Raw genomic sequence first — 138,081 nt, 5'->3', positions numbered from 1 at the left:
TTCTGTTTCTCATGTGTACTCAGGAAAGGCTAATAACCAAGACACATTCCTCCATGTCTGCACAACTCTCTCAAAAGCAGAACCCTCTTTTCATTGCCCAGGATACAAACCTGGTGAAGTATGGGCTACAAGCAGACAGCCACACACCCTACAACTGTGTAGGGTGTGCACTGCACAAAGGTATCACATCTAAGGGTGCACATGTGGAGGAGAAGGAATGCTGGCAGAATGTCATTTCCTACAGGGAGGAAAGGACACCTTTTCCTAATGCACACAAAGGCACAGTATGGGCTAGCTGCAGCCCTGACTACAAGCAACATTGCTGTAATGCTATCAACAGTGCTGGAACAGCACTCTCCCAGGGCAGAGTTGCTGGCTGTCAATCCACCACCACCACGTGAGGGTAGTGAGAGCTCAATCTCAGATGCACAGTCCTGCAGAAAATGCACTTGCCAAAAAGAAACACCACAGACAATTAGGAGAGGGTAGAGGGGATGCTTCTTCTTACCAATGACAGTTGTTAACAGACTAGCATTGGAGGCCTTGGATTTGTAGAACAGCAGGTTGCCAGTGAGGGGGATGCGCTGCTTGAAGACGGCTCCATTGAGTTCATGCAGGACAGGAATGATGCCTTGCACTGAGCCAACTAACATGGTGGGGGTGCCTTGTGCAGCAAGTTGCAGCAGTCCCTCTTCACCAGCTGGTGCCCTGTCACTGTGGGTGGTGGTGATCTGTAGGGAAAATAGCAAAGGTGGTGCATTCCACTGGGGAAGAGATCTGCTTCCAGGTTTCCCCTTCCAGACCCAGTCTGGCAACACATGGCAGGGCACTGAGCTCTCATTGGCCTTGGAGATCAGAGAGAGACAGGGGGAGAGAGAGACACACACACAGAGAGGAACAGCAGGCTCCAAGGTCCTTCCTCTGTGAGGACAAAGGTGGGAACTGCATGACAGACAGAAATTCAACAGGCACAGAAAGCTGCACCTGTTGAATTTCTGCTCAATGCACAGCTGTAACGATACAAATCTTTGACAGCAAAAAAAGGTGAGCAGGCCAGCAAAACATCTCAAAAGGACATCACAGTGGGCAATGATACAGCTGGGTTAATGCTCCCAAATGAACTGTTCTTTGGACCTGGTGTGTATCATGTACCTTCAGCCCAGCCTCCTGAGCCAGGAGCAAACTGTTCACAAGGTTCACATTCTTCTGTGCACTCTCTTTAAGGAGCCCTGTTGCCACCGCAGGAGTCAGGTAACTGCCAGCCTTCTGCAAGGTCGAGCCTGAGAGCATTACAAGTAAGTTTATGTCACAAAACTGCCCCAGAGTGTCCCTCACTCACAACTCAAAAACTGAGTGGCCCCCATGAACAGAGTGGATACTGACCCCAAACTGAATGACAACCAACAGCTCCAGGCAGGATCACCTGCTTCTAGTTGCTTCTGGGCAGGGATCATGAAACCAAATGATGCCTTTGAGGGATATACTTACTCCTCAGGGGAAACATGTACTGTATGAGGCAGTAGTTCACTAAGGCTGCTGCCTTCTCTTCCCCCCCCTCCCCATGGCCCTGCTCCTGAACCTTTTAACATCAGCCTGATTTAGCAGGAGAGTTAATTAAGTTACTAGCCAGGTAGAACTAGCTAGATAGAAGCCTTAGCATTTGCACTAACGGATGGCCAGACCTCTCCTGTTCTTGAAGATAGCCTTGTACCTTCAGAGCAATCTCCTTTCTGCTCCATGTTAGTGCCAGTTAGTTTCAGATCAGAATTTTTTTAGCTCCAACTGCAGAGAGGTATGTCATGCAAGCATGCCCTTTTTAGAAGGAAAAGGGGATTAAAATGTAACACACACACACACACACACACACCCCTGTCAGTGCCAATGGCTAATCCCCTGTCCAAAGGCCTTGCAGTCAGTTAAGGGAGGATTAATTCACTACCAACTACATAGAGGGGGAAAAGATGAGCTTTTATGATAGTCTAGGATAGTTTTGTTTTTTAAAGAAGGAGGTTACAGGAAGGGGGAATGCTTCTCTAGGCAGAGGGAATAGCACCAATAAAAGGGACAAAGGCCAGAGTGCTGAAGGAAACAAAAGGGGGCCAGTTACAGATAAGCTGGGGCACATCTGATAAGAGTGAGAAGGAAAATAAGTAGGGCTCTGTGTAGTCTGTGGATCTGCACAAGTGCAGGACAAGAGACTAAATGCGGAATTTGTGAGATCTTGGAACAGAATGCAGACAGGTGCAAAATTCAGCTTTCCTTTGCATAGGATATGGGATTTTATATCTCTACTTATTTTTAAGAGCACAGAGTACACACAGCCTTGCAATGAGGGAAGATGAGAGAGCAGAGGCAGAGGAGTGAAGAGCCTTCAGTGTAACTGGATCTCTCATCTCACCATGGGTGACCATCTGCACGGCTCCATTCACTCGCTGGGTCAGTGCATGCAGCACAGTGCCCAGGGCTCTAGCTAATGCAATCCATGGCTTGGTATGAGGTGCATAAGCACTGCTGAGAGCTTGCCCATTTACCTGAGGGAAGGAAAAACAGGAGCATAAGACTGTTTGCAGGAGCTCTAGCCCCATACAAAATGAAATCCTTTGCTCCAATCAGTCCACAGTGACCGAGTCCTAAGTTTTGCTGACAGCGCACTTCTTCAAGATGGGATTTCTCCCTGCCAAGCTGCAACCTTCTTCCTTTCTTCTCACCACCCTTATCAGCTGCTTTCGAGCAGAAGGTTAAGTTTTACAGCTGCTTTTCCTCCTTTCCACTTTGAACTCTGGTCCACCATTCCTGACTTTCTACTGGCAAGTGCCAGTGTCACAGACCTTTCCCAAATAATGACACTGGCTGTTAAACTGTACAAAAGTGGGACTGGATAGATCAAACCATGACACCTTGCACAGCTCCTTTGCAAACCAATTGAAAGCCCAATCCTATACTGCAGTTGAGCCAGCACAGGCCTCTTGCGCTAGCTCCCAAATGTCGTGAATGTGCTGTAAGTCACATGCGCGCCAACTAGGGAGTCAGCTAGGCCAGCATGGAGGCCCACACTGGTTCACCTTTACTGGATGCTGCCCCTACGCTGGCCAGATGCAGTAGGTTTGTGCTGAGTGGCACAGGGGGTGGGAGATGGTGGTGGGAGAGTGTTCTGGAGGTGGGGAGGGGGCATTTCGGGGGGGGAAGAGCAGAACAAGGGGAGGACTGGACCTGGGAAGGAGGTGGGATCCGTAGCAGCAGCACATGCCATATCCTAACCCCAGTCCCTGGCTCACCTTACACAGACTGCTCGGATTTGTACCAGCTAAATAGCTGGCACAGGTCCAAGTAGTCCCCGTAGGGCTGGCTGGGGCTTGACATGGGGTAAGGGGGAAAATATCTCAGCCAATAAGATCTCAGACATTTTGCAAGTTAAAATAAATTGCACTAAGTTAGAACTGCTATGTGGCTCAAACTTAAATTCCTGCAGTCATTGCAAGAGATGCTTAGCTCAGATTTAGCTACAGAAATCAACTGCAGAAAATCTTTAGTTTATCAAAGCACTTGTACATTAAAAATATAGAACTCTCCTTCATTTGTTAACAAGAGATCAACAGAAGCAACTTAAGGACTCACAATGCCAACCAGTGCCTTATTTTGGGCGAGGTCCACCATTTGCAAAGCGATTTCCCTGCCGCAGCGACTCTGAGCCTCTTTGGTGCTGGCACCCAGGTGGGGGCAGCTAATAACATTGGGATGGTTTACCAGCGCCTTGTCCTTGGGTGGCTCCTGGAGGGGAAAGAAACAGCCAAACAAGTCACCAATACCTATCCATGCCTTACCAGATCGTAAGTGCAGCATTTCATTGGCTAGGTCACCATCACCCCAGCCCAGCTGAAGCCAGACTGGGGGGAAAAAACTGCTGTGCCAAAGGCTGCAATTTGCAGCACTCAGACTAGCTTCAGCTGTAGTATCTGGGAAGCCAAAGAGGGAAGAACAGAACCTGAATCCTAGATCAGGAAACAGCCATCAGCACAATCTCTTTTCCTTTCTCTGTACAGCACAAGAAATGTGGGGCTTAGGCAGACATTTTGCAATAAGCAGTGGCCAGAGTAAACCAGGTATCTTGACTTTCCCACTCTAAGTGCTTCAGTCACCTGGAACTGTTCCTCCATAAGCACCTTGCTGCTCTGCTTGTGGCACACAGAAGTTTGAATCATGAAAGTTGATCTATGCAAAGGAGAACTGGACAAGGGAATCTCTTCTCATCTTTAAGTTCAGACAGCCAAGCTGGGCTCTTGAGGTCTTAGACCTCAGAAAGAACAACCTTCCAGCATCCTTGAAGAGCTTCAAGGGAAAAACTCTCAAGCATCACAAAGCCTCACCTCTGTGAACACATCTAGGGCTGCTCCTCCACATTGGCCAGACTGGAGGGCCCGCAGAAGAGCTCCCTCGTCCACAATGCCCCCTCGGGCACAGTTAATCACCTGAACCCCACGCCGGCACTGAGCAAAAGTGGCGTCATTCAGTAGTCCTAGAAAACACAATGGCAGTAAAAGTGGGGAACCTACAGCCTTTCTCCCCAAATTCATTCCAGTCATAGCACATATCTCTCAGGGAGCTCCACCACCCTAATCCAGAGTGGGTTTTGGTTGCAGCCATACTTTCTGCAGTCCCAGGTGGTGCCCCCTACCTGTGGTGCCCCCTACCTGTGGTGGATGGCAGGAGCGGGGTGTGAACTGTGATGAAATCACACAGTGGCCAGATCTGTTCCAAGGGCAACTGTTGAACATCAAAGGCAGCAGATTCCTCAGGAGTGATGATAGGGTCATAGCCTATGGTCTAACAAGAGAGGGGGGCAATTCTTTCATTCTTCATCTCTCCCTCCCTCCCCCCCCCCCCTGAAACAAACACATACACACACCAACAACCCTTTTGAGAAGATGACATCCAGGACAACAGAGAGAGAAAATCAGACTTGTCTCTTCCAGCAAGATGGAGAATCATGTGAAAAGTGCTCTAACCTTCATGCCGAATGACTGCATCCGAGTGGCCACTTCTCGTCCAATCCTGCCCAGTCCTAGGATGCCCAGAGTCTTCCCCTGAAGTTCCATTCCCATGAACTAGAGCAGAAGTTAAACAGAGATGCAGGTGAACTTCTTACTCACTGGGTGTCCCTTTCCCCCTCCCAGCAGCAACAGCCCGCAAAGGAGATGGCACTAGCCTTTTACCTTCTTGCGATCCCATTTCCCTTCTTTCATTGAAGCTGCAGCCTGTGGGATTTGCCTGAAATGACAATCTCCATTTTAGCAGGATCCAACAAGCATCCATGTCTATAACAGATGCATTATGTGCACAATTCTCTCTCTCTCCATGGCATGTGGCTCTGAAGTTCAAGAATTTTAAAATACATATATATTCCTTGTTCTACCATATGATATTTTTAGGTTGTAAGAAGTTATGCTTGAAATGTTGTGTATGGATTGAGTTATATGTCAAGGGAGGACAAAAGGCATTGCTAAAGAGGTACAGGGGTACAGACCGCACCGGGTCTGTAAGGAAAAGTGGCATTGCTAAAGAGGTACAGGGGTACAGACCACACCGGGTGACACACTCAGAGGGGGGAATGACACTACTATGGGCCAAAACTGTGAAATCTTGGTATTTTTTAATAATACCATCATGTTATATCATTCAATGTGTACTTTAATGCAGAATGCAATGAAACAAACCCAGTGGAAATATCTGTATTCTATCAAATGTTATGGCCAAAAAAACTAGAAAAGGAAAACATAACTGCCTTATGTAACAAAAAGTGGATTTTTAAAAATCAAAACTGACCAAGGAGACTGAGGATGTAATCCTAACTGCTCCCTGGGATGACGCAAGTCATTTGCACTGGCCAGGAGGGTTGCAAATGTGCCACAAAGCATGTTTGCACCTCCATGGAAGTAAGCCATGCCTGTGCCTCCATGGAGGTGCGCCAGTCCGCAGAAGCCTAATCCAGCCTCAGTGGTGGCAGGAGACGGTAGGTCTGCGCCAACCAAGCTCAGAGTAGGGGGCGGAGGGTGGGGAGGAGGTGTTTTGGGACAGGGGGAGGGTGGACAGTGGGCAGGACCGTAGGCAGACGCACAGGAAGTGGGAGGCGGGACCATGACCCAGCAGTTATACCAGATCCTCGCTCCCATTCCTGGGCAGGCCAGAGCAGCTCCTGGCTGCATGTTCTGCTCAGATCTGTGCTGCCTCGTCAGGTGGCGCAGATCCGAGTAGATTCATTGGGGCCACTGCAGTTCTCTCCAGGTTACGGGGGAAAGTTTCGCCTTGCCCCTGGCTGAGCCACAGTCGGCCCCAAACTTGCACTGGTTACAGTGTAGGCCCGATGGCCTGCCTGTTCCAGCGCAAGTTAGGATTGCACTGTGAGTGTTCTGAGAGCCAATGAGATGTTATGACACTACAAGTGGAATAGGGGAATGATTTTCAGCGGAAACAACAGGTGGAAGGAAGGTTTGAGCATCCTTGACACCCTGTGGCCTCTCTGTTCAAGTCAGTCCCTCATAAAGTTGCTTTTTCCTACAAGAAACAGTTGCCCTGGTTTTCTCAGATGTGCTTGCATCCCATGCATCATTTCATCCCCACATGCAAGATATTCCCAAACTCTTTACATGAGAGGCAATTGCAGATCAGTGCAATGCAGTGCTCTATTCTCCCAAGAAGACACGTTGCTTACCTGGCCAAACTCATGATCATACCACATGTCAGCTCTGCTGCACTGAGGCTGTTGCCAGTGGGTGTGCTGAGGGGCAGAGGGAAAGGAGGGAGGGAGGGAGGGAGGGAGAGAGAGAAATGGACTTTAAATATGGAAGAAGCAGTGGTTGATTGTTTAAAGAAAGATTCTGGGCTCCAAGGCTGCCATGCCAGAAACCATGCCCTCTGACCTGGAAGACATGCTCCAAGGTCAATATATGGTACTAGAAACAAATTCTGCAATCAAGCCTATTGAAGGAGAAGGAATAAATGCTCCGGGGGTGGAGGTTTCAGAGTTGTGTGACTTGAGACTCAAACACACTGGAGGATCAACTGCATCCAAGAGTGATCTGCTTATGGCAGATCCTTACTGAGGCTCCAAAGTCTTTGCTTTGGCACCTTCATTCTTAAGCTGTTGGGCCGCTGCTCTCTCCCTTCAGTGCATGGCACATTCAATAGTACTCTGTTGGCAGCATCCTATGAACACCTGCACTGTTCCCCCAGCACTCCCCTAATCAAGGCCACCACCTGCCTGTCACCTTACTTCATGACCAGAATCCCTTTCCTTGTAGCAGCTTCCACATCAACATTGTCAACGCCAGTGCCAGCCCGTCCGATGACCTGCAGCTTCTCAGCAGCATTGATGATGTCTGCAGTCACTTTAGTTGCTGAGCGTACAATCAGCCCATCACAGTTCTAAAGAAATCAGAATAAAAGTAAGTGCTACCAAGTGCTACCCCAGAGACCTTGAAAAGCAAACAGACCATGTTACAATTCCTAGGTTGTTTGCTCTACTGCCAGAAGTTTCTCCTACAGTTCCCAGGAAATATTAGAAACATGGCTTAAAGAATTGAAATTCTCTGGCATGTAGTCCTACTGTTGCATCAACAAAAGCAAAATTCTGTATACTGTACAAATCATGCAAATCCAGCAAAAGTATACAGAATTATACAATGTTGCCTATTATGTAATTATTCAAATAAAGCTGCTTTACATAATTTATTCCGGGTTTGCTATCAAGGGCAAGGAGTCATACAAGGCATTAAAGCTCTGCCCTTAGGCACCAAAAATCTCTCAACTGGCCAGCCACACCTTGCCAACACACCAGCAGGTGTTGCTCTTCAAAACTGATGCTTGCAACCATAAGGACTAGAATCTTACTTTAAAAAGAAGCCAAGATTCTATGAAAGCTGAATGCTGTACTCATTTCCATATGTCGTGATCCCACTGAATCATGACATTCCTAAAGTCATGATTATATGCACCGATTTAAAACCGATATAAGCTGCCCTTGTTATATGCCCAAAGAATTTCAACAGAACAATTTAAAACCATACAAATAATTTTAAAAGCAACAATATAACAAAAAAGCACAGTAAACACAACTTCCAACACAGAGAGCCCACACGCTGGCCACGCTGAAGGCCACTGCCTGCTTCAAAATTGAAGTGTCTTCACCAAAACGGATGGAGGTTTCATCCCCAGCCATACCTCAGTAAGCAGTGGGATGTGAAGGACAGCATCTGATGCCCACTGCATTTTGTATCTGCGGAAGTTTCTGGACAGTCTTCAAGGGCAGTTCCATATAGAGTGTGATACAACTGTGTAAACAAGGCATGACTGAGGGTCCAATCCTATCCAATTTCCCAGTGCTGATGCAACCATGCCAGTGAGGCATGTGCTGCATCCTGTGGTGGGGAAGCTGTCACAGAGGCCTCCTTAAGGTAAGGAAACATTTGTTCCCTTATCTCAGGGCTGCATTGTGGCTGCAATGGTGCTGGAAACTTGGATAGGATTGGGCCCTAAGGCTGCAATCCTACCCACACTTTCCTGGGAATAAGCTCCATTGCGTATAATGGGACTTCCTTTGGAGTAGGCATGTATAGGATTGGGCTCTAAGGCATGAATCACTGCAGCCAGATCTGCTTTCTTCAGGAAGGGCCCCCAGTCAAAGCTCGGTGAAAGCTCTCCAGGCCACAGTCATCACCTAATCTGACAAATCAGCATGCTGCCATCATCTAGTCCCAAACTCAGTCAAGCTGAAGAGGAGAAGCCCAGGACACAATCAAAATACAGCCACTGAGGAATTCAACCTGCAAATTCCAGGTGTCTTTAAATTATTATAATGAACTCTGCATGGCACTGCCTTTGAAAACTCTCTGGATACTTGAACAGTTGGAAACATGGCATTGCGCACCACTGACAGGAATTGGTCACCAAGAGCATATTGCACCAGTGATTCATGGTGTCCTATCATCTTCTAGCTCAGCTCAAACAGCTGGGTTTTTACCTAAAGAAGTCTTCACATCCTGGACTAAAGGAACTGGCTCTTCCCCATGTGAACTTTAAGACCAATCCAGCCCATCTATGAAACACTTTCAGATATCACAGGCACTTGTCACCAATAGCCTGCCCTTGTGTTGAGTGTGGAGTGACAAGTCTCCTTGGAGACTTCCAACATTCCAAAGTTTGACTTTCAAATGTTTCCATTTGGGTGGATTTTGTTGGTTTTACCCAACAGCCTTACAATGGGTTCAGTTCAGCTACTCATTTAACAGTGAGCCAGTGCAGCCCTCTCTGTGCTGACTCCAAACATGTCACAAACATGCTATAAGGTACATCTGCTATGACTTGTGAGCTGGCAGCAAAGGTGTATGCTGACCTGCGGAAAGCACAGGTAGGTTTGCACTAGGCTGCGCGGGGTGGGTGGGAGAGGGTGACGAGAGGGTTTTTTGCTGGCAAGGTTTCTAGGGAGGGGGAGGTTAGAATGGGGGGTGATCAGGCCTGGGATGGGGTGGGATCAGTGGCAACAGTGCATGGTGCATTTGAGCCCCCATTCCTGGCCCAGGCAGCCCTACACAGGCTCCCTGGAGTTGCACTAGCCATATAGCTGGTGCAGATCCAAGAAGCCCCATAGCCTATGGATCATAAGGGTTGGCTAGGGCTTTATTGCCTATGGGGTTTTATGGGCCTATGGCCCATAGGGATGGCTGGGGCTTTTTGGGGGGTAAGGAGAAATATATCACCTAACCCTGAGGTGACCTCCAGCCACCTCCTAAGCTGCACAGGATGCAGTGCAGGCCATGCAGCCTGTTTTTGCCAGCACAGGTTAGGATATGGCTGCCCATTAAGATATTTACAAAGATAACACTGTCTCTTCCTTCTCAAAAGACAAAGCAGGAGCGGGGGCTGAGGAAGAGATTTTAGTCTACTTGGCCTAAGGGGCAAAGAGGAGCTGACTTGTCAGGAGTGAAGCTTCAACAACATTCACCCTTGAAGTCAATTATCTACTTTTAGTTTAACCAGTTGAGCAGTGCACTATAAAAATTGGACAGGTGGAGGCAAGTTTCTTTCCTGCTCCACAGGCACCATAGTGAAGACAAGCAACTGATCTGGTCCTTTCTCCAAGCAAGAAGAGTTAGAAAACAAGGAGAGGCAACTCCAAACATTCTGCTATTCAGACTCCACTGAAATGCATGCGATTTGCACAAATGCTGCACAATGAAGCTTGTACAGTTTGATTGTAGTTTTCTGGTAGATTTTTATCAACCTTACAGAAATAATTTCCATGAAAAGTGGGACTTGGTGGAAAAACTGAAACTTTATTTCCAAACAGACAAGGGCCCCCATTCAGTCAATGGTTTCCTGCAAAAGGATAAACTGGTGCCAAGGTTGCCACAGATAGTATGTGCTTTTAATATTTGTATGACAGACAAATATTCAACAGGAATGGCTTTCTCATCTGTTGACCAGCAGCTGTTAGAATGCACTCTAGGAGTGTGGGATCTCACTGCCCCTTCAGACTTGAATTTGGGACACCCAGGAACGTGCACTTGATGCTTGCGGAATATAAGCTTCATTTACACACACACACACACACACACACACACACACACCTGCTGCTTTCTGAAAATCTGGATGCCCATTTCCAGCTGCTACTCACTGATTCAAGTGTGTAAACAGGAAGTGGAACAGCCAAACAGACCATTTCATAGGTGGTTTTGCTTGCTCTGTTGCCGCCAGGAGCAGGCTGTTGTTGACCTTTACCGCACAAGACACACTTCATATTTTGTGCTGCATGATGTATAGACCAAAATGGATAAGCTTCACCTGGTACTGCAAACATAGTTCCAGGTACAGTGACTGCTAGCAGGGACACACGCGGGAGTGACCTTCCCTCACATCCATTGCAGCCATAAGGCCCAAGGTTTCACCTCACCTGCAGCGTGGTTTCGTTTGTGTTGAAATGCTGCCTTCTGCTACCAAGTACACATCACATTCCACATTCATTGCAGAACCCCCTTTTTCAGACTCTCTTAGTAATCAGAATATTTCGGGGTTTGTGCATACAAGGGCCGACCCATCCATGAGGCCAACTGAGGCAGTGGGAGAGGCCCCTATCCCTGTCCACCTACTTGCCTCCAATGCTCTTCCTTCTCCTTCCGCTCTCCTTTTTCCTCTCTGAAAAAGGAAGGGTACAGAGAGGAAATGTGGAGAGGACGAGAGTGCAGGGAGTGGGAGATGCAGAGGCTGGCACATCATTGGATAGCATTTGGCCTGCTGCCTCAGGCACCAGGAAGTCTCGGGCCATATAATAGTAACTTTTTGTTGTCCAAGAAGAACCTTAAACATTGGGAGCACCTTGTTTTAAGGAGAGGTATACACACTTCCCATTTTCAGATTTTCCTAGCAATCAGGACATCCTGCACTAGAACTACAACAAATATATTATGGTCATTGGGAAGTCTTCTTTACAATTTCAATGCTCCTCCCCCACTCCATCCATCAGCAAGTCCCAAGCATCTCCACCATGCTATGTCTGCGCTTGAGAGAAATAAACCTTCTCTCAGCCACACTCTAGCATTAGAGCCCAGGCAGGACTGTGCAGAGGACACATGGAGGGAGGGGTTGGAAATGCACCAGAAGAGGGCACAGTTGCCCGTGGCTCCCACCAACTTCTACAGAACACAGCAAATGGACTAAGATTAGCTCATTACCGAGCATGCAAGATGCAAAACTTAAACACCTCAAGGAGGTGCAATCAATGGGGCAGGTTTAGCTGCTACCCCGATAGTGGTCTTGAACACACACCATTCCTTGCAGTTGCACGTAGGAGACAAAACCCCATAAACACCCATTTGGGGCTGTCCAGTGGAAGCTGCCACGCTGGGCGGTCTGGGTGCACACATGAATGCAAGGCTCCTCCCCCACCCTGCCAACCCAGTGACAGGCATTTGACCACTGTTAATAACGGGAAGCATATGCCTAGTGGCTTTGTCTAGCCATTCAATGACACCAGGATTCCAGGTAATGCCTTGCTTGCTAGCATCCCTCAGCAACTTGCTCGCCTCTCCTTTACCGATGATCACGTCCAGGGACGGTGCTTTTCACATGCTCAGAGGGCTTCTTTTTCATTACCATCGATCAACAGAGCAAGACACCCAAAAAGCACAACAAGCAAGTCCCAACCCGGTGGATTCCCTTGTGTCTAGGATGAGGACTGGGGCGTTATTCTTTTCTTCTCCGAAATCAAACATGCAGGTGAAGTCCGCCCCTCCAGGATGTGCTGTGCTCCCCTCCGTGTTTCCCTCCAGCCATATGCTCTACTCAAATCCCTCCCCCAGGGAAAACTCCTGTATGCCCTAATGGAAGACTTGAGCCCGGACCAGTGGCGTAGCTAGAGGGGGTGCAGTGGCGTAGCTTGGGGGTGCAAAGCACTAGGATTTGCAGTGGCGTCGCTAGAGGGGGTGCAAAGCACCAGGTTTTCCAATGACGTAGCTGGAAGGGGTGCAAGCAATAGGTGCAGCGGCGTAGCTGGAGGGGGTGCAGAGTACTAAGTTTCGCAGGGAGCAAAACTTGGTGCTTTGCACCCCCTCCAGCTACGCCACTGGCCCCGACACTGCGCGGTGGGCGATCAGCTCGTAGGAGGCGGAGGCTCAGACGGGCTGGGACGAGTGGTTGCCATTGGAGGCTCCTGGGCCCCTCCCGAGGCAGCTCCACGTTGGCCTTGGCCAAGTGCCCCTTCTCGCCCTCTGCGCGCCCGCCCGCCCGCCCGCCAGCTGCAGCCCCAGGGCAAGAGCCAGGCGCGGGGCTCACCTTGATCTCCGCCAGCAGCTGCTCCTTGCTGAGGCCGGGCTTCTCCACGACCGCGATGCCCGCCTCCTGCAGGATCTGCCTGCAGCAGGGGTCCAGGCTGTCGCTGATCAGCACTCTGCTCAGAGCGGCCGTGCACGCCATGCTCGCCCGGTGCTCCTGCTGCGGGCCAGCGAGAGGGACCGAGAGAGCGAGAGCTGCGCCCCAGCGCGCCATAAAGGGGCTGCCCTCCCTTGCCTCCCGCGTCCCATTGGAGCAGAGCGCCGAGATCCACCCACCACCCCCTTCTCCCCCCCCCCGCCCCGGGGTTTTCCCGGCGCTTGGATGAACGCCTCGGCTTCCAAGCTGGCCCCGCTGCGCCGCCAAACTGGAAAGGTGGGCCTGGGCGCAGGGCCACTCCCGCCCCGCCCCGCCCCGCCTGGCTCCTCTGGGTGCAGCCTGGCGGCTTCTCCACTTGCGGGCCACCAGAGGAAGGCACGGGCTGCAGGGCCCAATCCGATCCAGTTTCCCAGCGCTGGTGCAGCCGTGCCAATGAGGCATGCACTGCACCCTGCAGTGGGGGGGGGGCAGTCACAGGGGCCTCCTCAAGGTAAGGGAATGTTTGTGCCCTTTCCTCAAGGCTGTGCATTGCTGTGCACTGGCGCTGGAAAGTTGGATAGCATTGGGCCCACAGTCCCCAACCAGTGGGGCCACGGACAGGGCCAGTGGTGGCAGGTCTGCACATGGTGTCTACACCACGCAGCTTTCTCCACATCTGGTTCCTGCATCAGCTTCTTGAGGCATGTTACCAAGTCAGCATTTCTTTTAACGCACGCATGATTCAGACGTGTGCCTGCCACAACAAAATGCCCCCTCACTGCCAATACTAAATCCACCTGCTGACCCTGGAATCTCATAAATGTTTTTCCTAAATGTCTCGCTTACTCTTTCAGGCTGCAATCCTAGGCATACTTACTCCACAGTAAGTCTCCTTGAACTTTGTGGGAATGGAACAGGCTGGTCTCCTGGCACCTTTCCAAGGTCTGAGCCTTACAGGTTGCAGCAGTTAGACTTGGAAATGTTCCACTCAAATGTGGAACATGCATCTCAGTGTGTGTATCAAATGTGTATCAAATGTGGCACATGCATCTCAGTGTGTGGCTGGCACTAGGCAGAAGGGTTCAGAATTTCTCATATGTTCTACATCTTACGCTCTGAGTTTGGTGACCTCTCTTAATTTGAATAAATAACTTCTCTTGTCAAAACAAAATTCTTTTGCCTTCATCTGCGACCTAAGAAAGACTCCTAAGAACGCCTTTCACACCTTAGACCTGGTACCTGTGCCTACCTCCTTTTTGGCTCTACAACTGTGAGGGCGGCATGTCTTCTTTTTCACTGTACATCCATGACAACCAGTATAGAGGCCCCTCTATACCTTGCCTCCTCTTAATTACTGGATCCCTCGTTGCCACTCTCATTGCAGAGCACCCGTTTTTTGAGAGTTTGCACATTCAGTGATCACCCCAAATAACCTCTCAGTGGTGTCACTAGGGTTTGTGTCACCCGGTGCAGGAGGCCAGCAATCACCCCTATGATGGACATGGTGCAATAGGCACAGCAGTGGGTGTGGCAGTGCCTAGGCCATGGGCATGGTGATGTACCATAACCCCGCCCTGCTGGTTTTGTGGCTATAACTTTTGATAGAATATAGATATTTCAACCCAGTTTCTTTCATTGCATTCTGCATGAAGTTACACATTGATCATTATATAACACAATATTAAAATACCAAGATTTTAAAAAAATTGGTAAGTAGTGGTGTCACCCCCCCAGTGCATCACCCAGTGTGGCCTGTACCCCCCAGTGATGCCACTGACTTCTCTTCCACTTCCCAGTTTCTTAGTGCCACTGCTGATGTGTTCAGGAAGGCCTGCTTTGACCTGGTTTTCCAGTGCGTGTTTCCACAATTTCTCAAGTTTTTTTGCTGTCTTAGGGGGAGTGGGGATCACCTGATCTAAGTCAATAGTGTGCTCCAGAGCATCACTCCCATGTGGATTTGGGAGCTGCATTCTGTAAGGGGAGTTGGTTGTTTTAGCAGTGGCAAGAGAGCTCTGATTTGCCTGTTCTTTCCAGTCTGTTGGGTTCCCCTTGATTTGTGCCAGCGAACTGCATATCCAGTCAAGCTGGATGACTGCATGACACAGGTAACAAAGTGTGTAGCTGCTTCATACATTATTGGGTAGAAGCAAGCACATGCTAAACATTTCACATGCAGCTTCGACCTTAAACTCATACTGACTGTAGGCCAATCTGAAGAATGGAAATTGAAGGGAATCAAATTTCACTTGAGTGTCATCATCAACCACCACTGTACTCTATAAAAGAATTGCACAAAGCAAATAGTTGGATCTTTGATAAGAAATGCACATGACCTATTGGGCACAGTTTGTGATCCCATGACCTACAAGTAAAAAAGTCAATTTCAAGATTACCAATAATGAGTGGTAGGTACTATGGGGACAGGCATCAATTAGTCACTTGAGTACATTTCAGTCCTACCCTTAAACTAATCATGGGAGGGGATTGAAGAGTGAGAATGGAATTAGGGTACCTCTGTGCTCAAGGCTCCTGCTTGTCTTCACAGCAGGCAATTCATGTTTTCTTTGTGGATTAGACAATTTCTCCATACCACCACAAACTTTTACTTTTGGGTGTCCAATCAGGGTGACCAGATGTCCTCCTTTTCCAGGACACATTCTCTTTTTTTAGCCTCATGTCCTGGAAAAGAACTTAAATGTCCTTTTCCCTGTAAGCAGGCAGAGCAGAACCTTCCTGTAATTAACAAATATGTATTAAATTATATCCAATATAGTTTTATTTAATCATAAGTAATATAGTGTTTAAGTTAACTGCATGAAATCAATATATTTTATTTTGTCATGTCCTATATTTTTCATGGATGCCCTACATTTTATTTTGTCATGTCCTATATTTTTCATGGATGCCCTACATTTTGGGGTGCCTTTGGTGGTTTCGGCATCTGTGTCCAATGCATGGGGACACATAGAAAAGACTCTGGCCATGAGCAAGGCTGCTCCTTTTGCATGTCACTGACCATTCTGATGATCGCAACTGCAAGTTCAGGGCTACCCTTGAATTTGTTTCCCTTTCCATTAATTCTGCAAAGTGGAAGGGCCCAATGTCTACTCAGAAGTAACTCCCATTATAGTCAATCGGGTTTATTCTCAGGTACATGTGGATAGGATTGCAGCCGAAGTTACTTATTATTTCCTTAGGACCCTCACTATTGGGCAGTGGTTCTCAAACAATTTAGCATTGGGATCCACTTTTTCAAACAACACTATAGTATATCAAGACCCACCTAGTTCTATGAGACTAAAAAAAAAGTTTTACTTGACCAGCTGTATTTTTATCTTTCTTACTATGGGGGGGACTCCCTTCTGGTGCTTTGGTTGAGCTCCATATTTATAGGATCAGGACCATTCTGGTGGCCTTGCATTCCCCTTCATAGTGGACCAGGGCATAGTGGTTCAGCTTCACTTTCTGTAGACTTCAGTACACTTTCCTTGTTGGCTAACAGCTTGTCATTCTCGTGACCCACCAAAAATCAGCTCATGACCCACTGATGAGTCCTGACCCACTGTTTGGGAAACACTGCTATAGGGCCTGACCTGGACCTGACTTTTTTTCAACATGTATATGAGCCTTGGGCCTGAAAAAAGTGGAGAGAGGTACAAACTGCTTTGTTGTTGTGAGCACAAGAAAGAGGGGAGGAGCAGCTGTGTAAACCGCCCTGAGCTCTTTGGAGGAAGGGCGGTATAAAAATGTGAAAAATAAAAATAAATAATAATAAAATGTATCTAACCATCTGATTTAGCTTCTTGACTTCAGCCAGGACTGGCTTTAAGCCAATTAAACCAATTGCTCCCAGTTGGGTACTGGACCTAAGTGGCCCCCACAATAGGGTAATCTATTCCAGTCTTGTATGCAACTTTCTATTAAAACGTGCTTAGATGAATTCACATGCATTTTTAAGCGCACGTTTGGATTGCTTTCCATTCTACCATAAAGTCTACAACAAATTTTATTTATAGCTCTAAGATTCTACAGACCTTGGCTGTGAATTTGGGGCCCCACAAAAAAAGTTCCCAATTGGGCCCTGCAGCTCCTAAGGCCATCCCTGACTCTAACAGCAGCAAGATTCTTCCTGAACCTCACCCTGAAGGTGATGGTGCACCTTGTTGTTTGTTCTCCAGCATCTGACGATATTCGTGTGTTCTGCATATAGGATACTGGTTGTCAGTGCTACAGTAGCAGAGTTTGAACTCTGCTGGATTCCTAGGGAAAGAGGAATATTAGGATTGGTTTCCAAGAGGTGTAGAGGATATTTTAATAGATACAGACAGCAAGATGGTCAAGGATGAGCAAGGGCAGGGGGCAGGGTACAACACTATACTCTGAGATGGAAGTTTTTCATGTGCAGAAAAAGCATTTGGTGGTATAGGCCAGCCATTTTCAACCACTGTGCTGTGGTAGGAAATGGTCTGCAGGTGTGCTGTAGGAATTTGGGGGAGGGTCATTTATTAGTAGGGCAATTGGGGGACGTGACCTCCCTACCAACAGCATGGTGGGCCTTGTAAATTGTCAAACAACTGATGGTGTGCCTTGATTATTTTAGGACCTTGTCAGTGTTCTGTGAGATGAAAACGGTTGAAAATCACTAGTATAGGCAATGGGAAAGTGAAGCAATTTGTAAAAATTGCTTCATGAGAACAACCTAAAGTGAATAGCATGTTCCATGGCTTAGAACAGGACAAGGGGGCAGCTGGTAGTCAGCAAACATTGGTTGATACCAGAGGTGGGTACAGTGATTTCGTAGTCAGGAGAAAGTCCAAGGTAGCTGCAAACAGACAAGGGAACAGATTACAGGGTTCTGTCTCAAATGGGCCTGTTATAACCTGGCTTCATTTCTGCATACGCACACACCCCATCGCCAGAGGGTTCAATATCCTGTCAGTTTGTCTGAGTTACTCAATAGTATATCCCCACGGTATATTAAAGCCAATGCAGGAACAAAAGGCCTCTGAAAGGCTAACACATTTATTGTAGCTTAATACACTTTTGTGGACTAGAGCCCACTTCATTAAGCACAAGTTTTTTGAAAGCCTTCTTCCCCCCGCTTAACAGTGTCCCCTGGAGTTCTAGTGAATTTCACATTGACTGTAGCCAAGTGACCAGTTCAGTGAATGTGTACACAAATATCAGATTTTGATCAGAAAAGCTTTATTTACTTGTTCCGTTTTTTATTAATTTATTTAATAAATTTTATCCCACCTTTTGCCCATTTTACATGGACACCCAAGGGGGCTAAAAACAGTTAATACTTCATTAACACAATCAAAAAATGCATAAAACAAAGCCATTGGCACACATAAGGAGAGAGATTTTAAAGCAGGAAAATTAAGAGTAGCATAAAAATAACCAGCAAAGCAGCAGTGCACAATGAAACCAAACCATAATTGTTAATAAAATGACAGCAAAGGCAGCAGTAAGAACAATAAATAGTAACACATTAAAATATTCAGACAATAAGCAGCAGCAAGGCCAGAATCCCTAACTCCACTCAAATCATAAAGACTAAACAAAACAAAAATGTTTTCAACCCCTGCAGAAGTTGGCTTTTAGGTTTTAGGCACCACCTGTGCACATGTTACTGCTGGAAATATTTATTTTAATGAAATATTTTAAGACATGCAGTTCAACCTACTGCTAATTTTGACATTATTTTCCATGTGAATTGGATATCATGTGTTTCACTATTCACCTTTATGTGCATATTTTCCTTTCTTATATGCTTTATTTGTCTTCCAGTTGGATATTTGATCAGAAAAAAATGCAGGTAGAATTGTTTTTGTGGGGGTACAAATGTTCTAGGTTAAATTTCACTGGGCTAGGGGTAAGGAAGAAAGCAAATTGGAGCATCCCCTTCCCTCCCCAACATCATCCTTGCACAGCATTTAAAGTTTAAAGGGAACCTAGGAAGAGAGGCTGCCTTGCCCATCCTCTTGCTTCTTACTCACAAGGCATTTAAGGCAGTGGTTCTCACACACATTCAACACTGGGACCCACTTTTTAGAATGAGAAAATGTCAGGACCCACTGGAAGTGATGTTATGACCGGAAGAGACATCATCAAGCAGGAACATTTTTGACAATCCTAGGCTGCAATCCTACCCACACTTACCATGGAATAAGTCCCATTGGCTGTCATTGTTAAAAGAATATATGAATTTGCTTGTTAAAAGTACAGATCTGTAACATTTCCCCAAATGCAGTCACATCCCATGGTAGCATCAAGTCTAATATATTAAAAATAAAATATTGAAATGAATGGGAACCCACTGGAAATTGGCTCACGACCCACCTAGTGGGTCCTGACCCACAGTTTGAGAAACACTGACATAAGGTTTAAAGGGAACATGTCACTCTGTGTGAGATCACAGCATGGTAAGGAGGTAAAAAGTTTTTGTTTTTCTCTACTTCCTCCAGAGCTGTTTGAGGAAGAAGGGGTGGGAGGAGGGGTGAAAAGACAACTGCACTTATGAAGCAGCAAGTAGGCAGAGATAGGTGATGAGTTGGCTTGGAGCCGCTGAAGTCAGGACTCCTGGGGTCAGAGAAATATAAGTATTTCTTATTTTCATCAGAATTAAATAAATTAAAAGCCTTGGTAATATTTTTTTAACCAAGTAGCAGAAAGCAGTCTGCACCCCAGAAGAACTTATTTCACACCCAGAGGGGGTACCGGTAGGAGGCTCATATGGGATATGACACTCCATAGACGAAGAAGAGTCCAGGTGATCAGAGGTATCAAATATACCTTTTCTCTGAGTAAAAATTATGGGCCAACCATGAATTCCCATTACAGAGGAGCACTCAATATACAAAGATACATTCACAAGCTTGAAAGGGATGCACTGTTTTCACATGTGCTCCTGCAGTCAGTGCTGCTAGTGGATGCCTTACACTCCGTTAACTCTAACCAACCCTTTGACATTCTGCCTTCTGACTCAGTCTGCCTTCACATGCCTCCTATGGTAGCTGTGCCAGGATGTGAACTGTCATCCATAATCATTACCTGCCCCATAGAATCAATGAGGAGGAATCCTAAAGAAAAAGTGTTGGAGCAGGTAGAATGGAGGCATTGGGTTTTCACAGAAGAATGGAGGAACAGGTTCACATTGAACCAGGTTCCTCATTAGATCACTTGACGTTCTTCCATAGTCACAGTCATCTCATGCGCTTCTTAATCTAGTGGTTTATAAAGAACAGCACACAATCAAGGCAGCAAGAAAACTTGAGCAAGTCATGAGTATTTGGAGCTCTGAAACCCATGCAGGCCTCTGGCGCACTCTGCTGGAGTTTCCAACACCTTCAACGACCCACATGATTTAATAATCCACCCTTTTTCACCAAGCTGCAGAAGGCGCTCAGCAGCCCCAAACTTAGTCTGATAAGCCAGCCCCACCCCTACTATGTCTGCAGCCCCCTTGCTATAGAATTATTCTGAGAGACTCTGCTTTCCCTCTGAGCAGGATTGACAAACAGTGGTAAATTCTGAAGCACAGGAACTCATCATGACACACACACATTCATTACCATTCCCAACATATACAAACAACAAAATTAACAGCACAGTCTAAATGCCTTCATTAGTGTGCATGTGCTTTTCTTGCCACTTATTGCCACCTTGCAATTTATACTTCATTCATGGCACAATTCTATTCCACTTTTGCCCCAGTGGAGCTTGTGCTCTGCTGGCACAAACAGTAGCAAACATGCTGTGAAGCATGTTGCAACAGCACAGTTTCCAGGCCCACCACAGGGAAGGCCTGGGCCTTCCCACCAGCACAGGAAGCAGTGTGTTCTGGAGCAGGTAAATTCCCACCAGGCAGCACAGGGGACGGGGAAGGAGTATCCTAACCCCCTTCCTGGGCTTGATCCACTTGCACAGATCAATTTGGACTTGCAGCAGTGGGGCTGGTCTCAGCTGACCCATTGTGGCTGCTGGAGTTTACCTGGAGGCAAGGTTGCCCTGAGGAGACCCCCAGCAGCTGAAATTCCCCTCTGGGATGCAGCAGAACCTGTACCAGCGCTGGTGCATTGCAGCGTGGGAATTTAATTAGGATTGGGCTGTTAGGAAACTTCGCATATCACAAGCCTTCTCCCCCCCCCCTCATTTTTCTACTGTGCTCCCTAGTTGGTGTTTTGTTCCCATTTTTTTCTTCCTTCCTTCTTTCCTTCCCATCTGCTTCTTCATAAAGAAACATATTTGATACATATTGTTAAAAAGAGAGAAAAAGGCATTACTCCCTTTTTGGGAGTGAGTTGAGTTTCATATAGAGTGTTTTAATGAGTATTTTGTATTTCCATTTTTAGTAGTTATGACGTTTGTTTTATTAACTGGATTAATTATTTGAATATATATTTAAAATTTATATAAATGAGTGTTGCTGCTACTGCTGCTGCATTAATTAATTAGCTCAAATTTATTGATTGTTTGAATTGGAGGGGGTATATGCACTGCCCATGCAAGGCAATTTTGCACCCTAGGAGAGACTGCCTACTGGAATTCCCCTCTCCCCAATCTTTTTCATAAGACTTTATAACTATTTATTTATTTAAAATATTTTATCCCACCTTCCCTGTGCCGAAGCAAATGTCCAAGGTGGCTCAATCATGTTACATAGCATTGCTGTGGTGATGCCTACAGCATCCGGTATTTCCATGCGGTCTCCCATCCAAGTACTAACCATACCTGACCCTGCTTAGCTTCCAAGATCAGACGAAATCAGGCATGTGCAGGGTAACAGTTGCTAGAGCTAACGCCACATGGTTCTGCACATGTCGCCTTGCACCGCAGCCACTAGGGGGCTGTAAAGATTTCGCTGAGAAGTGGATCGTGAGCAAAGGAGAGGTTCTTCTGATCCCGGAGGAGGCTGGAGTCTTACCCATACAGTGATCGTACAAACCCCCCAACCCCAGTTCACCCAGGTTGAAGACAGATACTGCCTCTGAGTATCCACAGGATCCGCCCCTCTACCAAAGTGCCCTCTACCAAAGTGCGCGCAGAAGTTCTTTGCAAACCACAGAAAGCAGTTGGGGGTGGTGGTGTCAGGAAGCTGTGCCAGCCAGGGCATGCCCCCCAACACCTCGATTCTGCCCACCAGGTCACTGGTAGAGCAGACACTTTGCAGGAGGAAGGTTCAATACAGGGCTGGACAAGACTCCTCCGCCAGAGGGCTTTTGGAGACACTGGGGTCCCAATCCTATCCAACTTTCCGGGGCTGATGCTGCTGTGCCAATGGGGCATGTACTGCATCCTGTGGTAGGGCAGCAGTCATGGAGGCCTCCACAAGTTAAGGAAGCATTTGATCCCTCACTTCAGGGCTGGTGCTGGAAAGCTGGATAGGATTGGGCCCTCGGCTAGATGAAAGCCCGGCGGTGGCAGCCTGGCATCAGAAGTGGCAGCCTGGCATGCGAGCCCGGAGCGCCTGAAGAAAAGCACCTTGGCCAATCCGAGACCCAGAGGCCCCATGTTTCGCCCACAGCGCCTTCCCTTCTCACACTCTTGCCTGTCAACTGGGGGGGGGGCGCAAAGGTTGCTCCAAGAAGCCTGGCTAGAGGATGGGGTTTCGTGGGGGAGCCCGAGGCCTCCCTCTTCCCCGCGAAGGGAGACACCGCATTGCGTGCCACCCAGTGCCGCCCGATGAGGGGGAGGCGGGAGCAGGCGTGGTGGGAGGGGAGGGCTTTGTCATGCCGCTGTGCTCTTCCGCGCCCCTCGGTTCATGTGATGATGCCCACCGCCCCACCCCGGGAAGTGGGAGGCGGAGGAGGGCGCGCAGTGCCAAGGATGCTTCTGGCTGGGGATGCAGCGCCGAGGGAGGCGGGGGCGGCGGTGGGTGGAGCGCCGGGAAGAGGCAAGCACCGAGGAGGTCTGCTGGCTGGCTGCCTTGGCTGATGGGCAGACCGATTGGGCGAGGAGCCTGCTTGGCTGCTCAGTCTCCGCGAGCCCCCCCACCGCCCCCGGGAGACGCTCGGCTGGGTCTGAGGTGAGGGCCGGGAGGGATCGGGGCTTGGCCAGGCAGTGGGGGCTCAGGATCGGGCTCGGGACCGGGCGCAGAGGAGGGGGCTGAGGAGCTCGGCGGGGCGAGCCGCGCAGCGGAGGGTCAGCTAGAGCACTTGACTGGCTCAAGACACGCCTCCGGCTCCGCCGCCGTCACCGTGCACGTGTGAATGGACGCCGCGGGCCTGGGAGAACTGAGGCCTGCGGAGACTGCGAGTCAGGTTGCCCAAGGTCGGCGGGCGGACTGGTGAAGAAGAGGGCGAGAGATTGAACAGGGTCAGAAGCGCGCTTCACCAGCCACAGAACCCAATTCTAGGCATGTCTACTCAGAAGTAGGTCCCATTAGTGTCAGTGGGGCTTACTCCCAGAAAAGTGTGGATGGCATTGGAGCCACACAACCCAAGCCTGTGCATGTCTACTCAGAAGTAAGTCCCATTAGTGTCAGTGGGGCTTACTCCCAGGAAAGTGTGGGTAGGATTGGACTAACAATCTCCAGTAGGCGCGTTGGAGATGCTCGCCTATGGGGATAACACTGTGAGCAGCCCAGCAGCCTGTTTATGTCTGGCGAAGGTGAAAGGAGGGAAGGGATGGGAGGAGCACTTGAGTAAAAGGCGGAAGGGTCCAGCAAGGGGGTGAACACGGTTTTGTTTCTCGTGGGGTGGGGACCATTTGATTTGTAGTCTGGATGGCGTTTGGTTCTGAATGGTGGTGATTGTGGGCTGTCAGAGGCTTGAACCTGAATTGCCTTCAAAACTGTCCCATGCTCTTTGGGGATTGTCAGGACTGGATGGGTAGATGCTGCTTCAGCGCCCGATCCTATCCAACTTTCCAGCTCTGGTGTAGTCACAATGCAGCCCTGTGGTAAGGGAACACAAGTTCCCATACCTTAAGAAGGTCCCAGTGACTGCCCCTCCACCACAGGATGCAGCGCACACCCCACTGGCACAGCTGCACCAGCACTGGAAAATTGGAAAGGATTGGGCCCTCGGTCAGAGAATCCACCCTTCCTTGACTAGGAATCGCAGTGGAAAACAGCTTCACTGAATTTCATAAAAACACCTTGCTTAGAGTGTTTGTCTTCTCAAGTGCTGAGTTTGTTGTATCTTGAGAATGAGACTGATTGGGATCTTTCTGGTTTGCTCTCTCTGAGCCAAATGAAAGTTATCCGAGAGTTACATGAATCAGTCTACCATTGATTTGTTTTGGCACAACAGGGGTTGTGATTTGGTTGTGATTTGGGGTTAAAATTGGGAGTAGAGGAATATTAGCAGAGGGACTGCTTAATCTTTTCCCTCCATTTGCTCAAAATTGCCCATTCCCCTCTGCTTTCCCACCTGCAGGATCACTTCATGTTTTCCTATTCAGGAGAGAAAGCAGCTTGGTGGAGGGATTTGAGTGGGTAAACAACAGAAAGGGTTTAAGCACCCAACTCTTGCTTCTTCACTCTCAATTTCAGCCCCCAAGGCTGCTTTTCAGTTAAAAAAAAATGAGAATCAGTCTTCCATGTGATTTCCAATGGAAGATCTACTTTGGCTTGGAGCTGTGCACTCGATTCCAAGGATCTGCTTTCAATGCAGGTTTAAGTCTCACCAACTCAGTAGTTGATCACACTTTGTAGGCAGAGTTTCAGTCCTGACCACAGAAACCATAATTGCAGCTGAGACCAAAAATAGCACATTCCTGAGTCCAAATGTTCAGCTGCCCCTCAGTACAGGACAACGGACAGAGAATTTTCACTCTGAGTACCACCCGCCCTTCTTCTGGTTGAAAAATGTCTGTTAAGACTGGAAAAAGCCCAGAGGTTGAATATTCATTGGAGATCCCCTGCCTTCCTTCTCTTCTCTGTTGGAATATACTGTTTACATATGCAGATATCGAGGCCTGGTCTCATCAGTCTCTAAAGTTGAGTTCACAAATGCCTGAACTGCTTTCTACTTACCAAGCCCGCTCTTTCTGGGATACGCAAACTCTGTATGATTGTGGGACCTTTGGGGTGCCCAAAGTTCCCTAACCACTAGGATTCAACAGTAAATGTACAGGAACTTGGGGGGGGCGGACACACTTGTGTTCAGAGCAGAAGGTTGGGGAGCTGGGTAGATCTCCTTTGCTGAATACAACAGCCTACTCAATCTGACACTGATAGCTCCTCACTCTGGGACCTCTAACTCCTCAGTAGAAATTCTGTTCTTTAGTCCTCCCATTTAGCTGAACAAACGCCACACTGAAGATCTTGAACCATCCTCTGAATGGGGGAGGGAGGGGAATGAACTTAATTCTCAGAGCAGTTCCTCTCAATTTGTATACCTGCATATTGAATGGCAATGGACCTAATTTTCAGCTTACCTCTTGTTTAGTCATCAGGTGATATTTTTTTAAAAGTTGTTTGCAAGGAAAAATCCATGCACTGCACAGGAGGAGGGTGTTTTCCCATCTTTTTGTCTTCTTCCAATCCTTCTTCAGCATCAATCCTTGGTGAGAAGCTGTCCCTTCAGTGCAGGGGTCTCCAAGCTGTTCAGTATTGGGATCCCATTATATATTTGGCATACTTTTGTGGGCTGGGAAAAACGTTTTATAAATGAATGTTAAAAGAATGAATAAGTTTTACTTGGATGTTTTTTGGAATCAGCATGATATGATTCAGAATCAGAAGAAAAGAGGACTGTGACAATTACAAAGAAAAAATGTCACGCTTACTGCAAAATGATATATAATGAGTAAAAATGTTAAACATTAGCAAAAAAAATTAGCAATAAAAATGTTTCAAGTTGCTGAGGGATGGTTAAACTCTTGTGGGGGCTGGATGTGATCCCTGGGCCATAGTTTGAAGACCCCTGCTCCGGTGGATGGTCATAGGGATGGGAAGAAGAAAAGGGACAAGTCAAGCTTTTCTGTGTTTCTCCTGAATGGAATAGTAATCAGCATGAAAGCCCTTTGCAAGGCTGCTTTTCTGTGAGTACCTTTTAAGGTTTTCTATATCCTGGCTTGCCCACCTACCTTCTCTAGTCAGACTAAGTTGCCTGTGAAGTCTTTCATACCTAACAAAGGTGGAGGAGCACCTGGGAAACATGCTGGTCTGGGATGGTTTGTTTCTTTCATGCTGCCGATACAGCTTGTCCCTACAGAATGCTGCTTTTCAAACCCACTGAGAACAATGGACAGTGGGTTGCAGAGAAGATTCACAGCACAGAGAGGCAGAACTGGGCCAGTTCTGGCTAGCCTTTGGAATACCAACTGAGCCCTGTGATAGGGAAGTCTTTGACTACTTCTCTGAAACCAGTGACTAAACAAAGCTCCAACCCATTTCATCAGTGCTCTGATGCACTTCCATGTGTGGTGGACCTCCCTCGTCATCATGGAGGTGCCAACTAAAACAGCCTGCTTGTCAGCAAAGAAAGACTTCCCCTCTGGTGGTACTTGATGTAGGACCCCATCCGTTGATCTTGGCAGAAGGGAAGGGACTTTTAATGATGTCTACTGTTCTTAATTGTGTTCGGTTTTATGGTTTCTGCACTGATCTAATTCTTTTTATTATTGTGAGCCATCTTCAAAGCTTTTACATAGAAGGGGGAATGGATGGGCAGACTCAGTTTATTTTCCAAATAAACAAGGTTCATTGATTAGTATTTTAATGCAAAAAACCCCCCTCCAATTATGTAGTCATTATTTTTATATTCATTACTTCCCCTTCACATGCTGTGTATATCCGTAGCTACCTATAAGGCATGTAATTTTAATGCTATGTTTTCTCTTGAACACTAATCTTCTATCTTGTTTTTGGAAAAAAGAAGATTTGTTTAAAAAATAACAAAGCTTACATGGATTCTCAACCATCTTCTCATTTATTCTGCTATGGAAACTGCTTTGTGAACTCTGTTGGGGAAAAATGAATATTTTTAACAATGTATAGTAATAGTACGGGAGGCCATATTCTCCAATTCACTGTATTCCAGCTCCCGTTTTCTTTGTACTCTGCTGTAAACTGTCACTGCCTTTCAGCAACATTATTGTTGAACCATTTATTGCCAAATTTCTCTCATCTGTTTGGTTCTTGTCCCCTATGGGCAACAATAAAAGCTGAAACAGAAAAGGCTCTTGTTGCCTCTTAGCTTTTATTGTAACATACAGTTTTGTGGACTAGATTCTGTTAAATGCAGGAAATGGTATCCTCATTTGGCAGATATATGCATACATGGGCATAGGGAAGGAAATGTAAATGATAGGGCCAAATGACCATAAAATGTATGGGGTACAGGCTGTAGCAATTTTCTGTCAAGCTTCAAAGCATACAAGAGAAACACAGTGGCAGATCACAGCAAGAACTGGTGGTGGTCACAGGCTTCCTGAGTTTGTTATCCAGGATTGGGCTGCCCACCGGAGCATATTGTGGCAGCAGAACACAGTTCCACTGTCACTGAATGGCCACCAACAACGCATAGAGTGCTCAGTCGGTGACATTTTGGGAGTGCTGCCACAAGTGTGTTGCAACTGGTTGGGAAGTGTAGTCTGTTTCCTGGCCATCACGGTTCTTCCCGCACTTGCCAGAGGGAAGGGCAGGAGTGGTGAGTGAGTGGTGAGGGCAGGAGTGGGCAGGAAGGTGGCAAGGAAGTCAGAAACTATGAGGGCAGTGAGGCTGCAGAAGGGGGTGAATCAGGCGGTGAGGTGCACACTGGATCTTATCCCCTCATTTTGCAGCCTCTTACTATCCCTTTCTTCTCCTTGGGCTTGCACCAGCTGCACATCCAGCAGGTGGATACAGTGTGCCCATTTCCATTATGGCTACATCAGTGGCAGAGGGAGGAAGAGGATAAGATTGTGCCGTATATTAATTTGCACTTCTGGTGAGATAAGGAACTATTGTCATATTGTCAAGCCTAACCTGATAGAATCAAGGTTAGGCTTGACATTTCTAACTCTGCAGTTTCACACTGATCATCTCAATCCTACTGGGCATTTATGAGAGCAGATCTCGCAATCCACCGCTATTAAGTGCTGCTGCTGCAGTGTACATGCTGGGGTGTAGCTCCATGGGTGTTTGTGTGTGGAGTCCTCCTGGGGCAGAGTCCCTGCAAGAAGAATTCTGAGAAGACAAATGTTCACAAAGCATCTTGCTGTATACATTGTGGGGGCAGCAGACTGTGCAAAGTGTTCTCATTATGTAAATAGTGCCCTTTCTCCATATGTGTGTATGCTCTAAGTGTATACAACATAAGGCCACAGAGATATCTTTCTATGCTGCATGCACTGTTATCTGAGTTCTGGTATCCCTGGCAGGGTTTTTGCAATGGGGTTGGTGTGCTGTGTTGGATGGGAAGCGTAGACTGTATCCTAGGTGATGTTGTTAAAAGATGTGTGATGTGGTGGGCGTAGTAGGAGTTGAGACTTCCTGGTGTTTTTTTCCTTCACTGTGTTTCTTCTGGTTTTTAAAAATTCTTATGCCAGCTCTGATGTTGGTGTAGTGTTTTGCAGGTGTTTGGGGCATGCCATCTGGAGGGGGTTTAGGATATGGCATATGTGGATTTGTGTTCGTTTCCATCCACCCACACACACATGCATCTCCACCTCATTTGGGAATTTGTGTTGGAAGTAGTTGTGCTGACACTGGAAGTCCATTGCTGTGGTGCTGTGCCAGCATCCATGATACACATTAGTGCAAGTGGGCTACTATGGTGTGGCTGTCGTACTGGTTTAGCTGTGACTGCACTGGAGTCTTCGGGTAGTGTGTGTCATAGGGCAGTGAGGAGTCTCAGGGCATGTTCTCGACTGCTCAGACTGGTATTTCTGGAGTTAAGATTGCACCCTAAGTCTTTTTGATTAAGTAAGGAAATGACCAATGGCTCTAGCCTTAACCTAATGATCTGCCAAAAGACCAAGACCAACCCTCTGGAACTAGAGTAAACCAAATGAACCATCCTGAGATCCAGCTTTGGGACTAAGCTCTGCCACTGAGCATTTCCTCAGTTTCCTGGCCGGCAGCTTTGTTTTCCCTTGTTGGTTTCTCAGCCGTCAGCCTCAGTAGCCATGGCTACTCCTGGTAGTCTCCCTCCTCAACCCTCCCCCAGTGCTATCTGTTCATGACAAAAATACAAATCCACAATTAGAGATTCTGCAACAAGACCAAACATAATTGTTCAACTGTGTAAGTAATATAAATGGACAAATTAGGTCAATACATTCTGATCTGCATACTGTAGTTCAATCACAGTGTGTGGGTTTTAGGAACATTTTAGTGCAAAATTTCAGCCCTCCTGACTATTGCTCATACCAGCTCCATGAGTTAAGTTCCCCTGCAAAAAGGAAACATTTCTCTGACCTTCATAATCAGACTGAATCATCTGGAAAGGGGTTAATACAGTTCTGAATGCAGATTGGGGAAGGATCAAGGACCATTTTCTGCCTTCATTCAGCCCTTCTGCAATGATAGTTGCATCTCTATGTTGTGCCCCCATCCCCCATCTTGACTGTAACCCAGCTCACTGAATGCATCCCTCCCAAGGGTCTATTGCATTTTTCCAACTTATTTCTGTGCAGCTTAAAAGGTCTCTCTGAAGCACAAGAGGAGGAAATTTGACCACCTTAATGGAACAAAATTGATTTAACAGAAGGGGCTGTTCATTTGCACCCAGACTGACCTTCCAACCAAGTGCTTGTGTCTCTCCTATTTGCAGGCATTCATTAGCCTGAATTCATTCATTAGCACTAGAAAAGTGTTTTCTATCTGAATAGAATATTCCACTACCTTTGCACTTTTAAATGTATGAGGACTGAGATCAGAGGTCTCCCTGATTTTGCATGGTTTAACATTTAATGCAGGATCAGTGGTATGTAAAATCTGTGGCTGCTGATCTTGGTAATATTATCAGTGGCCAGCTAGAAAAGGCACCTGGACTAGTAATTGTCCAAATGTTTCTGGTCAGGATCACTGTATATCAATACCACCGGAGAATCAGTGATTGTGGTGCAGGTGGCAGCAGAGGCAGCATTTGTAGAAGGTGACTTGCTGAAGGCAGCTAGAATTGTACTTCCAATCCAATCCTATAGGGCCAGTGTCGTGCAGTGAGATCCAGGCCAGGCGAAGCAACACACACTCACTCTCCTCTCCTCCTCCCCCCTTAAGCTCAGTTTCTGCAACATCCACTCTCAGAAATAAGTAAATAAATAAAGTTCAGTGCAACACACTCCCCCAAAATAATAAAAAAATTCACCTCTTCTCCCACTGGGAGCTGGGGAGAGCTCACCACAGGCCTCCTAAAGCAACTAGAAAATGGCTGTTTCTGGTGCTTTGGACAGCCAGCCTACTGAGCAGGCTCCCTGCTTTTTTCACTGGGTATATTTTTTTGTAGCAGAAGAGAATCAACTTTTCCAGCTGCCTCCCCAGAGCTTGCTGATGCAGGCATATGGTTATTTTTTGATTTGCTGGCCAACTATCCTGCTTTATTTATTTATTTAGCTAGCTATGAATAGAGCCCAACCTGCTGGAGACAACTCTGCCTCCCCAGATACAGATGACACAAGCACTATCTTTTTTATTATTGGGCAAGCAGAGGTAGCGCTCTCTAGATGCACAGGCATCCCTGCCTATTTTGTCCCTTGCAAGCCGCCATAGCAATTGAGCTGATTGGAAGCTCTCCTTGTTCCCTCCACGTGTATATATGTTGCTGTGAACAGACTATGTGCTGCAGCAGAGAGAAGCAGCCTGGAAAAGGCAAAAGGAACTTCTTCTTTTTTAATTTGTTGGGTCCTTTTTTTCCTTGATGGGTCAGGTGAGGCTCTGCCTACCTTGTCTACCTAGACTGCACATCCCTGCTACTGTCCTATAAATGCCTTATGGCAGTGTTTCTCATACTGTGGGTTGGGACCCTCTAGATGGGTCATGAGCCAATTTCAGGTGGGTCCCCATTCATTTCAATATTTTATGTTTAATATATTAGACATGACACTACCATTGTATGTGACTGCATTTGGGGACATGTTACAGATCTGTATTTTTAACAGGCTGCTATGTATATTCTTTTAACAATGATAGTAAATGGGATTTACTCCTAGGTAAGTGTGGGTAGGATTGCAGCCTGGGATTGTCAAAAATTTTCCTGCTTGATGATGTCACTTCCAATCATGACATCACTTCCGGTGGGTCTCAACAAATTTTTATTCTAAAGAGTGAGTCCCGGTGCTAAATGTGTGAGAACCACTGCCTTACAACATCACAGGCAGAATGGGAGACATGGGGTGTGTTAGGAGCTGGAGGGGTTGGCACCTGGCGTGGATGACTTGTGCCAGATGATATCCCCTCCAGAGTGAGCCACCTTTGTCACCTCTGACTTTGCAGACTTGCTGAAGAGCTAGTGCAGGTCCAAGAAGACCCATTGGTGGTTGAGGGGCTTATGGAGGGGTAAGGAAAAATCTTTTCCTTTTCCCCTTCATAGCCTCTTTATTGGCCCCTCACCATAGCATGCAGTGCAGCCTGTTTTGGTATGGCTGCATGCTATGACAGGGAAAAGTATAGGATTGGGCTGTTAGTGCAACTGACATGGAATGTGCAACCCTGGTTTTGCAGCTCTAGGTTGACTGGGAATTTCTCCAGTGATTAGAATCCCCACTGGCATAGCTAATGATTGTGCAGCCCAGTGCCATGCTCAAAATGATGTGACAACTGGAAGTGAGGTCACGCCCAGGCTTTTAAAAAAGTGAAAATTGGGAGAACACCCGCCTGCTGCCCCCAGCAGCTCATCACCCACTTGCTCTGCCACCTCCCCTCAGCCAGTGGCGTAGCTAAGGCATGACTAAGGCAAAATCAAAACGTTTTCCTTCCCATGTGATTTTTCAGATGTGTCTCGCCAAGCAGAAACTCACACATTTGCCTTGAAATGGGAAAAAAGTGGTGGCAACTCGAATCATAACCGCAGACTGGAAGAAAGGGGAACCATGTAATAATCTGTCACAGTCATAATAAGTGAGTGCAGTGGAGAAAATTTGAGACTGCATGTCTAAAATGTACAAGCATGTCCTCTGAGGGGGAAGGTCTCCTGTAGAGGTGTTTCCCCACTAGCTTGAATGCTGTACCCTAACGTTTGCCAATGTGCTCTTCTGTGCAGGGTGGAGACAAGGACAAGATGGTTCCTCGAGCTGGGCATGTAATGACAGGTAAGGACCACCCCATTTGGAGTATGCTGTGATTGGCCTGCTGATGCTCTTTGGGATTAGTCTCTCCTTGATAGGACCAAGCTAACTTCTCAAACTACAATACCACCTTGAGAGAGACCACACCCACCAAAGGGGAAATGGAAACAAAACTCCAGCAAGCTTACTTGATGTTAGGGTATGTGTGTGAGTCACATACATGCACACGCAGTAGCACTCTCTGTGCTTCCAAGCTAGTGTTTGTCCAAGGCTGTCATGTAGTTTGGTTGTGAAGCAGAAATACCCCATGTCTGACCACATCTCCACCCCCCTCCCACTTCTTAATGATACCGCAGAACAGAGACACCGGATGCAACCACAGACCTTGAGCTATTTCAACCCCAGTGCTTTGGTGCCAGCAGCCATCAGAGAGGACTTGGATGTGGCTTGTTCCATGGTGCAGGTGCAGCCTCAAGTCCCAAGTGCCTTGGAAGCACCCTTTGTGGAGAGCCTCCTCCCACGAGGCTTTGAGCAGAGCTCTGCAGCCCAAAGTCAGACCCTGCGAGATTTTGAGAAGGTAAGCTGAACCCAGAAGCTTCTGTTATTCTCACCACCTGGGGTCAGTGAGAAATTCCCTGTGCAAGGACTAAAACAAGGAGACTGAAATGGCCCCCAAAGGAAGACATGTGTCTGTCTTGAAGTTATTGCATTTCCCCAGAATTCATCCTGTAGGACACAGTGGCGTAGCTAAGGGGGTGCAGGGGGTAGCAGTTAAGAACATAAGAAAATAAGAACATTAGAACAGCCCTGCTGGATCAGCCCATAGGCCCATCTAGTCCATCTTCCTGTATCTCACAGTGGCCCACCAAATGCTCCAGGGAGCACACAAGATAACAAGAGATCTGCATCCTGGTAGCCTCCATTGCCCAGTTGCACCAGGCAACAAGCTTTAGGGGGGCAACAAGTTGAGCTTGACACTAGTGGCCAAAATTGTGAAAACCTTGGTATGTACAAATAATACCATCATGTTCTATCATTGGAAAGGTAATTTAATACAGAATGCAATGAAACAAACTGCATTGGAATATCTGTATTCTATCAAACATTATGGTCAACTAACCAGAAAATGAAAGCACAACTGCCTTATGGAATGGATTTACTTAACTCAAAACTGACCTATGAGACTGATTGTTCTGAGAGCCAATAAGATTACTATGATACAGCATGGAACCAATAAGGTGTTGTTATGAGTCAGCTCTCATTTCCATGTATCATAGTACAGTTACCCCTGCTAACTGGGTAAATAGACAGTTTTTCAAGTGGTGCTCATCTTATATTCAGCAGGGGGAGAATAACTGTCCCTCTTCACCCCACCACAGTGTCTCTAACCAATAAAGGGCACACTTTTTATATGTTTACTTAATTAATTAAGGGCGCAATCCTACCCTGTGCTGGAACAGGCAAGCCAAGAGCCTTGTGCTGTATCCAGCGCAGGATAGAGGCCCAAAACGGCTCAGCCAGAGGCAAGTGGAAACCTTCCCCTTACCTCTGGGTAAGGCACCATTGCCCCATGGGTCTCCTTGGACGTGCACCACCTCCTGAGGTGGTACAGTTCCGAGGAGAGCGGGCAGCTTAAAGCCGCTCCAAACTCCCCAGGAATGGGGATTGGGATCCAGCATAAGTGGATCCTCCTGCTTCCCACCCACCCACCTCCGCGCGCCAGCCCGGCTTACTCCCGAGGAGGCACAAACGTGCCTTACATGAAGGGCAGGATTGCACCCTAAATTTAATTTTGTCGTGGAGGGGGGCCTACAAATTCTTCTTTGATCCCAGGTAGCAGATAGATGCCTTAGCTATGACACTGTCTGGGGGAGGCAGCAGAGCAAGTGAGTGGCAAGCTGCTGGGGGGAGGAGCTGGGTCCCCACCCTGAATTTTCACTTTTTTTAAAGCCCGGGCGTGATGCCAATTCTGGTTGTGACATTATTTCTGGGGCATCATTTTGAGCTTGGCATTACACTACACTATGCCATCAGCTATGATCGTTAGCTATGCCACTGGCAGGACGTGATAACTGGGGTGATGCAGTTATTTTCCCAACTACCATTTCTATTGAACTTTGGACTTTTCCTGCAAAGTGTGTCCCAGGTACATCCCCCTTTAGCTTTGCTGGTGTGGCGAGAGTAAAACCTTGCTGCTTACCCACCCCTTTACAGCCAGTCCCAGAGGGAGTGTCGACAGTCCTGTTCCCCTCCCCTCCACCTTCAGCTCTTCAGTGAGTACAGCTAAAAGCCTGATGGCAAAATTTAAAAGTCTAATGGCAAAATCTTATCAAGGGGTGGAGCAAACTCCAGTTAGAGTTTCAGTGCTGCTTATGTAAAGCACACCATACATGGCACATGCAAATACTTGTAATAAACACTTGATTTACTTTTTTGTAAACTTCTTGTGGATGTTTATATGGAGAAAGGACAGGGATTTATATATATATATATATATATATATATATATATATATATATATATATATATATATATATATATATATATATATATATATATTTCCTGACTGCTTAATGCTCCTTCGCCACACACTAGTTTTCCTCATGTAGGATTCTACTTGTGGGTTTACTAAAACTAAAAGCTCATGGGTGAAAGCAGCTGGCAGAAAAGAGGGGAAGTTTCAGAAAAAAGTTGGGAAAGGGTTATGCATTTTCTTCACTTGCTCCTTCCTTCTATAAAAATGCTCCTTCCAGAACTGTTTTTGACTACAAAAACCAGCCATCAAAGCTTCATTTGCTTGTCTATGTACTTATCTCCTATTCCTAAATCAGTTGCTATGCAGGATTATTTTCAAAACAAGTTTTTCTCTACTGAGGAAGGACAAACATGATGAAGAGCAGACTTGTGGCCCAAACCTGTCTCCCTCCCCCACCCGTGTAACTGGCATTGTGCCAGCGGAGGCTACTTTCAGCAGTCGCAAAGCAGCCTATGCCAGCATTCACTACGGGCCCACTGGTGGGGAGGTCAGAGCAGCCCATGAAGATCCGCTGGAGCAGATAAGCCCACGCAGGGTTGTAGGGAGGCCGGAAGATGGTTGAATGTGGCAAGGGTGGGCAGAACAGGATGGTGATGGGGCAGAGGAGAGGGTGGATTGAGCCCGGGAGGGGGGCAGTTTTGGCAGTATCAGTGCACACTGAATCCCACTTCCTGGGCCTGATCTGTCTGCATGGATTAACATGGACTTGTGCCAGCGATATCTCTGGTGCAAGTCTGAGTTGACCCAGCTTATCCCATGGCAGGGGGACAAATGTCTCCTTACCTGAGGAGACCTTCACCAGCTGAAGATGCTGTGCAGGATGCAGTGCTGGCCGTGCTGCCATTGCTGCACAGGGATTTAGATAGGATTGGGCTCTTAGAAAATGTGGCACAGAAATGAAAAATGTATACAGATTTTATAGCAGAACTACTGGCCATTGCTGATCTAAGATTCTCTTTCTCCACTTCTCCATTATGTGACTTCTCCACATAGAGAAGTCTATGGAGATGAGGGTGGTTTCCAAAAATGTGTTTGGGATTATTGCTTTCCTTGACATTATCTTTTTAATGCTTGCACCCTGAAATAGAGAGGTTAGTAGGCCACAAAGAGGGTTGCCCATTTTTTATTTCATAAACACATCCTCCTCCCCCTCCCCACCCCACAATCAGGTCGGTTGATGGATTTTATTGGCTGGACAAATGAAATAGTGGCAAGGCTGGCAGCCCTAGTACAGACCTTATTGGGAGCTTCACTTGAGTCTTCCAAAAAGTTTTTAAGGCTTGATAGGCCCATGGAGGGAAGAGAAGCAAGGATATCACTTTTTTCCCTTTGTTGTAGCATTATGTGGTGAAACCACTCCTCATGGAAATTTGGGGAATTCTCCCCCTTCCCCTGTCGTTTTTTGCCTTGATCATATTTCCAACTCAGTGCAATCTTCCTAGATCCCTCTTCAGTGCGATTGCCTGCCAAACTCACCCTGTTTTCCTCCGAGCTGTTAATCTCCTACAGTTGGTCAGGGACGGCTGTGAGGTGACACTGGAACTACAGAACTCTCCTCAACCCATCTCAGATTACACCATGTGTGTGTGTGTGTGTTCATGCAGGATGAGCCTCTGCCAAAGATTCCTCAAATACCTCTTGGAGGTAAAAAAAGAAAATGAGCCATGCTGTGCTCCTGAGTCGAGCAGCGACCACAGAGCCACAGGGTAGCTGACGCCCAGAACCTTGAGCTCATCCCCATGTCTCCATAGGCCTCCAGGCCATGTCACTATAGCCATTTCATTGGGCTTCCCCTCTCCTTCTCGGCTTCACAATGTTACTGCAGTGAAAGGGGTGTGTGGAGATTCCCGCCCCATGGATCCCCAACCATGTCTAATGGATACCGTACTCTGTCCCAGCACCTCAATGACTTGAAGAAGGAGAACTTCAGCCTCAAGCTCCGCATCTACTTCTTGGAGGAGCGAATACAACAGAAGCATGAGACCAGCAAGGAGGATGTCCACAAACGGGTGAGTTCGTCAGAAGGGGGGTGGAATGGTCCTGAAGGCTGTTTTTCCATTTTTAAACTAGTTCAGTCTTCTTAAAGTAATTGTCATAGTTCTCAGAATGAACAAAAGTCACTCATAGCAGTTTGCAATATGTCAGCACATTGGGTCACTGCTCAGTTTGGCAAGTCTGTCATTGGCTTTCCATCATAAGTCAGGCCACGGTAAACATATTCTTCAGTATGTCATCGCATTTGCAGCAAATTCTGGTCCACTGGTGATAGCTTCATTCACCAGGAGCAGAGTTCTAAAAGTAGGGAGCATAAGTCCCTCAGGTTGTGTGGGAACCTCTTGGGGGGACATGAAGCACCAGGAGAGTCAGACATATGTGGTTTTTTCCCCCTGCGTCATAAGTCTGTCTGAAGGCATGCATCCTCCAGCTGGAGCTATTGAATAGGTAGAGTACCCATTTTCTCACACTGAACAGGCTGTAGTGCCACAGCAAACTGCATCTGAGTAGCACAGTCTTCTATTTAGTTTATTTAGTTAATGTATATTCTACTTCGATTTCTAAAAATTTTTAGTGATTAGGGAATGAAATGTTTTGTGACAAAAAATAAAATTCCACTGGTATACATTCCCTGGATGTACAAAAACAACAAAGAGGCTTGTAGCAGCTTAAAGACTAACAAATGAATTATAAACTTTCATGGATTAGGGCCCATTTCATCAGATGCATGAAGAATTTTCCGTATATACATGGGTAAACAGAGCAACAAACTGTAAAGGTCAAGCCAAATGGCCAATGAATCTGAGACTGCTGATCTGAAATTCTGATTCAGCGGTCTCATGCTAGAGTCTTTCTTTGAAGGTTGGGAAGAGGGATCCCTCTTCCTCTTCCCCCCCACTTTCTTCTCCTACTCCCCTATCTGAGACAGGGGGTGCTGGCAGCATTTGCACTCTGTCTCAAGCAGCACTTGAGTTTGGGCTTCACCTGTGCCTGCGGGATATAGAGACAGAGTTGACATAGGTTTGTTGCAAGGACTGGTGGTTCCTACTGTTCTGTCTCTGTCAAGTGACCTGTTATAGATTAATACCGGTTTTAGGTAGTAGCGAAGAGAGACTGTAAGCAGGCCTACTACTCGAGATCCATGAGAGAGAAATGTCATTGTCCAGAATGGGCTGTAGGATGTTAATGATATGTTGGAGTGGATTTAGCTGGGGACTGTAGGTGATAACAGCTTATGTTCTGTCATTTTCTCTTTCGGGTCTGTCCTGCAGTAATTATTCCTGGGCATCAGTCTGATCTCATCAATTGGTTTTCCCCATGTTGTTGGCTGGGTACTGTAGTGTTAGAGTGGCGAGCCCCAGTCTGACAAACTGAAACAAATGTGTTGGAGAGCTGGGCAGTGGATCTTGAGATGTGTTCTAGAAGGAAGCTAGACGTGAGCAGCAGTCATTGGATTTCCTGGTTAAACTGGTGCTTGTATGTTCAGCCCCTAGGGTCCAGAAAGTGAACTTTCTGAACACTCTGGTCCAGGCTGGGGTTGATGGTGGTCCTATGGAAAGTTGTTGAAACCCAAATGGAATTTCTCAAGGGCCTCCTCCCTGTGGGTCCAGATGCTGATGATATAGTCAATGCATTGACGCAGAGCCTTTGGGAACAAGTGCTTAAGTCACCCATGAACATGTTGGCACACTGCAGAGCCTCATGGGTCTCTCTGGCAGTGCCACTGATCTGTTCCCAATTTGGGAGAGGACAAAATGGCAATTGAAATCCATGTTTTGAAGATAACATTGTCATGAGCATTTTCTTTGGATATGCAAAATTACTTTCTGTCAAAGCTTAGCTAATAAATACTTCTCCTCTGCTTGTGCAGTCACTGTAGGAAACATAGTGTTCCCAGAGGAGAGGAAAGTTTGAGTTTTGTCAAGTAGCTGGCAAGACAGACCCTTTGGAGATGGGAAGGACTTGCAGCTGCTGTAGCAAGACTGTTTTACTGCATGCTCCCATTGGTAAACCTATATAACCTGGCCATTGCTGCTGATCTTCCCCTGCAATGTGTAACTGCAGGAGTCTTACAGCCCAATCCTGAGCTGCCTGGAGTGCGAGGCTGCCACAGCACCAAAATGATGGCTGCAGCATCCAACATGCCCCAGGCAGCTCCCACCGCCTCCTCAGGAGAAGGGGACTTTTGTTCCCTTCCCCCATTTAAGGAAAGTAGCCCCTCAATGGGGCCGAGGTCCACCAGTCCCACTCCCCTCTCTCCCTGCTCCCTCCACCACTATGCCTCCTCCTCATCTTCCCCCCCCCACACACACACACCTCTCCACCACTAGGTGGTCTGGGCAACTGCTGCTGGCCCAGCTTGTGCTGGGCTAGCTCCAGTACTGGGCCAATGCTAAGCCCTGCAAACATGCCTGAGTGCAGAGCTCAGGATTGGGCTCTAACACTGGAGTCCTATGCACACTTTCCTGTGAGTAAGCCCCATTGAATATAATGTGGCTAGGCATGCATAACATTGCACTGTTAGGTGCATAACATAGCACCTGAGTATAGTGGCACTTCTGAGAAAGCATGCAAAGGATTACACTGTTATGGATTTTCTACGATGCACTCTCAGTTCACTCAAGATGGTTGTGAAGCCAAACAAGTCTTGCTCGTGCTCTGTATAAAGCAAACATGCCTGGAACTTGCCCTGGTGTCTTCTGTTTGGTATCTAGGTTCCTCAGAAGAAGTAAGAACAGCAGAGCGGCCCCACTGAATCAGGCCATAGGCCCATCTAGTTCAGCTTCCTGTATCTCACAGCGGCCCACCAAATGCCTCAAGTAGAGAATGTGTTCCTTACAGGTGGAAAAGCCATGTTTTTTGTTGTTTTTTTTAATCTTGGCTAAGCATTTCAAGAGACTCTTAGGGCCCAATCCTATCCAACTTTCCAGCACCGATGCAGCCACAATGCAACCCTGAGGTAAGGGAACAAACATTCCCTTACGTTGAGGAGACCTCTGTGACAGCCCCCCCCCCAATATAGGATGCAGGTGGCACAGCTGCATCGGAGCTGGAAAGCTGGGTAGGACCTGGGCCCTGAGTGTCATTTGCATTGCTCACTACCCATACTATGAGTCCCTTATAAGCTCAACATAAGTGTTCCTATTTTCATCCCCCCCATAAGTTTGGAAGTAAACAGATGGGGAAAATTTTTAACAGAATAAAGATGGAAGGCAGAGGACCCTGTCCGGTGGTGCATTTCAAGTTTGAAGAGGGGCCCAGAGAAGGTTTGAAGCCAGATCTGTACCTGGCTGAAACCTGCAGTGGGAGATGATGTAGAATCCTATATCACTAGGAGTGAAAACAGAACTATATTTAAAGTCCTGATCAAGATTTCATTTTTCAGTGTTATCTTAATGCTAGAGAAGACTTGGCTCCAGTGGTGCAATATCCCATCCCCCAAGGATAAACGTAAGCCTTGCTGTCAGGAGTGCTCACCTTTCTACAAATTTTATTCAAAGTCAGATGTGCATTCTTGTGGTGGAGCAATGGAGGGCAAAGCCTCTGAAGAACTAATATAGACAAGAAAGAAAAAGGTTGATAAACAGCAAAACATTTCTGGGTGTACTGGGGGAGGGAGAGAGCAAGGCAAGGGAAGAGGGAGGATAACTGCTAGTGTTCAGTTATCAGTTCTTTTTACTTAGAAAAATTAAAGAAATGTTACTGTATACCAGGGGTGTCCAAAGTTTTTGGAAGGAGGGCCACATAATCTCTCTGGCACTGTGTTGGGGGCCGGGGGGGGGAGAATTTACATTTAAAATTTGAATAAATTTACATAAATGAATATATTAAAGATGAACTTATATGAATGAATGAAGGTCTTACAATAGATCAAGGTCTATAAAAGGCCTTGTACAAAGCAAGGCTGGCCTTTCCTTCACTGCCACTGCTGCATCACAGATGTAAAATAGCAAGCAGTGGAGGGAGCCCTCATCCCACAGCTCATGCAAGATGTCAAACAGTTGCCCTCACGCTGAGAGCAGTTGCGTCGGGCCAGTGTGGACTCCAACAAATCTCCGGAGGACCAGAGGCTCATTGGAGACTGGGGGCTCCCTGAGGGCCGCATTGAGAGGCCTTGAGGGCCACAAGTGGCCCCAGGGCCGGGGTTTGGGCACCCCTGCTGTATATGAAAAGCTCTAAAATGAGATGGGTGTCGGGGAGAAGTATTGAATTACTTATGCCACAGCCACCAAGTGCGAATGGCACTTGCCTAACCACAGTCACTGTTGCTGATGACACATTAGTTAGTACTGTACTTATGTAACACATGTTTATCTTTCCTCCAAGTTGCTCAGAAAAAGATCTGCACAGCAATCTTATGAGGTAGGCTAGGTTGAGAGAGAGAGTTAGTGGCCCAATGTCACCTTGTGAACTTCATAGTCAAGTGTGCATTTACCTCTTTATCAGGAAGAATTTTGGACACCTCAGTATAATGAAGTGTATAATACCTGTTTATTTCTGATTTATTTAATATTATCGACTTAAATTTAATATCACATTTTCACAAAGCAGTGTACGAGCAAATAAAATGAGAACTGCAAACATGTAAATGGAAGAGATTAAAGAACCTCTGTGTATCTCATGCACACTCAACACTCTAGCAATTGGCTGTCAAGGATGAGCAACTTCAGAAATGGACTGCCCAAGGAAGCTTCTTGTAGTCTGAACTCTCACACCGCAGCTAAAGGAGTGCCAGGGATAAGAGTGCCTGGGGCTTTTCCGTCCTTGGCTTGGAGACTAGTCAATTTCTTCTTCCATTCAGGCCCTTCTTTACAGTCTGGCCTTAGGATCACAACACTCTTTGAATCCCTCCATCTCATCCATTTCTCTGTTTGGTTTTGTTTTTTAAAAAGTACCACTCCATGCTGCATATAAAATATGGAGCTTTCATGACAGGACCTGGGAAGCAGCAGTAGCAGCAAGTACCCCACCTTTCTCTGCTCTGTCTGAAGTAGGCATTTGAAGCCTCCTTATCACCTGAGCCATCTCTTCTCCATGGAATGAAAGTCACAGAGGAAAGATGGTTGGCAACCTTCAGTCTCGAAAGACTACAGCACCCGGTATTCCCAGGTGGTTCTCCCATCCAAGTACTAACCAGGCCTGACCCTACTTAGCTTCCGAGATCCAGAAGAAAGATATGGTGCAGCAAACTTTTGGCTGAGCCAGAGCTGGCCCAAGACCTCCTGATGCCCAGGCAGCATGCTAAGTGCTGCCCTCCCTCTGGTGATGTGACAGTCTCTGCTACTTCCAACATTCTAGCCAGTTGTTCCTGCTTCCACACTTCTGTTTTGTTCCCCTCTTCCTTTTCCAGTCAAGGGAGTGGGAGGAAGTAGAGGCAGGTGGGTGGATGGAAGTGCGTACCTCTTACCAGTTTGCTACCTGAGGCAATCATTTCAATTAACCTCATGGATGGGGCAGCCCTGAGACAAGGGTTGGCCTTAGGGCAATACAGCCTATGTTGTGACTTTCGGCCCCGCTCTCTGGGGGGCCCCATACTGGGTCAGAGGGTGGATCTCACACTGCCGCAGCCAGCATCTGGCAGCCTGGGAGGGCAGGAGAGTGAGTGGAATGCGGGCATGCTTGCTTCCCCTGGGACTGTTTGGCTTTAAATGGGCTCCCAGAAGTAGTTGGTAGTGACATTAAGTCACTGTCAACTACTTCTGGGTGCCATGCTTTGCATGCAGCAATGTAAGTGTCTGGCTCACCACGGCTGCAGTTGCTGCAGCTGCCTGGTGAGTGGGCAGCCCTGCAAGAACACCCCACATTGGGCTCTGTGAGTCCTGAGACCAGCCCTGCCTGGGACAAGCACAAAGCAGTTGCCAGGGAACCCATAAAGACTGTGGCTTCCAGTCACCCAGACTACTTGCCAGCCAACAGCCTCTGATTGACTCTAAAGCAGCCATTTTCAACCACTGGGCTGTGGCACATTGGTGTGCCATGAGTGGTTCACAGGTGTGCCATAGGAATTTAGGGGAATGTCATTAATTAGTAGGGCCAATGGGGGATGTGAGCCCCTCACTGGCAGCTTGATGTGCCTAGTCAATTGTCAAAAAGCTGATGGTGTGCCTTGACTATTTTAGTGCCTTGTCAGTGTGCCATGAGATGAAAAAGGTTGAAATAGCTACTTTAGAACTATGGAGAAGATAAACAAAAGACATATGTGAATACCTAGAGTTCCCTCTTATTTTATTTTCATTTTATTTTTAGATTGTATAGCCCAGAACAGCTAACAGCATAATTAATAAAAAAAGTAACTGTAATCAACGTTAAAACAAACTATACTCTATACCAGGGGTGTCCAAACTTTTTGGTAGGAGGGCCACATCATCTGTCAGGGGCCAAGAAAAAAAGACTTAATTTACTTTTCAAATTTGAATAAATTTATATAAATTAATATTTTAGAGATGGAACTTATGTGAATGAATGAAGGTCTTCCAATAGCCCAAGGCCTATAAAAGGCCTTGCACAAAGAAAGGCCAGCTTTTCCTTTGCTGCCACTGCTGCATCACAGATGTGAAACAGCAAGCAGTGGAGGGAGCTCTCATCCCACAGCTCATGTGATAGGTCGAACAGTCACCCTCATGCTGAGAGCAGTTGCATCAGATCAGCAGGGGCTCCAGCAAGTCTCCAGAGGGCCAGAGGCTCATTGGAGACTGGGGGTTCCCTGAGGGCTGGATTGGGAGTCCTTGAGGGTTGCAAGTGGCTCGAAGGCCAGGGTTTGGACACCCCTGCACTATACTAAGCAGAAGCTTAGAATAAATCACAACTCAGTAGCTTAAAACAGCATGTCAGCATATCAATATCAACTGCAGATGCAAGTAATAAAGGATTAAAAGGAAGCAAAATTGAAGGATAGAGCTATCAGATAAGCAGTAGTGAGACTGCCTAGAGATGTGTGTGAATTGGTTGCCCTTAACATAGGCCCATTCATAGACAGGACCTCTAGGGAAATGAAGAGATGGACTTGGGGGCAACTGCTGTGAGTGGGACGAGTTGCCACAATCAAAACGAAGGTGATACCAAAGTTCTTTGACTTTACCAGTAAAAATCTCTGTAGCAAAGATGAAAACAATCTAGTAATGCTAATAGCTTTATTTCTAACTATAAATCACCAAGGGCTGCCTTTAAATACATGTGACATTATATTACAGAGGGTGGATAGGCAGTCCGAATATTTAGTACTATTATCAAATTGCTATTTGGATTGTAATGAGCCAGTGGTGAATAAAAGGACAAGCTAGGATGCTGGCTCATGTAGAGACTGAGGGCATAGGATTAGACTTTCCACTTATGGAATGCTGTTGCTTCCAAAGCATAGATGACTTGAATCAGGTGAATTTTTTCTACCAGAGCAATATGACAAGATGAGACAAGCTGAACTTAGATCCAGCACTAAGAGCACCTCCTTTAACACCACTGATTGATTCAGAACAATTTGGGGTGGGGGGGGAAGGAGGGTTCTCTCTGTTTAAGGACTTTCTTTAAAGGGTGATACAATATATATTTGGCAACTAAGGCAATAAACTATGAATGCTCCCTTCTACCAATACTTACAGATTAGAAGTAATCTGCAGAGTGTGGCAAATGTATTGAATATTTTAAGAATCTTAATATTATTTGAAAATATATTGTTAACCCCCAACCAGAAAAGGGCATATTGTCCAGAACAGATATGGATCCCAAAACAAGGGTGAACTATGCAAATTAAAGAGCAATGGAAAAAAAATCTCTACTATACACATTATTGGTAAATAATGGAAGTTAATATGTCAAGCAGGATCAAACGTTTTGGTGGGTGTAGTGGATGAAGATGTTGTTTCTACTCATGTCATACACACACAATAACTCACACTGAACCAGACTTTGGGAATTAGCAACACTTTTAAGAGTGAGAGGTCAGATTCAGCAGTGTCTGACTGTTTTAGGATTATTGATATAGATCAGTGGATCTCAAATGTTTAGGGAGCATTACTCCCTAAGTAAGTCTTTGCTGGGGAGAGGCGAGGGCAGTGACATGATCCCCAGGATCGTGTTTTGTGGGGGGGGCACGAGTGGGGGGTACTTTTATTTACTATGGGCTTCTGCAAGCAGCAGGAGGTGTGGAGAGCCCCATGCAGCCCTTCGCAGGGCTCCCCAAGTGTGAGAATTTTGAGAAACAGCGCAAACCATCTCCTGCAAACCGGAAGTGGTTTGAGTACACTATTTCTCAACATTCTAATACTTGGGACACTCTGTTCAGGTCTACATGGGGCTCCCCAAACTTCCTGCTGCTTGCAGAAGCCCACAGTAAGTAATAGCATCCCCCCCCATAGTGATGCGATCCTGGGGATTGCATCGCTGCCTCCCCCTTCTCCCACCCCTTAAAGGGATGGGGAAAGCTTTACATGAGCTGGTGGGTCATAACCCACTAGTTTGAGAACCACTGACATAGGTGAATGGCGCAACAACCTCAAAGTGCCTCAAAATTAGGCTACCAGTAACCACCAGATTGACCTTTTCAAAAGAAGATAGAGTTAATTAAGGAAAATAGGCAAACAAGGAACAGGCACATTTACTTTTGGTTACTTTGCTTTGGACAGCAGTTTTCAAACTCCCAGGGAGCTTCAGAACCTTGGTAGGTCTTTGTGGGGTGGGGGGAAGGCAGTGCCAATTCCCTGGATCATGTTGCTGCTGGAGTTGAAGGGCGTTCACTTACCAATCCCTGTGCTGGCCTTGGGGGGAAGGGGGAGCAGGGAGCCCCATGGAGCCCTCAGCATGGCTCCCCAAGTCTCAGAAGCAGTCTTTCAAAAAAGCAATCGGAAACTACTTCTGGTTTTCTATTGTAAAACTGGAAGTGGTTGCCAATTGTGTTGTTTTTACTGCTATAAAGGCTTGGGGAGCCCTATAGAGGACTCCGCGGGGCTCCCTGCACCCCCCCAAAGGCTGGCATAGGGATTGTTAAGTGAACCCCCCCCCATCAGCCCTAGCAGTGGCATAATCCAGGAAATTGTGGTATTGCTGCCTACCCCCTACCCCTGCACTTTAAGGTCCAGAGATTGGTGGGTTGCAACCCACCTGTTTAAGAACCACTGACTTAGGAGATCAATTACAAAACTTTAAATGGTTGCAGGTGAAAGACATACTTGTAGCAGAGAGAGAGAGAGAGAGAAGGAACTGTTATGAAGATCAAACAAGGGGGAGAGATTACCAATTCAATTCTGCTGGGTGGGGCAGGGGGAGGATGTGGTGAGGGTGGTAAATGGAAGGGAGAGAGCAGTAAATGAAGAGTGTGTACAGTGGGGAAGGTAAGCACTTGACATGGTAGAAAATGCCCACACTAACTACCTGGTTATGCATCAGTATTAAGTGATTTTGTTCAGTCATCCTTAGGCTCCCAGGCATACAATTGCATTTGTACAGGCAAATGTGTATGAACACGAAGTGTTGCTTGTTAAAAATAAAATAAAAAAAAACACACACATAACAACTCTGACATTACCCATAGAGTTACACATACATCGTACTGTGGTGTTTTGTGGCATACTTGTGGGTCTGCATCCAACCCATGTACACATAGCCCTGTACATACAGTAGGGGAAAAGGAGAGGGTCATTGCTTGGTAGTAGAAAATATGCCTTGACTTCAGAAGTTCTCTGGTAAAGTCCTCAACTTTTTCATTTTGAATGAGTGCATGGCTGGAAAAGATTCACTCAAGACTCTGGAGATTCTGTACCAGCTACAGTTGACAATACTTAGCTATGTGGATAAGTGGTCTGCCTTGTATGAGGCAACATTATATGCCCGTAATAAGCACTTGCATCGAAGGAGCTTACAATCCATGCACTGCCAGAGACATGTCACCACTGCGCTGACAGCTGTCCTCAGAAGTGTGACGAGCAAGTGCAGCTGACATGTCCCAGAGCTACCAGCCAACAGTCAAGGAGCCAATGGTTTGCTATTCCCAGGTAGGGGAGTTATAAATAGCCTGGTTACTGGGTGGGAGGTCTGTAAGGTACATTCTGCCTTGTGTTGGCTGTGGAGCTCAGTTTAGATTGCTGGTCTAAGCAGCTGAACTAGTGTGGTTGCAGCTACATCAAAGGATAGGAGATAGTGCAGTTAGCAGGGAGCAGGCCCATCCAGCAAATGAAACATTTGCCCCAACTGTTGTACAAATCAGCATGCACCTTTCTGCAAGGGGGCTCTGTTTTCCTGGGGTGTGTAGCGTTGATGTCAAGCCCCAGCTGGTTGCTGAAAATAACCTGCAGTTGCTTCAGAGCCACAGGGTACTTCCTCTCTTCCCTCTGGCGGGCAAAATGGTGGCTGTAGCAGCAGCAGCAGGAGGAGACAATGGGAGGGAAGCTGTTTGGGGTTGGGTAGGTGAAATATAACACCAAGACTTCCTGATTCTCCTCTCATGCTTTTAGCTGCTGTGTTTTTAGCCAGCGAGTAGAATGTGGTGGAGTGAGCCAGTTGTGGGTGGGCAGTCCAGATTCTCGGCCATAAACATTTGATGTGATCCTCAGACTGGTCAATTGGAGTCAGAACATTTTGATCCCAAGGAGCCACGTGTTATGCAGCTCAGCTGGCTCCTGGCATGCTATTCATGGGACACTGAATAATACAACAGCTGTTCCTTGGCTTCAAGTCAGTGTACACGGAACATGAAGGAGGCAAACAAGTCAGAGCTTTTGTAGCAGTCAGTATGGAACCGTGGATGCATCTGTGCTATTGCTTTATCCCTGATTTGATGCTGGAACTACTGCAGGAATCCTGATGTAGTACTTGCATGCTAAGTAAATTTTACCCAACCAAATTACCACAGTGCATATATCAGTTTTGTGAACTGATGGTGGTTTCAGCATGTGATGGATGATTTCAATATGTGCTCAGCATGGAGCTGCTTCTGCCACATGTACCATCCAGCATCTCAGCCCACCTTGGGCAACTTTGCAATGACACAGCAAGTGTAGATTCCATTGCAAGTTGCACATAGGCTGTGAAGCAATTGTGTGAATGTTTCATCCTGATCTCAAGACTGGTGATCCACTCGGTTCTCACCCTCACCATAGCGGTTTGGTGGTTATGTGAATTGCAGTTTAATCAGAATAATTCAACTCGGTGACAGACAGCTCAACCCTATCTGGGATTGGGCTATCATGTGCAACTCTTTTAGGCTGTCATAAAATGGCTGCTGATGGATGGAGCACAGAGTGTTCCATCATTGGCCATTTGGGGAGCAGTGCTGCAAGAAATGGCAGCACTTCCCATCCATTGGCAGATCTGCCTGGACCTCGGGTAAGACAGAAATGGGGGCAGGGGACTGCAGGAGGGGGTAGATCCAGTAGGGATGGTATGTGCTGGATCCTAGCCTCCTTTTTTGCAGCCTCTACAACCCCTTTCTCTCGTCTGACTTGCACCAGTTAAAGAGCTGGCACAGGTCCAAGGAGACCCATTGCAGATTGGAAGGTTTATAGAGGGGCAAAGGTTTAAATCCCCTTTCCTCTCCAAAGCCTCTTGATCCACACACACACACACACACCCTGAATACATTGCGTGCCTTTTCAGCACAGCTGTACCAGTGGGAAAGAGGATAGGAATGGGTTCTAAAGCATAGTTTTTTGTTTGAGTTTTTCAGGCAACCCAGGGTTTCACAAAGTAGCAGTAAATCAATTCCAGAAATCAGAGAAATGTTAGGTCCCTCTAAACAGATAATGTCAGATAAAGCATCCTTTCAAATGTGACTTTCCTTCCTTTGTATTTATTGCACATGTCAATGGGATGATATCAACATTGTCCTCAGCACAAAATGTGCATAAGAGGGAAACCAGAAAATAAGTAGTAATTAGATGTCAGGAGACCCATGCATTTCTGGATAGTACAAAGGAGAGAGAAAAAAAAAAAAAGAAACAGAAAAAAGATTTAACTCTTAAAACCTGCTCACTGAAGGAGAATAGAATCAGGTATTTATAAGACTGCAAATATACCCTGAGTGTATTTAGGCAGAATCTGAGCCAAGTGACTCAGTAAGCAAGATCTTTGCTGCCAGTGTCAATATTCTTAGTTTGGTTGCTGTGCAGGAGTGCCAGCAAGAAAAACCTTTTAGTGTACTTTTTGGGGGGGGGGGGAAATGAAATACTTGGTTTTTGAAGGAGGAAAGGGAGGGCCTTGATTCCTAGGTTGTTGGGAAGGAGGGTAGTGCTTTTGGTAGAAGGCTATCTCTGCCTACAACTCTCCCTTTTAGCTTATGTGGCCTCTCTGGAAATAGCTAGTCCAGCTGGTGTCAAATGTCTAGTGAGCCTGAGTCAACCTTTGCTGAGAGTCCTTGTTGTTCTTTTAAGTGGAAAAGCTGTGACTGCTGCTCCTCTGGCTAGACTGGAAGGTCTAGCTGCAAGGAAGTCTTTGGGGACCAAGAGAAACAAATCTGGGTTTCCCCAATGAAAAGAAGCCAGTGCTGAAAGGAGTCAGGTCACAGATGACATGCTCGGGAACAGCTGTCTGTACTCTTAAGTGTCACAGCCTGGCAGAGAGCCCAGCATGTTCCAGAGAAAATAGGGGGCCACCTGTGTGGACCTCAGAGGCCATACGAAAGTAGAAAGTAGCCACTTTGACCTTAGGAATGTACAGTAGAGTGTTACTTTAGTAGGACCAACAAACATGCCACAAGTAGTGAGCAAACATTTGACTGTTCTTCAGACTGGATGTTCAACAAAAGAATGAGGGTAAGGGGAAGAGATAAGAAACTGGATATGATGTTGAATCTACTGCTTCACTAATATAAAGACTACCATTGCTCTACTTGGACATTATGTAACCTGCACCTGGGTGAAATCCTCCCTTGATAGCATGTGACATCACAGAGAGCATCTCTCCCTGAGTACAGTGTTTGCTTCTTCAGACAATTGCTGCACCCAAGGAGAGCGGGGTGGTCTGAACTGGACAGGAGGTCTGGCTCAGTTGGTAGAGCTGCTGCCTTGTATGCCTGAAGATCTGAGGCTGCCAGTTCAAAACAATCGGAAGTACCCGAGAACTGACGACACGCTGATATACTGATGAGCTGACCCTCCGTGGCAGAGAGGAGTTGCTGTCAAGTGGAGCATGGGAGGCGAAGGGCCAGAGAGAGGCCAGACCAGGAAGGAATCCAGCTGGAATGAGGAGTTCTATGAAAGACGAGAACTATTCAATTGTAAAAAAATCCCTACGGGGGTTTAGAACAGCCTGCCTATGTAAACCGCCTTGGATTAAAGTCTGAGGAGAAATCTGACGACCAAAGGAAGGCGGTATATAAATACCTGTATAAATAATATAAATAAATAACTGGGGCAGGGCAATGGGGTGCTCTGGGGAGAAATTTACCAGTATGTTCCCAAACATTCTGTAACCACAAACAGTGCCCACAGTTATAAAACATCTTAACAGGGCTCAGGTTTCTCTTTCTTGTGCTCTCTCCCTTGCAAGAGGACTGCATGTTTCAGGCAGAGTTGGAGACAGATCTGAATAATTGCAAGGAGGGGGCAGGACTGGCAGAAGCCTCTTCCTCTGAATCCTATCCCCCATGCCAGGCTTGGAAGCCCAAAATGGGGCTTCTCTCGTCTGCGCCAGTGAAATAGCTGGTACAAACTGGAGAAGCCCCTTTGAGCAAATTGGGGTGTTACTTGGGGTAAGGGGACAAAAGTCCCCTTCCCCCAGAAGACTTCCAACCTAATTGGATCTAGCACAGGATCCAGCAGTGGCCATTCGGAGCCGCGGCTCCTGTGCTAGATAGGATTGGACCCTAAAACTCCCCTCCCCTGCAGGGCATGAGAGCATCAATCACTACAATGCCTCTTTTCCAGGTTGGAGATTCTCTGCAACGTTCTGTTGCAGGTTGCACTTATTTGAAACAAAAATAAAGCTTTCATCATAATAACAATTTCCAGAGGAGTAGCCATGTTGATTGTAGCAAAAACTGTAACAAAGAATCTTGTGGCAGCTTAAAGATAACATTATGATAAATGTGTAGTCTGGCCCTTAAATAGCAGCCACATGGGGGGAGCAGGGATCTTGTCAGAAAACTGGTGGCAAGCTGTTAAATATCTCTTCCTCACTTGGCATTTAACAACAGACACATTTGATCATTCTGGTGGGTCAGGGCTCCCCCTTTATAACTTCTGGACAAGCCGCTTGAGTGGTGTGTGAAAGACAGAAGTCTGGTTTGATTCTCTGAACCTTTTTAGCCAAACCAGTGGCTTTTGACTGAAAGTCAATGGGATCATTTCAGCTTGGTGCACAGGCAAGGCACAGGTTCACAGGCAAGGTGTGTAGTATCTTGGAGATAAAAATAAAACTTATTATAGAGTTCATATATCTATGGTAGAATGGAAAGCAGTCAAAATATGTGCTTAAAAAGCACATGTGGGTTAATAGACCAAATGGATCTAAGCACATTTTAATATATGCATATATGTAAGCTTACCAGTAACAAAGAAAATGTGTAGATTACCTTTGAAAGGTAAATAGTTACCAAATCACTTGTTCTAGTGAGTGTGAACGATTTAGTAAAAATATTAATTTTATTTTTTTTTACTTAGATCAGATTACCCTAGCACAGCTATTTTCAACCTTTTCATCTCATGACACACTGACAAGATGCTAAAATTGTCAAGGCACACCAGCTGGTTTTGGTTTGTTTGTTTGTTTGTTTTGACAGTTGACAAAGCACGCTGCACTACCAGTGGAGGGCTTACATCCCCCAATGCCCCTACTAATAAAAACGACCCTTTGCTAAACTCTCCCAGCACACCTGCTCCCATTGGCAGCACACTGGTTGAAAATCACTGACCTAGCACAAGGCCCCCTTAGGCATGGGGGGGCTAATTGGGAGCAATTGGTCCAATTGGCTTAAAGCCAGCCCTATAAGTGTACACTAAAGTTCCAGGGTGTTGAGCTTACAGCACAATCCTAGGCATGTCTACACAGAAGTAAGTTCCATTGTGTTCAATGAGACTTGCTCCCAGGAAAGTGTGTATAGAATTGTAGCCTTAGTCAGATGCTGAGACAAAAGGGTGCATATTTGCAGTCATTCCTGCCTGCCATCCCCAGGCTTTATTGACCCCTGGGAGGGTGGGGACAGAACAATATGCTGGTATGGCAGTGGTCACTATATGGATGATCTTGCAGCTACGTACTTCCCTGTGCGGTTCCATTCCTTGCCCTGTCCCACCCATCATCTCGGCAGAATCTATGAAATCAAAAGTAGACAGTCCTGCCAAAAATAGCTTTAAAGTTTGAGCTTCAAAGGCAAAAAGAGTCTCACAACTGAACACTTTATTATCATTCCTGCCTCTTTGTACCTTTCAGAACATTGAGCTGAAGGTGGAAGTAGAGAGCTTGAAGAAAGAGCTCCAGGAGAAGCAGCAAAGCTTGGATAAAGTTGGGTAAGTGACAGTGTAGGCGGAGCTGCAGAAACCAAGCTCTCTCACACACATACCCATAGTTACTAATTTAGGAATCTACTGCCCCTATCCCCAGAAGAGTAGGAGGAAACACCTGCTCCTCTCTACTACACCATTCTAGTTGTTGTGTAGTCCAAGGCTGCAATCTTGTGCATGCTGACTTCAAGTCTTAATGAAAGGAAAGAAAAAGAAAAAAGGAATTGCATTTACTTGAACTTGTACATAGATGGAGTGCTTTTTAACTTAAATCTATTTGAATGGGGGTGTTCTTTTATAATTATTAAGTATTTCCCTGCATTTAAGTCCTCAACTTTATGAGGAATTAGACACAAGTCCATTACTGCTGTAGACCTGCCTGCATATAGTCTTACTCCTCTGAGCTCTTAAAGAGGCATCCCTGATATTTAGATTTTTGTTGTTGCTGGGCCTGCATGCTCTTCTTTCTCCACCTTCTCATACACCCACACCCTCCAAGCTCTTAAAGGGTCATTGTTTTCAGGGCTGTCTCTAGAAGGGTATGGGACCTGGAGCAACTCAACTGGGGGGGGGGGGAGGCTATTATGTGTGGGAGCCCTTGTATGCTGCTATGCAAGGGCATAAGAAGTGGCAGATTACAAGATCATTATTTTTAACATAGGGCAAAACATCTGCTGCCTTCTTTGTGTAAAGGTTCAATCCTATACTGCTTACCTGGAAGTAAGTCCTTCTGAAATAAATGGGACTTGCTTCTGAGTAGACATGGCTAAGATTGTCCCTCCTCTCTGACTCTGCTCAGCCTCCAGCTCTCCACTACAGAAGCAGGGTCAGACTCCTTTTAACTCCTATTTCCATTATTTTTAGGGAGAAAAATTCCCTTTAATAAATCATTTATTTATTTATTTATAATATATTTATTATATTATTTATCTACTCCACCTTTCCCATGCTGAAGCAAATGCCCAAGGCATTTCACTGTAAGATCCAGCTTTGCCATCCCTAATCCCAATTTATAAAGGGGACCCCCCATAGTTGAAGACACAGCTGGGCCCAACCGTGAGGCTGACTGAAGCATCTGCACTGAGTGACAGCTTGAAGGAGATGATAGCCCATCCACCCCCACATCTATCTGGCCACTCCACTTGAACCTGCCACCCACCCTGCCACTTCAACTGGTGCTCCAATGCTCTTCCAATGGACTGAGAGCAAGTCAAAGGAGGACTGGGGCAACAGCAGCCCCCCTGTTTCTCTAGCACCACTGCTGCAAGCAGTTCCTATGGCAGTGTTGCAAAAAAGAAAGGCAGGGTGCTGTGGCAATCCTGTTTTAATCACTTCACTTCCAAGCAGGATTGTTCCATCTGTGCCTCCCCTAGCCTGCTCACCCACTTCTGCAAGCACACAGGCTGGGCGGAGCAAGCTGGAAGGAGAAGAAGACTTCACTCCCGACATGCTGTGCCCAGCCTGTGTGCTTGCAGAAGTGGACAGTGATGGGCAAAGGCTGAGAAGGAGGAGGAGACGGGCATTCCACTGCACTCTCTTCCTTGTCTGGCCAGCTGCTTCCCTAAACAGGCAGGCAGGTGAAATGGAGGCTGCGGTGGCAGTAGGACAGGCATTTATGCACCAAATTGGGGGGGGATTACCAGGGTGTGCAATGGAAGTAGATCTGCTTGGACCTCCCTGGTTATTACTCATAGGACCCAATCCTATCCAATTTTCTAGTTCTGGTGCAGCTGTGCCAATGGGGCATGCACTGCATCTTGTGGTGGGGCAGTGGTCACAGAGGCCTCCTTGAGTTATGGAAACATTTATTCCCTTACCTTGTGGCTGGAAAACTGGATAGGTTTGGGCCCATACAGAACTAAACGATAAAGAATTCCTCTCAGAAGCACATGGAGTATGTGCAAATGTTGCTATATGCCAAGACATCTGGGAGGAAGGATTGCTTGTGTCTGATGTCTCACAATAAACTAAAAAGGTCAAGACAGTGCAGAGCAGGGGATTAGCTAGCAGAGGCTGTAAAAAAAATTTTGTTTATGTCATGGGCTCAATTAAGAAGCTCACTGGAGCTGGGGCAAACAAGTCCTGGGCTGCACTGCTTTTCTATTTCTGGGGGAGGCTTGGGAGCCAGTGGGCTTGCCCATTGGAGCCTAGAAAATCCTCTCCAGAGGGGTCATTTGCTCTTTGTGAGCAACAATTAGTGTCTAGGTCTTGGACTAAAAATAGGCCTAAGTTAAAAACTACATGAATGGAGTTTTGCTTTCTATTCCAAGCTCTGGATTAACTAAAAAAAAATGTGGTATTAAGTTCAGCAAGTTTTATTCTGAACCAAGTCATTACAAGTTGGTGACATCACTATAGTAATCTGTGTGGAACTTTCTTCTAAGTAAATTTGCTTTTGGATTGGGCTGAAATTGCTTTAAAGGTTACAGTTTTTATAAATGCACTCCATGTGGTAAAACAACAGATGAAAAAAAAATCTAAGGGCACAATCTTAGGCAGGTCTACTCAGAAGTAAGTCCTAGTGTGTTCAATGGGACTTACTCCCAGGAAAGTGAGGATAGGATTGCAGCCTAAATTGCCATATGTCCACAAAATGAAAGTGTAAACACTCCTCAATGTAATTAATGATATCTATTAATGATAGTTACTATCATTAACACTTTCTATACCATCTAGTATAGATGCTATATTAATATAGTTACTGTTAATGTTAATAACTACTAATGATAGGTTTTAATGATAATTATTAATTATCAGCTATTAGCAATCAAATCATATGTGAAATGTATGGCCCATGATTCAATATGGGGCAAGAACACTGGAGTACTGTACCTAATATTGTTGATGGAGTTGTGGTTCTAGTTGGGGTCACCCCGCCTGCTTTGAGTGGCAGGTGAGGAAGGTGGCAAACTGACAGAGGACATCTTGGAACCCACGCATCACCTGCTCCCCCCAGTCACTGCCCCATCCTCTTCTTGCTCACTCTTCTTGTAGGGCAAGTGAAAAGGTGATGAGAGGCATACCTCCTCTTCCAGTGCAGCAAGGCTGCAAGAAGAGAGATGGGTGTCTGCTGCAAACTTGCTCTGGATCTCTCTCCACAGTTCAGGAAGAGAATCACTGTCTCTCTCTGCCTCCTCTTCTCCCCTGGACCTTCACTAGCCAGAGAAGTTTTGAAGAGATGGTGGTAGGCAGTGGAGCAGGTGAGAAGGCAGTGGAAGCACTACATATAGTTCCTATGTACCATAAAAGGGGCAGGCACAATTTGGGTGCTCCTTCAGGTACCACCTTGGCTCCAGCTGGCCCTGACTCTTGCTTAATTTATCTGTCAGTAAGTATGAAAAGTATATACAGTTTATGTGATCCCTTTTTCTAAACTTTTATTCAAATTTATACTTTATTATAAAAGACACACAGCCCATTGGTTGGTTGGCTGGCAACCTTCAGTCTTGAAAGACTATGGTATGAGCCTACAGCATCCAGTATTCCCAGGCGGTCTCCCATCCAAGTACTAACCAGACCTGACCCTGCTTAGCTTCTGAGATCAGACAAGATCAGGCATCTGCAGGGTAACAGCCCATTAAAAAATGATAATAAGTGCTCTCTTGCAGAAAAAACCGAGACACTCTGGGAAAGAACTTAAGTACATGCACATACAACTGCTAACATTTGGTTCATATTTCTTTGCATCTTTCTTTGAACACATGAGGCTCTTTCACCCTGGGATGATCTGTCTAACCCAGCACCAGATGCGTTGCTGGGGGGGAGTGGGCTGCACTCGGTGATGCACACAGGAGGGGTGACACCACTACTGGCTAAAAATTTTTTAATCTTGGTATTTTCAAATAATAGCATCATGTCATATATAATTCCATGCATAATTTCATGCAGAAATCAAACCTCATTGAAATATCTGTATTCTATCAAGCCCAAAAACCAGTGGGGTGGGACAATGGCACATCACCACACCTCCTGCCCAGGATGTTGCCTTGCCCACTGATGAGACGAGGTTCATCATGGGGGTGATGCACTGGCCTCCTGCACCAGATGACACAAACCCTAGTGAAGCCACTGCCCAGCACTTTCTGATCTGGCTGGCATTTGCTCTCTAGGGCCTCAGGCAAGGGTTGTTCCCAGTCCTCTTTGTTGGAGATATCAGGGCTTGAACCTGGGATTTTCTGCATGCAAGGCAGGCATGCTGCCACTGAGTCATGGCCCCTCTCTTCCATGAGACATTAGTCTCAAAGAGTAAAACTCACAGAATCCATATACCTTGTCCCATGGTTTAAGGATGCTTTGCATTCTGACCGGCTATTACTCTGTATTTCAGGGCAACAGCAGAGAAGTGGAGCCATCAGAATGCTGCTGAGATCTGTCACCAGCAAGAGGATGATCATGACTGTGTGTTCCTGGAAAAGAAAATCTGCCTTCTGCAGGAGGTGAGGAAATGGGTTGAGAAGAAGCAGCTGTGCTTTGCTGACCACACTGACAGGGGAGGATCACGAGTGTTCTCAGGAAAAGGGAGACAGTTTTGGCTCCATATCAGCCAATTTAGAAGATCCAGCAGAGGGAGATATTTCCCTTCTGGTCTTGAAGGCCTTGTCACCTGTTCATATCACTTGATGTGAAACAGAAGTCAGGAATACTAGGGTTTACTGTACACCTGCGGTTTTCAAACTCTCCAGGAGTTTGAAACCCGCAGTAAGTCCTTGTGGGGGGGGGGCTGGGGGCCAGCAGGGGTGGGGGGAAGGCAGCGACGTGATCCTCAGGATCGCACCACTCAGGGGGTCTGCAGGAACTGGGGTGCACTCCCCAGTCCCTGCAGCAGCCGTCCCTGGGTGTGGGGAGCCCTGCACGAGCCTCTGCAGGGCTCCCCAGGTCAGCCTCAGTGAAAGTGAGCAATCGCGCTCTGCCTCCCCAAAACCGGAAGTGGAGCACGATTGCTCACTTTCACTGCTGTTGACTGGGGAGCCCTGCAGAGGCTCGTGCAGGGTTCCCTGCACCCAGGGAACAGCTGCTGCAGGGACTGGTGAGTGCACCCCAGTCCCTGCAGCCCCATCAGAAGTGAAAGTGGAGCGATCGTGCTCAGCTTCCGGTTTAGTGGAGGCAGGGCGCAATCGCCCCACTTTCACTTTGGAAGCCTCTGGAAAACCTGCAGACAGTCACGCAGGGCTCCCCGCACCCCCAGGAGGCTGCAGGAGGCTGTGGTGAGTGCACCAAGCCCCTGTAGCCACCTGAGCTGCACGATCCCTGCGCAGCCACCTCTTCCCTGCCTCCTTACTGCCCCCACCCCTTAAGGACAAAGAGGCCATGGCCCTCAGGCAGCCCTCAGTCTGGAAACCTCTATTGTGTACTGATGCTTATATTGATCAGTGTGCACTCCTAATTGTATGCTAAAGGCAAAAACATTAAGGTCTGTCACTGGCCAGTAGCCATCATGATGGTTATTTTGAACCTCTGAATAGCGACTGTAATTGTAAGTAATCTCAAGAAGTTACTCAGATTCTTTCTCAGACTGAATTCCTTGGCTGCCTCTAGATCAGGAGTGGGGAATCTGTGGCCTTCTAGGCCATTAAGTGAGGCCTTCTGAGTGAATCCAAATTTTGCAGAACAAATCCTTTCATTTTTATTTTGTTCATCTTTTATTATTTTTATTTTAATCTTAAAATGACCATGTTTAAAATACTAAAGGGTAAAAGAAGCCTCAACTGATGGCCACAATTAAAACATTATTAAGTCATAAGGGCTAATTGGACACCTGCTATGATCATATTTCATTCTAATGTGACTCTGGAATATACCAGTATGTTAACTTCCCCACCTGACTGGCACCACTACCGCCCAAGGCTGGTTGGCAAGGGGGGGAAGTCAGGGAGAGTCCGTGGGGGACTCCAGTTTATTATCGGTCTTTGAGAAGCAGTCACAACAAAGTCAATAAAAGGTATCATAGTTAACTTCAGAATTAACATTTTTTTCATTTTTTGAAGATAGGATATAGTGTTAGATGTTTACTAAATAGTGTACATTTTGAAGTATATCTAATTGAAATTTCTTGAATGTGGCCTTATTAGAGTTAAGGGTTGCCACAGAATCAAGTAGCCCCATTGTGGAGTTATTCCCCTTCCCTCTGAGGAGCCGCTGGCAGGATCCTGTGTTGCACACAGGATGCCACGGCAGCCATTTCAGCACCACAACAGTCCCGGCACAACGGGCAGCTCAGGATTGGGCTGTCTGGCAGGTAGTGCTGGATGTGGGTAAAATGACCTGCAACTCCCTGCTTCACTTGCCACCTTCCCAGTTATGAAGCTTCTCTATTCTCTTTCCTCTTTGCATGCATTTGTAACCTGGCTCTCCTTCCTGCAATGAGTGCACGTGTGTCTCTTCCTGCTCCTCACCCCTAAGCTAAAAGGCCACCTGCAGTGGCACAGCAGTTTTGTGCAGGAAACTTTGCAGGTTTGTGTGCTGTTGGACTGTGGAAGTGCAGTTGAGGCAACTGCCGTGCATATTTTGCTGGCTCACAGTTGGGGGGGGGGGGGAGATTGCTTCCTTACCCCTCATATGAGCCCCCAAATCCATGCCTGAAGAGTGATGAATGAACCTGTCCTACTTCATGAGCGGACCAGTCCTACTTGTGACTCTGACCACAAGTGGTTGTGCATAGCAAGTCAGAATAGCAAGTCAGATGCTATTTTACTCCTAGCGGCAAATATGCTGCAACCTAAGATCTAAGTACAAATCAGTTTCTTTCTTATACAGTACTGGCAGTCAGGGTGCATTTTGACCACACTTGGAAGTAGATCATCCCTTACAGGTGATTCTCGTCATGTTAGAGTTTCTGAGTACAAAACGCGGAAAGTGGTAGATATTGTAGGTTAATTAAAGTGGAATAGAAGGTCATCCTACAACATATGCAGAAACTGCAATGGAACTCCAACTGGAACATGGTCTGTAGGTTGCACAAATGCTTTCTTTCTAAAGCTTTCAGAATGAAGAGAGAGAGGAGGCCTTGCTACACCTTGAATGTTCTGTGTATTTGAAAGGAACAGCGAGATACAAATGATTTAATAAACAATAAGGAGGTTTAGGCAATGTGAGCTCCGCCTGGAACTTCTTCCATGAATTACTGCAGGACATCTGAGGCCAGCAAGTTGGTTAGAAAACCCATAAGTCTTCTTTGCAGTAGTCTTAGAGTGGCACGTGGGGAACTTTCAACAAGACTCATGTAAACATCACTTTCATCTTACACTGCCTTCACTTGGATCCCTGCTGCTGAGAGTCACAAGAGCAACCATGCTCATCTTTGATGCACACTCAGTGATTCCCTTGAGAAAACAGTGTAGGTTTGAGAGTAGGTCGTGTCGGTCCTGAAAGCACTCAGGTTTGCAAGTCCCCTGGAGGCAAAGTCATTGGCTGATCCCATTTCTGGTTCCATCTCCAGGAAGCCCAGTCAGCAAAGAGTGAAGCAGAGAGGGTCACACATTTGGCTGAGGCTGAGAGGGAGCGCTGTGTGGAGCTCACCAAGCAATTGGCAGAGTTCTACAAGAAGCAGGATGAGATCAGGGAAAACCAGGCTCTTTTGGAAACCTACAGTCTTACCTTGGCAGAGAAAGACAGGTACGTACGTATGGATTTTACATTGATTTTGCTCACATCTGCCATCTATAATGCTTAGTCCTCTGCAACATTCAGATAATTTCTCCATTTCAGAACCTCCAAAGCTGAGCTCTTTACATACATATTCTGTATCTCTTTTAATGTTGTGTGTCAGCAAAATGAGACATTAAGACATGAGACATTAAGGCTGCAATCCTATCCACACTTACCTAGGAGTAATAATGGGACTTACTTCTGGCAGACATGCCAGACTATAATGGGACTTACTTCTGGCAGACATGCATAGGATTGGGCTATAAGAATGTCATTGCAAAGCCTTTGCTGCAAAAAAGTTCAGAAATCGTCAGTGGTTCCTTCTCTCATTTTATCCTGTTAGGTGTTTAGATTGCAAGACAGTGACAGTAAGCTTCTTGATAGAGTGGGGATTTGAATCCAAGTTCTTTCTGGTCCAAGGCCAACATTCTAGCCCCTGCGCCGAGGGGCTCTAACACTTTACATCCTCCAGGGTCCCAATCTGGATCAGGTGCCCCTGTGCTTATTTTATGAGGAAAAAAGCTTCCATTGTCACCTTATAGTACCCAGAGGGGGGATTCAATCGGGATCAGGACTACAACTGGGAGAGAGTGTGATGTCTCCTCTGCTGTCTCCTGTCTCCTCTGCTGTGGATTCTGAATCTGGATGGGTCCCCTGCACTTATGCTATTTACACAAGAAAATGGCCCTGGTGTACTTGTAATGACATGGTTAATGTCACATTAGTTTGGTTTTCCCTTTGGGGATTGCTACTGTAAGGTAGTTTTTCCCCGTTTTTGCTTTTAGCTTTTTTTCTTGAAGGAGGGAGTACCTGGTGGATGGCTCTTGGAGCAATCAGTGCCTCAGTGTGTCAGTATCTATGAAACACTGACAGAATATAACTGCCTACATGGAATGCAGTCATGCGATATGGCTACCCTGCCATGTATCCTGGATGGGCTGTGGCATCTTCCCCCCATCCGAGGCCTCAGAATGGGGGGAGAGGGGTTCTGTGAAACCTGGGCCCTTCTTCCCCCATGCAGCACCTATAATTAGCCATGCCAGACCATGTCTTCAGTCACCTCTTCAACTCCCCAGCCTCCTGTTTTCTTGCCCCAAGAATAGGTGTTTCAGGCCATGCACACACACACAAGGTGCTCTCATGTTCGTTGCCCCCAGACATTGAGATGGTCAGCATTATTGCTAAGGTGAGGTTACCATAATGCAGCTACCAAGGCCTGAGTGTTCTGCTGCTCCATTTTCACCTCAGTGGCTGTGGCTGCTGTGAACTTGCCTGCTCCCATTGGGCCCAACTAGCACACCTCGATGCAGGGCAAGTCACAGCATAGGCCAGCGCCCCTTCCTTGTTCTAACCAAGATAACCAGACTATTTCTCCTTTGTAGGAAAATTGAGGAGCTGACCTGGAATTTGAGTAACAGTGAGCAGCTCCTTGAGCTGCTGTCCACGGAGAAACAGAACCTGCTGCAACACTTAGAGGCATCCCAGAAAATGAAAGCTCAGGTAATAATGCAACTGAAAGCTTCCCAGTGCCTACCAACTAAGGTGCACATAATCTCATTTCAGCACAAACTGATTACTGCTAATGAAACGTAACAGTGGATTAACGGGTCTCAGAGATGAACACGGAAAGAGAACTCGAATTAAAAACAGGGCGATGAAGGATGGGAAACTACCACTGTTAGGTGTGCATTCCTAGTACAAGTTGGACCTTGGTATCCAATGGAATCCATTCCCAGATCCCCTGTGGATACTGAAACCCATGGATAATTAAATCTGCAGGTTGCAGTCCAATACGGCCTCCGGACATGAATGGAACCTTGTTTTGGTCACGTCTGGAGCCATTCTGAGGCTCATAGAGGCTGCACGCAGCCTCTAAGAGTCTCAGAAAGCCTCCCAGAGATTAGAACAAGTTTCCAGTCACGTCCAGGAGGTCCTCAGTGTGTCCTCCAGCTGTGGGTTTGACTCCTACAGTGGGTCAAATCTGCCAGTTCCAAACCTGTTGATAAAGTGGACCCATTGTATTCTCCAGCCACATGGGGCATTTACATCTAACTGGGAAGTGTGTTAACTGGCTTGACTAGAGGCCATGAATCATTGTTCACTGTAAACGAGCATTCTGCCTGCTTTGCAGCTTGTGTTCACCTTGTGTCCATTTCCCAGTTTAAGATGAATGGAGATTGATGTTGTGGCCGTTACAGTTCTGTTGCAAGTAACTAGTTGCATGATCAAAGAATCTCTGGTATCCCAATCTAGCCCCCCAGGAGCGTTAAATTTGTGGGAGATCCACCACCATAGAAGTTCCTCCCACCATGAGTGCAACATTATTACAGAGATGCTTTGAAAATGACAAACTGCTGATTAACATGACATCAAAAATGCCTTTAGTGTTCCCATGCAATCCAGAAAAATTCATCTCCAACAATTTGGAATTCCTTTGGCATAATCCTAATGGTGCCTAGCACTGCCAGAACAAGTGTTCCAGCAGCATTAAGCACTTTCTGGCTGTTGCAAAACCCCAGAGTACATGGACTGGCTGCTGCTGCAAACCAATAGTGGACACCTGCCAAGCCAGGTAAGAACGCGTAGGGTTGGGAGGGAGGAAGGTGGAACAGGAAGGGGTGTGTGGAATGGACCAATGATGGGGTGGAGAGGAGAGTGAATCAGAACTGTGAAGGGGTGGTTTCAGCGGTGCATAATGAAACCTAATCCCCTTCCTGGCCTCAATCCATCCTCATGGATCCACGCAGGTCTGAGTAGAGCTAGCAGGCCGGCAGGAGCCTTCCCTGGGACAAGGGCAGGTGGGCCCCCATATCCGCGGATCCAGTATCCATGGATTCAGTTATCTACAGATCAGGAGGTGTACCCCTCCCATGCACCCATTAACGTGGTTTAGATCTTTACCAGGGTAAAAATGTTCTTTCTTTTAAATGTCACTATAAGTTTGCAGGCAGGCTGCCAGGATGTGCAGGCAGGCTGCCAGCAACCCGAATGCTTGAAAAGACTAGAGTGGCATTACAGGAAGCTGGAAGTAACAGGTGTCTTGCTTGAACAAATGCTATAAGCAAAAATCTTATAGCCAGCTAAGTAGTTGAGCAGCCTGAAGCCTAGAAAGGAGACTGAGAGCAACCAGCAGCAGGAAACAGGAAGTGAACATTTGCTCTTAGTCTCCTTTCTAGGCTGCAAACTGCTTGCCTGCTCAACTGGCTTAGCTTTTACTTATAGCAGGGGTCTGTAAACATTTGGCATGAGGGCTGCATCATATATCTGACACGGTTGTCAAGGTTCAGAAATTAAATACATGGCAAAATGATGTGCTGAGAGTTTGAATGAATACAATAAGTGGGTGGCGATGGAAGGGGGAGAAGAGCAGAGGGCAAAATTGACTTGCACAGGATGAGGTGGAATGGGTTTTATAAAAGGATTGAAAAAGTATAGGTCAGTGATATCCAACCTTTTTCATCTCATGGCACACTGACTCTACAATTGTCAAGGCACATTATTAGTTTTTTTTTTTACAATTATCAAGGCACACCACACTGACAGTAATGGCTCTCATCCCTCAGTAGCCCTACTAACAAATGATCTTCTCCCAAATTCCCATGGCACACCTGCAGACCATCCACGGCACACCAGTGTGCCACGGCACAGTGGTTGAAAATGGCTGGTATATACCACATTCAGCCACTTGAGGTGCTGAATGGAATGGAATGGAATTATTCAACCTCTAGTAGTTGAATATGGTATATACCCATGCTGGGAGATCCAAAAGTGCATCTTTTGTGTGATTTTTAGCCCCAAGAGGCTAAGGAACTGTGGGAGCTGGATGTGGTCCACAGGCCAGGGTTTGGAGACCCCTGGCTTATTGCATTTGTTTAAGCAAGACACCTTATTTCTTCTGGGGAATGTAATCAACATAAACAAAGGTAATGGGGGATGGGTGTTGCAGGAGGCAGTAGAGGTAGGTTCCCCCTTATCTGCAGTTTCTAATTCGCAGAGGGGCAGGGCATATCAATACCTATCTACCTCTTTTTAATAGGAGTACTTCACAAAGTGATTTGCATAGTAAAGTAAATCAGTCAATAGTTCCCTGTCCCCAGAGCTCACAGTCTTAAAAAAGATGCAAAAGAGACACCAGCAACATCCATGCTGGGGTTAAGAGAAACAGTTGCTCTTCCCCTGCTAAGCATAAGAAGATGCCACTTTGAAAGGTGTCTCTTTGCCCAGTTAGCAAGGGTTTTGCCCAGCAGCAAGGGTGCGGCTGCTTTTAAGCCTGAATCTCCCACATCTCATCTAGTTTAGCCATCAGTTAAGAATGACATTTCCACTTTAGAAGCAAACATTTCCAAGATGAGGCTTTTCCAGCCTGTCAGTTTATTCCAGCACATGTGCTGGGGCTTCCAGCACCTTTCTTCCAAGTAGTGCTTCTGCAGGTATAGCACAACTTTCCAGCATATTAACTGAAATGTCTTTTTAATGGAAATACACAGTCATACACACACAAACACACTGTCAGTTGAGATGGTTATGGTTGATGTCACTGTAGGAGTGCCACAGTCAGGTTTTGGAAGAATACCTGTGACATCCTTAGTGTTGACCATCGCAACTCCTTTGTCTCCTATGACTTTCCTATTTTGTGACACAGCACAATCTTAGAAGTGTTCAATGGGGTTTACTTCCAGGAAAATGTGTATAGGATTGCAGCCTTAAAAAGTTTTATTGTGGTGTAATACAATATTTACAATACTATATTTTAGTTCAATACAAGGAAAACTGTTCTTTTTCCTTTGGGAAGTCTTTTTGTTACTGAATTTTGGTTAGGCTTGAAGGCTGTGAGTTCTTCCTTTCCAGTATTGCTCATATGTCATTTAAAAATAAAGCTGTGATTGTGTGATTATGGATATTCTTCATAGCAGCACTATCTGTGCTTCATTCATTCTGTAGGACAGGATATCATGCTACTGATGCCTAATTTGGGCTATCTATAGTGCTAGTGGAAGAATATGTATATAGGGTGTTTAATCATTTGGAAAGGCCCTAACTACTTAATCTTATATGTGAACCCTAATACAATTAGGCCATAATCTTGTGCACAGTAGTTGGACATACTTCTAAGTAAATAGGAATAGACAGTAAGACACGTGAGCATATGAAGCTGCCTTGTACAGAGCCAGACCATTGGTCGGTCGGTCGGTCTATCTGTCATCATCGTCATCGTCGTCATCAGTATTTCAAGACACAAAATCTCCTTCAGTAGATAAAGGGATCAGAGCACCTTGATTTTCTTTTTTGATGTGGTTGCATGATTGAGGTTTGCCTTACAGCACAACCCTGTGTATATTTACTCAGAGGGAAGACCATTGTATTCAATAGGGCTTACTCCTTACTAAGCATGTTCAGAATTGCAGCCATAGGCCCATATCCTAACCAACTTTCCAGCACTGACATAGCTATGCCAATGGGACATGTACTGCATCCTGCAGTTGGATAGCACTCACAGAGGCCTCCTCAAAGTAAGGGAATGTTTGTTTGCTTACCTTGGAGCTGCATTGCCCTTATGTCAGTGCTGGAAAGTGGGTTAGGATGGCACCCTTAATGTATTTTTTTTCTGATTTTTCAGCAAACTACTGTATTCCATGTATTTAAATCCTGCTTACAGAAAAAGCCCATAATAGTTACATTATGTAATCAATGGTCTGTCCAAAATGAGTCAGAAGATGTTAATCATCTGCTTAGATAGCCAGTCAGCCACTGGAGCGCACTGTCGCAAACGTGCCATAAGACACGTTTGTGAGGCCTAACACCAGGCCAGCGCCCGTGCTAGGTCTAGCACCGGGCAGGCGCCCAGCCTCTGCTGCTTGGCAGTCGCACCGACTGCTGAGCTGTAGAGAGGAAAGCGGGGGCGGAGGGAGGAAGCATTCCAGGGAGGGGGGAGGCTGGGAGAGGGCAGGGAGGAGTCATGACTGGGAGGCGGGGAGAGGGCGGGGGGGGCTTGCCGGGGCTGGAGGGAATGGGGAGGGAGGCGGGACTGGTGGAGCTCCGCTCCACTGGATCCTGAGCATTCGTGTGGGGCTCCCCGCCCAACAAAACGCTCTTCCCTCACCACCGACCTTTTGGTCAGTGGTGAATCGAATAGCCCCATTGCGAGGCTACTTCCTTTACCCAAGGGAAGGGGATGAAAGTCCCCTTCTCCCGAGGTGCCACCCACAGTTGCCCGAGGCACGCAGGATGTGGCGGTAGCCATTTTCAGTGCCACCGCAGCCGCGCACCATGGGAGCTCAGGATTGGGCTGTGAATCCAAACAGTAACTTTTAAATTAGTATATCTCATCTAGCCCTTCTGTTTATAGACAAGACTGAATATATGAAAGAAAAGTTCTCCAGTGTGATTCATACTGAAGTGTTCCATAGCTTGTTTTAGCCTCCTTGGTCTCTTTAGTGGGATTGAAAAGTAACCTAAAAGCATGTTTAATATAATATGAAGTCCAGCTGCTACAAGGCATTCATCTTGCATGTTTGGCATTAAGATAGTGTTCCAATATAGCAACTATATTGCAACTTTAAAGTTACAACCCTGTGTGCTTCCACTTGGGAGTTGTTCCAATTGAGAGTAGTGAGACTTGCTTTCTCATAAATTCACAAACAAGTGGTGGCACGTGGGGTGCTGGAGTGCATACTTGTGCAGACTGGAGGGGAGGTGTCAAAACTGGCATATAGGGTAGCACATTCACTGCCTTTTTGGGGTCGTGGATCAGCTGGGGCCACCCATTTACCCCTAACTCAATGCCAGCACCAAGTTATTGGAGACTCTGGAGCAAAGCCTTGCATTGGGCCCGTCACCCATCTGCTGTTGGTGTGTTGGGTACAATATGATTTTATTCCACTAAGTTGTTCTTAAACACATAATACAACAAGAGGATGTAACACTCCTCTTGGAGTGTTTGGAGCTGGTGCTTCTAAGTAAGAGATGACTGATATTTGTTTGAAGATATTCCTATTGATTGGGCTTGGTTGTGTAATGAAATTATACAATCAAATGGAGAGTGAATATTCACACCTCAGTCCGATCCAATGTATGTATGTGCATGGGTTGTGGGTGCTTGGGTGCCTCACGTGGTGGTGGCACTGCTTTTTGAAGGAGTACATTAGGGAGGCTCTGCCTCACCTGCCTGCCCACCCAGGGCAAGTCCCTGCTCTTTACTAGCTTAACGCGTGTACCTAACAGTACATAAACACAAATAGTTAAAGGGGAAGTTGCATGGCTGGAGATGCCGCGTGGCCGACTCTCCATCCAACCACAAGCACAGTCGCGCTTGTGCAATCCACCAAGGAGGGAAGGCGGAGGCTGGCTTTTGGGTCTTTGCAGCCTCAGAACTACATTTCCCAGAAGCGCGCGGCCGCTGCGCATGCCCTTTGCAGACGGTTTGCGTCGCCATTTTGAAATCTGAGCCACAATTGCGAGCGAATGAGCTGCTGCCGGAGCATCCTTTGGAGTCCTGCGGCAGCCCGGAGAAGAAAGGAACGGCGGGGCGGGGCGGAGGGGAGCGCGCGGGCGCGCCAGGCTTCTGACTGGTCCCCGCAGCTGTGCGGCTGGTGTGAAGGGCGGTGGCTCCGCGGGGGGAGCTGCCGCCGCCGGCGGGAAGCGCTCCTTAGGATGCGGCGCTGAGCGGGGAGCGGCGCGCTGGACGTGCCCGCAGGGAGGATGCGCGACGCCTGCCGCATCTGCGGGCGGGAGCTGTGCGGCAACCAGCGGCGCTGGCTGTTCCACACGGCGGGCAGGCTGAACCTGCAGGTGCTGCTGTCGCACGTGCTGGGCAGGGAGGTCTCCCGCGATGGCAGGGCCGAGTTCGCCTGCAGCAAGTGCGCCTTCATGCTGGAGCGCGTGTACCGCTTCGACACCGTCATCGCCCGCATCGAGGCGCTGTCCCTGGAGCGCCTGCACAAGCTGCTGCTGGAGAAGGACCGCCTCAAGTGCTGCATCAGCGGCATGTACCGCAGGAACAATGGCGAGGCCGGCGCAGAGGCCTGCGGCCTCCCCGACGCCAGGTACGCCGTCATGCTCCAGGACGACTTCGCCTACTCGGGGTTCGAGTGCTGGACGGACCCCGAGGAGCGCGTGGCGGAGGCGCACTCCTGCCCCCACGCCGTAGATGTCGTGGGTGGCCGGCCCAGGCGATGCCGAGGCTGTGCTGCCCTGCGCGTGGCGGACGCCGACTACGAGGCAATTTGCAAGATCCCACGGAAAGTGGCCAGGAGCATTTCGTGTGCGCCATCTTCCAGGTGCTCTGCCAGCGCCTGCAACGAAGATTCGCCTGCGTCCGAGGCCTTGGCCGCTGACCTCACAAGTAGCGGCAAGGAGCCTTTGGATGGAGAGAGCATGGAAGAAGAAGCACCTGGGTCCTCTCTCGAGTCCTTGGACGCCACATTGGCAGCCAGCCCTTCCTATCAGAAAGATGACGAGGCCGACACAGAGGCCAAGAAAGGTGGAAAGTGTGACTGTCCCACAGGGGACCCAGGGGACCGCGGTTCCCAAAGTTTGGCATTGCATGGGACCAAGTTGGACATGGCCCTTAGTCTGGTCAAGGCTTTTGAATGCAAGCCAGTCCAGAGTCCTAGGGGGAGTAAGCTGCCTATTCCGGTTAAGTCACCTTCCCCTTGCCAGGACCTGATAGATAAAAGTTCTTATCCTAGCTTCATGAACCTGGCTGTGAAGTCTCATTCCGGATCTGCCTTGGCCTTTCCCTTGGAGGTGTCTGACCTTCAGGAATTGTGGGAAGATCTTTATATGGATTATAAGCCACTTCAAGTTAAGGTAGAGGACTGTTTGTGCCCCTCTCCATGCACCCCCACCCCAATTTTTAAGTTTTATCTTCACTGGCTGTTGATTCAGATTTGCTGAGTGGGTTACTGTTTTTGTAGCTCATCCATAATCTGCTTATAAACTCTTTGCTGTCTGTGCTTCTTTGGCTTCCTTTCTTTTCTTCTTTGAGAGTTGCATCCTTTGTGTTATCATCCCCTCGCCCATGTTCTGTGTGTAGCGCTTGAATTTTTTTTTAGGTTTGATTTATTTTGCTGTAACTTACAGTCTTAAAATGTTAAATATGTCTCTGTTTTGTTTTTCATTGCTCTTCTGTGTATAAGTGATGAGAACTTTTTCCTCTTAATGGTTTCTAGTCCAGGGTTGTGCTGACTACAGATAAGAATTCTCTGCAGTTGGGATTTTAAGTATAGTATTCTTAATAGTTGGCATTTCCTGATCATTTAAAAGGCAACAAGCCACTTGCTGACTGTGCTGTACCTGATGTTCCAGATTCCCTGTGTCATTCAGCCTGCATTTCATCATGGATTTCCTTGGCTTTTCTTGAATTTGAAATCTCATTAAGGTGTAACATTCTGGTCAAGATGAACAAAGAGAGTCTGTCACCTTTAATTCGGAAATATCCATGTCAGTCTAATTGCATTTACATTAGTAGTAAATACATCTTGCATCTGTATTGCATAATTGTAATAATAATACAACAATTGCAATAATCTGTATTGCATAAATGCATAATTGCATCTGTCTCTGAGTAGAAAGATGCTTGTGTGTAACTATAGCAACCAGAGGACCACTGATTGATGCTTGACATTTTCTCTTCAGTGGGTTGTCTGATCCTCCATCTTCTGACTTTAATGACAGAACACTCACTGATATGCTGCTTGAAGAGCCAAGGGAAGCATCTCATTCAGAACTGAACCTTGTTGTCTGTTTGCAGCTAACGGGTTTATTGGTAACAAAAAAATTGGCAGCAACTGTTACCCTGCACATGCCTGATCTCATCTGATCTCAGAAGCTAAGCAGGGTCAGGCCTGGTTAGTACTTGGATGGGAGATCGCCTTGGAATACTGGGTGCTGTAGGCTTATACCATAGTCTTTCGAGGTTGCCAACTAATTGGGTTTACAACACCTGGTTGAATTGAATTTTGGGGTTAAAGTTATTAATCTACTTTCTTGTAGCAGTTAGCCCTTTTCTGCTACATACTGTAGCAGAAAATATTTGATGTGTATAAATGTGCAATCTTACATACATTCCATTTGTAGTCAGATGTAGTCAGTAGGCATGACTTAGGCATAACTGCTGACAAGACTGCAACCTTGTGATATTGCAAAGGTCTTTTGGCATTTACTGATGTTCAGCTGGTAGGCCACCTGCTGAATTGCTGCCTTCTCTTAACGTGGGTTACACATGCTAGAAACACAAACATAATTAAAAGTGGGTCTCATCTGAAGGTAAGTGTTGGGTCTTGGGTCTGGAAAGAGTGAAGGGCAGTGTTTTAAACAGTAGGCTGAATTCCATTTAAAAAAAACAAACCAAAATGTTGTTTTGAGTTCTAGTAGTACTTGCAAAGATGGGGACTTGTGCTCCTACTGCCAACTACACAGTTAATTTTTCTTCCCATCCCCCCAAACAACAAATTTCTTTCCATAGCAACAAAATACTGTCCTCAGCCAGGAGTGAAAATATTGCCACTAAATTCTTGCAAAGAGCTGTTTTTTATGCTGAATGACTCATGCTGAATGACTCATTTTAAAGCCTCAAATGGAAAATCAGAAAAGTGCAGGCAAAGTAAGTTTGGGTCAAACAGGTTTTGTAGACAGGTATTGCATTTCACCCACAAAAATTGGTGGAAAATACAGATACTGATTTCACATGCTGAAGCTGTATTGCCTCCCAGCATAAGGACTTGGCAATATAAACTCAATAACACTTTTAAAAAGTTGAGGAGGAGGCAGATAACTGAAAATGGAAGTGCTTGTTTGACACCATTTCTTCCACCCAGCTGGTGATCTTGACCCGAGGAATTGCTTAGCTGTTCACATAGGTAGCTAAAGTATAGTGTAACTAGTGATATAGTGATCCTGCAAGATCATCCTGCATTCTGTATATGCAGATATGTTTCCAAAGTAGCATACTATTTTAAAAGTAACCCTGTTTAAACTAACAATCTTGTGGCATCATAGAAACATCATCAAAAGTTTTTGGAGACTGATGAAATTACAGCAATATCTTGACTTTTATCCGCTTGACTTTCATTGCTTTGCTGTTTGGCTATTTTCAGTTATAACCACATTTCAAATTTTGTCCATGTGTTTTTCTGTTTCATCCAATTTCATCCAGCCTTACACAACATTTGTCAACATTCTTATGTTTTATGTTTTATTTATGTTTCTCACACATTTGCATGTGTTATGTACAGGCATCTCTGGTATCTGTGAATCTAGTTATCAACAGTTTCCCTGCCCCATATCCATTACTTTTGTTTTTCTTCATTACATTCACGTGAAGCAATAAGATATGCTTTAACCAAACACTAAATGCAGAAAGCTTATAGCAAGATGAGCAGGCAGGTAGCCTACAGGCTAGAAGGGAGAAGGGCAGCCCAATCCTAAGCTGCCCAGTGATGCATCGGCACCGAAATGGTCACTGCTGTATTATGTGGGACTGAGGCAGTTGCTGGAGTCTCATCATAGTGAAGTGTTCCCTTACCAAGAGTAAAGTTCCAGAGGCCCCAGTGGGTCTCCTCAGAGCCACACTAGCTATTTTGCTGGTGCAGAACCAAGGAGGCCCATGTAGTGCTCTGCAGGCTGAGAGGTGGCATAGGATTCAGTGGCAGAAACTGCCACCATCTCCGCTCCCATTCTGGGCCTTATCTACCCTCCTTCTGTCTACCGTCCAGTTCTGCCTTCCCCCTGCCCTCCTTCGTCCCAAAAAGCCACTCCACCAGTTGATGGAGAAACATACCGCTCGCTCTCCTCAATGAGTCTCTTTGGCATTGAGGCCCAGTACCGACTGGCACTGGCCTAAGTGGTGGCTCTTCGGGTCTAGTGCTGGTGGTAAAGTGCCTTAGGACACCTGGCACCTGCAGTATGAGCATACTGCCAATGCTGGGTTTGTTAGGATGGGGCTCTAAGAAAGAACATTAACTTCCTGCTTCCTGTTAACAATTACTCCTAGTCTTGTTATATCTTTGCACAAATGTAATAATTATTTACAATAATGTAAATGTAATAAATTAAGGCTGGGGGGTGGGGAACTGCAGAGATTGGGTTTCCCCTTATCTGTGGTTCCCTGTATCCACTGGGGGGCAGGAACATATCCCCCACAGATAACAGGGGACAACTATAGTTATTTACTTTTTTCACTAGCCAAAATAAATTTGCGAGCTAAATAAGTCTTTGCTTTGGCATTCATAATTTTTTACTTTTGTCATCGTTCTGGTTCCTAGCCAGACAAAAGTGCAAGGTATTGCTGTACTTTTATCTTATACAATTGTTCAGAAGTTAATTGTTTTGTTCCAAGTGTTCAGTAGTCTTATGAAGTTAATGAAGCAAGCAGATTTGCAGGATGGGAGGCGTGGGCGAGACAGTGAACCACAGCTCCCCTTTATAGCAATGGTAGTTGGTTCAGTAATACTGTGTATCACAGTGTAACAAATACTGTGTATCACAGTGTAACAATTATTTAAAAAAAATTATGTTATTGTATGTCAGCTAGAATAAAGAGCATGTGTAACATGCCATTAGGAAGATAATAGAGAGATAATATGAATTCATACATATTTGGTGGCATTGTAAACCTGCCCATCCTGTTCAGATGAGGATTTCTAAGAGCACAATCCATACTGGCCGCAAATTGTTTGTTCTTAAAACATTCTATCAACCTATATGTGGGTCACATATAATATCAGCTGCTGGCAATAATTGCTGCCGTTTTAGTATGAGCATATGCAAAGCTCTGGAAAAGTATGTGCAAAATGCTATGGGTACTAATAATACATAATTTAAAAGGCATAAGTGACAAATAACCACAATATGCTTCATAGTTTTCAAGGTGTTCTTATGATAAGGTCCTTCTCCTTCACCTTTTTATTAAGACTGTCATTATTCCACAAAACTGAGCATAATGGTCAAAGGCAAGAAAAAGAATGACAGTGCAGTCCTCAACTTCTTTAGTCCAGTGGAGCTTAGTCCCTAGTAAGAGTGTTCAGGACTGCAGCCTTCGTTATTTAAGATGATGATCACAGATTATAGTCATCTGTAATAGTTTCCATGGGAAATTTGCTGATTTCTGTGGCCCTTGGGTAGAAAGTCCACAGCAAGTATCAGTATGGAGAGCACCTGTGGTCCTGTGTTCCCAAATGAGTTTGTAAAGTGGTTGAGCCTGCCTCAGCTTGTAGTAAGCAACTTTGTTATCCAAGGGGTACAAGTGCCAGAAATAACATAAGAGATGCTCCAGGCAGAAAGAAACCCCAGCTATCTTCTGTTCTAGACATTCCAAGATTGGCAGTGCTATAGCAGGGTGGTGCAGACATTGAGTTACAGAAAGATGCTGTCAGATGACACCCTCTACTAATTGAAACTCCAGCAAATTCCCTTTTCACCTTTGTTGTCAAATTCCTTCAGGTTACCAAAATTCTGCTTGGTGTTGCCACATTTACAGCCCAATCCTAACTTGCACTGGAGCAGATAGGCCAGTGGGCCTGTGCTGCATCCAGTGCAAGTTTCAGGCCGACTTTCCCCTTGCCTCGGGCTGTGGCACACTTTTCTCCTTACCCCAGGGAGAACCAAAGAGGCCCCAATGGATCTCCTTCGATCTGAGCCACCTCAGGAGGTGGCACAGATCTGAGCGGAGCGACCTGGAGCCACTTCGCACTGCCCAGGGAACTGGGATAGGATCCGGCATAACTACCAGGTTCTGGCCCTGCCTCCTGCTCCCCGCATACCCACCTGTCCCTGAAAACGCCGGCCGACCACCCTCCACATGCCTCCCCAGACCCCTGCGTCGGCTGAGCTTGGCTGACGCAATCTTACTGTGCAGGACCTGGGTCCAGCACAGGGAGGCCAGTGCAACTCTTTGTGCTGCCCTTCCCAACTCTTAAGTCGACACAAATGGGCCTTACAGTACGTTTACAACACCCCTGGGTCGGCGCAAGTGATTTGTGCTGGCCTAACCTGGGGATTAGGATTGAGCCTTTAGTAGGTTGTATAGCCAGAAATAGAGTTAGAATTGAGAAAAATAAAGTGATGGTAAGAGAATGAATGAATATTAATAAAATGAGACCTTTTAGCAAGTTACTTGAACTAGTATCCAGAGAAGTATTTGAGGAGAAAATTGAGTTGTTGAGGAATGATGTGAGGAGACCTTTTTCTCTGTAACAGTGGAGGATAATCTACAATATTTCACTTCCTTATTTCCTGTCTCTGCAGAATTTGCATGATGATCAGCAGCAGCAGACTCGATGTGATTCTTTCCTGGATGAACAAGCAAGTGAATTTAAAAATGAAGAACTCCTTGAAAAAATTGATTACTTAAGTGCTAACAATAAGGTAGGCAATTACTTAAGTGCTAACAATAAGATAGAGTGTGTGTATAAAAAATCAACAGGTTGGCTGAACATGTTTGGGAGTTGAACTTTGACCTAGAAGATCCAGGTTTGAATCCCTGCTCAGCCACAAACCTTCCTGAGTGACCTTGCGCCAGTCACAATTGTCACGGGGTAGGGCAAAAATTGGGTGCAATTATTGACCAAGAAGTTGCATGTTAATAGGACTTGGGGCTTGGAGTAAGCTAAATAAAAAAACATTGCTCTTGGGGTTTGTGGAGGATGGTGTAAGATTGGAGGAGGGTTAAATCCTGGTTGGCTTGGGAATCTCCCCTGGTCCTTCCCTACCCCAAGGGTGATGTTTGTGACAACTATCTCTCAGCCCCACCACGCATCACACAAGGTTGTGTGGACATGATCCTACCACCTCCCTGCATGTGAGACTCTTCTCTGGTCTTGCCTCCTTTCTTTGTGATAGGTAGTGTATGGTTTACACTAAATTTATTTGAACATATAACAAAAATAAAACATTAAAAATAATTAAAAAACAAGACAAAACCCCAATGGTTTTGGGGTTCTCCTACATAAGTATTAGTTCCATTACTGAGTTCTGTATAGAAGTAGGAACATATGTACTTTGAAACAGTTGGCTCTTCCTGGCCCAGCACGATCATGTCTGCATGAATATACCCACAAAGGATGTGCTGCACTTGTGTGAAAGTGCAGATACAGCCATCCATAGCTCAGCCATCTATAGCTCAGAGAGCCAATGTATCTTTTCACTTTTTGCTTGTCTGCCTGTTGGAACAATATATACTTGTTCTTAGTACAATTGTGACTATTTCTGTCTTAGATTCAGAATGCATTTTTTTCCATCAAAATAAGTTTTATATGTGCACTCATTCATGAGTGATTGTATCAGCACTGCTATTTTGGAAAAAAATACCTAAGAAATGAATGCCACAGAATGAGCATGTCTTCCCAAGTCAATTTTTAGCACCTTAGTCCCAGAAACACATTCGGTTGCAGCCAGAATAACACTGGTGAATTGAAGCATACTCTGTTCACAGAAGCGTTACTCTGGCATGACTCATGCAAACTCTAAAACTTTCAACAACTACATTTTTCCTTTTTCTGCAAGTTACTCTTGTGGATTCTGGACTTTGTGGCTCTCTGTAAAGATCTAGTTTATTTTTTTAAATTACATTCAGGAATTGCAAGAGAAACTGAATGAGATGGATTTTGAACTGAAGTCCGTCCAGCATGCATCCCAGATACAGGATCACAAAATCCACAACTTGAATGAGACTGTGAAGAGCAAAGAGAGTGAGGTTAGTAATATGCTCTGTTCCTCTGTGTTCTCCAAACTGTAGTGGTCTCCAAACATGCTGGAAAAGCCATCCTTGGTGCAAATGGAGCTTATTGTTCTGCTGGGGAACCTCCAGTTGCCCCCAATCTAAATCTAGGCACAAGGCCTGCTGGGATGACAGAACCTGGAAGCAGCTGGCTGGTGCAAAGATTGGGGGCGATCAGAGGTGTGATGAAGAGGCTCCCTGGAGGAATGGTAAACCCCATTCCGGGGAAGGATTGCAAGTGAGCACCGGATCCTGCCTGATGTTTGGCACCTCTTGCTCTAAATAGAAGCTGATATAAGAGAGTAACACTGCTTAGATAGTGGTAATCCTTTTGTCTGTCCTGTCAGATGAGGGTCATTCTGTGTCCATTCTGTTTTACTTGCTGATTTTTAATTGCTCAATCCTGTAGTCTGAAGAACTGTACCATGTGATTGAGAGGCAGAATGAGACAATAGCCAAACTACGAGACATGTTGCATAGAAGCCAGCTTGGACAGTTGCAGGTATGGATCTTACCTGGTTATTTTATTTTAATAACAAAATGTTTTGTGTGGTGTGTGTTTGGGGTATTGAAAGAAACACAGATCCCAGGAAGATTAAAGTCACAGCTAAAACCTTCTCTACTGACAGCCAGCTTTTTGCATGGCTAAAAGATGCAAAAATCAAGCCTCAAGGATGGATATGGGGAAGAGTTCCATATAAAGGTTCACAAATTTCAATTGACTTACCAGTTTGGCATCCGTCTTTCCTCAAATAGTTCCCACTTCAAGCACATGTGTGCAAAACAGCCTCCAAGACACATGCATAACGTGCACTCCAAACATGCATGGATGCACAGCAAACAGTGACAGATGTTGCCCTTCAATCTAGAGATTTCTTGACCTGGGAGAACATAGACAAGGTTTAGCTAGCTGTTTGCTGCCCTGAACAGCTGTCAAGATTGATAGTAATGCTGTCATGGCATAACTGTTATGTGTAAATATAGCTGGGTTCGGCATAATTCAGGTACCAGAAGCTTTCCCACAGGACAAGCTTCCTGCTTCTTCTTGGATCCCCATTAAAGCAGGAGACCGGTGCTGCTGGGGAGACTGAAGCCACCAGGTCAGCATCAAAGCTAATGTCTGCTGTTCCATAGGCCAAATAGCCATAGATGGTCGCACAGGGCTCCCCTCACCCCCAGGAGGCTGCAGGAGGTTCTGGTAAGTACAGCCAAGCCCCTGCAGCCCCCTGAACGACAGGATCCTGGGGATTTGCCCCACGCTGCCTCCCTACCACCCCCACAAGAACTTAGAGCAGTTTTCAAACTCCCTGAGAGTTTGAAAATTGCTGAACTAAGAAATTGGGGGTGGTTCATACTCTGGTATGTGTGGGAGTATGCTTTTTAAAGCAGGTACTGTGAAAGTGTCAATATTGCATTAAAAAATAATAAGTAAGTTGCCTAAACGTGTTTCTGCTTTCTCTCTCTGTATCTTGCTAGATCTCAGAGGGTTCAACCTCATTGCAGCAGAAGCAGCAAATCTCACTACTTGATATGCAGAACACACTTTTCTTCACTCAGCTGGAAGTAGAGCAACTGAAGAGGATTCAGCAGCAAAAGGATCGTCAATTGGCTGAGGCCAGGAGGACTACCCAGCTTCTGGAGACAGTGTTGCAAGAGGAGCAGCACCAGAAGGAGGCAGCATGGAAACACAATCGGGTATGAAATAACTGCGCTTCTGCTTTGCTCTTCTCTCAGTTGGCTATGTTTGAACCTGAATGGAATCCATGACACTCACAGCCCAATCCTGAGCTGCCTGGAGCTCCTGGACCCGGCGGCTCCACGGAGGGCCACCGCCGGATCCTGTGCCTCCCACGCTACCGCAGGAGGCTCTTCAGGAGAAGGGGACGTTCATCCCCTTCCCCCGAGTAAGGGAAGCAGCTCCGCAATTGGGCTACTCACTTTAATGGCAACCAAAAGGTCACCACTAAAGTAAAGGCGCTTGTGTAGGGCGAGCAGCCCTGCATGAGCGCCTGGGATCCTACGGAGCTTGGCTCCGTGGAGCTGCCTCTCTCCCGCCCCCCGGCCACACCCCTGCCTCCCATTCCGCAGCCCGGCGGTCCAGAGGACCGCGGAGCTGCAGAACCCAGGCGACCACCGGGTGCTAGCCCAGCGCTGTCTGGCACTGGGCTAGCTCCAGTGGGAGCCCGCTGTGAGTCCCACAAACGTGCCTTATGGCATGTTTGTGACTGAGGTCCACGGCACCTCAGGATTGGGCTCTCAGCTGTTGTTGTTTTCTGGTAGATGTCTTCAGTGTAGTATTTTGAGGGCTAGAGAATGTGTATTTGGATTAGAAATTGCTTCTCATGCAGAATCCCAGGGATGCCACTTGGCTTGCCACTTTGCTTCCTGTAGAGGAAGATTCATTTGACCAGGTTACTATGATGTTGATCTCAGCATTGTAAATGGTCTTGTGAGCACAGCAGTGTAGCTAGCACATCCCAACTCAACCCAACTGTTTTCAGCCAGGGGGATGTCTTTGAGTTTTTCGGAGAGCCTTTGGGCCTCACCAACAAATGGAAATTGCATGTTGCTTTTTAGGAGTTGCGTGCCACTCTTCAGCAGCTACAAATAGAGCTGCAAAACAAGAACTGGGAATGCTCCACTTTGGAGAGAGTGAAATCCATAGAGCTACAGAAGCAAGAAAAGAAAATTCAGCAATTGAGCCATAACTTGGCTTGCAAAGAACAGCTTTTGCAGGTAAGATAGAAATGTCCTTTCAGACTTCGCTAAAGACACTAGATTTCAGGCTGTGTGTGTGTATTGGGAGGTGACAGCTGTCATGAGGAAAGCCAAAATGGAGCAATTCCCAAGATCCTTGGGTAGCAAGAACAGTCACTGCAGGTCTGAAGAATTTGGATTGTGAAGGCAGTTGCATTGGCTAAACCCAAACAGTGGAATTGCCATTCATTATAGCTTACCTGCTTTGAAAGTCCTGTTCTGTCCAGAAGGTGGGATAAAAATGAAATACCAGGGTTTGGAGGGACTATTATAAAAGCAACCCAGGTAATCCTTATTTATTTTTCTTAAATCTTTTCTGCTTTTTTAAATAAAACCTTGCATTCATTTATAGCAAGTCAGTATAACCCGAGATTTAACCCACCCAGCCCCCCACCAAGCAGATGCCAACAGGAGGTCTTGAGTGCCATGTTGAATGTTTTCAGGGTCAGGGCCCAGCTGGTTTTCATAATATTGGTATCAGCAGCAGCAGGACCCATCCTAGAAATTCTAGAGCTTGAATTCTCAAACTTGTCTTTAATGTTAAGGGAAAATATGTAGAAATTAGGCCCTCTCTAAATTGAGCAAGGCTTAAAATTGTACCTGAACAGTTGCTACAGTGCAAAATACCTTCCTACCAGTCAGGAGGCTTGCAGTGGCCTTCCAAACAACCTTCAAGGCAACCCCCCATTGCTTATTGTAGAACACATTGTGATGGTCTGTTGAGGTTAAAGGAATGGGAAGTAGAGGCCATATCCTTATTCTCAAAGGGTTTACTAGATATGTCTCTAAACACAGCAGTTTCTTCTGAATTTCTGTTTGATAATATTTTCCAGTGTAGTATTATAGTACAAATTTCAATAAACTCTTGTATCTGATTATTCAATAAAATGTCACAAACAATAACATTCATCTTATGTGTGTGTTTAAAATCATATTTAGTTTGTCTCCAAGTGAAGTCTTACACAGTAGATAAAACTGCACTCCTGCCTATGGCAAATGCCTGAGATTCCACAAGCAAAGCTGGGTCAAGTAGTGCCCCTAAGCTGCAAACCTAAGCTGCAAACCTGTTTTGTTGGCCTGTCTATAACAGCCAGAGCTAAATTTCTAAGAACTGCTGAATCTCTCAGCAATATTTCTTCCACCTTGGAGTACCTTGCTCAGCAATGTCTTTATTGCGTTACTGATGGTGCTGTTGGTTTTCTAGGAATCTAAAGAACTTCTACGGTATCGTGAGAATTTGGACAAGAGCCCCACATCAGCTGATAATATGGTGCAAAAATTGCAACAGCGAATTAAAGACAGAGATGCTATCCTAGAGGTAATTGTAAAGCTGTCCAGCGGGATTTCTTGTGTGGTTTAGGGCTCAGTCCTATGTGGTTTTTCAGCGCTAATGCAGACTTGCCAATCAGGCATGCACTGCATCCTATGGTGGGATGGCAGTCACAGGGAGGCCTCTTCAAAAGAATGGAATGTTTGTTCCGTTACCATAGGGCTGCATTGCAACTGCATCAGTGCTGGAAAGTTGGATAGGATTAGGCCCTTAATCTCTAACACTTTCAACATCCCTGTTGTCCTTAACAAGGTCTTTTCATCTGACACGCTGAAGAGGGGATGGGGCTTAGAGCTGAGGCTCTTAACTTTCCCTGTTAACGATGTGTGGGGCAGAGTGAATTTGACACACACTGTGCATAAGGTTGTTCGTCTTTGTTGTTCTTGTTACTCACCAGACTCATCCTGGCCTTTTCTGTTGCAGCAAGCAGTGGATGAAAAGTTCTGCATGCTTGAAGAGAAAGAGCAAGACATTCAAAAGCTTCGTTTGTCTGTGAGAGAGCGAGAGTGTGATCTAAAAGAACTGCGTAGGGTCCTCTCTAGTAATGAGACCACCATTCAGGTAGGTGGTGATAGATACCCCTTATACTGTTCTTTCTATCTGTCATGTTTTCCTGCCCACTACTGGGATTGACATCTCTTATGCCTTTCAGGGGGGCTCCTGCAGCATCTCCTGTCCCATGCAGTACTTGGGATAGGTTGGGCTTAGTTCAGTGTTTCTGAGTAGCTCAAGTCAGTTTGTCTGTATAACATCACATTATATCTAGCCATATTGGTCACATATTGGTAGCTCTACCCATATTGGACACATGTAGAAGTTCTGATAGAATTGATTCATTCTATTTTGGATTGAAGGAATCCCAAAAGAAGGTCTGACTAGGTATTTTTTTGATCTGTTTCTTACCCCTTTTTACTTTTTCTCTATTTTTAGGGCTTGGAGAGCTTACTGAAAGCCAGGGGCCTGGAATTAGAGCAGCAGTCTGCAACTTACCAAAACCTACAGTGGTTGAAAGAGCAACTGGAAGCGAAATTCCATAGTTGGCAAGCAGAGCAAAAGGAGATTATCCAGCAGCTGCAGACTGCCTTGCATGATAAGAGCAAGGAGGTGGAAGTAAGGCTTGTGTTCTAGCATTGAAGAAGAAAAAGTTTCTTCTGTTAGGGTTGGGGAGACCATGAAATTATTATCCCACCCACCCTCTTAGCAAATGATGGTACTTTAGTAGTCTAATAGTAATGCTGCCGGTATGTCCTAGGTTGTTTTGACACCATCCCCAAAACAGCCCCATTCCCATTCTTTTGCACCATACTCAGCTGATCGCAGTAGAATCGTGTGTGACTTTCCAAATGGTTTGCAGTTGGATTAGCAGTAGAAGAACAGGACCTCTGAAAATGGAACATCTGTTTTTCCTCCTTGTCCTTATTCTAGGCACTCTCAGCAACGTTGCTGTGCAAGTTGGGCCCTGGGCAGAGGGATACTGTGGAAGAGCTGTGCCTCCGCCTTCAACAGAAGGAGCAGATAATTCAAGAACTCCTGCGTGACAAGAGCCGGCAGGCTGTAGAACAGGAGATGGAGCTTCAGGAGTTGCTTCAAGCTGTGAGCACCAGAGTGCAGCAAAACCATGTAAGTGGAGCCGAATGCAGCAGTTGTTCAGTGTTAACAGCACCGTTCTTTTGTGCATTAGGTGATAACTTTTTGGAGCTGTGCCTGCCAGGTTTCTCACTGTAGCAGCTTAGATTGAGTAGGCAGGTTGGTGAGATTTCCATGTCTGTTGTGATTCCATCTAGCATGTGATTCCACCATGTCTGTTGTGTTTTTGTCTAGCAGCCTTCTAGTTCCAAGTATGTTGTGTCTGGGATTGACCTCTTGAGAGAAATTATGTTACACCATGTATCCACCCCAACAGAATCCCTTCCTGAGTTCATGGTGGTGTGGGGACTGGGTGCTTGTTGTATTAAGGAACATCATTGTCACCATGGCTCCTCTGGCGTGACTCAAGATTTCATGGCCTCCTTAAAAACCATGGGTCTGTCTTGTATGGAGCCAGATGTTTTAATTATTCTGAGCAGAAGAAGTGGAATGGAATTGAGGCACCATATTGCAAAGTTTTCCATTCTTCCTGATTCAGAAAGGGGAGTAAAGTCTAGTGGCTAGCATTCAAGGCACCGTTTCCTCCTCTCTTCTTTTCTTTAGAATCCAGATCTGTTCACAGACATTTATGCCTTTGAAGTAACAACACTTCTAGATTAAATTACAGGGAATGCAGTATGTGGTCTTACCTTGGAAGATAATTCAAAAGCTTCATTTGGCTCAGAACATGACTATCAAGTTGCTAACTGGAGTGGGCAGATTAGAACATATAGCCCCAGTATTAAATAGCTTTCGCTGGTGGTTGTTTTGCTTACCTCTTCTATCTGACATTCTCAAGTAGTATCTTTTCAGAATAGAATTTTGATTGTTGCTCTTTGTATCCTGTTTAATTTGTCATTCTGTTTTCTTTCCTTTTATTGGGTTATGTCAGAATGCCAGATGCAAGGGAGGGCACCAGGATGCGGTCTCTTGTTATCTGGTGTGCTCCCTTGGGGCATTTGGTGGGCCGCTGTGAGATAAAGGAAGCTGGACTAGATGGGCCTATGGCCTGATCCAGTGGGGCTGTTCTTATGTTCTTTAAATTGATTATCTTTGATGCATTTTTTGTTTGTGCTTGTCTGCTACCGAGCTTGTGCTTGTTGCCATGTTCTGGCAACTCCTGCGACGTCGCTTGTCTGCTAACAAGCTTGTGCTTGTTGCCACATTCTGGCAACTCCTGCGACGTCGCTGGAACCAACCGTATTGGCTTCTGCCTTTCCATTGGACCATTTCAGCAACGTGGTGAGGGGGGATTTGCTGCATGGGTAACAGTCTATCCTCCATATCTACGTACTTTACCCAGGCTTTGCGCACTGGAGAGGACATTCTGTTCCAGAACACTATACAGAGTGCGATACCATAGTCTTCCGAGACTGAAGGATGCCAACAAGGTCTGCTACCACGATATCTATTTTTCTAGAAAGATAGGATGATAATGCTGAATATTAAATAGCAGATGCTGCTGGCAAAGTAGCAGGGCAGGGCCACTCCTGGAGTTAGAAATGGAAAATTGGACTAGAGACACCTTTGCCTAACCAGCAAGGCAGTTGTATTCTTGTATGCTGACGTTCTTTTCTGTGCCATCAGTCAGTTTTCTCCTGTGTTTCAACTTTCCTTGTTGCCTTACTAGTTATTTTCTGCGAAGATGGCACAGGCTCTGATAGAAAGAAGTTGTGAGTTGCAAGTCCTGCGCCAGCAGCTGGTGGGTCATATTCCTCAACAGAAAAGTAGCACTTCCACTGCTCAGCTCTTACAGAAGGATCAGCTTGATGAAGTAAGTGCATATGTGAGAAAGCCTTTTGTATTCAGGAGTGAAAAGAAGGGAACTGGACACCAGAAGAGAGTGGGGTAAAGAAACTAAGGGTTGCCAGGAGCAAATAGAGGGATCTGGGAAAAGAGATTAATAAACCTGCTGTGGAAAGATTAGGTTTGCTAGGGAGGATTGAGGATTAAGGACTGAACAAATGGAGCTTTTAGGTAAGGTTCTGTGTATCTTGAGAAAGTTATTTCATTTGTAGTCAGCTTGCACCTCTGTCGCCACTTATGCTGTTAGAGGAGGATGCTGGAAGATGCTTTCTTTTCCGAAAAAGAGAGAGAGCCTGTCTTTCTTGAATGTGTACAGGAATAGTGAGCAGTTTTGAGGTGGTCAGAGAGATCAATCAGAGCTTCTCGGATAAGGGAAACCCTCAGTAACCAGCACTCTGTGAGAAAGCTCTGGTGGCCAGTGTACTATGTATATATTTATTTTCTTAGGCACTGCGACAAGGAACCTCTGGCGAGAGCACCGGTACCACAAACCCTAAGGAAGAAGATAGTAGATCCAGGAAGGAGAAAGGTTTGATTCTGCAGTTACTCTTCAGTTCAACCCAAGGTTGTCCAGAGTTTGTTTGCAGGCTTGGCTCCATTACTTCATGTAACAAATGGCCTCTAATCCAATAACTATTGGGAAATGGGAATTGGAACACAATGCTCCCCTCTGCATTTTGCATTAGGGAAATGTAATGGGGGGGGGGGGTTCCTGTATTTCTGGAAGTTCAGTATATTTTTGGATCACTTGTTGAAAGTGAGCTAGAATACTGGGTTCTTCTTGATGGTGTTGCAGGAAGTATGGGAACATGCACATACATATCATTTTGCTACTGCAAACTGGCAAGCAGTTCATGATTTTGAAGTCTTACAAGGCAGCTGGCATTTCAAGAGCTTTCATTGAGATTTCTGGAGCTAGGTTTGGAAAATACATCCATTTTCCACCTTTTAATTTCCAAGACTTAAAGTGAATGTTAAAAACATCATTTTGAACTCTGGATTGTATCTTGCTGTTGTTTGCTAGTTTCCAAGTCATAGATAATCTAAAGCTGAAAATAAGCAGTGGTGGAGTGTGCACGTGCGTGCTCCCTCACGTTCCCATATGTAAGTAGGAAGCTGCCTTTTATATGGAGTCAGACTTGCATCTAGGTTTGTATAGCTGCACAGGCTGGCAGCTGCTCTCCAAACTTTCTTAGCCTTACCTGGAGATGCCAGATTGAATCTGAGATTTTCTGCATGCAAAGAAAGCATGTGCTCTACCCTACCCTTTCCTTCTCTGCTCTAAATCTATTCATACTCTTGGCTTTTCATGCCACAGGGTTACCTAAGGCCAATTTTAGGCTTCTTTTTTTTGTTTTGTTTTTTAAATATGTGGGAATGTGACTGTATGTTGTGTACAGTTTCAGCTGAGGAATGTGTTGCTTTCCATCCAGGTGTTTCGGAGAAAACCGTTGGACTTGAGAAACAACTCGTTAATGCCAAAAAGGAACTTGAGCTGCTGACACAAAAGGAGCGAGAAAGTAGAGTGAGTCTGAGGAATCTGGAAAAGTCCAAGAACAGAAACTTCTTCTAAGACCACTGACCTGCTCTGAGGTTGTATAGCGGTCAGAAAAAGAAGCTGCCCATAGACCTGAGCTGCCACTTCTGATGAGGAAGGAGATCATATGCCTGGCTAGAAAGTTAACACATTCTTGGTTTCCTCTCTCTTCCTGCTTCAGCAGCAGTTGTTCAGCAGAGGCTTCTGACTTGCTGTATCTCAGGAATGGCATGGTGATGTTCACATGACAGCCAACTGTTAACCCATTCTGGTTCCAGACTTCCTGGAAGTTGCTTTATTCTATAGGTTTGCTTTAATGTTCCTTAGTTAGGGATGCTATTTTTTTCCTTTGGAGCACTTTTCTTGTCCTTGGACAATGCCTTCTTTCTTTATGAGGCCCATCTGACCAATGATAACCCTGCATTTTCTTGCAGCAGATTCCCTTGCACCCTGTTCTGTAGGATGGGGGTGGGGTGTGATAACCTGAGGCCTTATGAAGTCAGAGTTTTAATAGCTGTAGTTTTGTTCTAGGCCCTTCTCAGAAGAGTCTGTCTTCTGGCTTGAAAATTGAACACAATTTTCACCATGGCTGACACATATGCCATGTGATTGGCTGACACATGATTCAGCATGGGAAACAGTTCCCACTTCCTCACATGGAGTTATCTTTCTCAGCTCTTTTTGACTCTTGACCCTTCTCCACAGCTGGAACTCTCTGCTCTTCAGTGTGTGGTAGCTTCCCAAGAGGAGCAGCTGCAGGTTCAAGCCTCTGATGTTGAGTCTCTCACGAGAAGCATCCAGATAAAAGAAGAACTTATAAAGGTGGGTGTAGTAAAACAGTGTTCTGTCTTCAATTTTTTCTTCCTGCAGATGTCAATTAAGAGCTCTTGGTATGCTTCTGATTCTACTGGCCTATAGAGATTAACTTTTTTTTTACATTTTGCAGCTTATTATTATTATTTATTCGTGGTTTACAGACAAAATCAAGTAATTAAGCGGCTTCCTGCTCCTAAAAGGCTCATGATTTAGAAAGGTATAGAAGAATCACCAGCAAACAGCCACTAGAGAAGACACTATGCTGGGGTGAAAAAGGACCGTTAACTCTCCCCCTGCTAAATATAACAGGAACACCACTTGAAAAAGTGCCTTTTATATTAGCAAATAGAGAAACTTGTAATACCAAATGAAGATGAGCAGAGTGATCTCTTTAATGTAAAAGCAACTGTGTGTTAAAATCCCAGGATTTCAGATGTTGTAGCAGAAACTTATATGCTGGGTTGTTAGTTTACAACCTCCTGTTCCAAACGTTACAGTAGATCCATTACTTTAAATGGACTGTGGTGGGTGAAGGCTTAGGACATGAACTGCATTTCTTCAGTCTTCAAGTCCTGTTGCTCTCTTGGGCTCCCAGGATTTGCAGATGCAGCTGGTTGACCCTGAAGAAATACCAGCAATGGAGCGACTTACTCAAGAAGTGCTGATGCTTCAGGAAAAGGTAGCCAGAGCAGAATTGCAAGCACAGGAAGCCACAGGAAACAGGAAGCTGCAGGTATGATAGAAAAGGTCTCCCACTGTGTGATTGTCTCTTGATTGTATATCGATCCTGCCCTTTTTCTGAGTGGCACAGTGCTATGTGCATAAACTTCCTCTTTCCTTTTTTTAACCTAAGAACAGCTCTGTGAGCTAGGTTAGGTGACTGACTGAACGTGACCCACTGGATTTCTTGACAGAGCATGCATTTGAACTTGGCTTCAAGTTCCAAATATAATACTCCTCCCATTGTGCTACACAATCTGTCTTTTAAGTCAGGTGCAACTGCTAAGTTCCATCTTTTGTACAGCAATATGATGCTTGTGCTTATAGAAGCTTATTGCTGTTTATATAATTCCTATACATGGTGCTTCTCAAGTAATGAGAAGCTGGGTCCAATGGGCTCAGTGGGCTCAGAATCCCAGTGGGCTCAGAATCTTAAACTGCTACAAGGGAGACCCCAGGCAAAAATGGAAGCAAGTATAAACTTGCATTTAAACTGCATTGCCAAACTGTAAGCTGGTATATCTTAATGTTTGGATAGTCGCTCAACATGGGAATGAGCTTGATAGAGCTGCCGTCTTCCTTTCTGATTTCAGTGGTGGCTGTGGCTGCTCCTGCCATGCAGAGGTATCTGGATATGGCCTGCTGATGTGTTGCACATGAATCTGACTAGTATGAGAGACTGTATTTGCTGAAAAGAAGGCTAGAAAAATTGGATTATGCTTGAGAGCAGTGGACCTTGAGCTGCCTTGAGGCATGAGCTTGTTTCCCACTTGGTCTGTGTGTAGAATAACAATTTACTCCTGCCATTAAGTAAAGCAGAATTCACCTTTGCAGCTGTTCCTGTTGTTGGAGGGGCTGGCTGCAGAGAAGAATCAGCTGAATGAAGCTCTGCAAGCAGAAAAGCAGGTGTACAGCACCTTGATGAAATGCCACGCTCATCCTGACAGGTGAGGAGATGCCTTCATCTGCTTCATTAGCTGAAGTTATGCTGGGCCATCTTGCACACATAGACTGGATTTTCTGTAGCGCTCCATTAGAGGCAAAGGGCTGTAACTACAGCTTTCTGTTCCTTGTTTTTCTTTGCTTCCCCACCTGACTTATCTAAAAAAGATAATAGGCTGCTTTAATTATCCCTTGATCCTCCAGTATTGTTTTGTGAATGACTTTCTCTGCTTAGGTTGTGAGAAGTAGCCTAATGTAGTAGAAGGAGACACCTTCTGCATCCACAACTGTCTTCTGCATACTATATGTCAACAAGAGAGAGATAAAACAAATTAGTTATTGGTGCAATTTAGAGGGTGCAGAAAAAGGGTGTAGTGGCTTTATAAGCACCTCTAATCTGATTCCCTTTCTGCATGGCCTCATCAGCTCTGAGCAAGAATGCACTCTGCAGGTGGAGCTAGAAAGGATCCAGGAACTCCGTGGACAACTAGAAGAGGCTCTTGGAAGAAGTTTGGAACGCCTGAACAGACTGGATTCACTGGATGGCATTGGAGGTGGGGAACAGGAGTGTGTAACAATCCTGCCCAAGCATGCCTTCTGAGCTCTGGCCTTCACATTCCCGCTGGCGCAGGATAGGAGCTGATCACTAACACAGCAAGCCTGTTTTGACACTGGAAGGGCTGATTGGTACTTGCTGGAACAGCACTGTGTGCAACCCATATGTATATCATTCATATTCCTGGTATGATCCTACCAGGGAGATTGTGAAATAATTTTCTGCATCTGATCATTCCCTTTTATTTGCTCCCGATCCACCTTCTCCTCTTCCCATCATATTTGGCTAAATAAAGATTCTCCCGCACCCCTGCTCCTTAATTGTTTTGTCACAAGTGCATGTGTGAGTTCTTATTTTGGGGTAGGGTGGGGTGGTTAGGCATTTTTTGTTTTTATGTTCTTCCTTTGTGTTGAACCATCTCCCTTGCATTTTCATCCAGTAAACTCCATGAAACGTTTTTGTAAAGCAGATTCCTTAGAGTACCTAGTAGATATAAGTTTAAATTTAATGGGGTTGTATGTTACTTGTTCCTGATGATTTATAGCCAAGCTTGGGAGCTAAATTTGAGTTTTGATTTTTACAAAGGAGAAATTTGAATTGCATCCAAATTCAAAGGAGAAATTTTTGATTTTTACAAAGGAGAAATTTGAATTGCATCCAAATTCTGAAAAGAGAACTGCAGTGAAACCAGCCAATGGTTCTTGAATTGGCATGCTAAGGAACACTAGTTTGTTCCAGTTACCTTGGGCCCAAGCTACACAGTACAAGGAATGCATATGTTTCCCTGCTTTCCCCCATCTGTTTTTTAAAACAGTGTCCTGGGGCAGGGGGACGTGTGAAAGAAATCAAAACTACCACAGTGGGGTAGATGGCTTTACTTGATCACCTCTACCATAATTCTGATCCTGATCACCCCTACACACACTAATTTAATTAGATGCAGGCATCTCCTGCTTATTCAACAGCTTAGGGCACTGTTGAAAACTGGAAATCATTGAAAAGTGGGAAACCTCTTTTTTTTTTTTTTTAGCTTGCAGATGCTTCTGCCCCCCCCCCCAATATAGAATGCAGTGCCAGCAGCTCAAGCTGTGAGCAGGAATGAGATCCAGTGTGGTCTATACCAGGGACAGGGTTCCCAGGTTGTTCAGAAGGTGAAGGAAGCAAACGCCACCTGGAAGAAAGGATGGGGGGAGGTCTTAGGTCACAACCAACCTGGCATGGACTTGCGACCCACACTTTGGGAAACCTTGCTCTAGCTGCGCAAGAGAAAAGTGGTCCCCATTCAGACCATTTCTTTCTGTTTCGCTTTGGCACTATTCAAAGACCCCTTCATTCAGAGGACAGGGATGCTGTAGACAGTCACATCATCTGCCCAGCGTCCCAGAAGGCCACAAGATAGGATGTTGGGGGCCGCCGCAACTGTCCAAAGCATTCCTGCCCCCCAAACAAGGGGAACTTTACATGGTGCCAAGGCAGAACGGAAAGGTCCACTCACTGTGTGAAAGGATTCTACTGAACCCCAGATCTGGCCCCCGAACTGTGGTTCAGCCAGCCCTGATCTAGAGGCTGTACTGTCTAGCCTAGGGGCAGTGGGCTATCTAAGATATTGCAGACAGGGCACATGCCCTGGGTACTGCTTGAAGGCTGGCACCACTGAGCACCAGTTCCTTTGCAAACTTGCAGCTTCCACCAAGCCACTGCAAACCTCCAAGCACAGTGCTGTGTTCAAAGGCCTACAGCAGAAGCTGAAAATTGGCTGGGAACCTGCTAGAGAAGGAATGGGAGATGGCAGCCACATTGTGAAGCTGCCACTGCCCTCCTCTGAACCTGGAAGTGACAACACAGGGCACTGTCCCAGCTAGGCTTCTGCTCATGGTGGTTGAACGTAAGGCCAGCAGCTGATCCAGCCCATGGTCACTCTTCATCTGGCCCACAGAAGCTCCTCATGATGTAGCTGCAGAGCTCTATGTGGCCAAAGTTTGGAGGCCTCCAAAGCTGTTCCAATATCTCATGAGATAGAGGAATCCAATATCTTAAAGAATCTTGCAAGATCTTGAAAGACCAGAAATTGTGGCCATCAGATCATAGCAGAGTTGTGGTAAGCATAAAAGAGAGGGAAGAGGCAGGGGGCAGAAGGGGAGGGGAAGGAGCAGAGAATGAATATGGTTATCCTGAGACATTTCCAAAATTGTGATGGGGAAGTCATTTCCTACCCTCAGCAGGCGCCATGAGAAACTGTTCAGCCCTCTATAAGAAATTAGTTTCACTCCAATCTAGCCCATATTTGACTAGCTTGCTAATTAAGATGTCTTGAGATGAGCATTTGACAAATCTCATGATGTCTTGAGCTAGAGATTGAGGTACTGTTTCATCTGATCCAATAAGGGAGTTATTTTATCTTGCCCTTATTTCAGGAAGGGCTAATGTATGTAGTGCAATCTATATACTGGGTTTTTCTGAAAAGTAGCAGGAAAATTTTCTCAGAACCAAGAGTGGCCCAGATATCAGAGCTAGCCACGGCTTCAAGTCAAGGAGATTCACTCAGGTAGGAGTTTTCCTTTGGCAACCAGGTGTTTCATTTTGCTACTCTCAAAGTAGAAAATTGGTCTGGCAGTAGAATGTAATGCAAAAAATATAATTTCCTGTACAAAACTAGAAACCTAGCCATGGACTTGTCATGACTAGCTCTGCGCAAATGAATAGCAAGCCTGTAGCTGCCATACAGAGAGTTCTTTTTCCCCTTGTTCAATTATGGTTGTAAACACACAGCCTGGAAAGCTTGCTGTGCATGATGAAATGGGCTTTTTAGCCCTTCATACTTACTAAGGTAAGGTGGAAAACACAGCAAAGTCTGTTAAGTGATCAGAACTAGAAAGTAAAAACAAGCTCTGATCTTGTGAATGTTTGACTGCTAGGTTTGAGATTAGTTCCTGAACAAGAACATAGAAAAGCTCATGCTTTCATGCCTGAGGCCCTACTATAAAGCAAGTGTTTGAGTTTAGTTTAATCAGAGTATATTGTCCATATTGGGTTTGTGTCTCCTCCCCTGCCCTTGATAGAGGAAATTACATAAAGTGCATGTGCAAGTCATGTATGTATTTGCTAGTTTAGCAAATTCTGTTGCTTGCTTGTTTGCTTGCTGTGGCTTTTGAGGGACTCATGGCTTGCTATCATATTCGCTTTCCCTCATTCTAAGAAAGAGCTCTGTCAGCTTTTAATTTTTTTTATCTTGCTTGCCCTCTAAGAAGCTCAGTGTAGCATGCATGGTTTCTCCTCCTCCATCCATGCTATCCTCACAAAACTCCATGAGGTCAGTTAACAAGCAAGCAGCTATCTCTGTTCCTATGTGCCTGACTTTCTGGCCTTGAGTCCCTTGTCCTTTCTGATGCTGGGAATATATGTGTGTAAATAGTATGCTGTTCCCTGTAGCAAATCTTTCTTAATATGGGAAAGGTTTATTTTACCCAAAATATCTAGCTGAGAATTTTCTGTCCTTCTATTTTGTCTACCCATTTTATTTCTTATGTAAATTTCATTATCATACAGTACAGAACACTGGCAGGCATTAGACAATTTACAAGTTGCTTTTTTATTTTATTGCTTTGTAATCTGGAGAATTCCAGCACTTTTTAAGAGAGTGTCTAGTTCTCTTTTTGCAAGGAAAATGTTGAATGTGTGGTGTCAAATATTTGCCACATTTTTCAGTGCCAAGTAGTTTGTCCATTCCTACATTCTGCAGTTCCTGTGTCACCATTTAGTATTCCATATATAATATCTCAGAAAGCCAACATGAGCGTGAATCTCATAGAACACAGCAACAATCTTCCAGGGATAACAATGATCCTTTTGGCTAATTTGCGATTCAAGTTTCAGGCATACAGCCCAGTGCAAGATTGCATGCTTGAAGCATTCTGGTGTGTTCCTGTAACAGCTACACTTTGGTTTATATTGATTAAAAATCAATCCAGTTTTAAATGTTGCAGCATCTGTTCTTTCCTGCTCTGCTTCCACTTTCCTTTTGATCGTCTTTCAGCAAATATGTGTCTTTAAAATAAAACGGGTGTCCGTGATAGTCAGACCCTCCCCTATTTGTTTACTGCACTGCTTAAAATGTGCAAATCTTCATAGGACACCATTCTTTTGTACCAGCCTAGCATTATTTGTTTGATGAGCTACTGGCTAAAAGCCTCTCTCAGAATGGAAAACTTAGGAGCAATTAACATCATTTTTTAAAAGTGTACACCTAAAGTGTAAAGCAGTCACTTCTAGAGCTTAACCATTTTGAGTGATACCAGATTTCCTGCTAGTGACAGAAATTGAAATTTATGTTGCGCTTGTAAAAGGGAGAGCCTGGTTTACAGTATGATATTCACATCGTGTCCTCATGAGGCCAAAATCTGTACAGCTGGTGAGAAATCAGTTGAGAATCCATGGAGGGATTGCTTTGTTTTTGTCCTCCCAGTAGCTAACCCCTGACTGTCTTCCTCTCCCCTCTGCTGGGTATGGGGAGAAAGATGAGAATCCAGCCTCTATCTGATATGATTTGGAAGCTTTCTTCTAATAGAGGTAAGTTTGCCTCCTTAGTTTAGGCCATGCTCAAGTAAGCTAAACATTTGTATTGTTAGTCCTGCCTAATACCATGTAGATATGTATGAAGAGCATTTCATCTTCATGAATATTTTTAGCCCCAGGTCTTGCTATCCCATTTCAATTACATGGAATTCTGAGTTTCTGAAACAATCCCCAGCCAGGCTCACATAACAGTGTTAGTTTAACAATTACATTTTAACTTTTCTTATTTTTCTGAGACATGGAGCCAGTAGTGTCAGTATTTTTTAAAAGATGTTAATATGAATTGGCAATGTTCTTGTCACTGCTTTGCTTTTATTTCTTGGATGATCTGCCATAATTTCAAATATCACCTTAGCAATACTAAATTCTAAATCTTTTTTTCTATGTTCCTCCTTCTGGTCTTTCTTCTGTTTTCTCTTCCTCTTGATGAAGTTCCTACTCATTCTTCCTCCCGCTTTCTTAATTCAAATACTAGATGATACTGTGGATTCTGTTTTTTCTGCCTCTTCTCATTTTCACTCTTTTGCCACATCTTGGCCTTTTCATCATCTTCACATTGCTGAGATTCATTCTTTTTTCTTTTTACTGATAACTGCTAAAATACCTGTTCATTATTTTACTATTTCTTTCCTTGATTGTGATACTGCTTTCCACACTGGCCATGGAAATATGTGAGCCTTGCCACCCAAGTATTCCCTCTAAGGCCAAGTGGCTGTGCATCTGAGTCAAGCTCCATGCAGCGTGGAGCTCGACAACCCAGAAGTTCAGCAGTAATGACGTTATCTCTGAACATCCAGAAGTGGAGTCCGTACACTGCCCAGCTGTAGAAGGGGACCATGCTCTGGCACAGATCCCTTAGAAGGCACAGTGTCTTCCCACCCCCCACCTCCCGCTTACCCATTTCGTGTGTGTTCCAATTGCATTGCTATTAGTTTTCAAATATTCAGTATCTGCACTCAAGAAGCCTGGATGGGTTTTTACTGCTGTTCTCTACCTTCTCTGAAAAAACCTGACCTTGAAGGAGTGGGTAATAGGTGGAGGACTTGTCTTCACTCAGGAGGTGACTCTACAAGGCTTTTCATTTGCTATAATGTTGCACAGGGGATCATTTCCTGCATCATATAGCATTATTTCAACAAGCACCTTCTGAGATGTCTCTTTCTCTCCTTTCTCTAATGCTAGACATTTCTGGTGTGGCTAAAGTGGAGAGGGAGGCTAGCTGGGAAAGAGGAGCAGTGGAAGCATTGCAAGTAAAACTCAACTTGCAAGGGGCTGGACCCAATACAAAAATTGGGCCAGATACTTTGAGTGGGGCGAGAGGAGTGCATTAAAAGCCACCCCAGTTTCCCTCATCTCATTTTCTATGACTTGTTTTTGTTCAGGAAAATTGCTAGTGACATTTTGCACCATCAAAAATTAATTTCCAGCTCTGCTAATATAAAGACTGCAACCATATTTCTCTTCTGTTCTTTATCTTACAAGGGGCCTGTGTATCTCAACTGATTTAACTGCTATATTTTCTAAAAATGAGAAAAAGGCCATCATTGTGTCATTGTCTTCGTAGCCGTGGGTGCATCCAGAAATCGGCACGCTCTGCCTTAGCAAATTAAGTCTGCATAACTCCCCCTGCACTTCATATTAAGCTGCTTAAACAACTTACTTTGGCATTCTCGCACCATTGCCCAGCTTGTTTGGCTTTGCTTAACACCCAGTCTGATGAAGAGTGCTGAAGAACTCACAAATTTGCTGCTCTTGACATTGTGTCATTTCGGTTGGTCCTAATAAAAGGATTATTACTAGACTTTGACTGCTGCATTATTTCTAATGGCCCACTAGGCTTCCTACTCACATTCATTCTGTTGTTTCTTTGATTATATTCAGTTACATTTTAAGATCTGCCTTTTTTTCTAGGCTTTCCTAAACTAAATAGTGTATTAAACACATTTTTGGCTTTGGTATTCACCTTAAAGTGCTGCCATGCAGAATTTTCTTTCTTATAGTAAAGTACCTAATGTAGGTACTGCAAATATGAATCTTTTATAATAATGCGTAACTATTTTAAACACAGACCTGACTTTTCAAAGCTTGAGTTTGAATGGTCTGAAATTATAGACACTTACTTAAATCAATGGACATTCTCCCATTGGTTCAAGATCAAACTGCTGAGGGAACATTCAATTCCATGCTGTAGTAAACAGTGAGAAGCGCACAATCAACTGAGTTTGAACCTGAGCCAGGATCCACATTAAAACATTCCTTTGGAGTAGAAAAATGTTCTTTTTGTGCTTGCGTGAAGTAGACCTTCAGCAAAGCATTCAAAAATCACTTAGTAAATAAATTTTTATATCTAACAAAAGAAAACTGGAACTCTATCTCTAAATGATGATACAGGGTGTGTCCTAACCAAGTTGAAACTAAAGTGCAGATGGTCTGTGGAACTCCTTGCCACAGGATGTGGTGCTGGCGTCTAGCCTAGACGCCTTTAAAAGGGGATTGGACAAGTTTCTGGAGGAAAAATCCATTATGGGGTACAAGCCATGATGTGTAAGCGCAACCTCCTGATTTTAGGAATGGGTTAAGTCAGAATGCCAGATGTAGGGGAGAGCACCAGGATGAGGTCTCTTGTTATCTGGTGTGCTCCCTGGGGCATTTGGTGGGCCGCTGTGAGATACAGGAAGCTGGACTAGATGGGCCTATGGCCTGATCCAGTGGGGCTGTTCTTATGTTCTTATGGACCAAGAATATTCAGCGTAGTGCAGAATAGTGGAAGAGGAAATGGGACATTGAAGTGTCATACAGCCCAATCCTATACCTTTCCCTTTCATACTATATGGCTGTGCTGAAATGGGCTGCACTGTATGATATGGGGGGGGGGGCAGATTGGTTGACTTGGGAAAGGAAAGGAAAGAGAAAATATCCTTCCATAAGCCTCCCAATCACCAATGGGTCTCCTCAGACTTGTGCCAGCTCTTTACCTAGTGCAAGTCCAGCAAGGGGGTGTGTGTTGGTTGCTCCTGGAGGGGATAGCATCCAGGGCAAGTTACCCCTGCTGGGTGCCTCCCACCCTCCCTGCTGCCCCACTGTTGTTGGCAGGCAATCCTTTCTCCACTGCTGCGTGGTTTCATAAAGTAGCGATCACTATTGTAATGCTAGTTCTGGCAGTGGAGAGCCCAATAGGATTGAGCTGTTAATGACTGTAATAGCAGGTAGAAAACGGTAGGCCCCATGTGTCAGTAACTGCTTAGGATTCATCATCTTATCTAATAGTCAATATGATTTTAGGGTTCTCTGTAAATAAATACAGAAGCTCTTCTGGAGCATCTCACTCAAGTTCATCGTGAATACAAATATAGACTGCTTGCAGATGTGCTGGGTAATTAAAGCAACCCAGGCTTCTGTCAAAATGATCAGTGGTTGTGTTGTCCCTTCTCATGGTCTGGGGTGGGGACCGTCAGGGCCTCCCAAGAGTAGGGTGCAGGGGGTACATTTTACCTGGGCCCGGGGTCATAAAGGGGGCCTAGTGCCAAGGGAGAGCAGTCAGAAATTTTCTGGAATCTCACCGGGCCTTGTGAAGAGTGAAAGATGGAGAGGTCTACTGGGCTCCAGAGATTTTTACAGCTGTTGTCACCCTGACCTGTTTTGCCCACCCCTGTCACTGCTCTCATCCTGCCCTGTTTCTCCTCTTCCTCCTTTAGGAAGGGGCCCAAAAGAAATTTTTTACCCCCTGATAAAATTCCTCTCGGAGGCCATGGGGAGAGTCACCTTGCACAGGAACAGCTAAATGTCAGCCAGTTTCTGAGAATCTTACAGGAGCCTTCCTACCCTATGTATAGAGCCCCTCTTCATGCCCCTTCCATTCACCTATATTGCAGGTGAAATTGATTTTATTTACCGTGCTTTTTTCCCCTGCAAGAAAAGTTCTCAGTGGCTCCTCCATTTCCTCTGCTCTTACTCTATCAAGTGAGGGTCCCAGATGCTGCATCAACATTTAGTCATCCCTCCCTTTGGAACAATCAAAGCAATTGGGGATACTCAGAAGTCACAAAGATTCATTCCCATCACTTCATTTAATTGCCCTGAAGGGGCAAGTTCTGACCTTTTGTAGATTGGGCAGCATGTTTTGTCCCAAAGCTTATTTTCACATTTATAGATGTGCAACTTTAGCTCAAGAGCTCTCAGAGTAGCTAACGATCGGTTAAAAGGAAACAAAATGGAGGATCAGAATGGAGCAGCAACATAAAATGGGATTAAGAACAACTAGTGTCACACTGGCATTAAAAATGTAACCTAAAGACAAGGAGATCTAAAAGACCTACACAAATAGGTCTTCACATAATGCCAAAAAGACATCAAGGTTGGTGTCACATGAGGAGTGGCATATGTAGGTCATTTGACAGCCAGGGCCCATAAATTTTTGGCTACAATACAACAACATCAAATTAATAATATAATTGCACCTGCTTTATTTTGCTCACAAAAAGGCGGGAAAAAGCCGGTGTGAGGCGCAACAGTTCCCAGGGCTGTGAGTTCACTCAGCACACTCCCCCAACGGCACAAATTTTTAAAATAAATTTTGTTTAACCCTGCCTTGTTGTCTTTTCATCCAGGACCTCCAGGCTGGGGCTGCCCACACTCTTGCATTGGAGAGGGTGCCCGCCAATCCTCTTTACTCCAGAAGTGGAAACTGAAATGGCTAATCAGCTGCAGAGCAGTCAAGGAAATGAAAGGAGGGGTGAAAGGGATGCTGTCAGAAGATAGGCCCTCGTGGCTCCTCCCTTTCACCTCCTGGACAGCTCTGATCAGCCAGCGCTGCACCCCCGCAACTTCCTCGATAGCTCCAGCGCTCCAGAAGGTTGCCAGTGGCTGCAACCAGGGTCACCACCCTGCCATATTGAGGGCAGCCACCGTCACCCCCCTGCAGCTTGGTACCCAAGGCCCGGGCCCTCTCATTCATACACCACTGCACTTGAGCCTTCCTAGAGAGAGCATTCTGAGAAATGGGGGTCACCACAGAGAATTCCTTGTCTGTGTTGCCCCTGAAAGAAGGAAAACCCAAAGTATCTCCAAAGAAGATAAACACTTAGGCAAGTTCATTTGAGAGGAGTACGCTATACACCACTATACACACACTAGTACCAAGCCACATAGGGCTTTAAATGCAGAGACCAGTGCTGAGAAGGCCCACATTCCCCTCTGGGAAATCTGGTGCTTCTCTTCACTTAAATCCACCTGTACAGTCATCCCTTGACTACACACATGAAATAGATTCCACTGCCACCAGAAACTTCGGATACAGGCTCATATTTGCACCCTACACCCAGCTGGGTGTCTGTCCGCTGGTTGAGAGTCCTCATGCGGAGTTACTCGAGGAGGAGGAAGGATGGGGATCATCTTGAGCCATTTCTGCCCAACATTGCATATAAGCAACAGGGACCAAATGTATACACCTGTGGACCGGGCAAAAACCTCTTGCTTCATTTGTCTCTTTCTTTTATCTAAATGTTCCCATACAATCTCTCTCTCTCTCTCTGTCTGGGTAGCCTGGAAGCCTGAGGAACGGATCAGAGATGGAAGGTCAAATGCTATATGACCTGAGAATTTATTTAGGTAGAATTAATCTACCTAACAATTTAGGTAGATTGTTTTAACCAAATCAAATGCAAAACCATTTTATTGGGGATTAAAATGGAACAAGGGGAAAAAAATTGAATTCCATGTAAGAGATCTAAAGGCAAAGTTCCAAAATAGACTAAAAACATAATCTAAGATTTCTGGGACTTTAAATAATCTACTTAAAATTCAACATCCTTCTTGCATCTGAGGGAAAGATCTTCATATGAGTTAACTCCTTCCTTGCTGGTCAGCATAATGGCTTACCTCTTGGCTAGGCTGGCATGCTGCAAAGCTTCTCAAATGTTGAGCCCCAAGTTTTCATCTGAGATCTTTTAGTTTAGTCCTACTTATTGTGCTATGAGCCCACATCTGTGCCTTCCATCCATCATCATAAATGTGTTACTCAACATAAAACTCTTTTCCTCCGCAACCAGCAAAATAGCAAGCCATGTCGGGAGAATGTGCACACATTGGCTATATATTATCCAAGGGTAAAGAAAGTCACAAATTGTGATGCGGGAAGATATACCAGAAACCTGAATGGAAATGAGAGATGATATAATAAACTCTGTCAAAATAACTAGAATCAATGCTGGATTTGAGGTGTGGACCAGGAAAAAGCCATAGAGTACTTGGGCATGGACTGTTTATTTGACTTTTCTTAAAATCGATTTTTGTTGTTTCCTTCAAGTCAGGCTAATAAGCCAAAGTTATATTGCTTTGGAGTTGTATTGCTTCTTATTGTCTGCAGTAAGGACAGGATGTGTTCTTGTATTCAATATTTTTATTAAAATTCCAATCTGACTATAGAGCTCAACTTTTTATAGAAAAGAGTAGTTTAGTATAGTAAAGAGTAGTAGTAAAGAGTATACGTAGTCATAATTATTCCAATACAACATGAATAAAACTCATTTTTCAACCAGTCTATCCATGGTATCCTCTTCTTTTGGCTTTTGATAATATGTTAATTTCATCCAGTCTACTATTCATTATACTCTCAGCCAATCTACAATGGTTGGTGCTTCAGTTTTTTTTTTCTCCAATCAGAATCTTGCAGTTACCATTGTGGTATGCAAAGGATGTGCTCTTGGAGTCATAAACGTGCCCTGTCTGGGGAAAGTAAGTGACTGAAGACACAAGCCTAACCAGGTCTACTCAGAAGTAAGACCTATTTTGTTCATTAGGGCTTGCTCTCAGGAAAGTGTGGTTAGGATTGTAGCCTGAGCATGCTAGAAGGCTGGCAGGCCAATCCTATTCACGCTTTCCTGGGAGTAAGCCCCATTGACTCTAATGGATCTTACTTCTGAGTAGACATGCATAGGATTGGGCTCTGAGTTGGTCTGAACTAAGTCAGGTCTCAGTTACCAAATGCTCATTTCTAAATATATTTTTATCCTAGCCTGGTAGAGAATTTCATATCCATTTAGCCTTGACCAGAGCTGGAGTCTAAAAATTTAATGCTATGTCCTAGGAAATCAAAGTATGTTTTTTTCTTCAGGTTCTTAACTTGTTTCCAGAAACTATATTAGCATCTGTTTTCTGAAGCTTTTGGACATCCAATGAACCCAGAATGGATGGTGGTGGGAGTTCAGAATCTGAAAGCACAATGTCATAATGCAAGATAAACTAAGCTGTAGTTTTAGGTGGTTTGATTTAATCTTCTAATTTACAGAAAAGGGACTACAAACTTATGGAATCTAGAAGTCTTATAAATATATTTCCAAATTTGAATTTGACAGCCTTGGAGCCATAGTGTGTACTAAGCTTTTTCATCTTTATACCTGCAAAGATCTTAGAAGGAAGGAAGATTCTCATAGAGTAGCCCAGTTTGCAAACGGATGCTCTGTGCTCCCCTGCGCAATAGTAAGGGAGGTGGACATTTGAGGACAATCTTTGTATGAGCACCAGGAGGCAGGGGATGTGATGACAAAGCAATGGATACAGGCCAATAAAGCTACCCATCTGTTAAAATCTTCAGGGGAGTCTCTGCTCTGCATATAAGGCTTGATCGACCTGCATACAGGACAGAGTCTTCTCCTTGATTGCCCCCCAGATGTGGCATTTCCTGCCACAGGAGTTCTGAGAGCCTCTCTCTCTCTCTCTCTCTCTCTCTCTCTTTGCTTTAAAAAAAAAAAAAGCCATCAAGGCACACCTGTTCTGCCAATTTGGGGGGGTTGGGGAGCTGAGCTGCTTTTGTGAGTGCATTTTTGGTCAGTCCCTGACCATTTCTTAATTGTTTTGCTTTTATACATTGACTAGCTGCCTTGGGACTAACCAGTGAAAGAAAGGATTGAAGTTAAAAAAAATAAAAGCAAATGATAAATACGTGCCTCATCCAAGCCTGGGAGTAGCTGCCTTTGAGGAAAACACATTGCCCTCCTGGACAAGTGAGAAGCGGCTTACGCTGCCCTAAGGTCCCCTCTGGGGTAGAGGATGCTGGGGGGCAGTTTAGGCCAGATAGTGAGTAGAGTTCTGCAGCTGCTTTCCACCTCTAGAGCATGGCATGGTGTGTAAATCTGCTATTCTACACTGTTTGTTAAGGATTCTTAAGGAGTGTGGTTGCTTAAAGCCACCCTGCTTTTAAAACCCCAAATCTGGGGAACCCAACTTCAGGTACTGTTGACTTTTGTTTGGCTGAGACAGTACTGCGCTGTCTCAGAACCTGTAGGGCAACTTTTTGTTAAAGCAGTGTTTTTCAACCCATGGGTCATGACCCCCCGGGGATCATGAGACCTCATATGAGAGGTTGTGGTTAAGTTTTATTTATGTGAGCCCATGAAACCGATTCTGTGTGCAACTGTGTGCAACACACAGCAAAAGATATTTGTTGTTCTGAGTGTCAGAAATTGTGTTAGTTTTCTTTCTGAAATTTTTTTTTTACTTTCAGTTTGGAAATACTTTTACTTTCTGGAATGTTCATTTTATTCCTTTGTTTTCGGTTTTGATATAAAGTAACACTCTCAGGAGTAGGAAAGCAAGTGAGGTGAATGTCTCAAAATAAAATTGATATAATTAGTGTCTCCTCATGGATTAAACTGTTTAGCTTTGAGGAATTTTTCCTCAGCTAACTGCCATCCGTGACTCATTAAATCAGTGGACGTTTGTCTCATATATATTGGATCAGTTTAGTTCAGTGTCTCTCAGTGTTTGCCCTCCATCATACCACTTCACATGATCCACTTATCTGAAGTACTACCGGAAGTTACTGGTGATGACATCATTACCAGTTATTTATGGGTTGGGAGGCCAGATGCAACAGACACCAGTAAGAGACTCAAGGTTGACAGGAGGACTTTTTCAAGCATGGGAAAAAATGCTTTAGAGCCTCCAACTGCTCTTTGTTATGTCCTGTTCCTGGTCTCACTGCTGGGCGGCAGGTCCAGGGATCCTTTGATTACCACCAGAAACCATCTCAGGTACCACTGTTGAGAAACACTGGTTGAGTTTGCATATATTGGAAAACCTACTGTGTGGGTTGCCAGTCTCATACTTTTTTATTTTGGGTGTTGTGGCATGAAAAGGGTTGAAGACCACTGTGTTAAAGCAGAAGCTGAGTACCCACTTCAGAGGGGCAGCTGTGCTGCAAGGATTGATAGTGTCTGTGGTAATAAGCAGATATTCTGAATTCTTATCGCCACAATGCCAGACACTATTTTCTTGTTGCAATCTGTAGCCAGGCTGGCTGTGGATGCTGCTGAGCAGCTGATGCCAATGAATGGAAGCTGCAAACCTGGACCGCCAGTCAAATGCATGGAAATGAAAGGGCCTGAGACTTGGATTGATTGCTTCTGCCTTTTGCTGTCATTCCAGGTCCAATAGCGACTGAGGATGCTGAGGACGCCAGCACAGAGTTCACAGACAGCATTGAGGAGGAGGCAGCAGACAGAGTCACTCAGCAGCAGGTGAAGCAGAGAGCAAAGCACCTGGTATCTGTTCAAAGGAGCAGTGGCTTCCAATCAAAGTGGCAACGTTCCTTGGCATTGGAAGGGTCTGTCTGTTTCCCAGGAGCCATGCAGTCCATGCAGTAATTTGGGCAACAAGCTGAGAGTAGGAAATGAACCCACTGAGTGCACATTTGAGCAAAGACAAAGTGGCAGAGCTCCATCCAGCACAATCAGAAGGACTGTGCATGAGGCCAGCCCAAGACCTCCGAGGGTGGCATGCCAAATGCTGTCCCCCCCTTACTGATGAAGTGTCAGCCTCTGCCCCTCCCACTCTCCAGTTTTGTACTTCTGCACTCCCCTCTACATTTCCACTTCCCTTCTGTCCCCAACTTCCTTTTGTAATCCAGAGAGTGGAAGGAAGAGGAGGAGCAATGGAGGCAAGCAGGGGACAAAGATGGATACCCCCCCCAGCCAAACAAAGTGCTACATGAGGCAACCACTTCAGTTGGTCTCATTTGTGGGGACCAGCCCTGGCTGTGCAGCAAAGGCAAAGTCCAAAGGCAAACTAACAGCAGTGTTGTTTTCTCAGTTCCCATTCTTTTGCTGAGTTCACATTGCTTTCTGTCACTGCCTCTCTAGGTCTATTTATCTATGGAAATGTATAGTCTGCCTTTCTGTCCCATTTATGTGAGACTACTAATGGCCCAATCCTATTCAATTTTCCAGTGCCAGTGCAGCTATGCCAATGGGACATGCACTGTATCTTGTTGTGGGGCATCACGGGGCCTCCTTAAGGTATGAGAACATTTGTTCCTTTACCTTGGGGCTGCATTGCAGCTGCACTGGTGCTGGAAATTGGATAGGATTGGGCCCTAAGGCAGCTCACAATGCATGATAAAAGGTGGAAAACTGGGCAAAATTCAAACAATCAAACAGAGGAAGAAATAGAGAAAGCATAAAAATATCAATGAGATGCAGCAAGGCACAAACAATAATCAACAGAACAAAACACATATGTTTTTGTGGTTCATTTAAATATTGACTGTGAAGGAGCAGGGAATTGGCTGTGAAGGAGCAGTCTGGGTGATGAGGTCAAGAAGGCCTTTTACTACATGCCCACCAGCGACACCTCTATAGGGGATGGGATGTGGTCTTTAATGATTGATCCAGTGTACATGGAAATTAATGTGGGATGAGGTGTTCCTTTGCATTGCAGAATGCAATGAAACAAACCACGTTAAAATATGTATTAAATCAATGGTTATAGCGAAATAACCAGAAAAGGAAATCACAACTGCCGTATGTAACAAAAAGAGATTTCCCTAACTTACACCAATCAATGAGACTGATAGTTTCAAGAGCCAATGAGGTGTTGTTATGACACAGCAAAGAACCAATAAGGTGTTAGAATGAGTCGGCTCTCTTTTCCATGTATCAGAGCTAATACTAGAACTCTTATTCAGTTGTGTGTGTGTGTGTGTGTGTGTGTGTGTGTGTGTGTGTGATCAAGTTGGCCACTGGTTTTTTATTGGTTTCTGATTTGATGGATGACCTGTACTGTTATACATTTAATTAAATAACAAAGTTAATGAGGGTTGCACCAATCCTAGTGATACCACTGCATTTAGGTTGTGCATATGATACTGTAATTTATCCTGCATGGTCTGGTATGGGAGGTGGTCCATCACAGGGGTGATGCAACGAGCTCTTGCACCAAGTGACACAAACCCTAGTGAAGCCACTGGATGAATGACTCTGATGTAATGTGGTCCAGCTAGTAAGTCCCAAACAGCAACCTGGCTGTTTGAAGTTGAAGTTTCCAGATAATCTTTCAGGCAGCTCCAAGTAGATGTGGCCAAATCTGCTTTCTTCAGGAAGGAATACAACTGATGTACCAGTTGAAGCTGGGTAAAACACTCCTGGACACAGCTGTCACCTGAGATTCCAGGAGCAAAGCTGAATCTAACAGTTCATCCAAACAGCAAATCTGGTCGTTCAAGAAGAGTGCAACTCCATCAGACCAGGAATAAACCCATTTCTAATTCAGCTTTCCTACTTACTAACAGTACTTCTTGTCTTACCCAGATTAACTTTCGATTTGTTAGCCCACTTCCAGAATTTCCAGATGCAGCCAGGTGTCAACCCATAACCACCACAGTGTCTCTGATAGAGGGAAAGATGCTGTCAACATCAGCATATTGCTGACATACTCAATGACCTCCCACCAGCAGCTTCATATAAATAGCATGGGGGACAAGATGAAACCCTCTGGGACCCTGTAGGGAGTACTCCAGCATCACCTTCTGCAATCTCTTTGATGGGTAAGAATAGAGTCATCATAATAAGATGCCCTCCAATTTCCTGCCAGGCAGCCTGGCAGGATGGATACCATGATTGGATACCATGGATACCATGAAAAGCTGCTGAGAGGTTCAAGCAGCACAGATAGGAAGGCATGCCCCCTGTCTTGTTCCTGGTGCAGGTTATCTTCTAGGACAGCCAAACCTGTTTCAGTCCCAGGACCAGGGCTGGACTCAGACTGAAAAGGAACAAGATCATTCCTATCACCAGGAAAGCCAGGAGATAGGCAGTTATATACTAGGAAGCCTCTGCTGGCAATTGCCAGTTTGCTGAGCCACACTGTGCAAAAAAACTGATTTTGCTTCCCTGAGACTTCTTGGTTCATATATGAAAACCAAGCTAAATGAACCCTAATCTCTAGATGCGTGAGGTTGGGCTGCAGGTTCTCCAAACTGGAGGAAGCATGCTTGGTATTTGTTTATCATCTTTTCCAATATTCCAGAACTAAACTCCTGAACTGAAAACAGCCTTCAGGTCTGCCCTGCAGAGGTGATTTATTTGTGACATTTATAATATTTATAACAATATCCCAACTTTCTTCCATGGAATTGAAGCATATGCCAGATGGCCTCCCATCTAGACACTGACAAGCCCCAGCCCTGCTTAGCTTCCTTCAGCAAAGTTGCAAGTCTCTCTCCTTTCTAAGTGCTGCAGGCTCTACCGGCAGTCTTAGAAGTCTGAGTGATATGATACAAAAGAGATGATGAGGGGAAAAGGGAAAAGAGCAAATTCAGGTACCAGTTCTGATACAGAGTAGGAGGGGCAGCTTTGCTTTAGGATTTGTGGGACCTTATCTGAAGCTTATTATTCCCTTGGGAAAGATTGCTTTCAGTCGAAATGCACAAGGAATTAAAGCATACTCTTATTCTTCAACTCCACTGGCTGTTTTTTTGTTATTTTTGGCTTGCTGGTGTACAGCTGCTGTTTTGATTCCTTGTTTTTCCATATGAGGATTGAGGCTGCCTGCTCAGTATCTTGCTGCTTCTTTTGCGTAGATAACCCCCCCCCCAGCCCATCTACTCACCCCCATTGTTACTACTGTATTGGGCACATTGTAACTGTTGAGTCAGAACGCTCACATTCAGAGGTGATCTTGCTGAAGTGGTGTACCTATTGTCCACCGGTGTGCATACCAGGGATCGCGGCTCCTTGCCCACTGAGAATAACCTCTCTTGTTGTGACTGCATGTTCTAGAACATCAAGGGAGATGCTGATGATAGCTTGGTGGGCCTCTCTGGCTGTCCTACTCCAGCATCTGTGGCAAGGGAAAGCAGCCTGCAGGAGGAGCTACTCTCCGCAAGATCGGAGATTCAGCAGATCCTGGAGCAGAAGAAGAAGCTGTCTGAGGAGCTTCAGGACCTAAAGGGGCAGATTGAGGAAGCTGGGTTCTCCTCAGTGTCTCATCTCAGGTAAGTCAGGCTGGTCTCAGAAAAAGATCCTGCTGGAGTCTAACAGCCTAGGATCTTTTCTGACCTTCAGTTCATGTTGGTTCAATGTGAGAGTATTCTTGTGACCATAAGATACACTTGTTCTTTGGGGGCTGCATGCCAACTTGGTGTTGTTAGAATTTGTACCAGTCCCTGGTGGAAGACTTGAACCAAGTTGATCAGTAGACCTTCTCTTGTCATATGGACCTGGAGATTCAATCTTTTGATTGCCAAGAGTAAGTTTGGCTCAAACTTTCATCATTCCTCCGTTCCCACCTTCTTAGTGCATTTGATATTTCCTGTTGCTGAACATTCTTAGCTAAACTTAAAGCACGTGCTTGGACTGAGCATCCCTAATGGAACTAGTAAAAGGGGGATTTGGGCAGAGGGAATGGGAAGTCTAGAACCATCATTGTGTTTTTTCGCTCAGGTGGAATTACAGAAGATAAAATAAATAAGGAAGAATTCTAGACACCAAGGGGTTTTTCTATAAATTTCTACTATTCTCCCTCACTCGATTTTTTATCTTTTAACTTCCCACAGGAAGGCCCTGCTGAGTTTGTGTCTAGAGAATGCTGAGCTCAAGGAACAAGTTGGAGAAGCCATGTTGTCAGAGGGATGGGAGAATGAAGATGAAAAAGAGGACGAAGATGACCTGAGGCTGGAAGTTAAGAAGCTGCGAGAAAAGCTGCACACTTCTGAGATAGTAATTGGCCTCCTTAGGGAACAGCTGACTCTAAATAACCACAGCAGCAAAGGCACCTTCAAGTCTCATTTTGTGGCTAGCATGACTCAGGAGACTGAGCAGCCACGGACAGCCAAGCAGTGCACCTGCCAGGGGGTCCTCCATGAGGAACCCCCCAATTGGCACTGCCTGCAACTCCAGGTTCAAGACTCCAGTCCATCACACAGTTCCAAAGGGACCCAGGTAATTCTGAAATAATTTGGATCTTGTGGCATCAACCGCCTACATTCAATTACATATCATATAATCAGCTGCCCATGAGTGGCTCATGTTTGCGTTTTGATCTTTTCCATCAGGACGGTCTAGGTTTGTGGGTCTAGCTCTAGCTGCCATTCACAGTCAAGGGTGAATGTCACAGCAGAAAGAGTCTGCGTGCTAAATTGAATGAGGGAGCCAGCAGGGTCTTATTGCCTCATTTCGGGGAGGAAAACTTTGGTTCTGAAGCTCTGCTGGTATCTTCAGCTGCTAGAGACATTTGGGCCATTGCATTGTGTGTTTCTAAAGTGGCATTGGATTTGTGATCTGGCCTAATTCATCATCTCAAGAATCCCAACTTTGTCCTTACTAAAAACATACTTTAACAGCATCCTATGTGTTGGAGGAATCTTAAAATTGGTTTCCTCTTTAAGGGGGGAAGCAAAGTAGCTTCAGCAGCAGACCCCCCCTCTTGCTGGGAATCAACCCCAGGGAGCCTTCCACACCCGGCTGACTGCTAATCAAGAAAGACAAACAGCAATGACTGGTTGAAGTTGCAAAAGAAGTCATTTACTCACGGTTCCATAGAAGCATGTTTACAGCATCTGATTAGGATCAGAGGTTCAGCTAACTTAAAGAGATAACAAGGCCCTGGAGCTGCCTTGTCCTGCATGTGGCATGTGGTCAAGATGGCGGCGCCAGCAGAGCCCTGCTGCGTGCCATCCAGACAGGTCAGTGGTCTGAGAAAAAGAGGAAGATGCTTGGAGAAGAAGGGTTGGGTTGTAGGATCTGAGCCACACCCCCACAAAGGTCACAGAAGAGGACAGGTAATAAAGAGTAGAGTCACTCTTTATTGACTAAGGGCCATGACTTAACCCCTTCTGGATAGCATCCTGCCACCTCTGGGCAGCAGACAGAGTTGCTCCAGACTCCAACACTATGCATGTCTACTCAGAAGTAGGTTCCATTGTGCTCTGTAGGCCTTACTCCCAAGAAAGTGTGTACAGAATTGCAGCCTAAGACATGTTTTCAACTCTTATGCAATAAAATAAGAACATGGAAAGCTGCCTTGTACTAAGTGACCATTTTTCTGTCTAGCCTAATGCAGTCGACAAGGGCAGCAGCCCTTCAAGATTTCAGACAGGGAACTTATCCACCCCACCTACAAATTTCAGGGAATTGAAGCATGTGCTTTGCATGGAGCCTAAAGATGTAAAAATTCTCATGACAGACATGTGGTTCTTATTTCTCGCTGACACATATGTCACTTCTTCTCTGTAGGTGGGAGGAAGCAGCTTTGGGCAGCAGTTTATGGCACCAGCCAAGCAACTCCACTCCGACCTGCCTCAGTGCAGGCAACAATGTCACACATTGCGAAATAAACTCTTGGTTTCTGAGGCCACCATCCAGGCTCAGGCGGCACAGCTGGAACAGTACAGGGCCTTGCTCAGTGAGTACTATGATACCAAAAGTTACGGGCTTCTTTGGTTATCCATCTCTCATTATCACAAGTGTGTGTGTAATGTGTGTGGAAGGGAGAGGGTTAAATCAAGGTCACTCCAAGCATCAGTGTCACAATCTTGAGTTACCCTGCTCAGTGTTGGAATGACTGTTCCCTGAAACATGCTCCGCTTTCTTGTTCATTTTGGGACTTGACCCACTATCTTGGGGCCAACAGCTGCCCTAGTACAACCCTGGCGGCAGAGCTGCAACTGGTCCCATGCTATCAAAGCAAATATACATGGCCAGTCCCCTCACCATCCCCTGCTTCTCAGTGACTGAAGGGCGTTAGGAAAAGTCTGAAATAATTCCTTTTCTTTGTAACAGGTGAGCCCCTGGTACAGCAAGTCAGCAAACAGATACAAGTGGATCTCCAAGACCTGGGCTATGAGACCTGTGGGAGAAGCGAAAATGAGGCTGACAGGGAAGAGGTCACCAGTCCCGGTAATGGGAGATCCTCCTCGATGCTAGCGCAAAATCCCTAGTCATCTCTTATCCTCCAACTGATTTCTGGAAATCAAAAGCAAATAATTCCTGATGTGGGAACATCAGGAGTAGGATACAGCCTTAAAAATGCAAAATGTGAATGTCACACATATATTTGCAAACAAGTGTATATCATACAGGAATACCATACAGTATAACATGCTAGAACATGGGGATTTGCTGTGGCTTCATGTCGAGCATGTGCTTGGTGGAAAAATCTGATTTGCTGCTGCGTGATATGGGAAATACCCAAATGACTGGTGTTTTTTGTTTTGTTTCCCAGAATGTGAAGAACGTGATGAATTCGGAGTGGAACCCAAGTCTTGGAAGAAGCTGCTGGGTTCTCCGCCAAGCAGGATGGGGAAAACGGAGACACTCATTGACTGCAGCCAGTGTGATGATGCTGCTGTCCTCCGCCAGCACATCCAGGACCTCAAGGTCCAACTGCAGAACTCCCAGAGAACCATTCAGAGCCTGCAAAGTTGTGTGCGCTCCATGTCCACTACCAGCGACTATGCCTCTGGGGGCGAACATGCACAAAAGCTGAAGCAGGACTATGCCTTGGGCAGCTCCCCATCACACAGTATGACCGATGAAGATGAGGGGTGGCACTCTGACAGTTTTGGGTCCCTCTGCCCTCCAAGCCTCCAACCCAGCAAAGACCTGGCCAGGCTTATCCAGAGAGTGTCGCTGCTTGAAGCAGAGCTGGGCAAGGCCAAACCGAAAGCACTGTCACCAGAAGAGCTAAAACCTACCACATCCATGGGGTAGGAATGGGGTGGCTTTCTAGGGAGAGCGTTTGAGGCTGGTCCATTGGGTCTAGTCGAGACTTACCCTGCCCTGCACTGTCACAATGAGTGGCCACACATTCATTAAGGATCTTTCCTATTATGCGTTGCTCAGGCAGTGTGAATGATCAGCCGGCCCTTTCCCTGTCCTGCAGGGTCTGGACAGATCAATTTAACTTGAACAAGGTTCATTAAGAAAACTTAATCTCTGTGAAACAAATTTGTCATCTATATTATTTGTGCATACTCTGGCTGGCATGTTAAATAGCAGCTCTCTCCATATGAGGGCACATTCAAACCACGCGTGAAATTGACGTGATCGGTAAAACAACACATGAGCGGCCACATAACATATGAATTGGTTCTGAGTTTACCATTTTTGTCAATAACTGAACTGACTTGGCCACCTGCAGGAGGAATGCCTTTTTGCCGTTTCTCATTTGGTTGAATAGAGTTGCTGGAAAATGGTGTTATTTTAGTCAGAAATAAACCCATTTGGATCAGTAAGACATAGGCTGTAGTTCTATCCTACCAGAAACAAGCACCTCTATGTATAAGATCCCTCTGGTCCCTCGTCCCTTGTACTATAGAGACTAGAGTTAGGATGAAATCTTCTCCTCACTATGCTCTTAATTTTGGTGGCCTGGTCTCTGAATCACCAAAGGTATCTTTTGCCATCCTTCCCCCAGGAAATATGACTCCTTGGTCCAAGCTCAGGCTCGAGAGCTCTCCCATCTGCGTCAGACAATGCGGGAGGGACAAGGGCTGTGTCATATGCTGAGCCAACGCTTCAGGGACACCATCAAGTCATTTGAGGAGCTCCTGCGAGGCACTGACATTGACTACTTCTTGGGGCAGAGCTTCCGTGAGCAGCTGGCCAAAGGGAACCACTTGGCAGGACAACTGGCCAGGAAACTGAACAGTAGTGAGTTCACAGGGCACTTGCAAAACCAAAGTAGGTGCATGTGTTTTTGAGTCTTGAACTAGGAATAGCCACATATGTTCTCTCTCACACTCGCTCTCTTTCCCCGACTCCCATAGTCCTTTCATGGTTAGTTTGCTAGATTTTCCCACTGCTTAAGGAAGCTCCCTAAACTCACTAACTTTCTCTGAATTCTGTTTTCAGGGAATGACCAAAACATGGAGGATAAATCTGGTCATGAACTTCTTGCTCTGAGGTAATTATTGTGGATAACCACTGCAGATTTCTTTTGGCATTACCTACTCTAGCTGTGGGTGGAAATACACCACCCATTGCTACACACCTTAGATCTGGTAAAATTCTTCTCTCCCCTGGATTCATTCATTCATTCATTCATTCATTTATACTCCGCCTTTCTCTGGAGTAACTCTCTGGAGTTTCTATCTCCGATGGGTACCCATGGTGGCCAACAATCAATACATTGAAATACAGAATAAATACAGTTAAAAACATTAAAAATAAAAACAATGAAAAATAAACAATATAAAATACATAGCAGTCAGCAATAAAACATACAGTAAAAAATATTGATTTGTAAAAGTAGCCATTATAAGGCCTCGAAGGCTTTCCTAAATAAAAAAGTCTTCAGGCCCCGCTGGAAAGTTAATAATGAGGAAGCTGTGCTCAGTTCAAAGGGGAGGAAATTCCATAATGCAGGTGCCGCCACCAAGAAGGCCCTGTTTCTGGCTGCCATCCCCCTCACCTCTCTCAATGGTGGTACAACCAACAGGACTCCCTCTGATCACCTCAGAGAACGAACCAGACTATATGGAAGAAGGCAGCCTCTCAAATATGCTGGTCCCAAGCCATTTAGGGCTTTAAAGGTCAAAACCAGCACCTTGAATTCAGCCCAGAAACGAACCAGCAGCCAGTGCAGCCACCAGAGCAGCGGCGTGACAGAGTCAAACCACTGACCTCCAGCAACTACACGAGCCACTGCATTCTGTACTAGCTGTAGCTTCAGGGGCAGCCCCACGTAGAGCACTTTCAATAATCTAATCTTGATGTCACCATGGAATGAACCACTGTGGCCAGATTCGCCTGAGACAGCTATGGCCGCAGCTGGCGCACCGGCCAAAGCTGGCGAAGGTGCTCCTGGCCACAGCTGACACCTGGACATCCAGGAGCAGCTGCGAGTCGAGGAGAACCCCCAAGCTGCAAACCTGCTCTTTCAGGGGGAGTGCAACCCTGTCCAGAGCAAGGTGATAGTCCAGTATCCACATTGTGGATTTCTCAACCAGGAGGACCTCTGTCTTGTCAGGATTCACCCTCATTCAGATTCCAACTGGTTCCAAGCAAAGCTCCAGGACAGAGACAGGCACCCTGGAGTCCATTGGAAAGGAGAGTTAGAGCTGAGTGTCATCCGAATATTGATGACACCCAACTCCAAATCCCCGGATGACCTCTCCCAGCAGTTTCACGTAGCTGTTAAACAACATGCGGGACGATATGGAACCCTGTGGCATCCCAGGGTTCCATACCACCCAGGATGATACAACGTAGCACTTGATAAATTACCGTCTGTGTCCAGCTTCTGCTCAACCTGCTGCCCAGCCCAGAGTGACTATTTTTAAGAACTACTTAGGTCAGAAAAGGTTCCGCTCATGGAAGAGAGACCAGGTCTGCTCAGCTCAGGTTTATCTGAGCTCAGCACAGGGTCACCACAAAGCCAACGTGAGGCTTTATGGGTACGGAGGAGTCCTTTACAGTCACAGTATTTTCTGCCCTATTACAAGTCCTCTGCGAAGGAGAGTTTAAGTCATATGCTGAGTCTGTGAATTTATTGACTGAGAGAACAAAGAGAGTGATATATGTGTTAAGGGGGAACAGAGAGATGGAGTGATATATGTGTTTTTGGTGAAGGACCAGTCTATCTGTGCAAATATCCCTAAGAGTCTCTAAGCTCTCTCCTTTCCCAGGCTGAGCAAGGAGCTCCAGGAGAAGGAGCAAATCATCAAGAACCTACAAGCCAAGCTTCATGTGCGTTCAGTGACCCCTTCCAGTAGCCACAACATGTCTGAGTCACCTCGTTCTGGCAGCAGTGCTTCTTTCCTTTCTGATGGCCTGGAGGGTAGCTCCGACATGGATGATGTCAGTGAGTACAACTACCAGGAGGACCCCAGTGAAGGCCAGCCCCACAGCCTTCTAGACACAGGTACAGCTTTGGACCCTATCTTTTGCAGGTGAACTCTTCTCCGGGCAAGTGGGAGAAATTGTGCCAGGCCCAGCAACGCTTTTTTGCCTCATTCCATGTGACTTCTCAGCCAGGCTGTGGAGGCCAGATAGAAATCCAGAATATCGTTGGTAGAGTAAAAAAGTTTTCTGCAGTGATACTACTCAAGTACAGTGCAGTTCCACTCAAGATCCAACAATGACATGACATAGTAGACTAGGCCTGCCAAGTACCTTGAGGGCAACAAACACCCCCTCAGATTGTAAGTGGGAATGTGTTAAGTGGTGGCCATCTTGAATTTTTAATCTAACAAGGTCTCCGCAAATTTTTGGGAAGGTCACACCAGCCCAATGTCTTCTCTACTCTTCTAAAGGTATAAAAACACCAGACAGATTTTTGTCCCCATAAAATGGCCATAGAATCCTAGTACTTAACTAAAGAGTGTAGCTTGGCTAAGGATGGCTCAGACTAGCCATTTGCCTCATCCAGTGGCTCTGGAGTACTGTGTCTGCCCTTGGCATTGAAATGAATGGGAATTCTGGGGTGTGACCTCCCACCTTGTTTGAGTGATAAGCAGAGGTCCTGCATTAACTACATACGAGGATCTTCTCTGAAGAGAGGAGAAGGGAGGTAGATCATATCTCCAGCTTACATATCGCCACTGTTCACATCTCTCCACCCCCACCCCCCACACAATTGTTCATTCATTTCCTAAGTGATCAGAGGCTTCACCACTGGCATGAAACAATTGCATTTAATACAAATGAAACGTCCCTTCAGCTCCTCGTTGGAAGTCATGGTGGTCTTTGTTTATAAATGCAACACATTTCCCACTTGCTGTGTGTTTTTTTTTAAATAGATCTTGGCAGTCATGCTGGCAAGACTTCTGCCCAACCATATCACCCATCCCCTGTCACTGCATCCCATGCTCCTACACCAGAATCCATCCAAAGGAACCTCACGTTGCCTCCTTCCCAGCACCCATCACAGATTGCCACTCAGCCTTCTGGAGGTATGGATGGATCCCACAGAGGAAGTAGGAGGGGTGGGGTGGGGTGGGGGAAGAAGGAAAAGACAGAGCTCCTCCAGTCTGCACTGACAAAATAGCAGGCACAGGCAGGAGGAGACCTATTGTGGCCCCTGCACCCTTACTTTGGACAAAAGTCCCCTTCCCCCGAGGAAGCCTCCAGCAGGGCTACTAGATACGGAGGTCACCATTTTGCTACCACTGCACCAGGTGGTACAGTCACTGTTAAAACTGGGCTGTTCTGTTGTTCCCAGTGCCAGTGCCCTGGAACATATAGAGCAGTGGTTCCCAACATGTGGTCCAGGGACCACAGGTGGTCTGTGAGAACCTGAAAAGTGGTCCGCTAGGTCCAGGGGGAAAAAAAACAGTGAACACATTTGATCACTTCCAGTTTCTCGCCAAGTGAGCTCTCCTCCACAGACTACTGACATGTCGGATGTGACTGTAGGTAGTCCGTTCTTTTCCCTCTCTGGTGGCCCAGTGCTTGCTAACATGCCAGTTGCTGGAAGTCCTTTCTCCACCCTTTCTAGTAGTCTGTGGCATAGCGCTCACTCAGCGAGATGCTTCCTCATGGACCACCAGAGACAGCAGAGAATGGACCTTGCTCCCGCAGAAGGCATTTCCAGTGTCTCGCTGAGTGCTCACTCGTGGGCTACCAAATTGAACTGTACTTTTTTTGTATGGTGGAGACATTGGGGGGTTGCATGTGGTCCACAACAATTCCAATGTTTGTCACAGTGGTCTGCAGGCTCCTAAAGGTTAGACACCACTGATGTAGAGCATTTCTCCTCCACACACTTTATCCACAACTCGTTCCTTTATACCTGGAAGTAGAAGGAAAGACTTCTGAAAAGAAGCTGTGGCTTCCACACAGCTTGAGCCCCAACAATGCTCATATTGAAATTAAGCATTTGATATTAACAGGAAGCAGACTTCCATTGTTATCTGTCAACCTGCAGCCCTTTTCAGATTGTTCATTAGTTTATTAGTTTATACCCCATCTTTCTACATTGCTCAAAGAAGTTTGCATTTAAATAAAATTACAACACTTTAATAAAAACCAGCAGCATAACAAAAAACACAATAAGGACCCATTTATTCTGTGAAGCCACTTTAAATGGTTTAAAATCCTAACCAGAATAATGTAGTCTTCACTGCCCTTCTTCTGAAGGTGGGCAGCGAGAAGGCCAGGCATAGCTTACTAGGGTGGTCATAGTTTGGGGTGCCATAGCCATGAGGCTTTTACATATGGATATCCCACCTTCCCTCTGACGGAAGGGGGAGGTACATGAGGGAAGGCCTCCATAAAAGAGCACACAGCAACTTTGAGTGGGAGGAAGTCTATTTCATGGTGCAAATGGCAACAAAGACATTGCTACTACTGTATCCCCACAATCACCTGCCAAACATCCCCATGGGTCCTGACTCACCAAGTAGTGATGGACAACAGCAGCGGAAGCAGACACTCAGGGGTTGGCCAGGCACATGTATGGACCCCCTAGCAGTCTACCCTACCAGACCCCACTTGTGAAACTACCCCTATTTATCACACACAGCTGCTTTGAGGGGCGCCCTTTGGTGGGAAAAGGACTTGTGGGGAAAAGCTAGCAACCCCCACCCCACATGCCATTGTCAGTAGTGGTTCAAGCTGATCCTCAAAACCTACTCCCAAATTCCACTGCCCACCCTCCTACCGCACCATGTTGCCATGATTTGCTTCTAGATTAGATTAATTTAGTGCTACAGCGGCATTGCCTTTCTACAATTATCTGAAAGCAGAATTAAAGTGGGGGTTCTACACGGCACTTTAATATAGTACCCTATATATCCAGCAAAACCCTTCCCAATGGTCAAGATCCCACTATAATGTTTACTCATAAGTAAAGCTGATTCAGCAGAAGTCCCCAGCAACTTCAAGTAAGAGTCTTTGTTTGCAAGTTTGACCCTTTTTTTGGTCTCCTCTTCAGCATCACTGAAGATTTAGTGATGATTAGCCTGTTAAACTCTCAGTGTTTCCATGTTTCTGTTCTTGTGGCAGCAAGGGGCTTTGATTATTGATTTCCTTTCTCTTTTCTTTTTTTTAAATACAGAAAAAGCAGAACTTTTTTTTTTTAAAGAAGATTTCTACAATTAAAAACCTCCACTCTGTTGCAACAGAAACTGGCATGGGAAACGTCCCAAAAATTGTAGCCAGCATCTCCTGAAAACAACCTGTCTCACCAGGATGCCACTTCTTATCCTGTCTCTCTTTCCTGTGTCTAGGCTTCCATCCAGAGTCTTTGCCTAAGCCAACTAGCTTCCCTTTGGCTCCAGCTTGCTCTTTCTTACCTTTTGGGCCTGCTCCAGCCCCTACTCCACTCCTTGGCTGCTGCAGAACACCAGCCTTCTCATTGGCCGAGGCACAGCAGGAGTTGCAATTGCTGCAGAAGCAGCTGGGAGAAAGTGAGCCCTTTGGTCTTGGTGGCCCCACCACCCTGTGTGCTTTTGGCATGTAGATGTGCATGGCTTGATGAATTGCAGCCTCTGCATGGCCTGAGGCTCACCTTTCTCTGCTGTGCAGGCTGGTGGGCTGGATCAAGTAGGTTGATCAGTGGGGGGAGGGGAGTGGGAAACGACTCTGATGGCACAGCTGAGGTTGGACTAGATGGCCTTTGATTCTAGCTTGGACTCAGTGGCCATATTCTTCACAGGCAAAACGAGCATTGCAATGTTGGCTGTCTCCATGATACTGATAACCTTTCTCACACTTCCAGTAAGGGAGGAGCAGAGGATAGGGCAGTGATACTAAGAAGATGGTGTATATGGCAGGGACCTGCTGTGTGGGGGTGGGAGAACAGCCCTGCCATTGTCCATGGAAAAGCGTTACAGCTGCCCCACCTGCTTACATCTGAGGAGGCTCTTCTTTATACCTGCTTTCTCAGATATAAATAGAGCCTCCTCGGGTGTTAAGCAGGCGGGGCAGCTGCTGTGCTTTTCCATGGACTATGATGAGACGGTTCCGCCTTCCCTGCCGCCCTCGCACCGCACCTCCCTGGTAACAGGGAGGTGTCTGAACACACTCTTTGAAAGTGAAATCACTTCAGATAGAGTGAGGAAACCCATTATGGGTGGAAGATTTCAGATAGGCTTCTTATCAACTCTCCAGGGCATGGTGTCAAATCTTGGTGGCCAGTATTGAGAAGAAGGCTAGTTTTTGCTTGGCTTGATACACGTGTCTTTCTCTGACCTGTTAGATGCCATCTTCTGCTCTCATCAAACACCAGCTCAACCCATTTGGGTCCATCCCCTGTCCTGAGAGGCACTGCCCCGTGAATGTTCTGCCCCATGCATCTCAGTGTTTGAGCCTCAGGAAAATGAGCACCCCTAATTGTGTGCCTGATTGGAATACAGAAAGGAGAAAGGACCTCAGGTGAAGGAGGCCAAGAAGTTTAGAAGAAGATTCCTGGCAAATGAGTGGGAAGGGAGGTGGATCCTCAAAGAGGCACCACCATGCTTGGAGGGAGGTAGACCGCTTTGCACAATGGATGATCACGCTGCTTTGCACCCCAGCAGAGCATCTTTTCCAGTGGCTGTTTGCTGGTGTTCCTCATCTGCTGGTGTTCCGCATTTGGGGATCAGTGTATTTATTTTGCTATGAAAACTGTTTTGTTTATACATAAACCAATTCTAGTAATAGTAATAATTTTTACTTTCTGGCAATTTGGCACTAATGGCACCAATTTGTTAAACAGCAGCCCTGTGTGTTCAAGCATCACCCTCACACCACCCTGCTATTTACTCAATTAAAAACAAGCCTAATAATTGTCAGTTTAATAAGGGTATTAATGTCCCATGTAGTTTGGGCCTTAATCTGTCAGTATTAATGGCAAATTTGAAGCTGAAAGAAAGACCTGACTATGCCTTCCCACTAAAATTCAGGAGCAATGTGTCTTCTGCATTGCTCCTATATTCCTTTACCCTGCAACTCTACAGTGGCCTCTAGAACAGCAGCTCCTAAACTCCTTCACAACCCACCTCATCATCCACAATGGGTCCTGGGCCCACTGCAACCAGGAAGCTGCAGGGCAATGTGCCACATGACCCACATCATGCTTCATTTCTCAAACTGTGTGTTGCAACCCAGTTGGGTCATTACCCAATTTTGGAATCGGGAAATGCAAGGCAATCTGGAGCATGATATGTTGCAATGCAGCCAATGAAGTGGATAGCGCTCCTGCACAACCCAGAAGCAATTTCCAGGTCACACACCATATTGCCCTGTAGCTTCCTTGTGCTGGCAGGCCTGCAACTCACCCAAAATTGGGTTGCAACCCAAAGTTTGAGAAATGCTGTTCTAGAGGCCAGATTAGCTTCATACCCCAATGCAAAGATGGTAAGACAGCAAGATTTTCCTGGAAACCTAGAGAAGTTCTCACTTGACAGAAGCAGGAAGAAACTATCCTGCTAGAATAGTACCCAACATAGTAGTACAGGTCAGTTTCTGGGTGTCAGAAGTCTGTACATGTCATGTGCTATGTCAAAATTGGTCCTGGAGCAGTGCTGCTAATGGGGGAGGGAGCCAGAGCAATTCCCTCTTCTTGCTCAGGGGTGCTCCATGTGAAGTCCTGCTGTGTCTTCTCCTTCCAAAGTCAGGGAAGCAGTCTCTCCACTGGACAGAGTACTTCTGTTATGCTGAGTGTGTAATCCAGTCCTGCTGTTTCTAATTTACCTGTGTCCCCGCTACATAGGTGCAACACTCCCGCAACTGTCACCAGCAAAACCAGAGTCACTGGCCAGCCTTTTTTCTGCAGGCAGTCCTGCCATCTCCTCAAAGAACTGCCTCCAGGCCTGCCATCATGTTTCCCAGTCACTTCCCATGCAGAATTCTGCTGAGTGGAATAGGAAACCACTTGGGGGGGCCATGGGGCAACACAGGCACTCCTGGGATTCACCTCAGTTCAGACAACCTCAAGAGCATCTCATCTGTGGAAGTCTGCCATCACACTCTTCAGCAACCCTGTCCAGTCAAAAGCTTTCTGGTAAGGCTTGCCATGTCACTCTTTTTGGGTACAAAATAGGGAAAATTTGCAGAATTGTGCCAGCCTTATCAGCTATCCCAGTGTTGACCCCAGAGCAACAAGTCAGTCATGGCCAAGTCATTATTTAGTTCATTAAAATACTTTTAGGCATCCTTTCTGTCCCATTGTAGGGGATCACCAGAGTGGCTTCCACAACTAAACACAGCAGAGCAGTGAGCAACAAAACACATAACTGGCAAACAAAGGAAAAGGGGAATTAAAAATAACTCAAGAGAGAGGCAAGTGAACCAAGAAGGCTAGTCATTGCTTGCTTGTCAGCCAGGACTCTTGGGGGAGGGAATTCCAAACACTTCAGTGCCTTTTGGCATTAAGCAGTGTGAACCTTTTCCAAGTCCCAGTAGCTATTTCAGGCTGCAACTCTTTCCTGGGGGTAAGCCCTCTGAACACAACTGGACTTACTACTGAGTAGGTATGCATAGGATTGGGCTGACAGTTTCAATCAGGAACCCAGCATGGAGAGGAGGGACTGAAGAATACATAAAGTCTCTACCTGTAATTATCTGAGCCAGAGGACAAAAAGTGTGAAAGGTTGTTCCTGGGATAAAGGATCAGATAAAGAAATTAAACTTCAACTGGTACGCATATATCAATGAACAATTGCATCACACTGCTGTTGGAGGCAGCCGGGTATAATTCTTTTTCTGCTCTCGTGCCAGGTTACCATGTGAATGATAATGAGGCTAGCTCGCAAATGTGAGCATATAGTCTTGTCTCCTTTTTATGTCATTGATTTCCTCAGAGCAGTGGTTTCCCTATGTTGTAACACCAGGACCTGCTTTTTAAAACGACTCTCTAGCTGGACCCACCTAGCTTTCAAAGAGTAAAAAAAGTTTCTCCATGCCAACTCAACTCTCTGTTTTTAACCCGTTTTGCTTTGGTGGGGACGCCACCTTCTGGTGCGTTTGTTGAGCTCCACATTCATTGGGCTGGGACTATTCTGGTGGCAATTTCCATACGGCTCAATATATTTTCCTTGTCAGTTTGGAAGGGAGACTTTCTTCTCAAGTGATTTTTGGGTCCTGCGTTCATCGGATTGGAAGCACTTTGGTGGCATTGTGTTCCTCTTGTCCTGCCCTTCAAAGTGGAATGAGACATGTTTGTCTACTCACGGGTAAACATGCACATGCGGCTCAGTTTCACTTTCCACAGGGCTCAATTTTCCTTCTCGGCTATCAGCTTGTCAGTTTCACAACACAGCAACCATCAGGTCAGGACCGACTGGTGGGTTGCGATGCACAGTTTGAGAACCACTGCCGTGGAGCAATGATACTCAAAGTGGTGATCCGCAGACTGGTGCCAGTCTGCAACCCATTGACTCCCAGTCCACAGTAAATTTCCTGGGGGGGGGGAATAGTAATAATGTGGCACAGACATGGTACCAGTCCCTGGCACATTGAGAAAAAAATTGTCAGTCAGCCACATCAGATAGCTTGAGAAGCACTGCCCTAAAGCAGTCACCTCCAAACTCTGGCCCACGGGCTGGATACAGCACACTGGAATAATCTTTCCAGGCAGAGTGGGGCTCTGGCAATGCCTTACCATTCCGCCCTGCAGCCACCATTCTTTGTGCCAGGTCGTTGCAGAGCCTTGCACTACTGAGCCACTTTCCTGGGAAATCAGGGCGCAGAACCTTTGGGGCAATATGCAACAGAAGCGGCTCCCTGGTGCAAGGTTTTGCAACAATCTGGCATGAAGAAAGGTAGCTGCAGGTTAGAATAGTAAGGCTTTGCCACCACTGTGCCACACCAGGAATTATCATTCTGGCAGAACTTGGGCCACGGTTTGGAGACCACTGCCTTAGAGCATCAAAAAGGCCAAGACTTTGCCCTCATTCTGCGCTTCCTCTCCCCTGTGCTTCACCCTCCCACCCTGAATGGACATAGGTGCTGATTTGCTGGAGGAACATCTGTCTGAGATCCGGATTCTGCGCCAGCGCCTAGAGGAGTCCATTTGTACCAATGATCGCCTGCGGGAGCAGCTGGAGACACGCCTGACCTCTGTGGCAAAAATCAGTGGTACGTGAAGAGCCACTGTTTCCTTCTCAGGACTGAGTGGTCTCTTGGTGCCTATAAGAACCAGTGCAATCCTGACCGTTCAGTATTCTGACAACTGTCTGGGGATAGGAATGAAACTGTCTGGGGACAGGCAAGAAAGAGGGTGAGACTTCAGAGACTCAAAATGAAACAAGCAAAGACAAACATACTAGAATTAGAGAAGCATGAACACTGTATATATTCACACACAGGCTCCATTTATCATGTCTGTTCAAATGTCTCAATATTTTTGAAAGGAGTCAGGGAGACAAGAATGGTAGGTTGGTTTTCTGTTTTAACTGTTGCATGATCTCAGAAGCCTGTTAAAATTGTTTTAGGACTAGCAAGTGCCTCTCTGAGTTCAGATTATAGAAACAAACCCCACTCTCAGAAACATGGCGGTATAGAAGATACCTAAAGGCTTTGGGGAGGTGTTCTCCACTAGAAGGTTGTTAACGTATTTATCCTTTTCTCTCTGGGATTTGTTTTGCTTTTTGCACTGTGGGTGGAGATGGAAACTATTTTCTGGTGAGTTCAGTTTGAAGAAGGTTGGGATCTAGCACAGGGTCTCCACACGGCAGCCCCCAAGACAGTCAATGGTATTTTGTTGAATGAGGCATGGAGTTCTGATCTCCCTCAATGCTCTACCTATTTCCTTAAGTTTGGGGCTGTGTGTATTATACGTCAGAAGAGACAGCTGGAATTAGAAGCTAAAAAATTGAAATTCATTCATAGTGTTCACATTCTTGAACCATGTCCTGTTCCAGTAATAGATTTATATTTTCCTTCAGTATTCCAGCCCCCATTTTGTACATTTCAAAGTGAAGCAGGGCCAAAAATACAGTATATGTATGTACCCTCCACATTTGATGATTAATCTGCACATTTTGTACTCGGGTATCATTCCTGTGTTACAAAAATATCCTGTAAGAAATGGCCGTCAGATTTGCTCTGAAGGCGAAGCCTTCCCTGATCCCGACCGCTGTGAGGGCCTGAGATCTCAGTGGCCAGCCATATGCTCAGGGGCTTCCATCTCCTTCCCCTGTTCTGTAGTTCAGCATATCGCCTGCTGAGCATATTACCAACTAGTCTCATGAAAGGGAATGAAAGTTCATCCTCTGGAAGACCACCTGTCTCTCAGCAAGCAATATACAAAAACCAGGCTGCCAAATGCCTCCAGGTGCTTGTGGATAGTAGTGGAACCAAGTTACATGCACGAGAGATGCAGTAAGTGCCCCCATGGACCACAACCAGGAACTGCAACAGAATTTCCCCAAAGCAAGGGAATGGAGCGGATGTGGGGAGGAGAAGGGAGGGGACAGGATTGTGTATTGCTTTGCCTGCAACTCCAGATGGTTCATTGTCCCTGAGTTCAGTTAGGCTGTGGTTCTGCTTGGGAATGCAGCAGCTCTGGGTCTGTGCATGTGTGTAAGAGGGAGAGGAGTCTTCACCAGACCAAGTTGGATGCCAAAGAACACAACTTTGAAACCCAGTTGGAGAACCTACCAGAAGGCAGGGAGGCTTGTGGAATCACCATCCCTGGGTTTAACTGTTCTGTGCTGCAGGGTCATCTTCGAACACATCTCCTCAAGGGCTGGAGGCTGTTTCCCAACTCCCCAGCAAGTCTCGAGTTCAGCAGGAGGACAAGCAGAATCTGCATCTTCAGCTCCAGCTCAGTCGCTTGGCCACAGGTAGGAAGGGAGAAATAGAACAGGGGTAACAGCAAACTCTCCTTCCGCTCACCTCCTCATTCTTTGCCTGAACCTAGCTGGTCTGAGCCACATTTCTATTACATATTTTGGCCATGGATTCTGCAAATGACTGGCTGCAGTGTCCAACACTGTCCCTACCTTAATGTGTAATGTGTTCACACCTTTAGGAACAGTGTGATTCTTTTGACGTAATGATAGTTCCAAGCCCTGAGGCAGTTCATGGCTGAACACAGTCACGTTCTGGCAACTCCTGCGACGCCGCTGGAACCAACCGTATTGGCTTCTGCCTTTCCATTGGACCATTTCAGTGATGTGGAGAGGGGGGATTTGCTGCATGGGTAACAGCCTATCCTCCATACCTACTTTACCAGGCTTTGCGCACTGGAGAGGACACTCTGTTCTAGAACCACCATTCAGAGCGTGACACCATAGTCTTCCGAGACTGAAGGATGCCAACAACCTAGTTCCCAGACTGTTTTGCACGTGCACACACTCTCCCCACAGGAAAAGGCCTTCCTCAGAGTTGTGGCACCAACTAATGTGCCTGTGAACTGCAGATATTGAAGTTCTTGGGCCTAAGTACAAGTTAGGAGACGACTGCTAGGTAGTCACCAAACTTCCATCACCCATCCAGGCAGCCTAGAAGCTTTCTAAGGACTTCTTTTGTAGATAGGGCTTGGGGGTTGTGCTTAGTCAAAGAACTCCTGATTGGCAGGGGTGAGGATGGAGTAGCAGCTGGGCACCAAGCCACAGCTTTGGAAGAAGAATTTGCTGGAAGACTTGCTCAAGCATTAAGGCCACCCTCCTGAGTCTCCAGAAATAGAGCACAATCCTTCCAACTCTTGGAGCCTCTGTCCCTGACACACATAAAAATGAAACAGCCCTCTCAGACCACCTTGAAGCAATGATAGCAGCACCCAGCTGGAGTGCTCTTTATCAAGTACATGTGAGATAAGCTCGTCCTTGACAGGCTCTTTTGACTCCCAGAACTGCAGGAAGCTCTGCGGGCATCACACTCAAAACTGCATGATGGGAAGGTTGAGCTGGAAGAACAGCGGATTGTACAGAAGCACCTGCAAGAAGAGATCCAGAACAAGCAGAAAGATCTTGTGCAGCTCCAGGAGGCGTGTCTGGCTCTGCAGGAGAACAATTCCAGGTGAGTCAAACACATCCCATCAATTTGCCTCTCCCCCTCCCCTGCCTGCTGCATGAAGCTTTCCCTATTGTGTCACTCGCAGTGTGGAATGCTATCTTGCCAGAGATCCATTTGGCACCCTTGCTGCATAGTTTTAGCTGCTAGCAAAACATGCCTTTGTTCCAAAAGGCATCTGTAGATGTTAGTTGAGTGTGCTTGTTTTATGATTGCTTCTTCCACTACTGAATCATGTTTTGTTTACTTATTGTATTGTTTTACTGACTTTAAGTCATTTTTAGAATTGATTTGCATCATTTTGTCCATCCTCTTGAATGCTCAGTTTCTGAGTGACTGATAAACGTTCTGAATAAATCAATAAAACCCCAACAATTGTGTTATCAGCACTGGCCAACTGGCAACCCACAGGTTGCACCTGCTATTCCCACCCCACCCCACCCCATTCCTGAGGCCTCTCCTTTCAAGGTGGGAGAGGTACTGGACCGGCCAATTTCTTTCGCCAACTTCTCCAGATCCTTCTTGTCCCAGCTTCTGGGGTACGTGTGAAGATAATAATTATCTTTGCAATAGTGCATGTTGGTGAGTACTGCTTTTTAAAATTATTTACTGTTGTATGTTGCTTTGAAACACTTTGGTGAAAAGCAGCTAAGAAATGTAACAAATAATGATCAAAGGGTGCTCCAGTCCCTCAGTTAGATGGCTAGAGAGCACCCAGTGCCCCCCATCCCACTGAAGGATGTGGGTGGGTCCTAGTTTATAGTGCACGAACTGCAAGAGAGGAGATTTCCTGTTGGCTATCAGAAATTCTTGATGGTAAACCCTTCAACAATGGAACAGACTATCGAGGGAGGTAGTGGATTTTCCCTCACTGGAGATCTTCAAGCAGGGGCTTGACAGGTGCCTCTTGGAGATGCTCTAGGATTTCCTGCTACAGGCAGGGGGTTGGATTAGAAGACCTTGTGGATCTCTTCCAACTCTGCGATTGTATGATTCTAACTTCTATGCTATTGGAGCCAAATTCTCAAGGGCCCTGTTGACAGGCTCAGTAGTTAGTCTGCATATGCAACAAGACCCTCTTTCCAAGGAATAGTGATGTGGTTTTCCGGAGCATGCTGCTTCTGCTGTTACTTCAGAATGGGTTGTACAAGGGTCACTTGACAGAGCTGGCAAGCCTCTGTAGCAATTCATCTTTTGGGTTCTTCTCACAGGCTTCAGAACAAAGTGGTATTGCTTCATCAGCAGTGTGAGGAAAACTGGCTGCTCTTCCAGACCCTACAGGCTGAATTACGGGTCTACGAAGTGCTGTGTGGCCCACAACAGAAGGCAACCTCAGGTGTGTGCTGGTGCCCCTTGTCCTCCTATGATCTTGGAGGACACTTCCTGACCATGTGGCTCCTATCTCTTCCCAAGATTGTAGAAGATACCAACCCCATGGCATTACACTACTGATGCTGTTCCCCCGGATACTGGGCTTCCCCTTGCCAAACAATTGCTGATGCAGCATCCTGCCCACCCTTGACCATCCAATCCTCACTTTCCAATCCCTTTTTCTTTGCATCATATGGTTGCATGGAGCTGTTGCTCGAGGCACGACTTCCTAATTTCTAACACCCACCACCGTGTTGTCTTCTACTTGTGCATTTGCACACACACAAGCAAACACTCAAATCAACACACTGGTGCTACCTCCACCCTGTCCCCTATAGCTGGCAGTACATAGAGAGAGCCAGGGTGCCATAATGGTTAAAGTATCATTTAAAGTCATGACTGGTGAAATACCAGCTCAAATTCCTGTTCAGCCATGGAGCAAATTGGTTTGGTGGTTTTGGACCAGTCATTACCAGCCTGCCTAACCTATCTCAGAGGACATAATGATGTGAGGCTATAAAAAGGGCAGTGACTGATCCATGTATGTTGCCACGTTGGAAGATGGGTGAGATAAAAATGTAATAACTTCTGCACAAATAAGAGCATGCCCAATCCTGGCCAGCCCATTGCCTAGTGAATGAAAGGCAGAGGAAACTGCAATATTCAATAGTAGGAAATGGGAAAAAAACACACAGCAAAAAGAATCTATTCCCACCACTTAAGTCTGCGGTTTACAAACTCTCCGGGAGTTTGAAACCCGCAGTAAGTCATTGCGGGGGCGGGGGGGAGGCAGCAGGGGGAAGGCAGCGACGCGATCCCAGGATTGCGTCGCTCAGGGGGCTGCAGGAACTGGGGTGCACCCTCCAGTCCCTGCAGCAGTCGTCCCTGTGTGCAGGGAGCCCTGTGCGAGTGCCTGCAGAGCGCCCCAGGTCAGGGAAAGGGAGAGTGGAGCGATCTGCTCTGCCTCCACAAAAGCGGAAGCGGAGTGCGATCGCCCCACTCTCCCTTTCCCTGACCTGGGACGCCCTGCAGCCACTCGCGCAAGGCTCCCCACACACAGGGACGGCTGCTGCAGGGACTGGAGGGTGCTTCAGTCCCTCCAGCCCCCTCAGAAGGGAAAGCAGAGCGATCGTGCTCCGCTTCCAGTTTTGCGGAGTGGGGCGTGATTGCTCCGCTTTCGCTTTTCCTGACCTGGGGAGCCCTGCCAAAGGTTGTGCAGGGCTTCCTGCACCCCCAGGAGGCTGCAGGAGGCTTGGGCAAGTGCACCTAAGCCCCTGCAGCCCCCCTGAGCAGGCGCGATCCTGCAGATTGTGCCACTTCCTTCCCCCTGTCTCCTGGCTGCCCCTGTCCCTTAAGGGGGCAGAGGCCAGGACCCACAGGTTGGGGCGTCACGACGCCCCAGTTTGATTACCACTGACTTAAGTGATTAACCAAGGTTTGTCACACTGACCCCATAATCTGGCCCAGGAAAAAGGGAAAAAGAAAAAGGCTTAGTGAAGCACTTAAAATAAGAAAGGCCATGTCTAAGAAATGGAAGGCAGGACAGCAGCCCTACAACAGAGAAGTGTCAACATGATTTTACTGCAACTCTTATTTGGGTTGGTCACCAACAGTGATCCTCTTGGCCATCTTCCACATTCCACAATCCTATTGCAATGCTAATCCTTAGGCTGCTGTACACTCCCACTTACCTGGGAGACATACCTAGTGTTGCTCTGTTAGAACAGCATTTCAACTGGCACACCAATTTTACTATTAGATTTTGATAAGTAATCTGCTTATCAGAGAAGTAATATTGTCAAGATTAAAAATCTTGACAGCCAGAGGATAACTGGTGGACAGCTTGATGAAAGTGTTGACCCAATGGGGGGGCGGCAGTGAAGAGGGCTAATTCCATGCTTGGGATCATTAGGAAAGATATTGAGAATAAGACGGCTAATATTATAATATTGTACAAATCAATAGTAAGGCCACACCTGAAATATTGTGTCCAGTTCTGGTTGCCACATCTTAAAAAAAATATAGTGGAAATGGAAAAGGTGCAGAAGAGAGCAACCAAAATGATTACTGGATTGAGATACTCCCTTATGAGGAAAGGCTACCGCATTTGGGGCTCTTCAGTCTAGAAAAGAGGCTGAGTGGGGACATGATTGAGACATACAAAATTATGCAGGGGATGGATAGAGTAGATACAGAGACGCTCTTTTCACTCTTACATAACACCAGAACCAGGGGACAGCCACTAAACTTGAGTGTTGGGAGAATTAGGACAGAAAAAAGAAAATATTTATTTACCCAGTGTGTAATTAATCAGTGGAACTCCTTGCCACTGGAAGTAGTGATAGCATCTTGCCTAGATGCCTTTAAGAGGGAATTGGACAAATTTCTGGAGGAAAAGTTCACCACAGGTTACAAGTCATATTTATGTGCAAGCTCCTGGTTTTAGAGGCAGGCTACCTCAGATTGCCAGATGCAGGGGAGGGCACCAGGACGCAGGTTGTGTCTTGTTGTTTTGTGTGCTCCCTGAAGCATTTGGTGGACCTCTGTGAGATACAGGAAGCTGAACATGTTGGGTCTTTGGCCTGATCCAGTGGGGGGCTCTTCTTATGTTCTTACCTTGTTTCACAAACTACACATATGCAATGTAGATTTGCAGTCTGCCCTTTGTAAGCACTTAGGTTGAGTGGTGCTTTGCTTTGCAGGGACACACACAGGGCATGACCTGGTGCTGGTAAACAATGGCAACAAGCAGGGAGCCCATGTCATAGGCCACTTCGAGCACTGGAACACCCTCAGACAACAGATGCTGGAGGGCAAAACTCTGATCCACAAGATGGAGTCACGCCTGCAACCTGACCTGGAACCACAGAACTGCAAGGTAACTGGGAGCAGCATGTTTCTCTGGAGAGACCATACCCCCATGGCTATTCTGTGCCATATACACACCTTAAGAGAGTGGGCCCAGAATGCAATAGGTATCTCACCAAGCCCTGGAGCAAAGTAAAGCTATTTACTTTTCTCCCACTCCATGGTGCTGTGGCTGATTTTAGGTGAGAGAGTACTTCTGGGAGTGGTTAATGGGACAGCTTAAGGAACCCCCCCCCCATGCTAATTGTGCTATCAAAGCAGCTAAAGTATGAACACAACCTTGACAAAGGTTGCCTGCCTGTCTTTGCTCCTGCAGGTATTCCATCGAGGATGCCTCAAGCAGCTGCTTGCCGACACTAGTTCCTTGCACCAGATCCTGGAGAAGTCATCTTCCCTCCTTGGAATGTTCTGGAAAGCAGCCCTTCCCACACCTCCATTCTCTGCTAAGGTACAATAAACAGGAAGGAGTCATTCCTGCTTTCCTCACAAGCCACTGCCCACAACAGTACACCCTTTTCTGGGAACAAGAGGGTAGCTCCTTTATTTGCACAGGCATCCTTCCCACATAGCTGTGAACACAAAATCCATCTTCCTGTAGCAAATGGTTGTGCTAAAGGGCTGTGGCTCTCTGGTTCAGGCCTCTCCTTGTGCCTTATGTAGAGGCAGTGCTTTTTTTCTAATGGAACATGGGGAAACAGAGTTCTGGCACCTTTTTGCAGGGGCCCCTCCCCTTCGGAGGCATTCTAGGAAGGGGGGGAGCAAAACAAAGGCATTCGCTGGGTGGGTGCTGAGGGGTGCAGGGTGGGCGGGCGCCTGGCCCCTGCCTGACCGCACAACGACCCCCTCCTGCCCCCATCCCCAAGCTCTCGCCTGAGCCCAGCCCGCCTCCCCTCCCCCCATGCTCTGCTTCCCCGCGCAGCTTCCAAGCCGGTGGAGGGCGCAGGGGACACACGCCAACGCCGAGGAGGAGGACGGACAGCCAGCCAGCCAGGGAGACGGGCTGCAGCACCCACGGAATGCCCAGGTACTGGCTTGGTGGAGGAGGAGGGGAAGGAAGCTGGCTGGTGCAGCCCCCGGGCCAATCTGCAGCATGAGCCTAGGCATGTCTACTCAGCAGTAAGTCTCATTGTGCTCAATGGGGCTTGCTCCTGGGAAAGGGTGCCTGGCCTTGCAGCCTGAGAGCCCAAGCCTATGCATGTCTACTCAAAAGTAAGTTCCATTGAGTTCAATGGGGCTTACTCCCGGGAAAGTGTCATAGCCTTGCAGCCTGAGTAGACAGGCAGAAGAACGACTCTGAGGCTGCAGTCCTCTCCACACTTTCCTGGGAGGAAGCCCCATTGACTCTAATGGGACTGACTTCTGAGGCCCAATCCTGTGCCTGCCATCCTATCCACAGTAAGCCCCATTCACTAAAGTGGACTTCTGAGTAGACATGCATAGGACTGGGCTCTTAGGCTGCAATCCTAGGCACTTTCCTGGGAGTAAGCTCCATTGAACTAGAACGAGACTTACTTCAGAGTAGACATACCTAGGATTGGGCTCTTAATCCTGGCAGAGATATATATCTGCACCCATTTTCACATGCTATGGGCAGGTGAAAAGGGATTCTACGTGTGTACAACGTGCTGTCCAGCCTTGCCAGAGATCCTCCTCAGCCTTCCCCCACAAGCATGCCCTCCGCCAGCCAGCGTTTGCAGCTCCTCTCTAGCAATGCACAGCAGCTGCTCAGGGCAGCAGAGAACATACAATTGCATGCCAAGCACCTTCCCAAAGACACAGAGTATTCCGATACCTGAATTAAACCATATTTAATCGCTTGTTTGCAAACATAGCTGTTTCTATGTGCACCTAAGGACCCCTCTCGTGTCAGGATTCCTTTTTTGTTCTTACTCCCACAGTTGCTTAGAGTAATTTTACTACATGGAACTCATGTAAGCCATTTTTCAGAATCCATTCACTGCTTCCTCTCCTCAAAGTAGTGCCACACTACATACTACACGCTACAAGTGCACCTGTACAGTATTTTCCCCCATGCATAGAAAAAGTAGCTAGGGGGAAGGGGATGTGGAGATTGACAGCCCAATCCTATGCATGTCTACTCAGAAGTAAGTTCATCTTTAGGGGGGAAGCACATAAAAAATATTTTATTTCTCCAATAAAAAATGGTTTAAAAATAAACAAACAAACAAACAAATAAATAAATAAAAGATTAACAAGTTGTGCATTCCTGCACTTTTTTTTTTTTTTTTACACAAAAGAAGCACTGCCTTTAGGGTTCAGTGGAAAAGAAAAAAGAGTGGTTTGACAACGTGTTAAAACTTTGAATAAAACATTACAAAACACACTCCCAATATTGATGAAGCAATGTAGCCTCTTGAGTTAGTAAAAGTTGCTCCCAGAATGATTTTGCATTGTACATCACTAGTCTGGTTTTTTAAACTTGGTTTGCACATGGAGCAGAATGAAGTGGGAGAATGGACTGTAGAATGTCAGTCTGCAGACAGAAGTATGTCAATCCTCTTTTTTTTTTTGCTCAACATTTTCTGTGTGTGCCCCCCCCCCCCCAAAAAAAAAAAAACTAGGGAGAAAAGTGCTACCCAGCTGTTTCCTTGCTGTGCTAATGTTTACCTGCAGGGAGGGAATGGGGCTTTTCTTAAACATAGGGAAAATTTAGAAATGTGAATTTCTTCCACTTGCTATCTGAAATGATACTGTCCATTCTACTCCTCCCCACCAAGGAGTCTACCACTTGATTCTGCTTGTGTAACAGAATGCAAGTCTGTGTCTTTGTTTTGTGTGCGGTACTCATTGTAGTCACTCTAGAAAATGATAATCTTCTCAGGATCAAGCAATGCAGATCCAGACACTCAAAGCCAAGCTGGCTGAGCATGAAAGCCGCCTACAGAGTGCTAGCCACATTAAGGACTGCATGGAGAACTTCCTCCTCACTCACCGTAAGTGACCACCCTTTTGTAACATGATGACCATAGGAGAATGCAGGGGGTCAGAGACACCTGCATGCCGTGACATCCCCTCCTCTGCATTTGAACCCAGAATGCGCATTATTTTGGTTCATGCTGGGGGGGGGGGTGGAAAAGAGTGCACTGCAAAGGGAAAAGTAGGGCCATAGCTACAGTAAAAGTTGTATCAGTTTACAACTACGTAGTTTAATCATAGCCACCCCAGAGAACAATGACCAGAGAATCCTGGTAACTGTATTTTAGTGAAGATTCTGAGAATTATGCTAAAGCTCTTTAGTCTCTCCTCACACAGACTGTTCTCAGGATTTCATAGTGAAATGAAACTTTTCTTAAAGCAAGTTAAAATGTAGCATGGAAAAGGAGAATCTCATAATTAGCCTGGCAAGCAGGCAGCAGAAATGAAGGTGGGGTGGATGGGAAGGAAGAAACTGACAGGATCAAGGCTGATTGGTTCTTTGTTGCAGTGACCAGGACATACAATGTGTTGAGGAAAGCAAGGACAAACCTGGAGGTATGTTCAACTCCATATGCTCTTTTGATGGTGCAGGTAACCCAAGCAGTAGACATTTGTGGGGCAGATCACTCAGAGTTGGTCTCTTCTCAAAAAAGAGCAGATCATAACATGTCTCTAGTCAATGAGAACTATAGCTTATCTCTGAGGTTCACTGTTCCTCTTTCTTGGGCAAGATCATAAGCTCTCTTGCACATCCCAACAGTGGTGCTGAACCCTGGGTCACAGGAAATGATGCCAATGCTACAAAAATTCAGCATGTTTTTGCCATCCCTTTTATGAAAAGAAAAATACAGCATTCAAGCTGTTTCTGCATTCATGTACTTTGGACTTTGTTCTCAGTCTGGAGAGGTTGAAGAGCTTTCCGTCTGATCTGGTCCGGAGATAGATGCCTTCTGTTGCAGTTCCAAAGGCATGCTTCAGCAGGACAGCAAAGAAAATCCCAAACAAGGTTGGCGCAAGAACACAGCCCTGCTTCACTCCGCTTCGGATGTCAAAGGGGTCTGATGTGGAGCCATCGAAGACAACAGTGCCTTTCATGTCCTTGTGGAAAGATCTGATGATGCTGAGGAGCCTGGGTGGACATCCAATCTTGGGGAGAATCTTGAAGAGGCCGTCCCTGCTGACCAGGTCGAAAGCCTTTGTGAGATCTATGAAGGCTATAAAGAGTGGCTGTCGTTGTTCCCTGCATTTCTCCTGCAGTTGTCTAAGGGAGAATACCATATCAGTGGTGGACCTGTTCACTTGGAATCCACACTGCGATTCTGGATAAACGTTCTCTGCAAGTACCTGGAGCCTCTTTAGTGCAACTCGGGCAAACAGCTTTCCTACTACACTAAGGAGAGAGATGCTGCGGTAGTTGTTGCAGTCACCCCTGTCGCCTTTGTTCTTGTACAGCGTGATGATGTTTGCATCCCTCATGTCCTGAGGTACTCCACCTTCTCTCCAGCAAAGACAGAGGATTTCATGCAGCTCAGTGACGATGATCTCTTTGGAGCACTTTAGGACTTCGGCAGGGATGCTGTCTTTTCCTGGTGCCTTGCCAAAGGCAAGGGAGTCCAGGGCCAAGTGAAGTTCTTCTAGGGTTGGTTCACTGTCAAGCTCCTCCAACACAGGCAGGCACTCAATGTTGTTCAGCGCTTCTTTGGTGACTACATTTTCTCTGGAATATAGCTCATAGTAGTGCTGCACCCAGCGTTCCATCTGCTGCGCCCAATCCTAGATGACCTTGCCTGCTGCAGACTTCAGAGGGGCAATTTTCTTCTGTGTTGGACTTAGGGAGGGCCTGCTTGATACCATCATACATCCCCTTGATGTTGCCCGTGTCAGCTGCTATCTGTGTCTGGGAACAGAGCTGGAGCTGGAGTCATTAGCACATCTCCTGGCAGTCTGCTGGACTTTACGTATATACATACACACCCCATCTACCCACTCCCTAACATTCTTTTTAGTTTGGCAGTAATTTTAAAGCTCAGAACATGGTCTCATTAACCTCTCTGGGATAACTGCAAAGGTTGGGAACAAGCTGTTCATTGCAACAGAACAGCAGATTAAATCCAAGCCTAGATTTTCAGTCTTGTTCTCCCTATTCTCATGCTGTTTAGAGAAAGAGAACTTTTGCCTGCCTCTCTTGCTGCTAATTAAGAGGTAGTCAGCCCAACAGTTGAGCCTGTCCTTAACTGAGTGACTGACTGGCATTAAAAACCTTGCCTGCCTTCACTGACCCTTTGTTGTACAAATGGAGCACTGATGCCTGATAGCTGCTAAAATCAAGACCATTAGCCCAATTTTTTGAAACTGTGGGTGGGGATGGGATAGCGCCTCCTGTTTGCTCTGAATTTCTTGATCCTTTCCTAGTACCTGGCAAAGAAAGGGCTTTAGTGTAAGTTAAACCAGGGCTTTTTTCTAATGGAACACGGGGGGGGGGGGACACGGAGTTCCGGCACCTTTTTGCAGGGGCCCCTCCCCTTCGGAGGCATTCCAGGAGGGGGGAGCAAAACAGAGGCAGAGTAGACAGGCACAGGATTGGACTCTAAGGCTGCCATCCTATCCACAGTAAGCCCCATTCACTAAAGTGGACTTCTGAGTAGACATGCATAGGATTGGGCTCTTAGGCTGCAATCCTAGGCACTTTCCTGGGAGTAAGCTCCATTGACTAGAACGAGACTTACTTCAGAGTAGACATACCTAGGATTGGGCTCTTAATCCTGGCAGAGATATATATCTGCACCCATTTTCACCTGCTAAGGGCCGGTGAAAAGGGATTCTACGTGTGTACAACATGCTGTCCAGTCTTGCCAGAGATCTTCCTCGTCCTTCCCCCACAAGCATGCCCTCCGCCAGCCAGCGTTTGCAGCTCCTCTCCAGCAATGCACAGCAGCTGCTCAGGGCAGCAGAGAACATACAATTGCATGCCAAGCGCCTTCCCAAACATACAGAGTATTCTGATACCTGAATTAAACCATATTTAATCGCTTGTTTGCAAAAGTAGCTGTTTCTATGTGCACCTAAGGACCCCTCTCGTGTCAGGATTCCTTTTTTGTTCTTACTCCCACAGTTACTTAGAGTAATTTTACTACATGGAACTCATGTAAGCCATTTTTCGGAATCCATTCACTGCTTCCTCTCCTCGAAGTAGTGCCACACTACATACTACACGCTACAAGTGCACCTGTACAGTATTTTTCCCCCTGTGTAGGAAAAGTAGCTAGGGGGAAGGGGATGTGGAGATTGACAGCCCAATCCTATGCATGTCTACTCAGAAGTAAGTTCATCTTTAGGGGGGAAGCACATAAGAAATATTTTATTTCTCCAATAAAAAATGGCTTAAAAATAAATAAATAAAAGATTAACAAGTTGTGAGTTCCTGCACCTTTTTTTCCCACAAAAAAAGCACTGAGTTAAACAATCTTATAGCCAGACTGTGGTAACCTCAAAACCAGTCTTCAGGTCAACTCGCTGGCATTAATCAGAATGGATTTGTGTGCCTATTAAAATGGTCATTGCAAAATATATTAATGAATAAGATTAAGGGCACAATCCTAACCAACTTTCCAGCACTGGCACAGCTGTGCCACTGGGGCATGTGCTGCATCCTGCAGTTGGGGGAAAGTCACTTAAGCCTCCTCAAGGTAAGGCAGTTTGTTCCCTTTCCCCGGAGATGCATTACCCTTACCTTGGTGCTTGGTTAGGATTGCGCCCTGAGTCTTGTATGGCTGTAGTCTTAATGCCCTTTCATTCTTATGCGAGTCAGCAGTGAATCTTGTGCATGTTGTCCAACAAGATTGATTTGGAGGGGTTTTTTTTGGGGAGGGGGGAAGATTAGCATCAGTCCTAATACCTTGGCTTCTCTCACTCTAGGGGATGTCCCTGCAGCCCACACCTGTCATATGACCATGTTCTTGAGTGCACGACGAATGAAGCGGAACCATCCAAGTTCTGAGAAGGAAGAAAGCCAGCTCTGACACCAGTCTTTCCCCCCTCCCTTTCCCCCTTGGCCAGGTTTCAGAATTTGTCTGTTCTTGCTTGCTACATAATTCCTCATCCAACCAGGAAGCTCAGGCTTTGAGGCCTTGTTGTGGAATCCAGCCACAACCTTGCTAACCAACTCTTGCTACTTCAGTGTGACCCAATTCCAGTGTGGGGCCCGCTATAGAGCCAGGGCTTTCTCATAGCAACACTGCTCTCCCACCAGCCTCCAGAGCAACTCTGTTGTGAGGCACCTGACTGGAATTTGTCTTGAAATGCTGCAGCCATCTGTGATTCAACTACTGACACGTGTTGCTCTCAGAGGGAAAAGGCAGGTGTTCTTAAACTGGCTTACTCAGGTGTGGGTTTCAAAGCTCCCCTAGTCTGACTCAGGGTGGATGTTTAGGTGTGACTCAGTATGCTGCCTTTCAATCCGTCCTATCATTCTCCTGCTTATGTCTATTTATTTATGCTGTTATGACAATAGATTGGGTTGTGAAATGTACCATTATGGCTATACTTACCTTGCTCCAGCTAAATAGGGCCTTGACATATATTCTTTGCAAGTGTGATTGCACAGGAAGGATCACTGGGTAGGAAGAGGAGTAATGCTGACTTGGTCCTAGCTTTACCGGACTCTTCAGGTACTCATTTTTATCTTTTGAAGTGGCTTTTAAATTAGGCATTCCACCTTTTGACGCATAAGTTGTTCCCTAAATTCAGTGTGTGTCCCCTTGCCCAGAGGATTTCTTGTAATTACCCTTGCTAATTGGGCAAAGAGGCACCTTTAAAATGGTGTCCTCTTATATTTAGCAAGGGGGGAGCAACTGCCCCTCTTCACCCCAGCACAGAATCTCTTCTCCATCTCTTTTAGACTGTGAGCCCTTTGGGGACAGAGAACCATTTACTGATTTATTGCGCTATGTACACCGCTTTGTGAACTACTCTTGTTAAAAAGCGGTATATATTTATTAATAGTTAATAATTGTTGCTTGGGGGTAGGGTGGATATAAAAGGGTAACATCAGCTTGTATGCGATTCATACTATAATCAGTTTAAAAGAGATTTAAAGCACCCCTTATTGCCTTACCAGGCCTACATGCTGTAAAGGAGGGTGTCAGGGACTCAAGACTCCATGAAAGAAGTATATTTTCTTCATATGATTTGAATTCCCAATAAATCTTTTTTTTAAAAAAACAGCATAATGTTGCTTAGTCTGTTTCTTGTTCTCTGTGAGGGCCAAACCTACACAATAGATGACCTACAGCCATGCACTGTCATCCACTAGTTGCTTGACAACACTCTTAATGGGTTTTGCACTCCCAGGCAGGCAGCAAAACTTACTGAAATACTGGTGAACCCCCCACCCCCTGCATGGATCAGCGGGTCACAAGTTGGCAGACCAATTTAAGACCTCTACCAGTGGTTGCTGCATGGTTTTCCAAGCAGGATTAAAAGCCACAAATTCAGCTTCCTAACTGGCCAGAATGCCTGCTCATACAGAAAAGCAGCAATTACTTAAGGTGCAAGCAGGCCTTCTCTAGGAGGGGTCCAGCCAGTAACTCTGAACTGCATCTTCTAAGCACTGCAAACCCCTAGAGCCACCAACACTACAATGATCACCTGTGATCATGCACAAGAACTGGTTATTTGAGGACCTGTGCACACACACCTCCTCTCCCAGTCGGTAGACCTCAAACTCTGCCTCTTCACTGCCCCTCCCCCAAATTTTATCCCACTTTTCCTTTGCAACCAGTGTAAGTGCTTTTCAGTTAGGTCATCTCATCTATTTACAATTCCGTCCCAGGAGCTGACAAAGGCACTGCCTTCACTAGTCAGACTGAGACATACCCACAATTAAGCCTGCTTTCCATTTAATAACTTGGCAAAACCTTTATTAAAATCACATTTTTAATTTAAAATCCTCAGCATTTTTTACACACAATTAAAAATGTAGTGCCTTATGCCTGGTTGGCCATATGTTTTTACAACAGCAGAACCAAGGGGGGAAAAGTCCTTAAAACACTCAGTGCATTTATTTTTTCCTCCAGAATCATCCCTGCCACAAAGCCTAAAAAGGGATTAATAATAAAAGTCAAAACTGTGATTCTCAAAATCCTAATAATAATAATAATAACTCGGTATTTATATACCTCCTTTCTGGTCATCGGATTACTCCTCGGACTTTATTCAAGGCGGTTTACATAGGCAAGCGTTTTTAAATCCCTCAAGGGGATTTTTACAATCATAGAGGTTCTCTCTTTCAAGAACCAACAACATTTCAGAATGGATCTTTCTGGTTTGGTCTCACTTCTGGCCTCCAGTTCTTCCACGCAGGCTGACAAGCAGCTCCATCTCTCACATGCAATAAATAAAACTGCTGGCAGGCAAGAAACATCAGGTGACTGAAAGGCTAGTAGCAGAGACCAGCGTGGTTACCTTCCCATAGCTAACAATATACAATAGCCTGTCACCCCATTGGAGCCAGATGTCCCTTCAACCCACTAAGACTATCAGGTACTGTGGGGAGGACCTGCTCAGTCCTGCAACAACTTCTCTATTAAGAAAAGTTTCACACCACTATTCTCACACCATCATGAACGGGCACTGTTCTCACAGTAGCTTAAGTGCCACTCTGCATCAGTCATAGTAAGCTATACCCTGCGTAGCACTTCTAGTCAAGATGTGCTATAAGATGTGACCAGCTAAGGAAACCCTCAGCCTGTGAGGAAGGGTGTATGCTGCTTAGGGATTGAAATGATTGTTTAAGCCAGGGGTCGGCAACCTTAAACATTCAAAGAGCCATTTGGACCCGTTTTCATAAGGGTCAAAAGGGTTTGGAGCCACAAAACCCTTTTGACATCTAAAATGAAGATAACACTGCATATATAGTTTTTTTTACCTTTATGATCTCCTGCAAGCTCCCCTTCCTGTGCTAACCAGACAATATACTTATTGTCAAGATAGGTATATCTTGACTGAGGGCCCAATCCTATCTAACTTTCCAGCACTGATGCAGCCCAGCATAAGGAAACAAATGTTCCCATACCTTGAGGAGGCCTCTGTGACTGACTCCCCACTACAAGATGCAGTGCATGCCCCATTAGAATGGCTGCACCGACACTGGAAAACTGGATAGGATTGGGCCCTGAGACGGCACTCTGAGGCACACACAGGGTGACCAGATGTCATAATAAAAGAGGACAAGTCACCCCAAAATGTAGGATATTGAAGAAAAATGTAGGACCACAAAATAAAAGCTAAAAACACTCATCCATATTGATTATATATTGATCAATATATAGATTATTTATTATATATTGTATTATTGATCTCATGTGCCTAATTTAAAATTTATTATTGAATTTAAAACTGTATTACATATAATTTATTAATTACAAGAGGGGATGCGTTGCCTGCTCACAGGGAAAAGCAGGACATTTAAGTTCTTTTCCAGGACATGGGGCTAAAAAATAGGACATGTCCTGGAAAAAGAGGACCTCTGGTCAACCTGGGCACACACTGGGATGCTGCATGCTAAGACGGCACCTTTGAATTTAGCACTCTTCATTTTCCCCAGGTCAACCCCCATCTTTCTTGCTCCTGAAAGAGCACCCCTTTCTAAGGCTCCCACAGCCCCATCTCTGCCCTCCTGCTCCCCATGGCACCCCAGAAAAGCAAGGTAAAGATGGAGTT

At 46.0% G+C, this 138,081-nt stretch overlaps 3 protein-coding genes and 1 pseudogene across 12 annotated transcripts in view; 3 read left to right on the top strand and 1 right to left on the bottom strand.

Moving 5' to 3' along the window:
• Positions 1 to 12,979, bottom strand: part of PHGDH (phosphoglycerate dehydrogenase) — a 13,896-nt gene extending 917 nt beyond the window's left edge. The window contains exons 1-11 of the mRNA XM_066625212.1: positions 12,820 to 12,979; positions 7,268 to 7,419; positions 6,707 to 6,772; positions 5,211 to 5,265; positions 5,004 to 5,102; positions 4,689 to 4,821; positions 4,365 to 4,513; positions 3,616 to 3,768; positions 2,399 to 2,531; positions 1,153 to 1,280; positions 509 to 731 (exon numbers count right to left, since the gene is read on the bottom strand). Of these exons, the coding sequence (XP_066481309.1) occupies positions 509 to 731; positions 1,153 to 1,280; positions 2,399 to 2,531; positions 3,616 to 3,768; positions 4,365 to 4,513; positions 4,689 to 4,821; positions 5,004 to 5,102; positions 5,211 to 5,265; positions 6,707 to 6,772; positions 7,268 to 7,419; positions 12,820 to 12,960 (1,432 nt within the window). The 5' untranslated portion in view covers positions 12,961 to 12,979. The remainder of the gene's footprint in view (positions 1 to 508; positions 732 to 1,152; positions 1,281 to 2,398; positions 2,532 to 3,615; positions 3,769 to 4,364; positions 4,514 to 4,688; positions 4,822 to 5,003; positions 5,103 to 5,210; positions 5,266 to 6,706; positions 6,773 to 7,267; positions 7,420 to 12,819) is intronic.
• A 23,272-nt stretch (positions 12,980 to 36,251) lies between these two features.
• PDE4DIP (phosphodiesterase 4D interacting protein) lies at positions 36,252 to 135,584 on the top strand. Of its 10 annotated transcripts, XM_066622988.1 has the most exons (43): positions 36,253 to 36,600; positions 51,941 to 52,017; positions 56,339 to 56,447; positions 59,447 to 59,622; positions 61,038 to 61,155; positions 73,900 to 74,019; positions 75,227 to 75,346; positions 75,780 to 75,872; positions 76,847 to 77,065; positions 77,948 to 78,106; positions 79,332 to 79,445; positions 79,881 to 80,018; positions 80,388 to 80,567; positions 80,883 to 81,077; positions 82,714 to 82,857; positions 83,337 to 83,418; positions 84,323 to 84,414; positions 85,132 to 85,248; positions 85,838 to 85,975; positions 86,797 to 86,909; positions 87,331 to 87,458; positions 101,456 to 101,547; positions 105,085 to 105,299; positions 105,861 to 106,245; positions 107,539 to 107,707; positions 108,085 to 108,201; positions 108,527 to 109,010; positions 109,721 to 109,956; positions 110,158 to 110,209; positions 111,933 to 112,168; positions 113,046 to 113,198; positions 115,476 to 115,655; positions 117,941 to 118,231; positions 120,175 to 120,306; positions 121,890 to 122,015; positions 123,024 to 123,192; positions 124,398 to 124,522; positions 127,260 to 127,435; positions 127,742 to 127,873; positions 128,345 to 128,449; positions 130,268 to 130,379; positions 130,871 to 130,917; positions 134,278 to 135,584. In XM_066622988.1, exons 1-43 carry the CDS (start codon positions 36,460 to 36,462, stop codon positions 134,308 to 134,310), a joined length of 6,540 nt encoding a protein of 2,179 aa, XP_066479085.1. In that variant the 5' UTR covers positions 36,253 to 36,459; the 3' UTR covers positions 134,311 to 135,584. The 10 variants fall into 10 exon arrangements, with proteins under 10 accessions (XP_066479094.1, XP_066479085.1, XP_066479086.1 ...); XM_066622989.1 differs by lacking the exon at positions 130,871 to 130,917 and having other exon boundaries at positions 111,933 to 112,108; XM_066622991.1 differs by lacking the exon at positions 128,345 to 128,449.
• On the top strand, positions 67,354 to 68,689 carry LOC136647440 (uncharacterized). Its single transcript, XM_066622972.1, has 2 exons — positions 67,354 to 68,463; positions 68,642 to 68,689. Exons 1-2 carry the CDS (start codon positions 67,354 to 67,356, stop codon positions 68,687 to 68,689), a joined length of 1,158 nt encoding a protein of 385 aa, XP_066479069.1.
• LOC136649975 (5S ribosomal RNA) lies at positions 69,436 to 69,552 on the top strand (annotated as a pseudogene).
• Positions 135,585 to 138,081: the final 2,497 nt, after the last annotated feature.

This window comes from Tiliqua scincoides, chromosome 4, assembly GCF_035046505.1.
Source record: "Tiliqua scincoides isolate rTilSci1 chromosome 4, rTilSci1.hap2, whole genome shotgun sequence".
Lineage (NCBI taxonomy): Eukaryota > Metazoa > Chordata > Lepidosauria > Squamata > Scincidae > Tiliqua > Tiliqua scincoides.
Note: the sequence above shows the minus strand (reverse complement) of the source record. Positions and strands in the feature narration are given on the sequence as shown.

Coding starts and splice junctions, on each gene's coding strand:
- PDE4DIP (XM_066622987.1), top strand. CDS start 36,460: ATGTCTAATGGATACCGTACTCTGTCCCAGCACCTCAATGACTTGAAG. Junction 78,107..79,331: donor GCAAAGAACAGCTTTTGCAG/GTAAGATAGAAA, acceptor TTGGTTTTCTAG/GAATCTAAAGAACTTCTACG. Junction 124,523..127,259: donor ACAACAGAAGGCAACCTCAG/GTGTGTGCTGGT, acceptor TTTGCTTTGCAG/GGACACACACAGGGCATGAC.
- LOC136647440 (XM_066622972.1), top strand. CDS start 67,354: ATGCGCGACGCCTGCCGCATCTGCGGGCGGGAGCTGTGCGGCAACCAG. Junction 68,464..68,641: donor ATAAGCCACTTCAAGTTAAG/GTAGAGGACTGT, acceptor TTCTTCTTTGAG/AGTTGCATCCTTTGTGTTAT.